This window comes from Pagrus pagrus, assembly GCF_965226575.1.
Source record: "Pagrus pagrus genome assembly, chromosome: 4".
Classification (NCBI taxonomy): Eukaryota; Metazoa; Chordata; class Actinopteri; order Spariformes; family Sparidae; genus Pagrus; species Pagrus pagrus.
This window is the reverse complement of record NC_140188.1, coordinates 22,791,762-22,928,072: the sequence shown is the minus strand read 5'-3', so window position 1 is coordinate 22,928,072 and position 136,311 is coordinate 22,791,762. Positions and strand designations below refer to the sequence as shown.

The 136,311-nt window shown below is 43.1% G+C and overlaps 2 protein-coding genes across 2 annotated transcripts in view; both read left to right on the top strand.

The window, feature by feature from the left end:
- The first annotated feature begins 43,789 nt into the window (after positions 1–43,789).
- clmpb (CXADR like membrane protein b) lies at positions 43,790–117,296 on the top strand. The gene is made up of 7 exons (XM_084350288.1): positions 43,790–44,556; positions 97,176–97,327; positions 103,590–103,794; positions 106,565–106,732; positions 108,059–108,181; positions 108,689–108,830; positions 112,024–117,296. Exons 1-7 carry the CDS (start codon positions 44,526–44,528, stop codon positions 112,358–112,360), a joined length of 1,158 nt encoding a protein of 385 aa, XP_084206414.1. The 5' UTR covers positions 43,790–44,525; the 3' UTR covers positions 112,361–117,296.
- A 5,483-nt stretch (positions 117,297–122,779) lies between these two features.
- The window catches only part of gramd1bb (GRAM domain containing 1Bb), a 127,172-nt gene continuing 113,640 nt past the window's right edge, over positions 122,780–136,311 (top strand). The window contains exon 1 of the mRNA XM_084351305.1: positions 122,780–123,110. Within this exon, the coding sequence (XP_084207431.1) occupies positions 122,962–123,110 (149 nt within the window). The 5' untranslated portion in view covers positions 122,780–122,961. The remainder of the gene's footprint in view (positions 123,111–136,311) is intronic.

The window sequence follows — 136,311 nt, the reverse complement described above, 5'->3', positions numbered from 1 at the left end:
AGGTGTTGCAATTCCACTCGCAGTGCTTGGTTCTGTGCATAATTGTTTGTTGTTAAACCATCTTTCTTCGCATAATGAGCCGTCTGTTGAGTTTGGAACAGTAAACGGGACTGACCCACTGACTATCATGCGAGCGCTATCACTTAATGTTGTCCAAGCACATGATCATTTTCATCCCACAGTGTAATCGTTGCAGTACAGGATCCCTGAAACATCTGTGGTTTTACAACTGCATTCTGCTGCCTACAAGCATCCATTCCCCTCCATTAGATCCTTGCTGTTTAACATAATCAATGGATTGCAATTTCAAAAGCCTTCTGTCTCGTCACACTGTAATTACTCCAACGTATTTCACCTACAGCCATATTAGCATATGCTAATCATACTAGGATGAGTGGGATGTGTGCGCCACACTTCTAATGGAGCGGGCACATTTAGAATAGTAACAGCGTTTGACGGGGGTCTGCAGTTGTTGAACACCCAGTCCACATAGCATCACTGCGTCTCCTAAAGCCCACTTACATTAGCAGAGGACACAACGCACAGAATTTCTAAGAGGCTCTGCTGTGTGAGTAACATGAATGGATTCCAAACTGCCGCTGAAAAAAAACATGTTGTTGCCTGCAGATATAAGATTTCCATTTCAGCTTTACATACACATATATTTATAGCTGGAATTGAATGAAATGGCCACTGTGTGTGAGATGCACAAGAGCTTGCGTAAGAATCTTTGATAGTTTTATGACGAGGGCCAAGAATGGACGACATGTTTCACTGTAATGAGAATTCTTGCTTTAGGGGGCAGCAATAAATTAGTCAAAGGACTCATGAACACTGGCACTAAAGTAAACAAGAGCATCAGCAAGTTTTCATTCATGCATTGCATCACTGGATTCACACATGCTTTATGAATTTTGTGTCACAAATAGGGCACCTAAAGTAAGGGCTCCGGAGCGTTCAGCAGCATGAAAATTGATGAGTAATTTAATTTTACTCAACAGAGGATGCAGCATTATTTTATCCTAAAAGCTCCAAAAAACGATTTCTCAACTAGCTTCGTCATGGGTTATGGGATATGACATGAATACATACATTTGTGCCAAGGTTAAAAAAAAAGTAATTACTTCAAAATGAGAGATTTCTGCGCTCTTCTTACTAGTTTGAGGAGGGTGGGAATAAGTTGGGGATAAGGTGATGTCAAGGACTAGTGCACTAAGTAGGATTTAGCAAATCAGATTTCAAATCTAATCTCTCTCTTGGCTTTTGGGTTCTATTTTGTTTGTTTGATTATTTTTATTATTATTTTTTAAAGGATATGGACTAACACTACCCCTAATATTAAAGCAGTAACAGCGGATTTCACAATTTGCATTTTCGCTGGAAATAATAACCATATGACATTTCACCTTGTAACTTTATGCAATTAATATTTACAGAAAGCACTAATGCAATGCCCTGTTACCTGACACAGTTAAGCAGTGAATGGTGATACTATGGAGAGCCTGTGCAAAGAAAGATAGACAATCGACAACAAAAGTAAAGGCAGAGAGATCGACAGGAGCAGTGACAGGCAGCGAGAGGAGTAGTGAGAGAAGAGTTGCTCAGAGCATCGCCTAAGTCATGCTCAGGGCTATGAGCACGTGACTGAGGCAGTGTAGGTACTGCAGTAGCAGCAGTCGGTAATTACCACTGTATCAGCAACATGTCCTCTTCGTCGTCCATTTCATTAGCTACGCATCCGCTCCCAATATATGGTGGGGCAAGTATTAGTACCATCTCCCCTCCCCTTCTCTTTTCACTCATTATACCATTCCTGATAAGAGTTAACAAGCTGTGGATGAAGAATATGGCATGGTTATTATTATATGCAGTGCAGTATGTATCTGTGCCACACATGCCGGTTCGACAATATGTGTGGTAAAAATGTATTCCATAAAAATTAGGAATGTTTTCTAGTAGATTACATCACTTGTAAGATAAAGCCTCCTGGTTGTGTTAGTCCAGCAGTGAATAGGTTAAAAGCCATCTACAGGGATATTTTTAAAGCTACTTTTTCTTTCTCCCTCTCTTCCACTCCCTAATGCCTGTCGTACACACCAATGTGCAAGCAGCCTCCTTTACTTTTTACAGTGAGATACGGTGGAAAGTTTTGTTCAAACAACAAGACCTCCCCGAGGACCTTCCTCTGGGGTAAAAGACTGCAGCTACCTGAAATTTGAGTAGGTAGGATAGCCACGAGCAAAATCCCCACAGCGAGCAACAGCAGAGGAAATAGCGCAAAACTACCAACGCATGAATAAAAACATGAATGCAAATGCGCATGCATATGCACACGCCTACCCACACACAAACACATCCCAGAGTTCTGGGTGGCATCTAAATTCAGAGGTTCAAGGGCACTGATAAGAGTACTCTCAAAGTTACACATTTTGGTTTGAAAGAGAGTTCAAACTTTACTTGAAGTTTGCTTTTCAGTGATGTCAGACTTGATCTATACTAATTTATTCGTTGTTATACAAGCTGTAGTTTGGAGTGTTGCAATCCAGATCGATGTATTGTTACACCCGGTTACATGCTGCTATTCCGACATGCCGCTATTTTGACAGTGACCTCTAATTGTCAGAATAAGCATTAAAGTTATTTTTCAAGCGTCCCACTATTTCGATATTGTTTTTTGTCATTGTCGGAGACATGTCGGAATAGCGGCATGTCTAAATGGAGACATGTCGGAATAGCGGGATGTTGGAATAGCGGGTGGACCCCGTTACACCCCAAACTACAACTAACAATATATCGATTCAATGAGCACCGGTCCAATTTATTCATGCACAGGAAAAACATCATCCATTTCATCATCTTTCAGATACACACATGGCTAGGGAATTTCAAAATAAATGTGTATCACCTTGTCTGCACAAGTGCTAGCTGTTGGGAAAAATCCATCATCATGTATATTGTGTGAAGATAATTATATAAAAAAAATGTAACAGGACAATATTCACAATCACATGTTTAGTAACACCCAGATGCGTTTGTGTGAGAGAAATCTTGTGTGTGTGATCATCTTCAATAATTAAAACAACAACAACAAAAACATACCCTGTGTAAAAGCCAAAAGACGATAGTGTCAGACATGTCAAGACTTGCCCCAGCAGGAAAGTCCCTGCAATACCAGACCTGACCAGACACTTTTAAAAATGGGCCTCAGAGAAATGGTTTAGAAGAGGAAGACAATCTTCAGAGTCTCCCAACAGAAAAAAATAAAAAAATAAAAAAATAGGGGTATTGAGAGCAGTAGCTCAGTCTGATTCCAGGACTGACTCGAATTCGTTGGTGATGCTGTCTGAGAGAACACAATAAACTCTTTATGCTTTTGCTGACTCTGTTCATCTCCAGTGGACTTCTCTGATCATTCTTCCTGACTCTACTAGACCTTGAAGAACCAAGTTTCGGTAAAGTGTTGGAGCAGAAAACCAGACTCATCTGGCCCATCATCTGGACTTTTGTGACACAACAGCGCCAGGCAAGCAGCCAAGAAAAAGATGATGAGGATATTTATTCTTCTTCCAGGAATAAATCAGCAGTGTGGAAATATTTTGGATTTTGAGGAAAAGACAAGTCAACAGATTAACAAGGCATCTCACTCAGTAGTGTGCTAACTCGTTGCTCTCGCTACAGCAATATTAGCTGATCTGTTTTAACAATGATATGCTGAGAAAAAATTACTTGTTTTTTAAGCTATGAATAGAATAAAAGTCAGCTGGCAAAGCTAAGCTACTTTATGAAATGTAAAATGCCATAGGCTTAAGCTAATAGGTGACTAGCAAAACACAATTGTTTTTTCTCTTTGTCAGTTATTATGGATGTAACAATTATTTACAATTATTTTATGTATATACAATTGATATTATATTGCATCGCAATGAAAATGATCATTCTAAGTTGTAGTGCCTTTATGCACAAAAACAATTTTATAAATGGATGGATCAATAATCGAGGAGTCTCACAGTCTGAGGAAAGAAGTTGCTTCGCAGCCTGGTGGTACGCCAGTGGATACTTCTGTATCGCTTGCCAGATGGCACCAGGGTAAACAGGCTGTGACTTGTGCTGGTGTTATTTTTTGTTTCTTTTGGGCTCTGCACATACACCTCACTTCAGACAGCTCAGACACTATATCATTCATGCTTGATGGATGGGTACTGATGATGCTCTGGGCGGATTTTATCATCTAATGCAGAGCCCTCCTGACATGGGCCATGCTCATACCATGCCATTGTATACATTCCAATCTATTGCTTTTGGACTTTCAGTTACTTTAAAGACATTTGAAAAGACATATGGAGGTATTCTAGTTTTTTTAAAAACTCTGTCACAGAGTATATCATTTGGTCTTTGGATGTGTAACCATCGCACTTACACTTCAAAACTGTCTTTCGAGTTCAGCACCAACTCAACAAATCAAGTGCAAATTAAGCCCTCTGAAATTCCACAAACATGCCAACACAGTGAGGACGAATCTACCAATGAAATGAAAATGTCAATCAAAATAATTGACAACCTCCCTCAGAATGTTAGTTCAGTAGTTTATGTCATCTGCGTATGCAAGATTCAGAGCGTATGTATGTACGGGGGAAAGGAGAGAGGAGACGGAGGAGGAGGTGGGCCGGGGTGAAGTGGTGGACTTGGTCTCCCCCTCATCATTTCTCTCTACCTGGCATAAATCATCCTCATCCAATTATGATAAAGTCTGTAGCCCAGATTACGTAGTTTCACCGCGGGGCAGGGGGGAGATCATTCTTACAGACGTCTTCTACAGTGAATAAGAGTGAGATTTCATTTGGGCTTCAACGGGGCATGTCCTTTTAATTAATGGGGCTCGGCTGAGTTGGAGATGGTGCAGCTATTTAAAATGCTAAATGGTTTTTTGGATTTTCTCTTTCTCGCTCAACAGACCCGCTCTTTCACCAGCACTGCAGAAACACACACGCACATTACCTCTCTCTCAGCGCTGTCAGACTTACTCTTGGTGGCATCTGTGATTAATTTTGCCTGTGCTGTGCAGAGGGCTTGGTTGTTTTGGTAGGGCATAGAGCATGTGTGTGTGTGTGCGTCAGAGAGAGAGATTATGTGTGGCTGCGGTAGAACCACTGATGGGTTGATAGATTGATTCCAAATGTTATCTGCAATCTTGTGTTTTTAACAGGTCCAGAGACATCAATTGTATTGTTGTTGGAGGATTGGAAGCCAGAGCACAGCAGGAAGCGTCCACACTCACCTGGCATCTGGTGAATTTGTCCTGGAGGAAGGAAAAAGACAGACCCTTATGTAGGCCAGGGTCGGATGGAGGGTCAGAGACATGGGTGGGAGGCAAGAAAGTTGAATGTGGGATAATTCACAGCTATGAACAGAACTATTGAACGGTCTGAGTCAGAATAATGTGTTCTGTTGTTCAAATAGCACATGGAAGAAGCTATCTGACACGTGTTCAGAGGGATTCCCTTTGGATAAACTGTAAGCCTGTCTGAATCATCAGGATGACACATCGGGAGACATTAGGATTCTCCATTAGTGCATCAGGATGTCATAAATTTCTAAATGCCTTTTTTATAGGATTACAAGTGAATCTGGCTGCGTTGCAGTAAAGTACTGGCAGCTGTAATAAGTGTGTGTCTGGCTTTAAACAGACTGGATGCACAGTTTTCAAAACTTCCTCTATAGCTACTGTATCAGTCTTTGAAGGAGAAGTTCAACATTTTGGGAAATATGCTCATTCTTCCTGAGAGTGAGATGAAAAGGTTGATACACACCTAGACCGGAAACAAAGGTTACAGGTAGCTTGGCTCCAAACCTGGGACCCATCAGCTATCATCTGTCAAAGATTCAGCTCCTGCGGGAAACGGCCAAAGGTTGCAAGGCTTCTGGTATAGCCAGCAGATAAGCAGATAATAAATATCGGACCAAGACTTCTTCTTCTGTGCGCTGGTCATTGTTTACGGTCCGTTTAGTAGCGTGAGACACGTGGGATGACATTTTGGCTCAAGCTCAAGATTTGGATCAAGCTTAACGTTGTTAAATAATAGCCAATGGGTTCCAAGATTGCATTTTGGCCTAGGTGTTTCACTTCTTTTGCTTTTTACACAAGCTGTTCACCTGCATAGAGCCAAACCTGATTCAAATGTGATCTGTCGATATGCTTGGTCTACAAATGGACAACAACAGAAACCAGAACACTTCTGATACTGAAGTATTTTCCCTCGCCTGCAGATTCTGCATTCATATGCATCCTGGCTCTGTCCAAATATTGACCAAACCGCACCTCGTAAAATTCACAAATGACCACATCATATCTCTATCCCATCAATTTGCATTTTTGTGGGGGATTTCAGCGCAGGACTGTCTCTTGACTGGGAGAAGTTACTTCCTGGAGTCTTGTTGTCACTGAGGGGTTGCTAAGCATATTTTCCAAAATGTGGAACAATTGCTTTAAGCTTGAAGGAAAGGTATTGACCTTGCTGTTAACCTTGAATGTTATACCTCCTGCTATGACAGCTCCGTCTCACGTCTCATGTCTCATCATCATAGAGAATGTACTGATAAATGGTCAGTTGTCGACTTTCCATCAGACAGTTTGTTTTGGACATCACAACAAAGGGCAGCAGAGAGGTTGAGGTTGAATCCTGGCTGCACTGCGGATAGTTTACCCTCGCTAGCCCTTGATAACCCCCTGACCCTCCCTCTCGCCCTCCCTCCCCAGTATGCACCGTCACCCACTCACCCCTTCCCACCTCCTTCCCCCCGACCCACTGGTCCCTGGGGCTACCATTTGTGAATTCATCTCTGCCCTCACAGCCCTGCTCGGCTGTCACATCGCATCTTGCACACACAGACAGTCAACGATAACAGTGTTAGGGCTTTTCATATTCCATACACCCAGTTTCCACCTCCCACTATACCGACATGCAATGTTACCCACAGTCTTCTTCCACTATTACCCCAGTCTCTGCATAAACACCCACCCTAGTCTCGGCAACACTTTGGCTCTTTTCCTTGCTGTTGCTTTCTGTTCTCCTATATTTCTCTCTGGAGATTGTCTTGGATGTGTCTTTTGGGGCTGTCTTATGAACGATGGCCTTAAACTGTATATTAAAACATTAAAGGGCTTCTTTCTTCTTCTTTTTTTTAACATTTACTCTGCTTTCAGTGCTGCCTCCTAAAAATGATCACAAGAAACGCAAACCACAGAGCCAGAATGCTTAATGTGAAACACACACATAAGTTGTAATGAAACAGAGTAATAGGTCGGAATCTCGAGGCCAGGGTTTCATTTTTACATAAGTGAACGTGTTATCTTCACTGTGTTATAAGTGGTTACTGCCTCCTGTTAAATGGATATAAAAGGAGCAAATCACTTACACATGTAATTAATTCATAAGTGGTGAGTATGAAGATAAATTGAAAGGTGCAATGCTCAACTACACTGCGGTGCTCCTGCGCACCAGGCTGTTTGGCTTTAACATGGTTTTCAAGTACGGTGTAATTGCTAGCCCAGTTTGTGCCTCTCATGAAATCATCATTTTTATATTCAAGATAAGGAATTTTGCATTGATGACCACATACTCAACTCACATATCTCCCTCCAAACCAAGTGTAAACCCAACATGACTTCACCCATTGGTTTATCGATTTGAAAACCTTTAGTTTGGCATTATAGCCATCACTATGAGAGGGTGGAGCTGGGGTGGATTGGATCCGCCTGAGAAGCAGAGGACACAGAGATGAAAACAGGAGACTTGTCAATCACAAGGTGGCCATGCCCTTCTTTTATTGCCTATTTTACTCCAAATGGGACAATAATTTACATCATGAACATCATGCTGTGTTGTAGAAGACTTGAAACTAGCAGCTGCGACCATAAACTCATTAGGAAACTGTTTACTGAGGTAATAATTTAAGTGAGAAGTAATCGGGGTCATTTTTTCATAAGGCTTACATACAATTTGACTTCTTTTTTGCAAGCAGTAGAGTTGCCCCTTGCTGGCTGTTTTAAGTCGTCCTGCACTGGCTTCACCTTTCAAGGCCTAGAAGCTCCATGCATATTCCAGAGAGGCAAAAACAAAGCATGGCAGCCAGAAATAATAGCTGCCAATCCAGCTGCCATCTTGGAATAAAAAATAAAACCAGGGCTCACCGACAGATGTGAGGAATTCTCTCTGAATACGTTCCAGAGAATTGTCTCAACACAGTGAAGGTCTCATTATCACCCAGCTGGCAGAAGTAACTCAAGACTGTCTGCATTATTGTCACCACTGGTTATTAATATTTGATATTGACTTGCTGGTTGTGTATGTCCACTAGGATGTGAAATCTAAGCAATGCCTGCTACATGAGGGTAACTTGACTGTAAACCTTATCCACGGCTATTTTTAGTTCACTAACACCAGTGAAAACAGGACCAAAGGTTATCATGATGATAGGATACATGTCAGGGAAATTGGTATTGGTCGTTTTGGAAGGACAACCTGTTAGTACATCTGCACACTGCCTTCAGAGTCTCATACTCTGTTTTGTCAATGTCCCATTTTGTACTAGTTAGTCTTAAAAAAATGGGATATATATATATATATATATATATCTAAGCGAAAGAACATCAAAAACATCTAATCATAAACCTTGGGGATCTGTGCGCTAATGGAAGGTAGAATTTAGGGCACGATAGAGAAGAATGGGCTTAGCTAGGGGAAAGAAAATGTTTTGTGAGAGCAGGACAAATGCATTGTAGAGAGTGCAGTGTAGGGACAGGAGGCCTAGTGGGATATGCCAAAGTTAAGGGAGAGAGATAGTGAGAGTTTGACAGAAGACAGAGAAAGAAGGAAAAAAGGAAGGTGAAACAACATAAGAAATGTCTGTTTAGTGTGCTGCTGAGGAGACAAAAGACAAGATGAGAGAGATATGTTTCCTTTTTGTTTTCTGTCAGGGTTTTCTACAACTTGGGTCTTTCAGAATTTTGGCAAAGCTTTCATTCAGTTAGACTATTTTACCCTACAGGCAGTCTGCATCACCAAATGTTCAGTTAAAGCCACTCATCTGAATTGTCTATTTTTATTTATAGATTTTTTTTTTCTCATTATTATTAATATTATCAGTTGTGCAAAATTAGCTGTGTTCACAACTACAACAAGGTTTCCCAGGACAAAGCACAAAAAAAAGACAGTTTGCTAAATATTTAATTTGAAAGAAGAAGCTATGATGCCTCAGGGGCTGTGTCTGGCACAACCTTATTAAACTTATTTGTATCTCTAAAATATCACAAGCAATGACTAAATTCAACCGTGGCCAAAAGTACATAATTATCCTTTCCAACAAAAATGTAAATACTGTAAGTAGAAGACCAAACTACCCTTAAAAGACAGGTGTTTCTTTAATCCAAATGAAGAATTTATTTTGTCAGTAAACCGCCCATTACAGTACCAGGAAGACAACACTGCAGCTCAGTAGGATGGAGAGACTTCAAACACATGCTTTAGGCTGGAGTCTGTCAAATCGATAACACCTCCATGTGCATTTCTGCCAAAACCGCTTGAAAGACTGCATGAAAGGCCCATTTCAGACAGCGCTGGAAACTTCTCAACACTTCTGTGAGCAAAGTAGTTGAACCTCAAGCATCAAGTCACATTCATTAGTGCGGCAAACCGTTCCAAGTCATTTCAAAGAAAAAGATTCTTGCTTTAACATACAGAACTAGACACGCAGTAGAGTGCATACCCTTCGCTGAGGCCAAACAGTCCCTTTTCAGTCAATCAAGCCTAATTCAGTTTTACACTCGATAGACCATTTCACTCTAAACTTGCATGCATAGATACCAGCCAACTAATTACACCTGAAGATCCATGCATAAATTAACAAAAATGTTGAAAAGGGCCCCGTCTCGCCATGATCGAGAAAGTGAGAAAAAGATCCTGGATCTGTCCCTTTGTCTGGCTCAACACCAAAAGTTAATGGGGTCTATTCTGGGCTGAGACCCATCCTCCGTCCCAGTTTCATAGAAATCCGTTCTGTAGCTTTTGTGTAATCCTGCTGACCAACCAACAATGCACACAGATTTTTAGCCAGCCCAAGTTACTGTTAACTGTCCCAAAATGTTGTCTTTATATTGTTATTATCATCTATTCATGTTAGTTAGAGTATAAGCAATCAATGTACTTCTACCCTTTTAACTGTACTCCTGAAGTACTTTGGTACATTTACTTACTGTGAACTTTCGATAGCAGCAAACAGCTAACTAGCTCTCCTCTTGCAAATTTCAACTCAAATTCATGCTGAGTAGACAGCCAGTATTAGAAACAATAGTAGGCCTGACAGCATGAGAAGACACCCTCAGTTGTAGTCAGTGCTCGGATCAGTTTGTCATTGCTAAGCATTAGTTATACGTACAGCACGTTCACTAGAGGCGTCCCAGGTAAGGTCCCTGATCTTCCCAAACTCATTTTCTTTCAACCCCACGACAAAAGGGGCACCCTAAGTTTCAACACCTCCCTACACTGTTGCAACCAGGGTGTGTAACTAATTAATTCATTAAGAAATCCTAATAAGAGATTTCAGAGTATGTGTGCCTCAGGTTTAGAGGTCAGACCCAAAATATTCTTTGTCTGCGCTGCCATTCACTTGAATTCTGCAAACAGACACATGTAACACGATGAATGACAACTACATTTATACGACAGCCAGGATAACACAAGCCTGGAAACACTCTTCATAAATCAGGTAGAATTTGTTGGTTCGGACGACTGCATTATTTCAGAGATAAAGTCACGGCATGCAGTGTTTGAAAAGTTGTCGTTGTGAATAACTGCCAGGACGTGGTGAACCGCTGAACCGTTGCATGTGTTGTGTCCTCTCCTGCTGATACTCATTTTTGCTGACAGCCCCTTCCCAAAACCCCTTTATCACCCATTCTCCTGGACATATTTTTGTACCATGTCAAAGGAAGGTCTCTCTCCCTCAATCACAGGGATTCGGCCTCGCGGATGCAAGACACACAAGTTTCCAGGTGTCACGGAAGTACGTTGCTTCTATCAGCTGCCCCATTCAGTGCGACGATAAGGAAAAAGTTGAGCACGAGAGAAAAAAGGAAAACAATAACACAGCATCACTCGACTTGAGTGAGTGACTAACTCAGCTTAATATTGAACCGCGCAAAGCTGACAAATAAAAAAGGAGATGAAAACACAGTATGTCAGTTCTTCAATTTCACGCAAGACTGCCTTGCATCATTGCAGTGTATCCCTATAATAAAGAGCCTTTGCGTTCTGAATAGTGATTACCCCCATCTTCAGCATGCCACACAGCTGCTCATCTAGCTACTCCAAGGATTCTTCACACACAGCAGCGCCTCACACCTGACCTCAATCCAGTCACATGAGGACACCCTGGCCGTCGTTCGCCAGTGCGTCCCTGTGTTTGTTTGTGTGCTAAAGCATTTGTTAAGCGTGGACGTGACTTTGCGTACAGGTCACCGGTGACATATTAAAGAGGGAGCCCCAGAAGCAGGTGTCTTTCTACTTCACCTTTGTCTTTGTCTGTGCTTTCCGTATCGACTGGGACACCTGTCACACGAATAGCCCTCCAGGGTGCTGCGCCCCGGTGAGGAAAAGAGAAGAAGGAGAAACAAAGCAGTGCAAGAAGAATTAGGCCGACAAGGACGCCTGTCAAACTAGTAGGCAGGTTGCCCAACACGGTCTTGCGACTGTGAATGTGATCGATACTGGGTTGACGTTGAAGACACACACACACACACACACACAAGCACACACAAGCACACGCATACCCTGAGCCACTACTATCTCTTCTCCCTGATTACCATAACTCACTTATTTACGTGTCCACTTATGCCAGCAAGAAAAATGTCCTGCATCAGCATTGTGCCGCCAGGCCGTGTTTGCCATTAAGCTTTTGATTGCATTATGGGACATAAGCATGATTGATGCAAGTGGGGAAAGTGGTGATGCTGCAGAGAGAGGACAGTGCACCAACACAGATAAATCAATCCATTTGCGGGTTGAGCATTTTGATCATTGCATAAAATACTTGTTCAAGGAAACGTTGTTGATGACGGTTGATCTAAATCTGCAGTAGAAACTGTGTAAATACTCGGGATGTCTCAATTCTACAATTTGATTTGACTTCAAGGTCACGATTTGATTTGATTTTCAATTACAACCCTTTTTTCTTTTGAGCACTGACGGCTGTGCCCTCGTTATCGCATCTGAGAGAGAGATCAGTGGTCGTATGCCCTGACAACTATCATTTGCATGTTGATACACTTTGACAATATCCTGGTGGCTTTTTGCAGGTTAAAAAAAAAGTTTCCAGAGTTCAACAAAAAAATACCACCCTCCAGGATATAAATAATGCCACAGCAAAACAAAGAAATAAAGTTTGTTACAAAGTTCGGTTTCTCAAATATGTCCAGAGTAATCCCTCTCCACAAACAAATCAATAAAGGCTCTCAGAAAAAGAAAATCAACCCAACACCTCAAACACCGGGCCTGTTAAGGGGCCAGGCTAGCAGTAAGCTAGCTGTGTCATCTTTGGTGTATTTTTTTTTTTTTCTTCAAACAAGCGCAGGTAGGCTGGGGTCGAGAGACTAAATAGTTTTGGTTAGATTTTAGTAATTATTGTTTGTCACACTCAGCTTTAGCCAACAAAAACTTAATTTAAATCTAGTTTCAGTCTATAAAAACACTGTTATTAATTTATGGATGAAGATTTAGATGGGAGGCAGTCTACATTCATTGCACACTCATTCCTGCTATTAGCTTATAGTCATCAGATTGCAAAGCCACTGTAACAATTAAGTTAGCTTACTGCTTTATGAATGTCATTATGTGTACCTGCATGTGTTCTTACATTACATTGCAAATGCACTCTTTTATAGATTCTGCAAATCAATCTGAAGTGGAGATACTTGCAGTTGTTGTGTGTGATTGAACTGTAGTCATTTTTCATTACAAATGGATGCCAAACATGTCTGTTGGACTGACTGAATGGCTTAAGCATAGGGAACATCTACAAATTGTTGTCAATATTTTCCAAATGATAATAAAAGCTGTTATATTGGGTTATTTTTAGACACACGTCACCCTTACATGATGCAATGGTGCCTCGGGATAGCATTGCACTATAAGAAATAATCCGCCGTAAAAATGCCTCCCGATAATCCCCTTGTAAAATCATTAATTCATAGCCTGATCAACTGAGTAAGGAGTAATTTACTATTGTAATATGGCATTTGCCCTTTGCATTAGGCCGTGATGCTGAGTCAGAGCATTACTCTATGTTGTTACTGCCTAAGCCTGCTCCTCAGGGCAGGGTCTGCGAATGACGACCATGACTGATGACTTGGTTGAGCTGCTCTTGCCATCTGCATTTCCGTTTCTTGGACCTACCATAGGGATTCCTTCCATATCAGTTCTGATTAAGTCAGATATAGGCCTGATGCTCCGTTGTTCTTTCTCTCTCATGATGGCTCTGTCACATCCTCTCAACGTTGCCATTTAATCCACTCCAGAGCCCTAGTTTTCTCTTGTTGATCCTGTTTTTGTTCTTACAGCTTCGGCTTAACATTAGGCGCGTTGTCGTCATGTTTGGGGGGATTTGGTCACATCTGCAGTTGACTTCACAATATGATACATTCCCATTCTCAGCCGCCCAGTCCCCCCCATCCCACCCCTCAGCTGTATAGAAATGACAAGCTGATGTTCTGAAGCCAACCAGACACGCTCTAGCGGATGGACTTCGGTGTAATGAGTTACAACTGCATGCTAGTCAGTCCCAGCAAATCAACATTGAAAACAGAGAGAGCTGATCCGCAGGCCTAATGGAAACCACTGGTCCTGTAAGTGCCCGTCTAATGGGCTGGACACACAAACACACACACACACACACAGAAAAAAGTCAGATGGGACCAAGTCCAAGGATATTGTCCGTTCTTGCTAAAAATACTTCCCTTGTTGTGAAATTCCACAGATTTCTGTCACCACTACAGCTTGACCACGTAAGACTCAAAAAAAGATGGACCTTTAAAATAGCAGAATATGCCTGCGCCAAGGCTCAAGGGAACCAGTGTGCCCATTAATAATTCATGGTCAGACAATCAGAGACAAAGACAGGTTGTCAGTTACCAGATTTTTTTTCTTCACAGTGTGAAAATGCAGGATACTCATTGCTGCAGGGGAGGGCAACTCCACACTTCTCTCCACTTCTATTCTTTTCTCAGCTTCCTCCATTTTTTTCCTGATGGACCATCTGACCAAACCATCCTTCAGTTCCCCTAGGCAGAGCTGGTGGCAGACAAGGGTCATTAGTAACCGTCTGGACATTCTCCCCAAACAACACCCACTATGGGAAAATCACCCAATATTAGGCCATGCGCCTATCATATTGTATTTCCTGCAACCCTCCGTCCCCCAATTCCCAGTGCTGACAAGATCCTGAAAGTCCTGGACACCTTGTCTCCGACACCCCTTCAGTCATCCCGCAGAGGCCCGCTGTGGGACAGATGGGGGGAGGCAGGGATCCGATGAAGGCAGGAGTTCGGCTGCAAAAGGCTCTTAGCAGCTCCTTGTCCGTGCACTTTGATACACACGAGACTGTCAGAAAGTGAATAACAGGGAGCTTTGTGAGAAGTAATCAGTCGGAAAATATCTGGAAGGTCACAATACTGAGGTAGGGTAAGTCCCTTCCTCTTTGCTGTCACTTTTGATTGGGGCACGTCGGATCATCTTTTTGGAAATCAGATGGTTATATTTGGCCTCTGTCAGGTATTAAACTGAAGGTCAGTCAAGTGAAAACCACTTCTCTGCTCTGTTCTCTTAAACACCAAAACAGCTCTTTTTGATTACTGAGACCATTTGATACCAGGTGGCGAGGCATATAAAGTGCTATTTAATAAATAATGATCTATAATGGTGGTAGGTCACAAGTACATTTAACCTGTCAGTAATGCTGCCATTTTCTCACTTGTGTGGGTGCTAAAAGGCGAGAGACCCCATTTGCCCTAAATGAGGAGTGCAAATGGTTAGCACAGTGGTGGGACTGTGGTCTGTGAGTGGCTTTTGGCTGAACTAAATGGAGACTATCCGTAAAGGGAAGCCACTGATCTTCTATTTATCTCTGCTGATGTCTCTCACTGGAACTGAAGGGGTAGGAATCCTATCAGACATGTACCGTAACAATGTGCGATCTATGTGGCCACCATCAACTTCAATTATGATCATCGCTTCAATCTTGAGGGTGCTGGCCTGCTTGTTTGGCACCATAAGGTAACTGGCTGAATTGCTGCCCTTGGTGAAAAAGACACGTCTGGATGTGACCATGATCGTCTCAAAGAAAGAAAGGTAGGAAGAGATTTGAAAAGTGCAAAAATACCGTCTGGTTTTTGTATCGAAACTAAGAGAATGTACCCTTTCCAAATCCTCGGGTCAGCATGACTCACATTGATGACTTCCTGTTTCAAGAAAACATCTAATACTCTCCGCACCTGTGCAGGTAGTCAGAGCTGGCCCAGCTGTGTGATGCTTGCTCCTTCTGTGGGCACTTAGCCAACATTTGCATTTATTTATGCCAGAGCTCGCTCACCCAACAGGCCCCGTGATATCCTGCCCGTATCAGCAATCTCATCTGCTACCTCACGACTTGGTGCATACTTCCATTCTCACCTTAAGCTCCCTTTCTCAGACGCCTGTTGAATTATGCATGATCACCCCACCATACACACAGACGTTAACAGTAGATTCAAACGAGATAATGTTATAACAGCATAGTATAATGTGTGTGTATGTGTTTCACTGAAAGGTTTGACTGATGCAACACCAACAGTGAGTTGATAGACCAAGACATCTGGTGAAGAGGTAATTTGGCTAACATTTCCCATAATGGGATCAGTCTGGGAAAAAAAAAGTGTGGCTAACACATCTACTTTGATCTGCAATGGCTTCAAATTAATGGTAACACATAGGAAGAAAGATTGGATGCGTCATCGTCATCTATGCTACAGTATTTGAGAATGTCATTTCCACACAGTGTAAATAAATACAATAGGAACGGGATATTCATCTCACCTTAAGTTTCAAGAGGCTACAGCAGCTCAACCTAGCCTCATGCATATATTTAAAGTCCATTTAATTATATAACACAAATTATATACTGAAGTTAGCATGCAAACCAGCTAGCCCCAGCCTGTTCCAGTCCAAAGCTCCTCTGCCAACGGTGTAGACGCCAACACTTCTCTATAGCTCTGAGCTCTGCACCGCTAGATCCACTGCGAACCAAGCCAACTAGCTGATGGTGACTACAGTTAGCAGCAGTTAGCAGTTACTCTGGTGATATGCTGCTCCCTTTTTGTTTTGAGTATGACTCCAGCAGCTAGCCAGTTCTTACATATTGAACATTTAAAATTAATTTATGGTAAATTGTGCATATACATAAGATTAACTACAATACAGGTAGCGTGAAATTGAGTATACAAGCATGCATATCCATATTTACCTTGGCTTGGCATATACTGTATACAAGCCGACACATATACGTATATACCTGCACAAGATCTAAATCTATTTACATCGCTAGCCCTTGTTCTCAGGGATCATTTCTGATGCATCCAACGTAACATAATCTAAATACTGTTTGACTTCTAGAGTACAACAACACACAAATTGGTCTTCACTGATACTGAAAAAAACAGAAATGTTTTTTAAATGAGAGGTAACATTCACAAAAGGACAAGACAAAAAAACATCTTGTTACATTTTACATTAATTTATTCAAGGTTTTCTTGCAGCTCCCCATCATTAATGGGACACGAGTGCTGTGTATGCAACAACGTCGCCTCAAACAGTTGGCAAGGCTCCACGGTAAATGTGTAACTTGGCTGGCAACATGAAGTAAACAAAAAAATGACTGGAGGTATGAGGGAATGGAAAATCCCTGTTAATCGGCTGCTGGCGAATGTCAACAGGGTTAATGTCAAGGTTGCAAAGATTAATATAAAAATGTGATTTGCAACAGTTTACTGATTATCTGATGAAAGGCATAATTGCTAGTGTCATCCTCTGAAAAGGTCAAATCGACTCAATAAATGGTGTCAACTCTTGCATCGCAATTGGCTAATAAAGATTCTTTGGCTGTCAGAATGTTACTATTTTTAACATAAAAATAAAATGTTCATACATAAAGTACCATACTCTAAATGCATTTTCCCTACAAACATACTCCACCAGGTAATCACCGAGTTAGAAGCATCCGTCACCTCATTATTGTAATAACTGCAGTATATCACCATTACCATGTCTTCTAATTGCATTTCATCCCATTACCTTCAAACCCAATCACGCAAGGCTTTGTCTTGTTTATACTGCTTTCCTGCAATGGAAGATGTATTGAAGCTCAGCAGACTCAGGCCATGAATGTAACATATAATCAGGAGATAAAACAGGAGAGTTTACACTAAGCAGAACCATGACCGAGGTGTAAACAGAAGATTTCCTGCCCTCCGGTCTGTAAATGCAGCCCAGCGCCACGAAGTGTGAAAGAACACTGTGGCATGTACAAGAAGCACAAGTCTCTCACCTCTCTGTCTTTTCTCAGCCTCTTCCTTCGTGTCTGTATTTGTCTTTCATGTGCTTGCATGTTTGCACGATAAAGACAGGAGACAAAGGCATACTAAGTTGGCCTCATATGTCTCTGCAACAGTCCCTTTCCTGCATTCATATATCTGCAAGGCACCACTTCAGCTTTATCAGACAGTATCATGGGAGTTACCATGCCTGCAGGGTCTCCTTGTTCTCCGTAATTGCTTTCCCCGCCATTGGTCCAAGCAGCTCTTACTGTTCTGTGCAGGACGTTGCTCGTCATCGTTTCAAGCAAGGCACCGACCAAAATAAATGGGCACGCTTTCTTCTCCACAGGCCCCTCTCTCAGGACGCCGCTCAAACAGATGTCCAGGGATTACCCCATCCCAGTGGAAAGACACAGGCTCTGTTTTTGTTTGTGAATTTGCTTTATTCGATCGAAAATGTCAAGTATTTTTAGACAGACTGCGCTGAAATGCTGAGTGACTAGACTGTATAGAACATGCATGAACACACTGGAAGTCTTCCGTTCTGACAGCAGGCGATGCTTCATCCCACCAGGCCTCTGCTGCAATATGGCATGGCTTCATCTGCTCCTCAGTACTGTGTATACGGAGTGACTGGAACTGCAGCATTTCAAGAAAATAAGACCATTTTCTTGTGCAGATTGGATATAACATAACACAGCCTGCATTATAAGATATACCGCAGTGGTTAATCAAAACCTCTTTCATTGGAATTCAAGAATATTAATTAAGACAGTCATTCTTAGATTATCAAGGCATCAAATGACTTTCTTAAGCAATTAAAACATTTGTCAATTTGTTGTTCTGTAGTGATTGTTCCCCCTACACTAGTGTGTTATTTGACGGCTCCAACATTCATGTAGGTGGGTTGTACTGTCAATACTATCACTACAGTTCCAATGGCCAAACAAGCAGTTGAGCTGGCGGGCAACATAGCTGTTGCTGTTAGTCCCATCTGTGTTTGGAGCTCCCCGTATGTTCTCTGCCTGGACTCTGCATGAGTAACAAACAAACTGTGAGTTATCACAGTCTGGTTATTGACATCAATAACCAGACTGACCCATGAAAGAGAGGCAGCTATTGCTATCTAGACCCTTTCCTTTCAATAATGCGGGTTGAACGCAGCACTGAGCATGCAGGTGTTGAAATAACAACCAAAACAGTGGGAATCAGTGATACCGTTAGCAAGCTGGGCTAACGAGCTTCCAGTTTCCAACTGCTTTCCGCCTGATGGATCCGCCCACATGATTAATGTTGCAAAGGCACAGATTTCATGATGTCAACCTGTAGCCTTCGTAGCCAGCTCTATGTGGGGCATAATGGCTGCAGTATCATTTTACATATTTATTTAAACACAAAGCATGGAGAATTAAAAGTGTACCTTGATTTCAAATATGTAATGAAAAATATTTGACAAACTGTCCCGTGGCTGCTACTTGCTTTGTAGCTAGCACAGTAAAAACCTCATACAACAACTATTCAGTCCTTGAGTATGCTCTCACCATGACCCGGCAGTGTTTATTCTGTTTCATGGTTAAACACACAGTATGTAATTGTATGTAGGGGTCTCTCAGTCGAAACAATGCAAACAAAAGGCGTGGTTTGATTACTTTTAAAGTAGCGTGGGATCATGGGAGTTGTTGTCTTCATTGATGAACAACCACCAAAGCTGATGAAAATACACTGGACTTGAGTCAGGCAGAAATTTTCATGGATGAGGCAAGGTATGACAGTTTTATACCACCTTGTGTTTAGTCACGCTCGCTTACTTCTTTTCTCACTCTCTGACATAACACCTGTTTGTGTGAACAGATGAAACACACTGTTAGTTGAAAAATACAGATTTTTGGGGGGTTTGAAAGTTTAACCATAATGTTTTGTTTCTAAACTGAACTATTAAGATTATTACATTATTATCATCTATTGAGTTACAGTGGCTCAAAGGAACAGTGTGTCATTTAAGATAAAGCTACAGATTTCATTCAGATCACATTTGGGATAATCTAAGAACTGCAATTAATCAAGATCTATATAATTACGCATCCTATGTATAATGCTGGTATTGTACATGTCTCTACGTAGTGCATTTATTTTTGAGGTTGTTTTTATGTAAGTCGTGGGGTGTTTATTCATGTAGTAGTATTTCACTTTGTGTTTCTCTGCTCCAGCTTGCTCTATCTGTCTTAAAAGCTCTTCTGCCTGTCAGTTATTCTATTCCCACAATGACTCCCTGCCATCTGGCTATCTGATGTATTGATACAGATTAGCGCTGGAGAGACACACATAAAATCGTGAGAGAAAATTTAGTTAACCCCCTCTCGCATGAGAATCCATTTCCTCCCGAGTTCCTTCGCAAACTATTTATGTTCCCTGCCTCTCGCACACCTATTAACCTTTTGTTTCACTCAATTGAATTTGCAAATGATTCTCTTGTGAAGGCAAACCCGGAGATAATTCTCCACCGGACTGCGATAATTGTCTATCGATGGAGATGTAGCAGTTTGAAGTGGCGGCACGTGTGAGGCTTCGAAAGAGGCTGTATGAGTATGTGCGATAGTAAACGCCACATACACACGCTCTCACATAATCACTCATACTCTAAGGACTGCTGCTTCAGTAGAAAGAGAGGCAGGCAGGCCGGCAGAGAGGTGACAGCATCCGAGCCAAGGTGACCCTCTTAAATCTATCAGCTGCTAGGAAGTGTGTGCACGACTGGGAAATACAATGGGCTCCAGAGGCAACAGCGTGCCCACTAAATATGGTTTCATCCTGGCATGAAGACATACACACCCAGCTCTAGATGAAACCGTCTGCTCGCTGGTGATGTTTCAGTGATTCAACGCCCAAACTGCTGTTGCAGCTTTACTATGTTACTATGTTCCAGGTGAGTTATTAGAAAACTTTTGACGGACACATAAATAAGAAGCAGTGTACATTTTCAGTACTTCATAAATTGGACTAACAGTAAATTATTACTATCAAATTATTCTTTTGACTTTCAGAGGATTAAAGGAATAGCGCGGCATTCAGGATCAATACCACTCTCATGTTTCTCTATAGTGCAGCCGCAGCCAGTTAGCTCGTGAGCGATGCCGACCACCACCATCCCGTCAGCTCACAGCCCACATGTAAGGCGAACACGATATGTCAGATATGGTAGGAATCAGCTGATATGTACTGTATGACACGTACAAATCTGAAGGATATTTAGGCATGTGGAGAGATGAAAGTTTGCAGTTTATTAAAGGAAAAAAAAAAATTTCTATTGGGAAAAGTCAGGCTGTTTAGAGATGAGAGCCATCCGCTGTGTCTGAATCTTTGGGAGTGTATATTGGGATGAAAAATGCTCTGCAGCCAAGCTCCATACACAATCATAAGGACGTATATTTACCTTCCTTAGATGTAATTAAAGTGCTTGTCCACTGGGACTGTAAGACAAGCCTGCTCCCTCTGATGTGCAGCTAATTGAGACCACATTCTCGTACTTCAAAGGTCACAGGGTGCTCCTCCCCCCTCCCCCCTCGCACCGTGCTCCTCAGCCACAGCATGATCCTTCAGGTATTGGTCGTACTGTGTTGACAGAAGGATGGGAATGTATTCAATGAACCATAACACCTCTGGGTCAATTTCACCGACGTGGTTGTCCTTGGGTTGTTCGTTGAGGGAGGACTTCTTGAAATGGTGGCACTCTTTCTTTGTCTGAGCTTATCCCTTTTTCCACACTTCCATGCCAGCTCCTCTCTCTTTTCCTCTCACTCACTCGTTACCCCCCACTGGCAAACGTACTGGCTTTTTCCTCCAGTTGCTTTGAGCAGACTAATTACAATAACTAGACCTGCGGGATCCATTTTTTGGTTTGACACATTCGGTAATAGAGAGCAGCAATTAACTGCTGTGATTCATTGTTCACCTCGCTACAGTCATGTGATCCGATAGGAGTTTTCTCTACCTGACGAATGCGAGCAGGAAGGTACACAGATAACTCCTTTTAAGTGTTTTATTATTCTTTTTAAACTGTGGGCATTTTTAATATACAAGAATGCATATTTGAGCAAATTTTCATGTTGTTTTTCTTCAAAGCTGTTTTGGTGTCCCAGTTCCCAACATAAATTAGTGATGAGCACGGCAAAATTAAAGAATACAAAATAACTTGTGATTTTATATGGAATTAAATCTCGTCGGTGGACAAGTTTCTAAACCTTAAATGTTACATAAACAGTGTCCCGAATGACATTGACACACAATAGGCACGCTAATGTGCTCTGCAATCGTATGCACTAAGTAAACAACACTCCAGCAGAGAAATTAGCCAGAGGTGTGCATAAACATAATGTGTCCCTAAGCTTATTAGCCCACCTCCTATCACAAACTAATTACAACAAAGTTTTTTCCCTTAAAATGGTCGCAGAGTGTGCCTGGAAATACAAACACAATCGGTCCTGTGAGTGACACCTGCCAGCAGACAATGCATCTCTCTGCTTTCCCATTACGGCAGATCCTTTAAGGCAATGGACTCCCCTTCCTTTGTCCTTTAAAACCAAGGGGGTACACAAAAAAATCAATGCTGCTATAGTGTAGCTTTGTGACCACACACATAACAGTAGGATGGTGAGTGCCTGGTAGAAGGGTAGCCTTGCTGGGGGAGGGGCCTGAGAGGTTATCTTTAGAAAATCAATACATAGCTGGTAATAATACTAATAACAATGTCACTAAATTAAATGTTGAAAATAATTTTTGCTGCAGTATTTTGTTGAAAGCATGCCCTTTTGGTTTATTGATTTATAAAGATTAAGTTCTCATCATTATATGTCAGTTGCAGCTTTGCAATAAAGAAAGAAAATGTTGAACCAGCAAACTAGAGCACTTCAGTCACCGACTCTCCCAGCCGTGTTTCATTTTACCGTTCCACTAATGGCAAAGGGATTCGATTTGGCTGTGCTATGGTCATTTAAGGCTTAGAAACCTCTTGGTAAGAGGTGCAGAGGAGAAGTTCCCTCCCTAAAAAATGAAAATGATGAAGGTAATCACCTCTTGAGAGAAGTGAGATAAGCAATGGAGAAATGAAGAGGTACGCTCCTGGGGTTAAGCATACTTGACCTCATGGCCCTTTGTAGGAGCAGCCAAAGTCAAAGCTTGACGCTGAAGAAGCCAAATGAAACTCAGTCTTACTCCATTAAGGGCAATATTGTTTAATGTGTCTAGGAATGAGAATAAAAATTGATTACATATATCAATAGCACTTTTTTTCTTTATATTTGATACAACAAGGTGGCAAGAACAACCTTCAGTTCCTCACACCTGTGTGTGTCCTACAGGGCCTCAGTCACCATTAATATCTCATGTTAATGAGTCCTGAATCACAATGAACTCAAATCATCTTATCCAATGTTTTCTTCTAAAAAAGAAACAGTATTACATGTTTGTAACGATGGTAGTGGCTGTATTGATGTTTTAATGCTTACTGCAGACCAGAGAGAAAAAGAAACTGTCGGGTGAAAAATGGACATCTCAGTTTCACTTTGTCAGGCTCAGGCTCAGATTTTCATTTTCAAGGTAGGTGCTACCTTGTTTAAATGTTAACTAATTGGTACAACAAAATCTCAAACGTCATTAAATATTATCTTGTGGGGATTTCCCCTGTTCGATTATTTATGGCCATATTTCTTATCTAAGTAATAATAAATTATAATTTTTTTTAGTTAGTTCAGACAAAGCATTTGCCTCATACTGCATACTTTTGGGTTGAAACCGGAGCTTGAAGTAATAGGATCAGTCACTCACCTAATGTACAATGCTGGGCAGTTACCTACTTTCCATCCACATGACTTAAATTCTCCAGTGCCCAAGGACATCAGCTGCCCTGTTAAAATCTCCATCTGTCCAGTCCCATCTGTGTGGAAGCAAGGATTTGCTCTCTACTTGCTCACAGGTGAACTAGACCAGTGATCAAGGTGAGATACCACCTGCAATGATATGTATGACAGTTGTACAGATTTTCAACCAGAAATCCGACAAGTGTTTCTCTCGAATAAGGATGAAATTACAGACTTCCTGAATATGTAATGTTTGAAAGGTATGATGATGACTGTTAACAATGGCTGCAAATCCTTTCATAGATGGCGAGTTAATAACACGGGGCTGCTGTTTCCAGATTTAAAGCTGCAGAGGAACGAACGCGAGGTACATTTAAGAAGCAGTGTTTTCTCGCACAACAGTGTAATACTGTTCTTTTAATGTCGCTATGAAAGGATGTTTTTTATTTCATTCGTGTGTGAAATAGAATATACTTTGACATTACAGGGGTCATTAGTAATCTGTATGAAATGTGCTGAGAAGACAAAGTGCTATAGGGCTTTTTTTTTCTAATGTCAGCAATGTGCCAACATGGGGACAGTTCATCAAATATTCCTCCTAAAGTCATAGTTCCACTGACTAAGCATTATGACCTTTTTTAATTCAACTGACTAATCCAGCCATGCTGCTGTATCATTCAGCACTTTTTTCCCCCATTCAGTGGGCTCATCTGAAACAAGACAAGACTTTGCAGGAAGAAACCATCTGGCCTTCAGCTTAGTGCATTGATACATTATTGAAACATCCCAGACACAGCATTGTCTTATTCCTGAGTTCCTGCCTTATGTCCCATTAAACAATCGTGGTACGCTGCTAAGCAGTCAGACCCATTCAGACTTGGCTTGTTCATCCACGTTCGATGACGATCAGCAGAATTGCTTTTGGACTTCAATTTTAGAGGCAGTCCTGCGTTCTGGATGTATTTTATTGTCCAAAGTGCTTTGTGTCCTGAGATCAAAGAAGGAGATGTGTTTGTCCATGTGAATTACTTTATATATTCAGAGCAAAAAATATCCCTGTTTGCTCTCTATTCTGTTTTTAGCTTTTAAGCTTCCGAGTGTGGCGAGATCGCTCCCGCTTTGTTGTCAGTTCTGTTCCACTCAGCACACTCTGAGCTCAAATTGTGCCTGTAAAACAGAGTAAGTCTTAAGAAGTTCGACTAAGTTGCTGTCGTGGTGTAAAAATGAGTGACTCGTTTACAGTTCATGTACAGTGGATTAAAGGGGAGAGTGGAGCATGGCCTGCGGGGTTTTCACTCACAGCAATAATCTTATGTGTCTAATGAACTACTTTCCACAAGAGCTAACAAAGAACGTCCCTGAGGGCAGATGACTTGAAACATGTTATCCTAGATTTTTTTTTTTGTTGTATCAAAGTGTTGGGAAGACTTGGGGGATGTAAACATTACTCAAATCATCTCTGGATCAAAGGCTTTGAATTTTTCGCATTTGGCTGCTACTAACATGACAATGATAAAAGAATAAAAACCACTCTGAATTATAGCATCAGATATTTAACATGTAAAGGAAGGTCACAAACTGACTGGTTGTCTCAAACCACGCTTCTTAGATATTTCTTTGAGTTACAGACAATAATGAGACAGAGTTACAGTAGCTAGGCAGGGTGGAGGGACTGTGGCTTGTCAGATTTGTACAGGCGATTTAGTGCCTGAGTGCAGGCACTAAATCCAGGTGTTTCTTTTTTCTCTTGATCAGTTAGTGTTGTCCACGTCAAATGAACTAATTAAATTCAAATGAAATGAAATAAATATTATCTGTCTGCTGTACCGTACACAAAGGTCATCATCTTTCACCGTATTTCTTACAGGTACACTGAGATCCACACAGTCCTACAAACATGTTTGAAGGTCTGCAGTAGAACAATTAGAAGACTTGGTTTGCTCCTGACTCTCAACAGTGGAGTCTGTTTGTCAGGAAGTGAAGTTTTAAACCCCGTGGAGGACCAGACTGGAGCCTCATGGCAGCTCCGCAAAAGGGAGCTTTATTTTTAGCAGTCGAACAACAGGAAGGAGAAAAGGAGGCCAATTCTACCTGGCAAGATATGTAGGAATGATGACATCGGCTCAGTGGAGTGTAAACTGAGTACCGAGAGGTTGGTACAGTTTGATAAGGTGAGCACTGTTGGGAGAGAAAGTGGGTGAAAAGTGAGTTCAGGAGAGAAAACAGTCAGTGGAGCAGTGACAGACGGGATAGGACTCGGGTCAGATAGTTCCTCTGATGATCCGCCGCAGGAATGAACCGTAGCGTTCCCGAAAGAAGAGTAAGTGTTCAGGTACAAATTAAATATAACCCTCAGTCAAAGCAGTATTCTGGAGAAGCTATTGAATATCTTTAAATATCAAACCCAGTTGTATAGGCTAGGCTATAATATATAGTTTTATTTGTATGACTTATTATTTAATCATTCATTCATATCATCTTGTTATAAAATCCTGTGTTGTATAGTGATAACTACATTAAATCTAACATTTCAAAGATCACTAAGGAAAAAAGAGCAAATAGCAAGAGGCTTTACATGTTTAGCATCCGAGACAATATCAGCACATTTCAAGTTTGCTAACACGCTTGAATGTAAAATCAGAAAATGACCTTTCCCTGGCTGTTGACATTCTCATGCACATAATATTACACAGAATACTTTGCATATCAAAGTAACATCAGAATCATAACACAATTGTTCCCATGTTTGATCATTCAACCTTTTCCAAAAGCCAGACAGTGTGACCTTCAGCGCAGCGCAGAGCAAAACGGTTCTGTATGACCACATTTTGCGTATCACCACCTATAGATGGTTAACGGTAAATGGACTTTTACAGTCTGCTGACCGCTCAAAGCACTTTACAACATTTACCCACTCACACACACATTCATACACTGATGGCAGAGGCTCATCAGGAACAATCTGAGGTTCAGTATCTTGCTCGAGGATGCTTCGACATGCAGCCAGGGCAGCCGGGGAATCGAACCAGCCGCCTTCCGATTACTGAACGACCCGCTCCACCTCCTGAGCTTCAACATATCGGTAACTTTAACTTGCAATGTAATGGAACTGAACAATGACAGAAGCAGCCATTTGGGGATTTGCTGGTAGGCAACTGCATGTAACATCTTCATATTTTAATATTTCGCCCTCTATGTCCGACCAACTTAGTCATCAGTTATCAATTAGAAATTAAATCGGCCTATTTTGAGAAATATCAGCATGAATACATTTACAAGCCACTGTATTTGTGACAAACTCCCCCGTAGTCTTGCATTCAGCAGTTGTTTACCTTTTGCCTCTCTTTCTTACAATGCCTTTGTGCACACTCAAGTGTACTGTGCTGACAGCTCTCAGTATAGGCACATGACCCGTATACTGAAATCTCAAACTTGGCTCAGTGTGTCATCGGTGGTACTGCACGTTGGAGATACTGCTCGTCTCAGTGAGTGCTGCTTTTCAGCGATTTGTTCAGGTAGCAGAAACCGGTGAATTCAATGCTCGTCTCATGACAGGCTGCGGATACAGCGCCCGCGGGGTTTGGCGAGGCTGGCTTTTGTAGCTTTGTTTGTTAGTTGTGTTGTTTTGAGCATCGGCGTATTAGTGTATGAAAAGACTTGAACTGCCAGCTGCTGCGTCAGGACTCACCTGCGTGGAAAACACAGTAGATGCTCTCAGAAAACTGTTTACGCAGCTTTTTATTTGTCATCCAAGATATCACAACAGCGCGCTCATAACAGAAGGAACTGCATCCTGGCTTTGGATTGTCTGAGGTCTGTCAGAGGGAGAATGGGCAAATTCAGTTTGACATTCAGCGTCCCACAATGAGTAGTTAAAACAGACGGCGCACTACCCCTTCACTCGATCCTAAATGATCACAGATAACAAGCGTCATCTTAGCCTAGATTTCAGCTCGTTGTGTTCCCGCTGAACCACCTGTATTCTGCACAAACCTGTGCCAGAACCCACCTTCACCCGCCCACTCCTTGAAGTACCGCCAGCACTTTAAATGCAAATAGCACATCAAGCCCAACTATACAGCCGCCTGTTTAGGAGGCATTTTTGTAGATGGAGATTAGTGAATCATTTAAAGGCAAATCCAATCTGCAAGTCACAGGGGTGGCATGCATGTGTGTGTTAACTTGCCTTACAAGGCGGTGCTGCAGGGGGAAGCCTTCTCTTCTTTTCATTACAGAGGGCAGATTGGGAAATGGATCAGGCTCCGCATTCATTAGCACGCACACAGAGGCGTGATTACGGCACACAGACCTCCAATTGCTCACCTGTCAGGTTTTTCTCGCAGGGAAGTATTTATCAAGGGGGGAAATGAACGTTCCCCTCCCATAAACACCTTTGATTCCTGCTTTCTTCGAGTATGACAACCATTAGCAGTTAAATGGCATTAGGCACAATTAAAAGAAATGATGGGGAGGTAATCAGCGGGTGCCCAGAGCTATCACCTGCACTGATGTGTCTGAAATATGCATAAGGAGAGGAAGGCGGTGACTCCGGATGAGGTTGAGCCTCTAATTAAGAGAGAATGACCTCAGTAACTCAGATGTCGAGATGGTAAAACCTGAGGGATGAAAAGTCAAGCTAGAAATTCAGCAAATCAAGCTACTGTATGTACGCGTGGTCTAAGACTGCTGCAGAAGTCCCTCGAGCAAACTTTTCAGTTAACCTCTCAATTATAGTATAAAATAGTCTTTGATTGTACTCTTTTCAGTTTGTGAGAGTTTCTCGTGCCTCATGGAGAGCACTTTGATAATAGCCTCATGTTTCAGAGTTCACATTGTGCTAATTAACAAACACAAATTCACAGTCCTTCCCCAATTGTGTATTTTTCTTGTTTCCAAACCTTATCAATAAATAATGCCGGCAGCGCCCGACACTGTGACTGAAATGTAAATGAGATTTGGTTCCTCCCATGTTCCTCTGTTGGTTTGTGGTCTTCCAGGGAGTTATTTTTGAGGCAAATTTGGGTCACGACTCTGCAAGGTGTTATTTGTGCACACCAGCCCCTTTAGCCAGTGTCTGAGCCGCGATGAATTTAACCGGGCTTGATTTGCATTTTTAAACGGACAGCTCGGAGATGTGGCGCATTTTGTTGGTCCCGCTCCCGCTTTCCCGTTTCACTTCCTCCTCAGATGCCAGTTGTTTTCAAGAGCATGGACAGAGGCGAGCTGTTGTGTCTGGAGCCGTTGTGATGTGGAACGAGACGGCTGGCGCTTTAAGGCTGTGTCTCTGTGTGTGTGAACACTCTCAGTCGCTGCATATTGAAGTGAAAGCGGTTGACTTGCACGGCACTGTGCGTCACACAGACGGGCTTTAATTAGTTTCTAGGTTCCATGTTACAATCCTTAGTGTCTATATTTGGATGTTGAAAGGCTTACTTCTCATATTTGTTCCGGAGTTTAACTCCGCCATTAGTGTTTGGCTCTGGTGACTGACCACATTTTGTTATGGGGGTAAATGATATGCGAAAAATGACTTCCGAGGCCCACAGTAGGCGTGCGTGTCGTTGATGGCTTTTCCACTTGACCCCCTTTCTATTACAGAATTTGACAGAGCTAGTATTTAATATTCTGCTACTATTCTGGGCTTTTCAAAAATCCAATTAGGCTCCCGAATTTACTGGATTATGACACGACCATTTGGGATTTAAAAAGCCTCGGTTCAGTCTTTGTAGAGGACTTATCATTGATATTTTAGGGGGAAGAAAAATTTAATTGGTGCCGTATTTGTGTGTGCAAACATATAAATGTAAAATAAACATCCACTTTTCCTTCCGTTGTGATTACAAGTGCAGATCACACCATCTACATTTCACAACTGAGGACATTTGGGCCATTATACTGCATGTGTGTACTGGAACCCCAGGTTCACTGCTGTAATTATATAGTTGTCAGTAAAATGTTTAATAATATGATGTTCTTTTTTTTTCTTTGTGTTTTGTGACAGAAATCATTAATATCAACAGTTCGACTCCAACAGGAGATGAGAGGTGATTTTTTTTAATTTTACAGCTAATAACGCCTTGAGTCCTGCTTGGACCACTATAAATCATATCTTTGACCCTGAGACTTTTCCCCCGAAGGCTGTTAACGCCTCGTCCTGCCCTGCTGTGCTGTGATTGGCTAGTACTTGTTGGATCTGCACAGAGCCCTAGACTGGAGAAGAGTCGCAACACTGGAGGCTCAAAATGCTTGGTCGTCACGTGATTGACGGACACTTCTGGACACTTGATTTTCATAATGAACCAGAAATAATAATAATTTAAAAATTTCAATAGAAAATACAAAATAAAGAAGTTTGTTGAAATAGATGGGGGGATGCAAAGGAAAAAAATAAATAATTAAGGCATAGATTAATAACTACATTTAAAAATGAAAAAGTTAATATATACAATGAACATTTAAATTGGGATGCTCATAAATAGATGAAATACAAGTAAAATACAAAAGTAAATAAAGAAGAAAATCACTATATATATTAATTTATTTTGCATTTTAGAAATTAATTAATGCCTTCATTTATTTTTATTTCCTTATTTATATTTGATTTTGGCAGTTTCAGTCCACCATACTAGATAGCAGCACATTACATATGAGCATTACAGTGTGCCCTCAGAGTGATCTCCCTCTCTCATTGAGAAAATTCATTATGTAGAGCGCTTAATTATGCTGTTTGTTTCACACCTGCTCGTGGTAACGTAGACACACTGATGTAATTCTACTGTAAACGTATGCCATTTTGCTTCGGGTAATGCCTTCAGACATTTTTGTGGAGGCACTGGCAGGAAAGTGTGACCCACATGTTGTTAACAACCCTGCGCTTACACTGCGCATCCAATTCACACCTTCAGATGTTTTTATTTTGAAACAGTGTCGCTCTTACATTGCCAAAGCAAATAGGAAATTAGGAATCACACTGCAGACGAGCGGCTGTATTTGTTTTCCATTGCCTTGTGAATTTCATCTGCCGCGCTTGAATGACGCCCCCGCCGCTCACCCACCCACCTTCAAATGGTGCAGGAGACCACGCCGTTTGTCTGCGCTCCTCCATTCTCCATGTGCACGGAGGGTCTCGCCTTTTCAGTCACATTTTGATTATTTGTTTGCTGAATCACACAAAAAGCTCCTCTCAGTTCAACGAGCACCCGCCCCCCTCCCTCCCTCCCTCCCTCCCTCCCTCCCCAGGTTTGGCCAGGAAAAAAAGTGTGCTCCTTCAAGCACAACTCTCATGTCCGTGCAATGTTCTGATATTTTTTCGCCCGCTTGTTTGGCATGCCAGGGGAAAACACACATTGTGTATTCACCAATCACAAACAGCAAGTGACAGAGGATATTCCGCCACAGTGGCCAGATATGTAAAAATCTCTGGGAATGAGTTTCAGCCTGAGCGGTGCCAGAGTGATCTGCAAGTATAATGGTTCTGGCCTGCATGGGCTTATCCAAAGTAAGGGGAGTATTTAATGAATTTAAAAGACCTATTTAGTATTACACCATTGTGGAGGGAAGCATCCATCATTTGTTTGACTATTCCCTCACGGCCTTGTCTGCTTGACTGTGACGTTGCTGCTATAGTGGTACCTCCAAGTGGATGTAATTAGAGTTGTATTGGAAGTTCACACCGCTAACCGAGCCGGGCTTAAAGGTTTTCTTTAGGAGGCGCTCCTCGCCTGGCCCGGGCTTTGATATTCAGCCCGGCTCAAGGTGAATTCTTGCTGTATGCTTTATGGCATGTGTGGAAATGATTCTTGTTTGTTGTGGACAAGTGAGCGATTTATCACCGTGCCATATTTACCTTCCGCTTCCTCTCCATGTACTTCATTTCTGTCTGTTGGAGCTCATTAAACAGGGCTAAGGGACTGGGTGAAGTGAGCAGCGTGTCCTGAGGAGGAAGCTTGTCTTCCAAAAGCATTACCATAACCTAGCGCATCTATCCTCCAGGCATGCTGGCCTGCCTGCCTGCCTCTCCCCACCCTGTTTGCAGTGGCCCTGAGCTATGTGTGTATATTTGCTATTATTAGGAGGAGAACTGCTGCAAGGTATAGAAAAATGCCAGGGAGGGCAGCTATTTATAACAGCTGGTGCTTGGCCTTGATCCTTGTTTCCCCCCCCCCTTCTCCTCCTTTCATATCAGAGCATGCAACGTGTTCTCTTGCACCGGTGCGAATCGTACCATGTGCTGGCCGGGCATCAGCACGTTGCCCTCCAGTTCAACTCCATGCCTGTCCACCTCTATGCCGATGCGCTGATGAATCGCCGAGTGTCATGCTCCAACACCTCTTTTATCTCCCACATGGCAACAGACGAACAGACACAGAAGAAGTCGGCGACAGAGAAAAAGGAAACACAACAGGGAGACGTGCAGCAAGGGTATCATAGATTTTTATAGTTGCTATTTTTAGAAGACTTATGTCACGTCTTTTAATTTGACTCAGCCAGCGGCAAATTAATGAACTGCGTAGCCGGGCTGTTAAATAGCTTTCTTGCCGGAGCTATGCAAAAAATCCATACAGTCGGTGATATACACGAGTCCTCGCTGACATTGCAGTGCTAATGCAGGCAGGAGAACTCCTTCTCTCCCACTATGCAAGCACCACAAGCTGAGAGCAGCTCTCCCTCTCCCCCCCTCCCCCACGCGTGCCTCCTCACACTCTGCTCAAACATTTGTCTTCTCACTTTTGTTTGACTATCATTTCCTCCTCTCCCTCCTAAAAATAAAAAACACTTCTCTCTTTCCGTTAAATTTTTTTTCTTTCTGACCCATAACCTTTCCGTCCTGCTCAAAGAGGAGAAACAGAGTCACTGGGAAAAAAATTAATGAGAAGAAATCTCTCCCCTTTCCCCCATTTTAGCTCTCAGAGCGACGTGTTATCAACCACTTTAAAAACCATCAGATAAGATAATCTCTTGATTGCCTTGATCATATTGTGTCCGGGGCACTTTTGTAGAGAGACAAAGGACATGTGAGTGATATGACTCTGTGATTATACCACCCTAAAAATATCAATCAAGACCAAGAGAGCTGCAGAACAATGGAGCCGCTCCTCTTTTCTACCCATTCATCTGTACAAAAAAACCAAAAACAAACCGACCACGATTTAACTGCTCTCTGTCCAGAGTTATTTTTGGTTCTGGATGTGACAGGTATAATTATGGCAACCATATGGCGCTTTCTTATCTGTATTTTGACGGCAGCGCAGAGGTCATTGCACCACCCGCGTTCAACGCTGAAGTTAACGGTGTTGTCAAGGCTACCGCATGCAGGATGTGAGCCCGGCGCAGAAACACATCACTTTTCTCGTTCCATTTTTAAAGCCGTGACCACAGCCAGTGCTTCATGCATATCCCGATGTATTCCCTATCTTCCAAGTTTCAACTTCTGATTATGAACCCCCACATCAGCTTAAAAGAAGCTGCAACTTTTTCTCTCATCTCAGTGGTGGTTGGAAAATCACAGTGGATATTCTGTGGCACTGACCGGAGATTTTATTAAGGCTGAAGGCCTGCAGAGGCAACCCCGGCTATTACACTCGCCATAGCGGTGAATGTGCTCACCCACCGAGAAAGAGAGCAGAGAAGGGGAGAATTGGAGTTATGAAAGACTGTGGATGGAAAACGAGAGAGGAGGTGACAGAATGAGAAGACAGAGAGGCTGCACAGCTGGCCTCGGCCCAACAAATTCATTTTGTGGGGCCACAAATCAGTCAGTGTTATGTGAGTCAGAATCCACAACTTGTTTGCCGTGGAACAGCAGCAAGTGCTCACAGTGTTGGAGCACGATCAAAGTGGATTGCGGTGCAAGTGAACACACCCACCGGAGCGGGCCTGGAAAGCATTTCGCTTTTAATTCACTTAAGTCCCGTGTTTAGCTTATTTAATGAACACTTGTGTTAGAAGCATTAAATACAGTCCTGTTATCCACCTACAGCGCAGCTGCTGACCCTACGTGGTGCAGACCAGTTCAGTCATGCATAAATGGCAACTATGCCCCAGGGGGATGTTGTGCACAAAAAATACCTTGTTTAACCTTATCTTGTGAGCGTACATTCAGCTAAACTGACTTTCACCATTTTATGGAAGAGAGTAGCATTAGGCCTGACACCTCCTATACCAGTGTAATATATCATAAGTGAATATTATTAAGTGTATATACTGCATAAAACACACTGGCACAGCTATGAAATCAAAACATACACATCCTGAAATGCATGGTGAATACACAGCAGGGTTCTTCTATGGTACATCACCTCGTATCCTTATTAGAAATACCTATAGAATGGGTTTCTCTTTTCATGTGCAGCAGCCGTAGCGCGCTGTACAGTAATGAGCTAGGTGATATTTAGTGGGTGGCCCCTCCTGACTAAAGCAAAGTGACAGCTGCATGCTAGGTTGTAATTTGTTTCTTATAAAACCCCAGTTCGGTGTCCAGGCTCATTACATGTGAGAATGTGTCAGAAGCTGTATTTCACTGCTAAGTAAACAGCAGTTTCAAGTGCACAGAACCTCCAATCTCGAGGGCTGATGCAAGATGTAATCATATCTCTGCTAAGCTACTCTGCACCCAAGTGCAGTTTTGTGCATCTGACACAAGACGAGTGCAATTTTACAATGTCGTGTACCGTGAAAACAAAATGCACTGGATTGCGAGTTGAAAAATGATCAGTCTGGATGATGTATGCCAAATATGTTTGGACAAATACCACTTTATGGATTTGTCAAGTCTCTGCCCTTGGACAATTTATTCAGGTCAGTCTGTAAACCTGCTCGAGTCTGTCATGAAGCTTGAAATCCAAGATGTCGAAAAAAACACTCAAATGTAAAATCTATGTCTGCTCCAGACACACAGAAGTAGTACACACATTATACTGTGCATGGCTAATGGGAATAAATACAGTTTAAACCTGAATTGGAGGGATGTAACATGACATATTGTCAGCCAGAGCCCATGTTTTTGATCAGTTCTCATTTTTGATTTGAACATTAGCCTTTACCCCTCACCTGCCAATCAGTTAATTATACACAGACAGGTGGCTAATGCTAGCTAATTAGCTATTAGAATACATTTCCTCATATTACAAGAACGGAAGAAGGACATGTTATCAGGAACAGATAAGGGACACATGAAACTTTCAGGATTACCCTACTAGAAAATCTATTAAAGTTTCAAATACCCACCGCCTGAGGACTTGAAAGGTGACTTTGGGAGGTTTTTAGCTTGCACTCTCATGGAGGACGAGAGCTGTGAATGACATGAATTGTACAGCGGTTACATTGGAAACCAAGCTTACTCCAAGCCACGCCAAGAAAAAGTCATCCAAAGGTATCAAAATGCCCGTTGAAACATCTCAGACCACCCCTACAGCTTAACCCACCAGCATTTGCTTACCGCATGTGTTCAGTATGTTTCTTATACACAGCTAGCGACACAAGATGGTGGAAAACATTAGCCCATTTGTCATCATCATCAACACTCTTCAGCTAACAATCAACTTCCTCACCTGTTCCACCAATCACTCTGTTAGAGGGGAGGGAGAAATTCCTTCAGAAAAGCACATTCATGTGAAATCCAAGCGACTCTGTTCTATTTTCTGTTTTTGTTGCTGTTGCATTTGAATAAATGGAAATAGCATACTATTTTTGTACAAAGAGGTTGAAGCAATCTCTATTTAGAGTTAGCTGCGAGGCATCCCAGAGGACTCTGGGACTTGTAGCTGCAGTTGATTGTTTTTTCTTGTGTCCATGTCTCTGGAGCGTTTGCATCAACCCAAGCGTGATAGTTTCCATAGTCCCTGCCTCTTTACCTGATTCAAACATGATTGACATATGAGGCAGACCGTGCCGCCATTATCATATTCATTACCTGTGTTATTGGAATCCACACACGCAGGGCTGAGCTTTCTACCTCATATGCAGGGGGAGCCTTCCCAGGAGACGAAAGGTTACTCGTTCCTCTTTTCTCTAGCTAATGTTAGTCTTGTATGGAAACTACTCTCATCATGACTCGTCCCATCTGAGCTGTGACTGGGCGAGCACATGCCGAGATCCCATCAGGACAAATTAGGAAGACCATGAATAAACTCGTCTGTGAGAAAGGAGGCAGAGAATCGAGACGGACATCAGAGCAGCACCTTCAACTGAAGCGATTTGACTCACCCCAAATGATCGGCCTGGGTAAAACCTGAATGTTTGGCGCTAACAGTTGTGCTTTCATCACGAAGAAGGAGGAGTGATCTATAGAGATATCTTTTTTTCTAACTTTGGTGATAAATGAAACCTGTACCCAGCCTGAAAGGTGAGGACAGAGATGGAGACTTGTGTTCACAGCCAGAAAGGTGATAAATGGAAACGGTGATAACCAGAAATGAACTTTTTATCCGTATAGAGGCTGCTCTGTTTTTGATAATCTATCGCTGTAACAGCCCATCCATCAACAAAAACAAATTTGATGTGAGTTGGCAGGCAATGCTAATCATTCAAACTGTTTACTGACAGTTGCATGAAAATGACGACTAGAAAGAGAAGTCATCCTTCTCGTTTCCCATTTTCACTTTCTGTCATATTTCTACTTCCATCGTGTAGCAACCAAAAAACAAACAGTCTCATTTTTTTCCATGTGCACGTGTAGTCTTGTGAGAGCTGAAGTGAAGAAATCATGCAGAACCAAACACCAGTTTGGATACCTTATGAATGGACGGATCAATTGATTGATTTGTGTTAGTGTGTAAATCCTGGTCGCCTGCAGATGGTCCTAAAATCCCCTCAGCATGATTAGCAGCTTCCTACTGAGAATGCTAAGTAGCCCAAACAGCACACACATATCAGAGCTCAGACAGAGGGGGTCGTTTGTGTGTGTGTGTATGTCGGAGTATGGTTAAAGTCTGCTGGCAGCTTCTGGTATTTCTCTAAGAGCCAGTTCTTTGATTAGTTTGATCACTGTGCTGAGACAGTGTCACTGCAGAGAGGAGTGTGTTTTAACCTCTGAGAAGGAACGATATTTATGCAGCCTCGCTGGTATTTCATCAGAGTAACTCAGACTCAGTGAGTCTTATGATCATCTCTATCAAAAGAAATCCCTGCACAGTTAGACGTGTGTGTGTGTGTGTGTGTGTGTGTGTGTGTGTGTGTGTGTGTGTGTGTGCACGTGTGTCATATGGCCCACGTTGCCCAATAAGGGTATCATTGGTTTGTGCTGAACTTTTCATTTCTTGTCGTTCTTTCTCGGTAGGGCTTGTCAAAGAAATGATCTTGCTTCACTGGTCACTGAATCAGTCACGCCTCAGCCCATAGTTGCTCTGGAAAATTGCCTTGGCTTTAGAATAGTCCCCAGCTCGGGGCGTGGAATTGTCTGTGACCAATACTGTTTTTTCCTCTACAAAATTACATGGGTGTTTTTTTTTCTTCGAATTCTGGGGTTATTCAGGCACCCTCCGGAGCACACACAACAAAATCCTATATTAGTTTTCATGTCTGATTAAAAAAATCACACAGCTCATTTTATCCTTCGGCTCTGTGTCCCTATTTGATCTCATTTTTTCAACATAAAATGTATCAGACAAGACTGCCCTTATCTTTATATTGTGGAAATAATTAGCCAAGAGCACAAAATCACACCCATAGAAAACTACCATGTTGTTGCTGCAGTGCAAAAGCCACTCCTCCACTGCTGACCACTGTTTAGCTGTCAAATATGAATATGTTACACTAATGTGAATACATACATATGAATTTCATGCATGGTCATTCATTTAATTTCTAATCCTAGTTGGTTACATAATGATTTTGCACCTTGTGTTTTTTGGATGTAAAGTGGGGGCTAATAATGTGTGTTTCAAGTTATAGTTAAATCACAAATATTTGAGCTTTATTAGATATCCACACCTACAAGAACTGATTTTTAGCATTAATTTGGAGTCATGTCTGTGTCCACTTTACAAATGACAGTTTATCATTCGCTCTCTCATTAGCTCTGTTTTTGGTCTCCACCAACTCCCAAGGGAAATATCTGTCTCTGTAGCTGCTTAACGCTTCACTACGTTCACCAGCTAGTTGTTACCTATGTCTGTCTGTTGTTGGGTGCTGGACAGTTGGTGTATAGTCAGTTTTTAAAGCGTTCTGGTTGAAAACAAACACGTGGAAAAACTCAATTTCACATCTGAATTGAATATTGTCACATGTGATTAGCCGTTTTCACATGTGACATGTTAAAGGAAAGTAATGTCTCATGTGAACTGGATATTTTAAATTTTCACAGGGTTGGGTTAAACAAGCACAAGACTTTTATTCAGGAGACTGCTTTTTGTGTCCAGTGTGAAACCAGAAGTCAGTGGTGAGTTCCTTAAGTAACTAGTTTCACATGTGCTTTACGTATTTCATATGAAATTGGCTATTTTTCACATACGCGCTAGAATTTCCACATGTGGAAACAATCAAGTGGTCAACCGCATAATCCAGGATCTTTAATCATAAAGTATATTTTTTTTATATTTCTACCTTTGAAATGATCTGAAGACCTTCACCAGGGCTTAGTTATCCCTGTCTCTGCAATTAGTTTTTTTTCCAAGAACATTAAGCCTCTCTCCATATCAGATCACTTTGCGTCTATGAATTTAAATAAAGTGCTTTTGGCCCTAGCTAAGTGAGGAATCTTTTGGTACAAATAATCCTTTCAAAAATGCAATCACACATTTGACCTTGCAGGCTCCGCCGGTCGAGAGGGCGTAAGGGGATAGAGAAGCAGCCTTTAGTCATTTACCAGACAAATGGAACAGGTTTGTTCAAAAGCCCCTTGACATCACAAAAGAAGCCTTCACCTTTCAACACACAGTATCAGTTTGCCTGGTCGCCCTCCACTATTGGAATAAGAAGCAGTGGGGGGATTTCTGTGCAGGATTGTTCTTCAGTTTCAGTCGAGTGCAGATTTACTTCAATAATTAGCTCCCCAGTGGTCTGGGTATATAAAGTGGGAATGAGGGTAATTCTTAAAAATGCCCTGTGGTGTTGCTCTCAAACTGTTTATCAACAGCCTGGTCATTTCCTCGAGTGATGAATAGAGATGAGTGGAAGACGGATGCCCCTCAGCTACACCCACACCTGACATACAGTTTGATGCAAAGCGAGCGCTGATTTACACCACGGCTCTTCGCAACCATATGGCTCACATCACTCATTTCCCCAATGACCAGGATGGAGACCACTTCATCAAGGAGAGGAGGGCAGCAGTCGTAATGGTTATGGTTGGGATTTGGATGGAGTGGGGGGGAGGGATGGAGCGATTACAAAATCAGCCAAATCACACAAACATCCAGCTTCCACCCCTCCAGGCCCCCTCCGCTGATCCCTCAATCAAGCTAGCCTTGTTTGTTTGTTAAACGAAATCAGGCTCGTTGAGCTCTCCAGCCTGTGTCAATAAACCTGAAGAGGCGAAGCGATCAATGACAAAAGAAGGCATTCAATGTACGTTCAAAACCGAGGCTAATCAGCTAATTTGTTTGGTTCAATGTGGTATCCTAAGCTCCCCACAAAGGCTACTCAAATGTCCCGGTTAACGAGCATAAAGATCGTTCTCTCATTTTACATAATAAAGTTAACCGTGTTCAGAGAGGTTGAGGTATACTGCTGCCATTGTTTTTCATTTATACTCATTCACCTTATTGAATGGTGAGGCTACAAAAGGTGGTTTGTAATTTTATTATCAGTATATTGTGGCAATAGTTTACAGAATTAGTTTACAGACAGTACAAAAATAAGGTTTTGTAAGGATTAGCTTTAAAATGATCCACACAGGCTGTAAATGTGACTGATGAGGGTGAAATATGTGTTAGGGATTTTATTGCAGGGTCACAGGATATATATGACACCTCGGCAGTGGGAGTGTGGTGTTCATTGGTACCCTCACTAATGAGATACATGTCTAAAATACTCCAAACCACCTCCTCTAATTAAGAACTGATTTGATTTTTCTTTGTGTATGCTGGAGACAGGCGGGAGACAGCGTTTTCCTGTATCTGCTGGGGTGGAAAATGCCACTGTTGGAGGAAAACAAATTCTAATGCAGCGTGCAATGTGCTGGAAATTATATTCAAAAGTGATTGATCTGTTTATCCCGGGCGGGAGCAGGCAACAATTTAACATTATTACCTTTCCCAAAGGCAGAGTCATGCAATTTCAAATAAGCAACAATCAGTCTTACTTTCGCTCGTCCAAATGACACCATCATGCATGTTTGCTTTATTCAGCCATTTAATCTTGTTTTGGTTGATGATGAATTATTTCATTCACACATTCATTCAATCATTCAATCATTCCCCATTCAGCTCATTCATTTACCTATTCACCACAGACGAACGCATGTAAAATTAAACCGGGTATGCTCTTGGGCTCCTGTGTGCGACTCAGTCGTCTGCCTCGCCTTTAATTAGAGCATGATAACATGTTTTTAAACTCTGCCTCGTGTTCCCTGTGAAAGGCTCATGAATAAATAGAGGGGGAACATCCACTTTTGAACTCGCTGGGCTTTACAGTACGAGGAGGAACAGGGGACGACTGAAAGTTGTCTGAAAAGGCCATTTGCTTTTTCTCCTCCGACATTGCATGATCACAGGGACAGTACAGCAGCTGTGTCATATATGTGAATATGTCAAACACAATAAAGTCTTTCATGTGGTTGCTGGTCTGAGAACTGAATCTATCCTGCAGCTCAATAAGCCAGCCTCTGTGTAAAACTCACATGCATGTGACATGATCAAAAGGGAACGAGACATTTACAGTCTCTATACTCAACACTACATGGCACTGCTGTTTCACACATCTGTGACTGGCTGTCAGGATCTTCTGTGTGTTTAAACAGAGACTAAACTAATGAACACTGACCTGCAGTACATTTATTTTATTGGCTTAAGAAGGGCCTGACAATTTGAATGTTCCTGATGTGGACTCGCGTGGCACAGGAGGGAAAGAACTCTACCGACCCATTAACAAACATCCCATTTGGATCAATAAGCCGAGTGGCCAATGCCGCCTCGAGATGCCCGCCATAAATCTACGAGGGCCGCCCTCAGCCTCATTAAATTATAAAGGCTCTGCGAGCCGTGAAACACTAACAGCGAAGCATCGCGCCGGTTGCTAAAAATAGAGAGGCCCAAACAAAAGAGGGTTTTTTTTTTCCCCCTTCCACATTCATATTGTTACTCAAGAACCCTTTTAACTATCCACTTCCCTCATTCCCCGAGGTCAGGAGAGAGAGGTGGCCAGAGCGGGGCATCCCGGCGTGCTAGCGTGTGTTCGCAGGGTGTCGTCCGTGCGTCAACTAACCACGAACACGTCCCAGTGATGTCACGATGAGGGAGATACAGCTGTTCTGGCGGACGGGAACACTCTCACCGAGGCACTCCATCGCTGCCAGGAGTTCCGAGCTGCATCTTGTTGCTTCAATTTAAATTGCAAATCCACTTAAAGTACATAAGTCAAGAGTGCTCCCAGCTAAAATGCAAGCCGTGTTGGGTCTGGAAGATTTTTAAAAAATCATGGACCTTGCACTTAGGGGGATTACATTTTCATGCGCTAAAAAGGAGGAGAGCGAGGTCCAACACGTCATCGTGGTCGCCTTCAAAAGGGGCAGCCCCACACTGCAACTTGATTTTTTTTTTTCTAAACCAACATCACACGTCCCTCCTAATGTCTTCTAATACATCTCACAACCGCTCATATGTTTTCAGTGCAGTGAGAAACGGGTGTGTTCTTGGTTCTTGGTGAAACTAATCAGGGAGAAAGAGCAGTTTCCACACTAGTGACTTTTCAAGGCCCAGTGGTATAAATATCAACCATCTGTGAGGCCATCTGCATTGGGGTGCTATATCATGCACCAAGGCCAAGCCACCAAACGCAGACAAGTTGCCTCCCGTGGCAGTATCTACACTGCATGCGAGACGAGTAAGCTATCGCAGGATCGTCGCTATCAACAATGCATCTTGTGTAGCGACGTCATGCGTTCATGCATAAGTGAGGTCATCTTTTAGAGGCACAATCGTGATAACCTCAGCGCTGTATAATGCATCGTGCAGCTGTATGCTTCGGCCTGCCTCCAGATCTCATCTCGCCGCAGCAAAAAGCCTGAACACAGACGTAATATATGTCGGCTAACAGGTGCGTTTTCGATTGAGTGTTTTTATCTGAACTTAGATTACTGTGGGACTGCGGTGATTGCGGGGGCAAACATGTCTGAAGCAACCAGCCATCCATCATACTTTGACAGCTGCTATTGCACCAGCTCGGAGTTGTTTTTTTTGCTTTTGCACTTTACCACACTGACTTCTGTGCACCGACGTCTGCAGAGATGAGTCGCAATGAGATGCCGTGACCTTTTATACTCAGTTGGAAATACAAAGATAAACAGAGCAACACAAGCAAAGAGGAGAAGACGCAGAGTGTTATTACGGACAGAATACCCGACCACACAAGACCAGCAAACTCTCTGTCTCGCTCTTGCAACATCTGGAATCACGTTGTGTGTATTTGTTTGCGACCTCTGTGCCTCATCAGCTGTTCTCGGCGAGCGTGTGTTTCTGTGTGTTTGCGTTGGGCAAGAGAGAAGAAAAAAGGGAGTGCGAGTGTCTACTTGTGCGCGTGAGACATTGTTTCAAGCGATCTAGTTATTGGAACGGAAAGGAATGGAGGAGGGCTGGTGCTGAAGAGCAGGTCACTCGAGGGGGGGAAGAAAGAGCGAGAGAGAGCAGAGGGGCCACTGGCGAGCGAAAATCCTTTTGTTACTTCTGTGGATTGTCGAGACACAGAAGAGGGGGATTCATTTGTCTCAAGGTCTGAGAGCAGCCATCAGCAGGCAGCGGCCCACCGCCCTCCCCTCTTTTCTGCTGTTTGTTTGCCTAACGTAGACCACGCTGCTCTTGTGAAATGTCTTACGCAGAGCCGGCGATGGGACACATCTTGTGTGGCAGTTGTGAGACGATTGATAGAATAATCCGAACACTGAGTGGCTGGTGGACAAGTAATGAAAAAAAAAATGGCAAGGGAAAGAAAATATGCCTTCTGGTTGCAAACATGCCTTTGATCACATGCACGCGTCATCATAGCCTGGAAAAATATAAATAGCCTGGAAAATGTTGCAGGCGTTTGAAGTTAAAACATGCAGTACTTCTTGTTTCTTGATGTTAAATTATACTAGGGCAGCCTGACAATCCAAATCCTTTGAAATTAATAACCAAAAGTAACTGTAAACAATTAGCAATTACATTTATTAATCAATTAATATGCTTTTTATTCTGGTTTGGTTTTTTAAATGTTATTTATGAGTTAATTGACATATTTGCAGAGCTGATTACTGATTATTTACTTCCCCCAAAATATTCAGTTTATGATCACATGAGGCCGGGAAACGCAGCAAATCTTTACATATTTGCTTTATAAAGATTAGTAAATACCAAGATAATGTCACTGACAACCTACAGCTACAGAAATCAGGTCACAAGTTATGTTCTGATTAAATCATGTTTAATTCTTGCAGGCGTTCACATAAACCAGTCCAACCCAGCACAGAACTGGAGGGCATCGCTTTGTATTGAAAAGAGGTGGGGACATGAGGGCTCAGATGAAAAAATAAAATCAAATGAAATGGTCTCAAACGTATGAGATTTTAGGCAATGTAGTGAGGTCAGAGTGAATAATTACAGCGGGTAAAAGAAAAAAATAAAGGGTTAATGGTGCCTCAAAGTTCATTTCATCTCGTTCGTTAGTTAACATTTTTTTTCACTGCAAGCTATTTTTAGCACAAATTATGCTTTAAGAAAGTGATGATGGCATGTCCCCAACGGTGTAAATGACACCCATGGTTTAAACAAACAGATCCATCAATCGACTAATCATCTCAGCCCTTGAAAGAGTTAAACCCAGTAAGATTATCCATATATTAAAGGTGCACTATGTAGTTTTGGGGAATACAATTAAATCAGAAGAGAAAGATCTTCAATGACTAATTTTTAATGTTTAAACAGACTAAATAAACAAGCTATTTGTTTTTCCTGAACTGAATAAACAAACTGACCTTAAAGGTCAACACAATTTCATTCTGTTTTACTGTTGTTTACATGTGGCGGACCCTGCCACCCTTCTAGCTTCAAACGGTGTTGTGGGGACCTTATTTTCCTCTGAGAGCAGCTTGTTTATTCAGTTAGGGAAAAAATACATATTTCTGAGTTTGTATTATTACACATTAATACTGTAAATAAAAAACGACACAGTGCCCCTTTAAAGCAATGTCATAATAACTATATTAGATAGTAAAATCCTTTAATACAACACTGTCCATATATTAACATTGTGGTCATACATGCTCATACACTCACCGTGACCGACCCTGTACATATGCAGTCCTGTAAGATAGGACTATTATTTGTTCATAACATCCATCGGATTCCATTCATACAACAGGACACACATCCTCCCGACCAGCCTTTTAGTGTTTGTTGCAGGATGCCCGGGCTGCGTAAGAGAACTTCAGACTCTAGAGGTCTCCATCCTTCAGCATCCCCTCATCATCCACCTATTCGCCCTCCTCCTCCTCCTCCTCCTCCTCCTCCTCTCCAGCATTTTGTGCAGCGGAGGAGGGAAGGAGGAGAGAGACTGCTGAGGTGGAGACAGAGGGGACCCTGAGACAACACGTCCCACGCCAGAGCCAGACAGCCAGGGAACTTTGATTTGACGCCAAGTAGCCTGCGAACGAGAATGACGATGAAGAGAAGGAGCCACGTTTCTTCTTCTTCCTCCTCCTCCTCTTCTTCTCCTTCTCCTCGGGAGGCTTAGGCATGTCGGGCAGCGTGTAACGTATGATGTCCTTGGACTCATGTGCTCAATGAAGATTTATTTCTGTGTGATTTCGCTCCTCGACCCGCCGATGGTGCCGCTTCGTTGTGCCTGCACTCTCAGGTCAGCCGAATGAATCTGAAGGCGGTCTGAGCGCATTGTTTCCAGCTCCGTTGCATGTGGGATTTCCAGCCGTGATGTCTGCAATATTTCGCTCTTTGTTTCTGGGTAAGTCACTTCCCATTCCTCTCAAAGATCATTCATTAATTTCATAAAAGACAAATAAATAAATAAAAGCAGTGGAGCGTGTGATAAATGTCACAGGGCGATGTGGACACTGATGTCTGTCCTCGTTGTATTTACAGTGATTTCTCTGTGCACGTTTCTCCATTGTCTGACGCGGTCCTGCAACACATCTGGCAAAAATGTTTCAGCCTCGATTTGGAATGATGTCAGAATATATTTGTTTTATTTTTTTTTATTTTACTATTTGCACAATCGCTGTTTATATTCAGGCAAATCTAAAAAATAAATTAAAAAATGATGATACACAAGTTAACCTTGATTTCCAAATCAGAGGCTGCTCTATACTTAGGGGAGCTCTCAAAAGGGGGGATTTAAAGGGGATAAAAGTTCACCTGATCCCTCCCTTGAAAGCTGCTGTTCAGATTTATTGACCCTGTGTGTGCATCATCTATTGACACTTGAAAAACAGGCCCGCTGCAGATGCACAAAATCCTTTTTACCATTGTTTGACAAAGGGGGGAAAAAAAAAAAAAAATCCCAAAAGCAACCGCTAAGGTTGGATGTTTTCCATAAGCTGTTTTTGGCCCCGTGTTAAGAGCCCTGGATGTGATTATTAAGAATGAGAAAATGTTGGAATATGTCGGGCGACATCATCTGTTTTTCATTACCGCACAACTTGAAAAGGTTAATTAAAAATGTTTGCTTCTTCCGTCTATCGACCATGACAGCCTGCTCTGTATCACAGTATTGTGCTGAGGGCCTGCAGCAGATTCCAGGTTCGGAGCTAAATGAGCGATTGCTTAATTCCGCTGTGACTTCGCTGACTGGAAGTTACTGTGAGGCTGTGTTTAAAAAATGACTTCCAGTAAGAGGGTTCACACTCACCGCTGCTGTCTCAACACCTGCAGTGGAATTTCCCCAGCTGGGTGTAACTGGGGACAAACCAGCGTTGTCCAATGGGGATTTTACAGTCTGAGGTGACTGAGAGTACTTGGTATAAAAAAAGTTTGGATCCCCAGAGCTAAAGTGAGAGTGGTTGAGAGCGGCCGTACGAGGGGATGATGCACCCAAGAGCTTTGGTGTGAGTCCAAACGTCGTGCTGTAGTCGACGTGATGCTTTCTGTTGGTTGTGTTGCAGTCTGGGGAGAATCAAGAAGTCGATCGCTTGTGTTTAATTTTTCATTGCGTTAGTTTAGACCTACAGCTGCTGTTGTTTGCTTATGCTTGGTGTGGGCTGTGCATAAGGAGTCTGTTATCTTCAGCTCCCATTATTCAATCACTAACATATCGTGGTGACCTCTCAGGAGAGTACCCAGTGTGTTCCGGGAAAGGCTCCAGTCCCATGTAACCCCTGAATAAGATAAGCATAAGTAGAAAATGGAGGGATGGAGGTGTGGTGTGGACCTGCACACACGCTGACTCGTTAAGGTTGGGTCAGCCAGTGGATCCACACAGTATGCGTCTTGATCCTGCGCTTTACATAAAGGAGCTGACTCGGCAGTGGACACCGCATACCAGCACATTTTGTGGTTTCAGTCATCAGCCGTGTTGTATTAGATGAGAGTGGAGGTAAACATGTTGATTATCTGAATAGCAGTTCCCTACTGATGATGATCAGGGACGGACTGGCCATCTGGTGAGGTGGGCTAATGCCAAAGGGGCTGCCCATGCTATGAGTCACCTCTAAAATCAGAAAGATAAACACTTGATTGCATGAAAGTCTTTAATAATTCAATTTGAAACGACTTATCTCAGCCCAAAACACTTCAATTCAGCCACTCGATGTGATTCCTTAAAAAATGGGCTTTATTTGGTGATCCTGAAGCTGCATTCAGACGATATGATTGACAGCCTTGCAGGAAAGGAAAGCAATTCCATCTCATTGTTTGCCAACTAGGCTACATAAAGGTGAGCCTGACTAATATAGTGTAGCGATAAGCTAGCGGTTGTATTTTAACAATGAAGCTGGGATGCGATGTTAAAATTGCGGACTTCGAATACATTTGAACATATGGATTATAATGTGTATAGCTGGACGATGTTTTAGTGTGTTATTAAGCGTGTCGCTCCTTTTCTTGTAATCTTTCAAGACATGGGTGGACAATACAAGTTTTGGTTATTGTTGCCTTGTCAGCTTTATACCTGAAACTGGTTCAACTGATTTGTGTCAGAACAAATTCTTGGTGGTGTGATTTCACAGGGTTCTCCATGAACATAACATGGTAAAGAAAAAACAAAAATCATACTGTGATTACTCAGACAGATATTGAAATTGATTCGCACCAATTCCCGCTAATTGATGATTCTCAGTTAGTGGGAATGATCACTTTTTCATCACATTTTTCGTTTTTTACTGATGAAGCTATTGAAATTGTGGTAACGTGACATGTGATGGGTCTGTACCAACAAACATGCTTTCTTACATCTCTGCAGTACTTCACTGTGAAGCTGTTCATTCACACATTTTACTTTTATCAGAAAATTGCTTGCAATTTGGATGTTGCACTTGGCCAAATTGCGATTTCAATGGTATTTTTGATTAACTGTGCAGTGTCCCATCTCATTGCTGTGTCGTGTGTTGAAATGTGGGCTACTGTTCGGCTCAGAAATTGCGTTTTTTTGGTAATGATGGTGATGATCATGAGGACGACAATGATAACACAGCCAATTTTAAGCACACACAGCTGTGCCAGCCATAGTTAGGTGAAAACGTGCCGCATCCATTCATCCAACACTAATATGTTCCCTGATAAAAAAAATATTAATGGTAAGCTTCTCTTAAAATAACCATCAGCCTGTGCCGAGACGTATCAAATGGCTTGTTGTTGCCATGGTGAGGCCTTCTCTCCTTCCCCTGTCATGTCACAAGATATGACAGTATGAAAGTATTTGTGCAGCTGAAAAATGATAACATTGATGGTGAGCGTCCAGTACCGTCGCAGCGTGGGTCATGTGCCTCTCATGCGAGAACAAAATATCTGCCAGTCAGCCAAAAGAGCATTTTTCCCTGACCAGGAGGATACATAGTTTTTTTGGGCTCGGCAGCTCTGTTGTGCCACACTGAAGGACATTTTTCCTGAAGTTATAGCCTGTATTAATTCAAGATCAACGCCGAGGCCAAGTAAAGAGAGGAAGTGGCTGTTTTATTATAAAAGAATCAATAGTCATTAATAGGGTCTCATTTCCTTTTTATTTGGCTTTGGCCTCGCAAGTCCTGAGACATCCTTAATTTAATATCTGCTGGAGATGTAATATCCACTGTTCACATTACAGATAAGTAGCACAATTAATTGCCACCGAGAGTTCCGTCGCTCCCTTCTGAAACTCGGCTGACACAAAGTAAGAAACAGAACAAGGTCATATAGAGTAGCGCGGTGGCAGCGTGGTAGATCCGGCCAGGTAAAAGAGACTAGTGATGGATTGCCTATCTGTCCTTGTGCCAGGATTAAATGATTCTGAATGAGGGGATTTGAAAATGACTGTCCAAGAAGTAATAACATAGTGTAAGTCACTTGACAGAAATGTAATTGGAAAGAATGAGCAGCTTTTGTAGGCGATCCAAACCTCTGCAGCCTCGCTCGGCGTTCGTTTGAGCATCAGTCTGTGAGGCAGTGCAACGTGAGCGATCGCGGGGATGCAGCGGGGTCGTAACATGCGCTCATGCGTGTGCGTCTACATGCATGCACATGTGTACAACAGTGAGAAGATGGCAGTGCCTGTGCAGGCATGCTAGTGTTAGATGTAGATAAAGAGAGCAGTGGCTCCAAACAGAAATTCTGTCCCCATTCTATATTTAGCATGTCTGCCGGGGTAGGCAGAGGATCTCTGAAATGTGAAGATGACAGGAGCCTCCTGAGCCAGAGGTTATGAAGTGACATCTTGATGTGTTTGCGCCTGAATCACACTCCCACACACACCCAGTCACAGACTTCTGACATTCCTACAAAGCCAGAGACATTTCGATATTTGACGTCTAGTTACCATACATTAAGGCTTCGTCTTGATCTCCCTTTTGACGCACATTTTTCCTCGGCGTTATCATGTTGCATTCCCTGTGTAGGTTCTTGGCTTTGAAAATATTTGCTTTTTGAGAGCATGTGGTGAATGTGGCACATCTGCTTAGCGGGACCCGAACTTGCTCGAAATTTCAAGCATTTGGCGGTTGAGTGTGGAGCGCTGCACAGCGAGTTAACCTTCATCTCACATTGTAAAAGCGTGAACCTTTAAATGACTTCCAATCTCACTTTAATTGGCCGGTACAGTTAATTTAGTTAGCGAGATAATTCGATGAACGTGATGCAGGCGTATATCAGCCCATTTTCACACAGACTGAGCAAAGAGACAGTGAAAAGCATCACAACTCGCTGGCTGCCCCTGACTTAACATTTTAGCAGTTGACTTTCAAGTCATGAGTTATGATATTATGATGATTGGGGGCAGGGTTAACGACAATGCTGATGCCAAAAGTGATAATGACTCGGAATGTGTCCAACAACCAGCAAGGAGACTAAACATTTTGTTGATTACACGGTTAAAATATTCCCTCTGATCAAACGTGGCCTCTCAAGGTTTTGAGGCTGCGTTCGGTCCCAGTCCGCCCGTGCTCACTTGAGGCTGCTGAGCTCGGGTTTGTTGCCCATTTGCTTGTCTCTAGTTCCTCAAAACCTCCCCCATCCTGGCGATCTAAAGCCCCTGTGCTAAACACCAACACTCCCGCTGGTTAGCTGCATGGCTATCTGCGCTAACTAGCAGCTACAGTTAGCAGCAGTTGGCGACATCTGAGAGAAAAGATCTGTGTTGCAGTCGTCCTCCGCCCTAATGGCAACGCACTGCTCCCAAGTGGAGTGTCAGAGCAACTAATGAAAACTTGGGGGGGGGTCTTCTCATCATCTAATAGTTTAGTCAACTCACCACATGTATGCACTCAGAATTCAATGCACTCGATATTGCATTCAAGCTGTAAAACATACAGTGCAGTAAAGATGCGGCTGTTGAAGGGAAAATAGCAGACAGCTAGCAGTGCATCACTCCAGATAGTCAAATGACTTCCCTTCCACCTACAATGTCAGCGATTTGACATGCAGAACAAAGTGTAAACAGATTTCCATCAAGAGAGGATTGTATTACTCAGAGCAAAAACGGCAAATCTGAATTTCTCAGCAAGGGCAGAGCACTCTGGAATACAAAACCTCCACCGAGGGTGACTCGAGAGGCCTGCAGATGAGTACAGAGGTCCAGCCGTCCTCAAAACAATTGACCCATATCATTAACAAACACTGATTTGCCTTCCAAGCACTTTCCCCCTGATGTGTACGGCCTTTGAATGACAGCGTGCTTCCCTGAATAACAAGGCGTCCTTTCTCAGCACCTATGGGATTCTTCATGTTTCATTGATTGTGGGGCTTTTAGTCGGAAGGTCTTTCTATTCTGTCGCGGCACGCTGGATGCCATGCCTTGAATGAGAGGTTTTGTAGGTGAAGGTGTACCTGCTTTGTACTGTAAGTGCTTTTATTCCTACTAGTAGAGGGTCGAGGCGGGTTGTATTTTTATAGCAGCCAAAGATATCCAAGGATGAAAATAAAGGTCACAGTGGTGGAATGAATGTAGTCTGTGCTGAGCCCGCCTGCTGCTTCTACAGTATTTCTGTGGTTGACAGTCTCTTCATCTTCGTCCTGGTGTGTTTCTGACACATGATCACTGTGTCCGAGCATCATTCTGCATGGGCCTTTTGTCGCTTGCATCATGTAAACACATGCCGAGACAGAGCAGGGTTTGTGTAGTGTTTCTGACCCTGTAAAAACCCTCCCTCTTTTCATTCTTCACTGGGAAAATTACTGCCAGATTATTTTGGAACGTATGAACAGGAACTGCCTATTTCACTTTACTGCTAATCTTTGACAGATGTTCTGGAGAGGCTCACATCCACATTAACTGGAGCCACATGCACACCCTACAGATGACATTACACTACGCCAGTGTGCTCCACGGCTGTACACAAAGGATTCAATCATACACGTACATATAACAACTCCCTGCTGTTTCTGTTTTATGCAGTAGGTGAACCGTGAGATCATTTTGTTCATCAGGACTTAAAATGTTGTCATGATTAGATTGGCATGAGGGAAGAAAAAAATCTTTGGGGTTGTTCATTTACTTTTTGCTGAGAGTTAGACGAGATGATTGATACCACCTTCAGTTTAATGCGTACAAGAACAGAATTGGAAAAAATGCGATTTGCCAGTTTGGCTATTTATTGGCCTGGACGAGTTTCTGATGGTTCTCTGTCAACTAATCTCAGCCAAGAAACAGCGAAGCACATAAACCTCTACAAACCCACAGATTTTTTTTATTTTTACACTTCAACAACAAGATGTAACATGTTAATTTGAGCTTTGAAGGTGCTGGTTCTCAGATCTGGACACTGCGAGGCTAGCTTCTCCCTGTTTCCAGTCTTTATGCTATGCCAAGCTAACCCGCTGCAAGCTGTCACTTCATGTCGACACCGCAGACATGATTTTATCGACCTTTTCATCTGATTCTTAGAGAGAAAGGGAGTTAGCAAATGTCTCCAAATGTCAAATCTCGAGTAATTGTAATAATAGGAAGTTTTTCTTGAGATTGATTACATTTGAATTGCATTAACAACTATTTAACAAATTGTCAAATGAAAAAAAAGCAAAAATTTTTATAACATTCAGTGGTTCCAGCTTAATAAATGTGAGGATATGTTACCCTCTGCAAAGCCCAACTGATATGTTGGTTGGCCGATATTATTGACCGATACTGGCCATCAGAGATACAGTGTAGGTTGGTATCGGCGCATATGTTGGCCAGTGGGCCGGTCCCTGCAGAGACCCTGCTGCCTCCCTGTATTTTTTTATTTCCTTCTTATTGGCTGTGTTCTGGATGTTTCTGGGCGTCAGCAATTTTGGTGAAAGATAGCTGATTGTTGACTCATATTCTCACATCATCAAATAGCTGCGTCAATGTTTAACAAACCAGACCCAACGATCAACTATCGTTCCAGGCGAACAAATCCCGCATAGTGTGCATTTAAAACGGTTCGTTGTGACACTAAAATGTTGCATTGGCCTCCAGCTCCCTGTAATCTCTACAGCCATGACCATCTCCTCTGAAGGGAGGATTTCTGCCTTCTTTGCGAGAGTGAATAACCATGAAAGTCAACGGAGCAAGGGCAATTACAGCTTTCTATTTTCTTAGAAAATGCGAAGTGATTTGCTGCTTGTGTGCATAAATATTTTAATCAAGGTCTACGATTGTTTTATGTTAGCAGCGAGGAGATCAAAGAGTGAGCAAAACGCCGAGATAAACGCTGATGCTGTCTGCGAGGTGGAGCATGGAATTGTCTCCCATTGATTCACCCCCGCGAAAGGTCTGTCCTGATATTAATTCTTCTTGCAGCTATTGACATTGCTGCGAATAGGATTCCATCCATCAACCGAGCGAGGGCTCTTCAGCTGCGAGAGCAAAAGGTGATCAAAATTCACACATCTTGCAAAAAAATGCCATTTAAAATGATTTGTTTATCGGCGGTGGGGGCTGAGACGCTATCATCTCTGAGCTCCCAGTCCCGTTGTGGCGCTTTCAAGTGCTTTCTGCCGTCGTGAAAACTGGCAGTGCGGAATAAGGCTGGCGTGCTTGTCTCCTCTAAGCAGAACATGCTTTTTGATCTATGTTCTCTGTCTCTGAAACCAGGTATATCTCTGTTTCGGGTGCAGCTACGCAATCCAACTGTGCAGGGAAATAAACAGCTCAAAAGACCAAAATCCCCCCATTGCTGAGGTGTCTTTCACTTTCAAGCAGCTTAGCACAGTGCTTACATCAGTGACACAAAGGAAGAAAAAGGAAACTATTGATAAAACATTTACACCCAATGAGCAGCACGGGAGTGACATCGGTTAGCAGCCAGGCCCGCGTGTGTGTCACATGGAAGCCTGTGAACATGTCCAGCGGTTGAAGCCCGATCACGCTTGCTGCACATCAAGTCCACATGATATGAAATCATTCTCTCGACCCGGCCGACAGAGGGGAAGCTCGATTGAAGAGTCGGTTTGTTTTTACAGCTGAACGTTTGCTGAGCTGACATTTCCCGTGAGTGACATCGTGTCAAAAACCACTGTCGGCCAATAATTGATCGTTCCTTACTAGTCGCTTAGCGCTTTAATTGATCATGGGGTGCACCTGTCAGACCCCCAACCTGTGCGGTGCCTCGTCTCACACTGTGAATATTGATTATCGTGTCCGAATATCAACTCGGGGCGTTCAAACGGCGCCATGCTGCTGAGATGGGAATCAGCGAGAGAGAGCAGCTCACAGCCGGACTGTGCCCACATGTGTGTCCGCCGCATGAATCTTAAAAAGCAAAGGATTCTTTTCATGCTGAGCTGTACATGTATTACATGTATTTCAGTGCGGCGCCGATGCTGAAAACATTGACTTTTCTTTCACTCCGCATGGCATTCAGCTGTAATTCAAACCCCACAATTGATTGCAGATGAAGAAAAGCAACCAAACAATGGCAGGCCGGGCAAGTTTTTTTTTTTTTTTTTCCATCCTCTCCGGCTTTTTCCAATTGGGAGCTGACTGAATGAGCGGGAGGAAATGTTCCACGTCGCTCTATTTAGACGCCCGCTGTTCCTTTCAATTTGAAACAGTTTATTAGCCCAGCAAGCAGGACACTCCATTAGGTGTTTTGAACCCGCATGCTCCATTGTCTCACTTCATTTCCTCTTTTGCTTGCCAGTCTTCCCTGAAGCGTTAGTGGCTTTAATCAGCACAGGCCCTTCTGCCCCTTAAACATTTATCTTCAACCGCTTTCCGTCGTCACCGAGCAGCCTGGAAAGACCCGGAGATGGATGGTGTTTGGAAGGGAGGGAATTCGGTGGCCATTGATTAGAGTGGTGGAAGACAAAGCGGTTACCTGCACAAGACCTGAGCACCATCTGGAGGATCCCCTCCGCTTTTAGTGCCTGATAGCTGAAGTCAGGACTCAGCCATCTGTCCAAATTTTAGATTTATACTCTGTGTGAGAAAAAAAAAAAGGATTTTTCTTTTGGTTTTGAGACTAAAAAAAGTCGATCATGCAGTAACTTTAAATAGCGGGCTTAATCTATTTATTGACCGTAACAAAACTTTGAGAACGACCTTTAAAGCTCTATAAGATATGCAATTCAGCTGATTAATTCTTTATAGGGACGAAACCCTTGGTCATCAAAACCTTACCTCATGTAATGGCCATTCATTAGGAACTGTAAAATGCAAGTACTTGTGTCCAGTCCTGGGTTGCTAGTCCCGCTCTCTTGCAGTGGATGTTGTGTGATGGATGGTTTAATTATCCAACCACAATGCCAGCCCATTTGGTCTTTCACAGCACAGCAAAAACAGTGTAAACTGGATATCATTGATCAATGCGAGGTTGTCCACAAATTAAGTACGTAATGGCGCTGATTGCACTACAGCTCTAAACCTCGGTGTTTCATATTAAAGAGCGCGGTGCACTTTATCCGGCCGAAAGGTTGAGGAGTTTGTTTCCACAGGAGATAATGTGGAAGCTCAGGCTGTGGTCAAAGTACAGTTTATATTGCTTGTGCTGAAAAAGCTTTTTTTCCCCCCCTTCTTGTCCTCCCACTTCTTTTCCTCTTTCCCGGCAAAGTGCTTCAGAACAGATGGCACCACCACCTTTGTTTTTTCCGACTCGTTAGACTCGACTTGTAGATGAAATGGAGCCTTTACGCTAAGCTGCCCGTGCAGATGTGCGGCTGTACATTTTTTAATCGTAGCCTCTGTCTTAAAGCGCCTGGCAGCGTATCTGCCACCCTCACTTTTTCCCAGGAGGCTCACGATTTTCATTGCCCCATTGGTCACAATCCTCCCGTATTTCTCCCAATTTCAGGGTTAGGGTTAGGGTTTTCCCCTTCCTCTGGCGCTGTACATATGTAGTCTACTGTCCCGTTGCATCTCGTCCTCCTCAGTGATTAAAGATGGACAGAGCAATGGAGAGGAGAGAGAAATAATCTGAGAAAGATTTCCTGTTTCTTCTGCGTTGTTTTTTCTGTCCATCATGGGGGCTGCGGCGATGTCAGTCAGCATCAAGAGGCTGACAAACATAAGACAGCGGCGTGCACAGACTCCCTAAGGGCCAGGCGCAAAAAGTGATGAAAGCTAATGAATGTTAGTTTATGCCAGAATTTCATGCATGTTCATGCCAGAGGGGCGAATTACTCTGCATTTATTCATCAGAATTAAAATGAAAGTAAAAAGCATTTGACATAAAAATACTCCTGCAGTGAAAGTCTCTACAACTCAGATTTTTGTGGGAGAGGACCCTCAGACCCTCACTCTGGTTTTGAAATCCTGTCTATATTTTAGGTGTCAAGGTTGGCAGGTATGCCCGACTGTAAGAATGGTGTAATCCAAAGCCTGAACTATCTACAGTATGGATGTTAGGTATATTTCTACAAGGCTCTATAATGTGCTCATTTCCTCCTTGGAGGACAGCACTAGCTTTGCATGGACATAAAGTGAACGTGGAGCATGTTTGTGCTTCTTACTGCCGGATAAACACTCACACTCATTCACAAGTGCTCTCTGCAGCAGCTCCAGGTTATTGGTACTCATGTGGTTGTGTATACTCACTACAGTAATGGAGTGCACCTCAGAGACTCAGAGCAAATTGATGCCAACAACTTTCCAATCTCATTCAGGGAAGATAACGACATGTTTCCTCCATTTGTTTTCCTCATCATCTGCATTTTTTGCTCAGCGAACACTTGTTCAGCCTGGCCCATCACGCCGTTTGTCAGACCCGACTTATAGATCACCACATATCTGGTAAAGAGACAGACGGAGGCTTAGGAATGCATTCAAGATGCCTGTCATGGTTTGGCATTGTTGTCCAAACTGTCACTGTTTGGACTGAAATTGTCACATCATGGTTGCTGGCGGATGATGGGGATGCTCTTCAGCGTGTGAACAGTGCAGTCGTGAGGGGAAACCAGGCCGCGCTCTGAGTTGTATGTCTCTCAGAATTATTAAACATGAGGCTTTTTTGGACCTCACATTTTCTCTCGGCTGCAGACATAATTTTTATTTTGTGTGTCTTTCTTCAAGAGGGAAATCAAGAGTGTTAGCGTTTGGCTTGATTTGCTGTCTGGGGTCCAAAGACGCTGTGGAGGAGGAAATAGCAGAGTTTGCAAATTCGAGCTCTTAAAATAATTAAAGTTGGCGTGATGACTCTGCCTTCTAGACGGGTCCAGGCTTAAAAAAAGAGACGGCTTCGGGAGTAACCACACAGCAACAGCAGGCTGTGTGATACTCTGAAATCAGGAATGATGAAGGTTAGAATATGCGGCGTGCAGATATATGAAATCAAATGCATAATTGTGTCACTGTGGTTTGAAATGACGCTTTCGGCCACTGACCCATCATACTCGGAAAAACAAACATTTTTTTCCATTTAGGAGAGGGAGACGCTGTTTACTCTATTAACCTTTCCTCTCGGTTGCACTCTTGACATTGAACAATGTGGAAGAGGCCGACTCCTCGCTGGCCCTTTTGCTAATGAGGCAATTAAGTCTATCCTGCCTTGGTTGAGCAAGGGGCAGGGAGAGCAAGGCAAGTCATCTGCTGTCTCAGCAAACACCAAGCATCTTAGCCGCGCTGCAGTCAGAATGCATAACGAGCTCTGCTTTGTTGTAGCGGCCGCCCAGTCGCCGTGCTCCTCCCTTGTCAATGGGACCCTTAGCGCGGCTGGAGATCACAGGCGGCATCGGGCCGCATTTATCCATGCGCACCCACTCGCGGCGAATGGAAATGAAAGAAAAACACTGAAACGAAATGATGTTTGTGCTCTACTTGTAGGCTATTGTGAAGCCATGGTGGGGAGCAACTGTGTGACAAAGCCACGAGTATTTGCACATTCTTTTTGGGACGACACAGCAGAAACACAGATCATTGTTAAGAGATAAACTACTGAGCTATTGCCTCCTGCATTGCACAGTCCATTTCAGAGTAAATACTCCCTGATATTCATTTGTTAATGCTTCAGACCGTCTCAGGAGGAAGGAATGCAGTCATATTTCAACAGTGACGGCCGAAAATTTCCAACACAGCCTCCTACCTGCTTCATTTATTAGCCTCTGTGCGCCCTGTTGACTTGAGTATTTACAGAGTTTCTGGATGTTATGAGTTATTCATGCAGGTAAAAGAGCTTTTGCTGGCCGGCAGACTGAGAGGATGCCGGGCAACTGAAGGCGAGTGTCAAGAGCGGCTTGCACTGTGGCTGGAGATTTACTGTACAGTACAGTGGATTGAGGATGAAGCTCTGATCCTGCTCCTGCTAGACCTATGAGACCTGCCTCTCTTTCTCATCTGTATACTGACAACTCGAGAACTAATCCAGTGAAAGATTTGACCACGCAGCCATGTGTGCATATACATGATTGAGTGGCTGTGAACGTGTGTGTTCACGCCTGATTTTGTCGTCAGGTTTCCCCTCTGACACGTCTGAGGGATAGCGTAGATTTTCAGTCGCCTAAAGAGCTTTCCAAGGTAACGTTCATCGCCGTAAAATGTGCTGATACTCCACATCCCTTTAAAATAAACACCCTTGTTACCCAGTTAAACGGGTTTGACAGCAATTAGCATGTTTCCTCCCTCTTAGCCTAGTGACTGGCTGCTATGAGCAGCCGCTGTGTCCCACAAAAAGGGCCAGCATTAGGGCCTAAGTTAATGTGTTTAAGGGATGCACAATTCTAACGAGAGATAACGGAAGGCTTACGGCTGCTCAGAGGGGATTAGGGGACATAGTTGTCTGTCTTAAAGCTCAGGCTTAACCATCATACTCTCTTTTTTTCTTTTTTTCCCGCCTCCATCTCTCCTCCCCGGTAATGAATCGCCAGTGTTTCCTGACACAAGGCATGAAAACGAACGTCTCACTCGGCAGGGGAATGAAGACGGCTGCTCATTAGCTGTGGAAAGGTGTACCGAACCAGAAAGAGGAGATGTCCGGACAGATTTGCTTGAAATCGATGCCTGTCTTCTGAGGCTTCCTCTACAGTATGTGGCTGCCACAACTTATCAGACGGAAGTCATAGGAGCTTATGTAAGCAGTCGAAGGTGTGCTTAAGCCACACGGACATAAAGCATGAAGGCAAAAGAACAAAGGGAGCACGGTGGCAGCATCAGATTCCTCGTGCAGGACTCACTGTCCACTTTAACATATTTGCCTCCGCCATGTGACCAGATCAATACTGAGAGATTACCTCTGCTCGGTGCGAGACACGGATACCTCTGAAGTGGCAGGATAGGAGAATGACAGAGCTGACGGTTTTCAGTTACAGGACACTAAAGATGCATAGTGGCAAGGGCGCCAGAAAAAGTGCACAGTTAGCAACGGGCTGCGCCGGCTACTGACCATGTGTGCTCGCTGCCGGCTAAAATCACTGACACTGGACAGGACAGGTTACATGCCTTAACTGCAAAATACACTGAGAGCAGCATCACACACTTGCAGTCCTCTTTGTCTCATTCTAGACTTAATCCTTGGGCGCCACATGTACATGAGACAAGATTTATATCACTGAAAAATGACTTTTTCACAAGACAATGGAAGATTCCTTTATGCTCCCATTGTATGCAAACTGATGAGTTAGAGTCACGGTTTAATACATTCTGTTGCTACAAGCCCTGGACAGATGATACGACTAACCTTTGGCTTCTTGTTTATACCGATGGTGTCCTCTAGCTTGAGCTAACAGCCCTCTTGTGAAGATAGATAGGCCTGGGCGCAGTTTTTCTGAAGCGCATGTCAATAGTGCTGTCACTGTGCTGCCCCTGCGAAATGCATCTAGAGAATTTTTCATCGACATGCAAGTTAGCGCCGTCTTTTTCGTCCGGTAACTACAGTTCATGGTCCCCGGGGAAATCATAATGCAGCTTCGGCGGCAGGTTTTTGATTATTAATGAAAGTTATTGTGTCGAAGCGTGGAGATCTCCTCGTTGACCCAGTTAGGCCACCGCCTATTCTGACATCTCCTTCATTTCACTACTCCACTGTCGTCTTATCAGCCGGACCATCTGAATATATAATCACCCTCTGCAATTGATCTCATGAAAGGGAGAGTGGTGGTTACAGGAGGGGGTCCGTCGGGTGGACATTTTGATGTATTATTGCACACATTATCATTAGCATGGCCAGCAGAATATAGGTTTTGAAAGCCCTCGTGCTTTTACATATTGATTTTTGTTCCACTCAACGTGTAGTTCAGCTCAAGTAATCCAACTAGTTGTGTATTTATCACATCTGTCACATTGCACAGGATTATATTTGATCTGAGTGTAGAAAAACAAATGTGTTTTTTTTTTTTTTTTGCAGACCCCCAAATGTTCTCTTTATTGCCATTGTTTGCCTACATGGCATTGGAACGCCATAGAAGTATGAATGATGTTTCACTAGACTGACCGGCACGGCCATTAATCCTAATATTTAGACTGTAGCCGCCATCCACTCCAGGCCGTGGCTTGACTACAAGTAATCATAGCCATACACCCGTGTGGATTGTGCTGCAGGAAAAACACTACAAGCACTGAAGCTGAGTCCATCAATCTAAGAGGCCCGGCATTTTTCCTCCAACCTCATGTTGGAGGATTTTACATGACCCGCCCCTCCCCCCGTCCTGAGGGAGTATGTTTATGAGCCCTTTCTCTTACTGTACCGTCTCTTCCCAATCCGCTCTCCCCCCTTATGAATCGAGGGGTCTGAGCGGACCGATCGCGTATAGCTTTCCGCCGCAGGGTCGTGATGGATGGCCACTCAGCTATACCCGCCCGTGCTCACCAGAGGCCGGCCATATTTCTCCTTCACTGGCCCGCATCTGCATGAGGACGGCATGGGATGCTGCTTTTCTGTGAGCTCAGCACGGCCGAGGAGGAGTATTTGATTAGATGTAATGGAATTAGAGTAATCAGATTCCAAAAAGATGACATCTGTAATCTGTTGCAGTTACTGTAAATATGCGGTAATCAGATCACGGATGCTTACGATGCTTCAGAGTTATTGCATTGCTCAGTACAACTGTGGCATCTAAATTGTGGAATTTCTCCATGTCTTGCAGAATTGCAGATTAAAAAGAGCCTTATTTAACTGAGTGCTTTTTATGGGAGTGTGACGTAAATCAAGTATTTCCAGCAGCAGCACCGGTTACAATTTTCTGCAGGTAATCAGGACTTTGAAGTAATTGCCTGTGAGTGTAATCCTCCTAACCCTCATAGCTGGTTTTGCCGAGAATGGTGGGCTGGTTGGAGTTGGTGGGATATGTTGGGGGATGGATGATATGCAGAAGTGGAGTAGGATGACCCAAGGGCCTTATTGGAGGCTACTGCTCGGTCATAGAAGGAATAAACGCTGCAGGGTGCTCTGCATGGCAGCGCGCTGCTGCTTCTGGGTCAGAGAAATGAGGGGAGGGAGAGCGAGAGGGAGAGAGAGGATCTGTCATTGATCCTGTGGCATTAGCCTGGGCTGCAGTCATAATGAAGCCAGCGCTGTGTGCTCTACGTGTGACTGTGTGTGTGTGCGTGTGTGTGTGTATAACTGACAACTCCTGTAAATATCTGCATCTGGAGTGTTTATATCCCGGTGATTAATTATAACTCATGTGGACACAAATAAATCACTCATAGCGAGAGTGCACATGCATGTGTGTATCCCCAGATGGCCTTGTGTGAGCATATTTGCAGTGTGTGTGTGTGTATTTTACTCATGCAGGTGTGTGTGTTTGTGCGAGCGCATGCTAGATGTGTATATCCCGAGATACCTTTGTGTGAACGTATTGCAGGGTATGCATTGTCATCGTGTGAGTGTAGTGTGTGTATATATTTCCCTGGCTTTCAGTGCATGTTTGCATTTGTGTGTGTGTGTGTGTGTGTGGGTACACAGTGATGAAGCAGGAGAGGCTGCTTGGCGACTCATCCATCATTTTCCCCCCTGGCCCGCGGTGCCCTCAGCGGAGCGCTGCGCTGTCACGGTGACATTGGGCTCATTTTGGTCTAGAAAAATGGTGCATCCGCCCCCAGCGTCACCACCGCCACCACCCCCCCCCCTCCCTCCAGTCAACCAGCCAGCTTAGGCGCCGCAGTAACAATCCTTCTAACAGTCTCAGACTGCTTCCCCCGCCGTCAGCCTTACACGCCGTATCCACGGGGACAGATTGCTAATCAGAGGCAGCGCTCTCTTGAAGGGCCCTCGTTTGTCCACAGTCGTTTTGTGGAGCTGCTTCAGGTGGGTCGTCATGTTTGCTGACCCTCCCTCCCCCTAACCCCTGCTGGATAACCTTGGAAAGGGTGTAGGAGGGGAAGCAGATGGGGGGCAGAAGGGGAGGATGAGGCCACTTTATGAGCGTCCCGTGGTCTCTCTGCCCCGTCCTGCATCTCTCCCTCGCTGGTAATGTACAGGGTGAGTCAGCATGAGCAACTGCAGCACAGCGGCCCAGTCAATCTGTTTACGCTCGCCTCAGAAGAGACAATGCCAATGCCGCCAAGCCACTGCTGCTGCTGCTGCTGCTGTTTCGTGACTCAATGTGGTCTATGTGTGTGCACATGTCCTCAAAATTCTCGTCACAGATTTGCCCGTGCAGGACAGCACTAGCAGGTATTGGACAAACTTTCAGCTACTGCTTAGAGTGACAGGTGTCATGGTGGACAAAAGGGATGCTGCCGTGCAATCTAATAAGAGACGAGGAAATGAGAAAGAGGAAGAATCGTGGCAGAAAACTGTATGCTGCTCTCAGTTCCATATCAGTGTGTGCTGCTGCAGTACAGCAGGCCTGATACAACACACAGTACCCTTTGGTCTCCCACCAAGAGTTAGAAAGACAGTGTGTGTGGTGCATGAATCCATAAACCTGTGTATGAGTCTGTATCTTATGTGTGGCTGATAGTAGGGGTGCCACAGTGCAAGAAGTTTCGCTAATAAACTTTTTTACGGCGGACATTTTACAATAAGAGACGCTCACCATCTGCAGTGACTGTTTTAAGCTACTGCTAATGCAAACAGAACTTTTATTATGAAGTAGTCACAGGAAATACGATGTGTTTGTTTGTTGGTGAGCTTAACGCTCAAAAATGCATCTACAAAACAAGATAATGGCCTTGTTCCAGTTGAAATAGTCTATTGAATAATGATACAAGAAGGAGCAGCCACAGTGAGCAGACACTTCCAACTTCTCAGTGAGGTAACTAACTCCTATTCCCTCATTGATGTTATCAGGGTCCCCATTAGCATTGGGTTTAAAGCAATTCTATGTATCTATATATTGGTCTTCTGTGGTTTCAGCGCCCCCGCAGTCGCAACACCACTGGAGTAAATATACAAATCCAGATTTCTCTCACGGTATTATCAGATGCAATGTCAGATGAGCTAACTGGCCAAATGTAGCTACAGTTAGCAGCAATTAGCATTCACTTTAGCAACAGGTAAAGCTTTCTGTCCATCAGAAACCCAGATAACTCTAGAGTTGAGTTGTCCGGAGGACATCAGGGGGACATTTTGCTATAAAATATGATTCAATGTCACCGACGTAGTTTGTGGTACGCGACGATTTGTGGGACTGTTAGTGAGACCATTAGCCCTATTACAAGTCTTTGCACCATCAAAATGATTTTGAAGCTGGATTTTTAAGGTTAGAAATGTTGCTTTAAACTCAAAATATTGCCAAATAGGTGCTATTGCTTTTTCGCTTTTACAAACAATCCGCCACCATCATCTTGTCGGTCAACTCTCTTTACTCTCGCCACATAATAAGTTAACTCTATCTGTCTATCTGTTACTGCTGCTACACATTCGGTTTATAATTGTATTGTCCACCGGACAACTAAGTATTGATTTTTTTTTAAAATGTGGGGGCGATGGGCAGGTAATGTAATTGTTATATGCCTTTACACATGGTGTAACACTGGAAACACCAACTCTAGCTGATGCACTTTTTATCTTGCAGTTAGGCACCTTTCCCTTGGGACAACTTAAACATGTCTGATACATACAAACATATTAAACAATCTCATTAGCTCACACTCCTGTGTACACAGAAAGTGGGTGCGGGTTTACACACACAGAAAGACACAGACCGTTAGCGCAGACACCGATAAACACATAAATGCATAAAGACATAGCTCAACCACCAGCTCCTATTATGTAACTGCAGTCACCACATTTTAATGTCATTCCTCCCAAAAAAGGCACCTTGTTGTCGGAGGAGGCGGGGGGTGAGAGGGAAACAGAAGCAGAGAAGAGATAAAACATGAAGAGAGAGAGGTATGAAGGGAGAGAACAGAGGGAGAGACAGTAAGAGGAATATGAGGAGGGAAAGAAGAGTTAAGGGATTGCAGCATGTTAGCCCCCCCCGCCGCCATCATCCTGTGTCTGCAGCTAAAACAGTCGCTAATCAGCTCTGCCACTTCACGCGCACACCCAGAGAAAACCACGCATACACTGTGTTTGCACAAATCTACTGATACATCAGCACGCAGACACACAGCTTTCCCTCAATAAGCCTCCTTTCATAGATAACCTCGCAGGCTGACAATAGCAACAAAAGCATAAATCCTGATCCCGACAACAACAACAGCAGCGATGGACAGCCACGTCCTTCACTGAACCCACGTCAGCACATTCCCCCCTCTCTGTCTCTTCTAAAACATTTTTATTTATTTTTTTATTTTATAAAGGATCAGTTTCCGGAGCTGCAAGCATCCTGTTAGGACATGCCGGGTTTGGTGGCCGATTGATCAGCCTGTTCTGGCGCTGGAGGTCAATTGCCATCTGTCCTCTTCTATTGGAGATCTCGTTTCCTCCATTTGCCTGTAGCAGCGTGCCTGGCGACCTCATATTCCCACCTGGCCTCACCTTTCCCATAATTCAGGCCGAAGGTCAACGTCTGTTATTAATTTGCATGACCTTGTTGACTTTAACGTCCTATTGAGCTGCTTGTGCAGTGGCGCATCCGTATTGTCTTTCATGCAGCCCTGAGAATAACTTCCTTCCTGTGCAGGGGGATCAATAATGTAGCATGGGCCGTAAGAAATATTACGCCATTTCCCCTCGCAATAATGACAGGAATCTTGGAGAATTTGTTCGCCAGCTAGCCTGGGATCAATAGCCCTAATGTAAATGTAAACCCTTCCCTTCCTTTGATGGCATTGTGGTTTGTTGATGTACATTTCTATACAGTAAAAGCAGATTTCTGCCTGATAAAGCCCGGCTGAAGGCGTTTTACTGTGTAGGGTTACAAACATCTCACTCAGTTTTCGTTTGCGTATCACAGCCGAGCGTTATGATGCATTGCTCCGTGGACTCTTATCACAACCTCTCACCACGAAGGAATGGTGAATAGCACATTTCAATCATTCTGTCACGGGAGAACTATAATCTTTTTCTTCTGCATGGCATATGTCCTTCCACTTCTAACTAATCCTTATTATGCCTCAGAAGCGAAGGTCATTGTCAAAGCCGAGGGGTGATTAAGTTAATCCACTTGTTTTCTGAATCCGATTTACCTCATTTTCCAAACTAGGGAACAATGTTCCGGCACAAAGACATCAAGATGATAGTGCGGCACGCATTAAGGAGGAGGGCCCCTACACTGGAGAGGCTTCTATTATCTGTCTACATCATCTGCATCCCATTCTTGCTTCCCAGTCCTATCAGAGGATTTCTAATGGCTGCGTTCAAAGCTATCTCTGCCGTATGCGGAGCGAGAGTGAAAGTGAGAGGAGAGCACGCAAGTTAAAAAGCGGCATGATCTCTCTTATTCATGAATCGATCCGTGTCGCTGCAGCATAAGCCAGTAGCAAAGCACGGCACAGTGCCCTGGTGAGCAGGAGCCCCATGCTGCGGCCGGCCAGCCTCACTGAGTTACGCAGTGCAGTAGCATACAGTTGACTTCATTAGCAGGTCCCTCCCTTGAAGGGGATGGGTTATTTACTACTGCACCGGGCTCGGACAGATGCTGCACAGATATTATGCTATAGAGATTTGTGCAAATACAAATAGGTGTGTGTACGTGTGTGTGTTTCTTACAGTCAGCAAATAAGGCTCAGCCTGTAGTAAATCCTGAGTTAAATATATTTGAATATAAAGGCATTCATGTGTTTTGTGTGATTGTTTTTAACTGTAAGCTCACACACAGGTCAGCAAAAGTCACGCTCTTGTGGTATGTGTGCGTGTGTGTTCATCCGTATGTCATGCAGCTCTGCGTTTATGAATATTTGTTTATAGATGTATTAGCGTGCATGCCTTTCAGTACATTAGCGTAACCATTAGCGTCTCCCTGTCCAATCTGATCACTCTCTTATGCCTTGTCATCCCGTTGCATGTGAGCTGATGCGAGTGGAGGGAGGAATCCCTCGTCCGCTAGCACAGATACAGTGCCGTGGCGTGATCTGATCAGAAACTCCAAAGCGAACGCAATAGCTGCCGAGTGAAATCCGAGAACAATATTGTTTGTTTTCCAGTCGTGTGAGAGCTGTGATTTGCATGAGATCATGGGATTGAGTGTCATTACAGCAACACAGTGATTTCAGTCTTTACCTCATCTTTGAATGTGTTCCACTTTGCAATTAGAGATGAGAGGAAACCAGTAAGTGATGGTTGTTGAGCATGTGATATTTAACCCTTTCAAACTTTTCATGCACTGTAATAGAAACTGAAACCGGGCCTGGTATTAACTCACTGACTTCGTAGTCTGTTTCTGTCTCTGAGTTTTTTCCTCAAATACTTGTTGGAGCTATCAAATATCAGAAATTGGCCAACGTTGTTAAATTGCTTGTTTTTGTGCAACAAAATTGTCAAAAAAGCAAAGATTTTTTTAGTTTCCGACCATAGAAGAATAAGAACGGCAGCAAATAATCACATTCAAGAGCAGGAGTGTGTCTATTCCCAACATTTGCATATTAATTCCAAACAGAGCTGTCGAAATTCCTGTTTTTCTTCATATAGAAATATAAATAGCAGAAAACCAAATATTGCAATCTCAGTTTTTTTCCAATATTATTTAGTCCTATGAACAAACAACTGTAATGATTGAGATCAACCAACACATAACTGCCTCGTGAATAAATCAGTACTGTGTTGATGTAAGAGAAATCGCTGAACTGCTTAAAAATGGTAACTGATTTTAATTTGAACAAAAATATTCACCATTACTTGAACTTATTGTTGGTTCAGCCTGTTTCATTATGTAAACCTCTCATGAAAATGGTATTCATGTCCATCTATTTTTGTACACGGTGCCAATAAGCCACGTGACCTTAATGATCTAAATTAACATTAAAGGAGCTGACAAGAGCTAGAGACCCAAATAATAATGTATGACCAACTCTGTTCAGTCAGCCGCGAGGCCACGTTAGAGATGACGCTACTAGAAATGAGGTTGCTAGCATCAGTGAAGGAGCGACCACCACCTGTGAGAAAGAGGATGGCCTCGTGGGCCCCAGCCATTTCTGTGAGCAGGTCCAACTGCTGTAATTTTGGTATTTGATTGCAACATTTCATTTCCAAATTCCAAGCTGAACCTGCAGTGTGCACATGAAAACGAGCCAAAAGCCCGCCTGAATGTGTCAAGCCTGTTGGGAGCTTGGGCTGGGCTGCAGATTTCATATCGTGTGGTGTATCACAAGTATGAGGCAAGAGAGGCAAGAGAAAGACAGAGAATGAAGAAGGAGGGAGGGAGAGAGAGAAGCAGAAAGAAAGGAAGAAAGGGAGAGCGATCGCATATGGGGCAGGCAAATAAACAGGCAGCGAGTTTAAAGGAAAAAGTGAGGCAGAAGCGAAAGAGTGCAGATGTTTAAGAGGGTTTGTGAAGCTCTCAGTCAGTCATAATAAACAGGCCTAATAAACAATTAAAAACACCTGGAGCCCTCCGTCACTAACGAAGTCAAGCTCATAATCAACACCACTGCAAACCTCATAGCTGTGGATGTGTGTGTGTGTGTGTGTTACTCATCTCCTTCCTGTCTGTCACTCCCACAGCTTTGCAAATTAAGGTGTGACCGAGCCAGAATGAGCTCCCTCCATAGCCAGGACAAACACCATAATAGGCATTTCAAACGCAGAACCTATTATTTTCCTGTGACGGGTGCGCTCGCATTTTATACGACGCTGGTGTTTTTATCGTCTCCGGCTCCTTACAAAACACCCACATTTTCTCCCAAAAGATTTGAACATAAAGTTGCCGTCCCTTTCACGTCAACGTCTCACACCTACGCTCAAAGGTAATATACATAGCAGAGGATTTGATCGCTTTTCAGGCGAGGAGACACGTAAATGATATATTTGTTTAATGAAAAGGTGGAGCGCACCGCTTGAGAGGAGCCGCGTATTGCACTTTTGACAACTTATGAGCCTTTTAACTTGAGATGAGAGCTAACATTCAACATCAGACGGATTATGTAATCCACTGGCAATATTATTATCCTCTGTCGAAGCCATAAAAGAATAAAAGGTGATTCTTGCGTGTGAAAATGGAGAACTGAAAAAGTTGAAACTAAACGTGTGAGCTACTTCTGGGTTGAGATGTTTATGGAGCAACTGGACAGAAGACAGTTGTCCCCATTTATTCAAATCTCTGAGGGGTAAAGAACACGTTCCCCCCTTTCAGCTTTGGATTGTGGGTATTATCCAGCAGGTTACATGAGGTGTGTTTAACTTCAGAATCTACACATGAAAGGTGCAAAAGCTCACAAAATAACAGGCGCTTTTCTCCCCTCTGTTCTGTTCTCCGGCTCCTACCCGAGACCACATTTGTTATCGCCTGTGCAGTCTCTGGTTGTTTGCGTAGCTGGCCCTCTGGAGGAAGAGCAAACTGCAATCAGCGCAACTTTGAAGCGCTCCACTTTTTTCTTGTTACTGGGTTTTCTTTTCCCCTCCGCAGCCCACCACCCAGGGTGCCTGTGTGTCCGCTTCATTTGGCGAAGCGAGTCTGCTAAACAAACCCTTTGAACTCCGGCTGACTTGGGCTCAGTCAGACAAGAGAGCGGAGGGAATAATCAACCCTAAGATGTAGGAGCCGCGCTAATCGAAATATTTTATCACGTCCAGTTCTGGAAAAGTCTGCAGCGGGGGAAGCTGGAGTAGAGTTTCTTGAAAAATCCCCACGTCTGCGCCCACTATGATTAAGACAGAAATTAATTACTACAGAGCATTTCATTAGAGAACAAAAAAAAGAGTACATACCAGCGGGCAGCTTAATCGCAGCCCATTTTTCTCGCTTGATTGTTTTCTGGTTGACTGTTTGTGATGATGAAGCAGTGCTGCTAGTGGCCAGTGTGGGAGCCGATCCTTATCACTCCGCTTCTCGGGGCTTTTGCCAGACGGAGCTCTCGGTGGCAGTTTCTGAGCTGCAGCACAGTAAAGTAGGAACACACTAATGGTTTAAAGTGTTAAACCTTGTCTCCCCACACATCCTTATGGGCTATTAGAGTTTATGTTAATCAGCTTGTTTAACAGCCCGGCTGACCTCTTTTGGTCTAATATGTGCTTCCTTGAATCGTGCGGCCGTCAAACCATCGCAGGTGCTTTAATCAGGGAGAGCGCTCTTAGCTAATATACTAGACCCTCAGGATCTCTCTCCTTTTGGTGGCATTTGTTAACCCTTCACTTTCCTTTAAGTGCATCTGTGTGGCACCCTGGCTATCCAACTACATCAATGTCTACTTTGAGACTCTGCCTGTCCCTACAAATTATCTCTGGCCTCACCCTGGGAGCTGGAGCGCAATGATCCATTTGAGCAAGAGAGACACCTCCCCCATTACTCTCAGATTGAGCTTGGCACCCCTCACACTAGCCACGCCGGTCATAGACGGGGCAGGGTGGAAGTCGTTTGCGCGGGGGAAGATGTGTTTAAGCACATTAATCGGCCCTAAATGGATAAATCTGGTGAATTTCGAGCAGCCGCACCTGCATCCTAATCAGTCGAGACACCGTTTGACAAAAAGCTCCGCTCACAAAAGCCGTTGCATCACCGGGCTTGTCTCGGAAAATTAGCAAGGCATACAAATAGACGACGGCAATAAGCCTAAGACTCCAGCATGAACGATTATGAGATGATTTAGCGCGTGAATAGCGGTTTTGACTCTCACCGAGAGAGCCATTGAAGACGAGGCTCAGAGGGGAGCACAGTGTGGTTTACGCTGTTTCATCCTCGCCTATCTCTGAGGGAGAGGATGGAAGGAGATGTGGAGTCAGCTCAAGGTGTGTGATGTTACTCATCAGGCAGGAGATCAGAAAAAATGCTGAACAATAAAATACTTATCATACAATAACTCTTAACCCATTTGTTTGTTTGCTCCCCCTCTGTCTCTATTTTTCTTTAACAAGTGCCAAAAATACCCTGTAATTCTTTGGTTACGTAAATGAGATTTCTGCAATCAAACACTGTCTGCGGAAGGGATAAAAAATCTTTTAAAAAAACAGTAGAGAAGATGCTACATGAGGCCCTGGAGGTGCACCAGATCAAGCTTTGCGTGTTTGACACAGTTTCTGTTAAGTTTCTCTGGAAGCTACAGATTCTGACACCTCGGCTCCGCTCTGTCTGCACAGCTGCTAATTTGCTAATCACAAGAAAGCTGCTAATAATCCAGCAAACACGAGAAGAGACGAAAATCTCTTGATGATAGCAAGTGTAAATCTTCTGGCGTGCAATCAACATGTTTTTAATTTCATTCTTACTTGTTTTGGTTAACTGTTGATTTATGTGTTGAATTAGCATTTCCCAAAAAACTCCAATGCAGTACGCTATAATTTAGCACAGTTTATTAAATTGCCCGTTAAACTAATAAAATACACCATAATCTTCACTCAGTTGATTTGAAAAGCAAAGTCTCACACACTGAATCCATTTTGTTCCAGGAGAGAAGTTTAGGACGTCACTCAGCTGGTGTGTTAACATGGGGGAAAAAAAGAAGAAGCCTGTGTGTGTGTGACCTCAGAGACGCTTGTGAAAGCCTTGTTGGACTTGCTAAATGAGAGGCCGGGGGGCTGAAGGAATCCGGTTTCTTAGTCACCGATGGGCTGGGATGGGTTGGGTGCCAGATGTTTGTGGACATGCAGGGAATATGGCAGGGCCGGCCCTTGCAGCGTGCTGCAAGATGTGAAAAAGCTTGGCACAGTCAAGGCGGCTCTCTCCCTGGCACGGTGTGCTTGTGTGCAACGCAGTCTTAACTGCAGCCCTCTCTCACCACGGCTTCGGCTTCAATCCCAATCCAAGGCATCAAACATTCCCATGAGGTCATTATATTTAACTGTTTCACTTTCCTTCTGTTACGCCCTCCTTTCTTTTTACTTTTTTATGAGAATGTCAAAGCATCTTTTTCTCTCTGCCTCGAGGTATGTGTTTTTCATTACAGGGGTATAATATTGTTCTGATATTTCCGATCAGGATTGAGTGGTGGGAAGGAGGGGAGTGACTGTAATCAAAGCAATTAGCAATCACTGTCTTGACTGCAGCTCTTTTTGCTGTATAGGCATCCGGCGTACCTTTGCAATCATCTCAGCAGAGGTTCCTACACAATCCTGATTGTCTCTTCCGTCTCAAAGTGCAGAATCAAGTGTGTTACAGGTAACGTGAGGTTTAATGTGGCTGCCAGCGATTGATCCAGTGAAGAAGACAGATTGGAAGGTCTACGTCCACTGCTCACATTCATCTTGCAAATATGTCTGCGCTCAAGGTTGTGAGTTCCTCTTGGCCCCGTGGTTATATCGTCCTGGGTTTATGGCGTAGCATTTCGCTAACTTGTCACCATCATGCCAAAGAGGTCAACCAGAGGGCTTGATCACTGACCTTCCAGGTCTATACATCCATGCTTCGACCACCCCACCACCCACCGCACCGATGAAGGATGGCCTGTTAGCATCACAGGGAGCAGCCATGCGTCCCTGAAGCTGATTAAAACGCAGGTTGATGGCCGTTATTTACTGCACGCCGCTTGTGTGTGCGCGTCGTGTGTTCTGTTTACGTGTGCACGCGCCTCAAGGACTCTGGCCCCAGCAGGCTCCTGGCCTCATAACCCCACCCCCCATCCACCAGCCACGTAATGGATCATGTGAGGGAGTGTGGAGGAGGAAGGAGGGCCAAGATGGCTGTCATTTCTTCCTGCTGGATGTGTCCCCTCTTTAGCCTTGGTGAAGAGCTGGTTGAAGGTTGAAGGCTGCTGACACACGCTCAGAACATGACATGCCAGAATGTGCAGCGTGTTTGCGTGCGTGCGTGTCCGGCCGCTCATGATAGCTCCGTGTGGCCTATTAGAACATACTGCATGTGTTTGTGCGCGCGTTGGCCGTGCGCGTATGTGTGCGCACCTCAGACGACATTGCAGCTGATGGCTTGTCACTGATAGTGGCCCCACCGTGAAACGAAGGTCACAGTACTCTGTGGGTTTCATCTGGCCCTCTCATAGGAGTACCGCTGTAGCTGTCAGCTAATGAGACAGTGGAAGGGAGCAAAGGAAGCAGAGGAGAGATAAAAGAGCTGAGAGAGAGGAGAAGAGAGGGGGAGATGGTCTGGTAATGAGAGAGTAGAGGGGAGAAAAAAGGGGGGTAGGTAAAGGAGAACTTGGAGTAAAAGACGGGGAATCTAAAGAGACGAAAATATGGAGTCAGGAGGTGGACAAAAAGAAAATGGGTGAGAGTAAGCGCAGTAAGGGGGAAAAACAAGAAAGCAAGGAATTAAATGCTACAGCATAAATGGGGACGCCAAAGAGAGGCAGAGTTTAGCTTGTGGGAAAAAAGGCAGACAACCGGGACAGGGCGGGAGGAGGGGTGGGGAGCAGTGAAAGGCTTGAAGAAAATTAAAAACAAAAACTCTGCTTCAACTCCATTTTCAAGCAAGCCACACGAATACAGCTCCACAGAGCAGCAGAGAGATGTTGCAGAAACAGTATGGGAGTGGCCTCCTGCAGTCGTGCCATGCACCACACCTTCCTGCCGACAGCATCCTGCCCCGTCTCCCCCACACCCCCTCCGTCTCCCTCTTTCACTGTCTCACTGTCTTTCTGTTTTGCTCCATTTTTGACTCCCTTTTTTTGACTCCCTCCACCCATTCCTTCGGAGAGAGCTCCCAGACAGCGCCTTGAGGCCACCATACTCAGGAATGATGGATTGGGTCGAGGGTGCATGGAAGCGGAGGGGGTTGCGGAGCACTGCAGTGTAGCATGACTGATGGGAACATGCATTATTTTCCTGGAGGGCTCGGCCAGCGGGAATGTAGTATATCGCCGGCGCACGCTAAAAGGGCCGGGAGGGGGCACTTTTTTAATGGTCATTCTGTAACCCTGAATCATGACCTGCTATTCCTATCAGCGTGTATTAGCTCATGGCGGCGACAGAGGAGATTATTGGCAGATGTTCAAGCCGCACTACAACATTTGCTCCTTGATGGTTCGGCGAACAACCCTCGTCCTCCTCCGCAGACTTCAGAGCAGTTAGTGTGTCCGTAAAAGGCTGCTTGGCTGAGACACCACCCTGTGACTCACCGCCACCATGGGGCGTCACCCTACACCCACTCCCCTCGCTGTCATAATTCATAAATATGCATCACTTTGGCCTCCACCTGCCTTGGGACTCTCACTGTTTTGTTTTGCCTTCTCCAGGGCGAGCAGCTTGAGGTGGAGTCATTTTCAAAATGGCCATAAACATCCACCCAGCTGCTCCTGCAATGCTTTTAAGTCGAGGTCATAATGTTTTAACTTAAAATCAATATTCTCGTCTGTGAATTTCCTGCGACTTGGTTAAAAAAAATGTCTGCAAATGCCCCTTCCATTACACTGCCTCTGTCGTGCTGTGCATATGTACTGTAGCCTCGGCCCGACTCATTCATTTATAATGAGCCGGTTATGACTCCCCTGAGTCACGCTGGAGACTAGAGTCTTACTGTTCAGTCAACCAGAACCTCCTGTTGGAACAGGAAGGCAGGGATGTGCCACCGTGCAGCGTTTGGAACACAAGAGTAGAGAAATGCTGCTTTAATAAGGGCGCTGAAAATTACATTTCTATTTAGCACACAGCATTTGGTTATAATTGTAAATTTATCATCACAGAGCAGAACAAAACTCCAGCTGGGAGTGTTTTTCAAGTGTTTATTTGAGCTGAAGCTTATTATGACCCATTTGAGTGAATTTCATGAAGCCTGAATCTCAAAACCACAAAAGAAATATGGAGGCCGTGGCTGTTAACGTGGAACTAGGCTACAAAATGTTTAAGAGGTAGAGGTGTGGTTACTTACATAGCATTGATTCTTATCCAACTAAGAGCTCTTCACTTCCTATCTGCATGCTGTTTCATAGCTCGCTAGCTTTATGTTGAAGTCATTAATGTATAAATTCATAATGAATATTAGAGTACTAAAGGAAGCTCACGAGTCTTTTGTCCTGCACTTCAATGGGCAATTAGCAGAATTCCTGAGAATACTTGCCTGGAATTTTAAAGTCAAACGTATGCTGCTTGATTCATGTAACATAAATGCAAAGCATTCAGTTATACGTATTTATTGATGACCTCTGTGCTTTCTGTGCTCATATGCTTTTCCTCCAGAGTTATACTTTCCTTCATGCTTTTAAAATCATCTCTAAGGAGACGGCAGACTCCAAAACCATGGTAACAGGGAATCAGACTTTTCACATCCGTTAATACCAGCCTTTCCAAAGAGGACTGGATTGAAAGCTCATAATTTTGCTTTCGGGATTTACATGCAACAAATCTTACTTCATAGGTAGAATTTAAACCACACTTCTTAATCAAGTCAAGCAGTTTCAAAGCTTAAAGGTCCAAGGTGTAGGATTTAGTGCCATCTAGAGGTGCGGTTGCAGGATGCAACCAACTGAAAACCCCTCGCCTCACCCTCCATGAAGGTGGTTGCTAAAAATTTTACAACTCAAAAAGCCCTCCCTAGAGCGAGTGTTAGGTTAGTCGGCTCTGGGCTACTGTAGAAACATGACGGCTTCTTAGTTTCAGGTGATTATACACCATTGAATGCATAGTTACGAAAGCTGTGCTTCATTTCTGTCACTGAATCACACACACTGGACCTTTAACTCACAGTAGTATTTAAAAAAGAGTTTTCCCAGAGCAAAATATGAAAACAATCTCTATGGATAAATAAAAGAGATTAGAATTACAAGATTATCTAACTGCAGTAGACCGAGTACTAAGCCATATTGGGTGGCAATTATTTGAAAAGGAAGTAATCATAATAATAGTCATAATAATGGTATTAAGCTAGAAACAATCTGCCTGTGAGAAATACACTGATCCTCTGATAAGGGTCTGCACTCAGTAGTTTCAGACTAAACAGCATCTGAGCCCAATCACTACTATGTTTCCAAGTTTTTGTTCAACATGCATTTGGCCTCCATATGACACATATGTGAGTCAGCCTGTAGGAACATAATTCTTTGTGTAGTAGCTATCAGCAGACGGATCAGGAGAAAAATATGCGTCATTAAATCAGTTTGTTTTTTGCTTTAGCTGCCTTAAGGAATCTGTTTATGTCGCCTGCTACAAAGACCTTGAATTTTGTAACTGACTCCTCAGAACGTAAGGAAACCAGCTGTCCAAGAATTTTCTTATTTTTTATGTTTAGTTTTTTTTCATGTTTCATAATCCTTGTTTTCTACACATCAGTCCTTTCATTTGATACCTCCTGTTATTTCCTCTTTTACTTCTTTCCAAACCAGTTTTGTCTCCGACTGCATTAAAGATGTCATTACTTCCTATTAGCTTGAGCTAGGGCATTTGTTTACCTTTCTTTAGTCTCTCTCTCAGGTATTCTTTGTCAAGTTTTGTCTCCAGTGTGGTTTGATATAGCTTGGATGCTTTTGGCAAGATGTTTGATGAAGTTCTAAGCACAGTATTCACTCGAACAATGTGTCAGAGTGTCACCACTCTTCATCCCTGCGCTGTAACCAATCTCTGTAAAATTTGGTTTTGTTTCATTGCTCTGTCGTGTGCCTCATCCAATTAGCTCTGTACGAAAACAAATGTTGAGCCATTTAATGTTACATTTCAGTAGACATCTGTGAAAGGATGACTCCAGATTTATAATGAACACAGGTCTTACTGTGCATTAACTTCAGCTGCTGAGAACTTGAAGGCAGCACACTGCTGTCACAGTCCAGCCATCTCGTCTCAGCTTGGAGTGTCTCAGGTGTTTTGGAGTCTGGGAACAGCGGCTTTGTGAGGGGAAGAGGCTGGTGCCAAACGACTAAAACCTAAACACTGTGAGAGCACACTTCATCCCCTCTGTCTCCTGCCGTGTGTTCCTCGATTCTTTCATCTCTGTCTCTGCTCCCTCCGTCACATTCCTGTTCCCCCCCCTTCCCCCTTCCCCTTCCTCCATCCTATCCGTTTTCAATCCGGCCCTGCTTTATATCTGATTCTCTCCATCTTCCTCTCCTTCCATCCCCCTCCTCTCCCGCTGTGAATTAGTTGGGCTGCAGAGAACGCAGAGCCCGAGGACAGAATGTCAGGAAGTCAGCTCCCATGAAAGGCAATGGGTCGCCGCCATGCCTGTATAAGGCCAGACGACTGGCCGGTGTCGTGTGCGTTGGTGCGAGAGTGTGTGTGCGTTCTTGTGTTTATCCACGGACGTTTGAGTAAATTTACTCACCTCTGTGTGTTCTCTCTTCGGCTTTGACTGCACATGTGTGCTCTCAGTTGAGTATATGTCATGTCAGCCTCTGCGTATGTGTGTGTATCTGTGTGTGACTGCAGCCCAGCAGCAGGCTGACGTGTGCCATGCAGCCACAGGGACCCAAAGGGTTCTGCACTCTTTCAGCTAATCCAAACAAAGCTGAGGCTGAGCCAGAATGAGGAATGTCTGCACTGTTGGTCAGAGACACGAAGGGTCAACCAGGATAAGTGTGGAGGAGAGGGGGTGTTAGTGCGTTTGTTTGTCAGCCTGCGCGTGCATGCGTACGAGAGACAGCTTTGTGTTGTACCCTTGCATTTCCCTGTATTTATGTGGGAGTGTGTTCGCCTGCATGCAGCTCAGTATTCCCACCGTGTATTTGAGATAACTTGCAGCAGCCTCTCGGTGGGTGAGCTATTCTTATCCCCAGACTTACCTGATTGCCATGTATAGTCACAGAGAGATGATAAATTCACCCTTGCTGGAACATATTCTGTCTGCAGCAGAATCATACACAAGGGAGTTCAAGGGAGAAAAACCCATGTTACACACACACACACACACACACACACACACACCACTGCGACACTTTTATTTCTCTCAAAATCGATGTGATTTTTCTTCGTGTGTTTATCTGAGTCTAAGTGCTTCCTCTGAGACTCGAAGTTCGGTATTAAAAAGAGGGAAAAAAAACCCTATGTTTATTTCCTGAAAGTGGAAACCACCACACTTTTATTCCTCCCCCATTCCAGTAACATTTGCACAACACATTCCCATTTGGCTTTCTCCTCAGATTCCTGTTGCATTTCAAAACTCTAACCACCGACAGTGGATCCGCACTTTCCTCGGGGTGATGGGTGAAATACAGTCGAGGTTTGGAAAACTTGACTGTTCGCCTGAGCCAGAGGGATCATTAGCTGCTTGTCATCAACAGAGCTATTGCACGTTACGGGTTTTCCAGTGAGCTCAGGGGGCACGATGAGCGCGTGAGGTTTGCATTCATGGCAGAAACTGTCACAGCAGGCTAAGTAGCTGTTATTATATCTCATTCAACCAAACCTCCAGGGATTGCAAATATGCATAAACGCACTAAAACTTTGGAAAATGTCATTTTTATGCCTCCGTGTCAGTGTGAGCCATTTTGTTTTCAAGTTGTCGGTCCATATGTCCGTCCGTGGCCACTCTTGTGAGCGCGATTTCTCAGAAACGCATTCAGCGAATTTCTTCAAATTTGGTACAACTGTTCACTTGGACTCAAGGATGAATGAGTAAGATTTTGATGGACATAGGTCAAAGGTCAAGGTCACTGTAACCTCATGGCGTCCCATTCTCATGAACACCATATCTAAAGAACGCATCAAGAGAATTTCTCGGAATTGGGTACGTGTCCATGGTGACTCAAGGACCTCACATAACACAAGAATTCATACAATAAAATTTTACTGCACTGTGACATCATAATATTCAGATAAAAATGTTCTGCCGATTATTCAATGCCAGAGGTGCATGGAGTCATACAACCACAACAGAGATACTGTAGGATGGCTGAATCCTTAAAAAGGATTACATTCCATCTGTCCATCTCGGTTGAGAGCAGATAAATGTCTGGCAAAGTCCTTCACAAGTCTGCTCAGCACTTCCTCCTCCCCTGACCGAAGTTTATATATTCGCTGTTTATTACCACCGAAGCTCCAGAGCCCAAACAATTGTATTCGAGACCTCCCTGATTTTAATGTATCCCGCACCACTCAGATTAACAATTAAGTTGAAGAAATCTGACCCATTCCCCAAGAAAACATCGTCCAGACCTCTCTCTGCTGGAAAGCTCTTAAATGTGGACATACTACACTTGAATCACAGTGTGTGAACACTCTCAGAGCCTCTTGCCTCTGAGGAATTGTGATGAATGTGACCAAACAATGGGAACTCACTGAGCTCACTTTACTGCAGCGAGCCTGAAGCACCGCAGTGGTCAAGAGGCTGTTGTGAGGCCACTGGTCTGGCACAAGTGGAGACACCCATCATGCACTAGTGTCACTGTGGTCAAATGGAAGAAAGAGGCTGGCATGGAGTTTGGCATGTTACGTCAAGCGATGTGATACAGTAAGTGTGTGTGCTTTGGCCCCAAAGACAAGTCTTTGACAAGTCTTTGGGGCCAAGTCTTTGGGGCCAATGGATTGCGAGGAGAGTGGCAACATAGCACGAGAGACTGAAGAAGTATCCCTTTCTGATCCACTTTATATTTTGTGTATTTTTATGCCAATTGTCCGTCGTTTAGTGGTTTGAGGAAATGTCTTCAAATTTGACACAAACATCCACTTTGACTCAAGGATGAACTGGTCAGAATGTGCTGGTCAAAGGTCGTGTTCTTGGCCATGACTCAAGAATTCATACGCTAATTATGACTAACGTTTACACAAATGTCTTATAGAATGAAATGATGAACATATGACATTTTGTATTCAACAAGTCAAAAGTAGGCTTCACTGCGAGATCATCATGTTCAGCAAAACACTTTTCTGGCCAGGATCATAACTCAGGAACAGAAGGGGAGATTGTGACCATATTTCACATTTGGTCGGATACTGAATTGGCGACACTAATCTTGAAACTGTGCTGGTTGTGTAGATCTTCTGTGCTGCCGGGTTCAACATGCATGTGAAATGTCCACATCGTATAATTCATAGCTTCTTATGTAGCAACAACCATATTTGAAGCTTTGTCTACTCATTGCTACAACTTTGTGTTCTATCAGAATCAGCTTTATTGGCCAAGCATGTCAGCACGCACAAGGGATTTGCCCGTTTTTTGTTTCTGTCAATGAACTTACACACTAATAGACATACAACTGTCGTCCAGCTCAAGTTCACTGGTTTCACTGATACGTACCTTCAGGTTAATGTCATTGCACCAGTTGAAGTCGCTGTATCAGTCTGCACCTGCTGGTGGCTAATCACAAGATAGGCTTAATAATATGTTATTCAGTGTCCGGTGGAAAAAATATGTGGAATTGGCATCAGCAAGAATTAGTTGGAAAATAGTGGCATAGGAACCTATTGACATATCATATATTGGCAAAAGTCTTTACTTAATATATTATATATGTTTTGTTTTATGGATCAGTTCAGCTTTGGTCATGATGGATGTGATGCCGGGCGCTGTAGGCTCATCAGATGATTCTTATGGAATGTCACTGATGCTCTTTGTTTGGCTATATATATGTGTTAGAGAGGCAGAGACACAGCAACAGAGTGAATGTGTATATGTGCGTGTGTAATTAGTCTTCATGTGTCCCCAGAGCCCATCGGCCATGGACTTTCGAGCAGCTGTGACTGGTTTGCCCCCTGACCTCTGAATATTTTACTCCCAGGGCGCTGCATTGGCTCCTCCAGACCATTTTGTATATTTGACCGGATTAACAATAAAGTGTACATACAGTATGATCTCTTTTATCCTTTTATGTGGATTGCCCCACTGAATTTTTACGCGACTGTTAGTATAAAAGTTTGCAGTGCATCAGTGGCTCTGCAGAGGGCTTTTATGTGTGGTGATAATAAAGAAAACAACAGTTCTTGGGACCTAAACTTTTACCTCCTGTGCACTTTCTTTCACACTCCATCGTGTAGAATTCCAGGCAGTAATGAAACAGTGCAGCAGCGGCGCAGCGTCATTTACGACGGGGGCCGCTCCATTTGCAACGGCACATGTTCAAGCCCTTTTTGGCGCAGGCAGGGTCTGGTGCACTTTACCATAGCTGGGACCCAAAACCAGTTGGAACGCACTGATGTGTATAAGTGAACCCCCACCCATCCATCCATAGCTCCCAGCCACAAGTAACACAGCCATTTCACAAGCAGGCCAATTAAAAGCCAGTGACATTAAGGTGTGGGAGACAGAGTGACATTAAAACTGAATCCTGCTAAAAACGCAGTGACATTACAGCAACAGTCGGCCAGCTACGGCACAGGCATTCACTGACCGTCTTTAATCTGCCACGTTCTTTAGTGAAGAATGCAGCACTGTGTAGGGGAATGGCCGGTGGGAACTCTGTGGCAATGAGCAGCCCTTCAAATGTCATTAGGCATTTTTCTTTGTGCTTTCAGCAGTTGAGATGATCTCCACATACTGTACAGGGGAGCTGGAGGATTGAAGGGGAGGGACGGGGCCTTCTTCTGGCCGTGATCAGAATCTAAATCACCTTTATTACCGAGGACATTAACATGTTACACGCACGTGTTTAACGCTTTGTGCATGCACAATGTAGACCTGCTCGTGGTTGTGTTACTTGTAAGCGTATTACTTACTGATATGCATGCTGCGTAGGAGAAAAGGGAATTGCACATTGTTACTGTAGTGACGAGAACACATTAGCTATTCAGAATGGATCAGCTAAGAGAGAAGGGGAGTCCCCCCGCCCATTCTTCTGTTACAATCCTCGCTCTCGTGCTCATGCAGATGTTATTCCCACCCCTCCTCCCGTCGCATTAGTGTGGGATAGGATCGAGGCTGTAATAAAGGACATCTCAGGGACGAAGGACACCGAGGCTTGAAGGTCGTACCGTGGAGTCGGTAGCACATTGCTTAGGGCAGCAATACTCCCTCACTCAAGAGTGCACGCACGTGTGTGTTTACCAATCTGCTAGGTATGCATTATAAGTACTGTGTATGTGAGTGCATGTGAGATGTCGGCGTGCGCTTGCACAAGTTAATTAGGTATGGATGCCCTATCTAGTAAGGATATGGGAAAAGAAGTGGACATTGTGGCTCTGCGCTGGATGTGTGTTTGCTCCCAAAGACCTCGCTCCGGGCTAAACTCTTCTGCTCATTAAACCGTACAGGAGTAGTCTTCTTCACTCAGAGGGCCTTAATCAGCATACGATGCAGCCCTGATCTCACTGCTTACACACCCAAGGAACATCTGCATTGATGAGTCCGGCAGATCCCACTCTAATGCGCTCATATGCACACACGATTATGCAGACACACACACACACTACGGTATGATACACACACACACACACTACGGTATGATACGCACACACACAGATGAGCAACAGTGCCAGATGTCAGGTGGAACGAAATCCTCCATCTCCCAGACTGACCTCCTCCTCTATCCCCCTATTAGCCTGGCTTCTCATGCAGAGCCACAAGTGTCACATCGCATCATTGGGAGGCACCACTAATAGAAATATTAATATGGGGAAGATGAGGGAGAAAAGCTTTTTTCGCTCCCTTTCTCTCTTTCCCCCCTCAGCAAACAGATTAGTACCTAATCCAGCGGGGATGAGGGGAGATAAATTGTTCCTGATTGGCTACATAGAGATAAATAAACACATGCCTGTTGCAAATGGATCCACACTGCAGAAGGCGAATTATTACCAAGCCATTTTGTCTCATGCTTAGTCTTAAGTCGTACTTTCTTCGAGATAATTGAATTCTGTTCGTGGGATGACTTAGATTTTTTCCAATGCAGTTTCACTGGCTCTGGACTTTAGTCTAGATGTGTTAAGATGGAAATGCAGCAAGGTGCATCCAACCCATAAATGTTGGCAATGGATGGTTTCGACAAACACTATAGATATGTAGAAATTGTACACCTTTGTCACTGTTGTCACCTTATGTTTCTTGAGGTTCAGTTTTGATCGTAGAAATGTTGATTAAGATGCGTATGAATTTTGAATGTGGTTTGCAGAAATGTAAAACGCAAACATTATCCTGCGGTGACTGAGCTGAGTAGATCACTCTCAAAGCTTTAAGAAAACTTTGTTAACACAAATGTATGTATACAGGAAGCAAATTAAATTACCTCGTCCTGAACAACATTAAATGTCTCCAGCAGATCGGGTTGTTGTTCTTCTTTGATACCTCTCTTGGCATTAGATGCTTTTCTGTTGCCCTGGTATTAACAAGGCTGCATCGTCGCCTTGATCTCAGCTGGAGTGTTATTACTCAAACCCTGATACCTCTTCAGATGGAATTAGTGGTTAGGGATGTACCGGGCCAGCATGGGGCGCATAGGAGCAAAGCTGAGACGTCTGAAGCGTTTCTACTTCAGCACTCAGGGAAGAACATTGTCATCGTCCTGGCACTGGTCCAGCCATGCATGGCACGGGCATTATGTACTCTTGGCTGAGCAGGCGCCATGCAGGGGCGAAAAGTGTGATTTTTTACGGCGATGACTGCGTGTGAGTTCTCCGTGAAGCCTGATGTACAGCAAGGCTGAGCGATGAGATAGATGTTAGATAGGTGATGCTGATGATGGGGGATGGGGCGGTGGAGCTGGTGATGGTTGTTACCTCTCTTTTGAGCACACACATGGGGATTGAGACTGGGCTTTGAGTGCAGTGCACAGAAGAAATCAGTCTGAGGGGGATGTTGTTTTGGCCGGTGGCACATTTCGTCTGGAGCAGGGCATCACATCCAGTGGGGCAAGCTGTCTTTTTTTAACACTCCTCCTCAAAGGGTCCCAGGTGAGCCGGCGGGATATTTGCACTTTTCATTTTAATTTAATCATGCATGAAGGTTCTATGCTAATCTTGGATATTGTCAAATAAGATTTGATGTCCACACCTGTTTCTTTTAAGAGAGATTTCCACAGTTTATCTCAGGGACAACTTGAGCCGTTCCACCACAATAGATAAAGCTAAGTACTTATCTCGACTGGAAGCTTTTGTACAATATAACCAGTCAGAATCTCCTAGCCTTGCCTGAAGTTAAAATCTGTTACTGCATTTAAAAGCGGCTTAAACGTCCGATATTGTAGAGTGTGAATGTGTTTGCAGTTATAAAGCAGTGGAAATACTGTGGAAGTATTAAAACGTGCAATCCACGGAAAAAATGCACACAGCCCATATTGAGAATCAGTTACCTGCAACGAGCCATCAGGATTTCTGTAAGGTTGTATTCCCAACACAGACAGTGCCTGCTCAGGCCTGTGAGAGCTGACCAATCAGAGGAGAGGTGCTGCAGCACTGGACACTATGAGAACAATCATGTCTTTTCATGCAAACCTTAAATAAAAGCATGAAAATTAGCTTAATATAGGACCTTTTAGGATGTATCAGGGTGTTTGTAAGTCACGTGATGTTTGCCAGACAGGCAGACGGGACCTGTAATTTCCACCTGGCCTCCTGAATCACTCCTCAAGATAATAATAGCTATGCCAGCATACCCATGGATATTCAGGCTGCTGTTACACAGAGGCCTTCTCCTCACATATATAGACATACAGTACATTAACCAGATTGTTGTTATCAGTGTCAGGATGCTGTGCAACACATGCACACATAAGCACACCTGGCGGAAAGAAAAGAAAGACACGTGATACTATTCAATATTTGGGCCAGTGGGTTTTATTTCGCTGGCTGAAGTTTGTCAGCACAAGAAAGACAGAGGCAGAAGTGTTTGGAAAAGGATTGTTCTGAGCCCCACTTCTTTATTTATTTGTTGTGTTGGTAAAAATGGTGCAGGATTAAAGAATTGCTTCTCCCGAGCGAGCAGAACGCTCTCAGTGGCGCGCCGCATAAACCTTTCACTGGTCAGAGGCTGTTTTTAACCTTTTGCGTGGGATCCGAAATGCCAAAGTGCCAAACGTCTTTCATTAATCTCAAGACAAAAGCTCCTTGCATCAGCACAACCTGCAGAGTGCCAGCAAAGTGAGAATCATATCCCAAACTTTTAGAGGAAAAAAAAAAACACCACCAGGCCGGGCTGTTCCCACCTCTGTTACAGTGCGCTGCCTACACTGCTTCCTTGTTCCTTGTGCACCTTGTTCTTTTTTTAATTAGGAAGGGAAAACTGCCCAAGGGCTGATGCATAAGGGACAAAGCACTTAGCATGTCTGGCCCTAACTACGATTCTACATTCTGGTTCCTAAAATAAATCCATTTATTGCTCCCTCCTGGGTATGCTTTCTCATGCCTAAAAGGAGCACGATGTTGATTATAGCCTTTGCTGCCACACTCTGTAGACTACCCAAGCTTAAGCTGTGTGGCCAAATTTAAATGAAAGGACTGTGGGACATGAATTTGCATAATACACACATGGAGGAAAAAGTGGGAGCTCAAAGGTAGAGCCCGAGATGAAGTGACTTCGACTCCTATGAAGCAAAAATTAAAAAAAGTTCCCCACACCCACCTTCAACTCAACGACATATCCTCAGATACACCTCATACACATTCATCCTAATGTTTAATTCACTTGAAAGTTGAGCACGGGGCATGTTTTCCTTTCTGCGCGCTCCCTCTTTCTCCATCTCCCCGTGGCGATGTCACAGGGGATTAAGTCACGGAGGCCAAGGGACTTGTTTATGATTCATCTGGAGGGAGGCTGGAGCCGGTAGTGGTACCCACAGGGCAGGCAGCTAGCAGGCTTCGTCCCCAAGCTCCCTCGCTTCCCTTTGTGCCAACAGGAGACTGAACACTGAGCAAGGTCTAATGGCCCCTTATAGAAACGGAAGAGAGGGGGAATATTTGTAAAGTCACGTCACACGTCTCAGGGTGACGTCAATCGTTATGAAGTTAGCCCTGCGTCATGGTGAGTAATGTTAACATTGCGTGAAGAATAGTTACAGAAAGGGGGTATGGCATATATTTTTAGTTTACAAATAGATTCAGTTGTGCCTTGTGGTTAGCATCAATCATATTAAAATATTTAGCAGTGCATAATGAGCAAGGTTGGATGTTAAAATACATCATTTTCCAGTCTGTTTCTCCACAGAGGCTACATGACACACAGTTAGTGTTCCAGCTTCCATTGGCCCATTGTTGTACGCCTCTCACACATGTTACGTGCACTTCAACACTGAAAACATTCATTCATTTAGCTGTGGCTTTTATTATTTACTACTATTTTTCATTTTGTTTTTTAATTAGTTAATTGTGTCATTTCTTATATTAGCCTTAACTCACACATCTTCTTCAAAATCTTTTATCTGATTGTATTCTTCCTTTTCATTTACATGTCTTTTAGTGGCAAGCTGCTGGTCTTAAATGATTTTATTCCATTAATGTCTTCAAACACACTACCCCCCTTAGTTTTACATCTGTAGCAGCTCACACTCTGCAGCACATTGTGCTTCCACCCGGAATGAAATGGGCTATATAAAGTTTTGCTTGCCTTGCTTGCTTGTATACAAACAACTAAAGTGTTGCAGTAGTTTTTATGCCTCAAAGCAGAGACTTTTGGGACATATGCAGCATCACTGCAATGTGTCGCCCTCACTGATGATGCTTCATAGCCTGGTCTGCAGGTGTTAACTGTTTTTTAAATTATATTTATATTATTTCTTCTATTTTATCCTTACTTTTCAATTGTTTTTAATTCAAATGCCTCAATTCTAATTGGTCCATTTCTAATCTTAAATCATTTTATTTTGTTAATATTCTTAAACACACTACCCACATAGTTTTGTGGCTGCAACTTCAATAGCAGCTCACACTCTGCGCAAAAACGTTTCATTCCAGGTGGAAGCACAATGTCCTAAATTCTAACAATATTTCTTCCTCAGAGTAGAGACATTCGGAGCATCTCAGGTAGATTCAAATATGCAGCACCACTGTGATGTGTTACCCTCACTGTTGACATTTATGTCTCCTCCAATCCAGTCTCCGAGCTAATTGCATGTCGGATTTTTAACAACCTGTTGGAGTTGATTAACTGCTGTAATAGTGTGCGTGCGTATTGTGGCGAGGCTTGCTTTTAATAAGGCGTCTCACAGTAGGTAAACCGCACGCAGTGTTAAAGGTTAGTTTGAAGCACATGTTCAACCACAAAACAAGCTAATCTCGTGCCAGACGTTTTCTTTTGTTCCACTATTACTAGTCTCCTTTGTTTGTAATGAAAAGTGGTGTGTTATTGGAGACAAACTAGTCACAGCGTCAAGGGAACTAACATATTACCGCCGTTCACTGGGAAGTACTGTCTTCTTTTAATTGCTCTTTTAATTAACTTGTGTCTAGCCTTCGTCTTGTCATGCCCAAGCATGCCATTAAGCAAAAAGTAATGAGATTAACCTCTCGTTGACCAAGCAAATGTAGATTAAACATTATGGCCAAATGAAATGAGCTGGCCTTTATTTACTCATGTGTACAGGCAGGCGGCAGGCAGGCGAGCCACAACTCTCTCAGCGGTAACATAGCTAAAATGTCAAGGGGATAGAGGGGAGTGTGTTTGGCATCGAGTGGCGAGTGTGGCCGACCAGCTGCATGGGGAAGAGAGAGCAGCCAGCAGCGCTGGAAAATAGTACGAAATTCTCCCGCTCTGCCTCACTATCTCAGGAGAGGCGACTGCAGACGGTCGATGAAAACGGGCCGCTAATCAGTCAGTCACACTGACACATGTGTGCAGCAAACACAGACACACACCTACAGCACCCAGACTCCCCCTCTGTCTCTTTCTCTGGCTGTCTCGCTGTACACGTTTACTGAGAGAGAACACAAATGACAACCTCTTCCTCCATCTGCCCACACACATGCATACGATGACATGACCTCCAGCGCACAGACACGCTCGTTGGGCGAGCACACTAAGTGGTCAAGGCAGGAAGAAAGAACACGTGGCATGTTTGGCTGTTTTTTCTTCTTTCCTCTCAGTCCCAGTGGATTCTTGTCCAAAGTTTGCAGCGTTGCTTAACACTGACTGTAATGCCTGTGGACAGAAACATGAACATTATGCCTCAGAGATCCTGAAAACAGAGTCATATCCTGTAAGTATTCAAGATTTATTCTTGACATGTTCGCTGCAACCTAAATACTACACACTGAACCCTTTACAGGCTGCATTATACTCTACAGGGCCCCAGTGCTCAAGGAGCATTACTCAGTCATGTATTATTCTAAAAGGCTTCCTGGCACCAAAACAGTTCAACTATTGTTCAAAATCAAAAAAGGCAAAGTGATGTATCTATAATTCAGACATGGAATCATGCCTGTGAAAATACGATGTCTATATGGTATCATAGCTTTCCACTTGACTGTGATCCATATCACATTCTATATCTAACGTCTGTATGATGCTAATAATTCTCACTCTACGATTCTTGCAGTCTGTCCTCATTTCCTTTGGCACATCAGTTAACAGTTTCCACACCGATGGCCTACTTTATACCTCCTCAGCTGAAACCCTCACAAAAGAAAAACACAATGCAAGATGACAGATTCCTCCTTGTTTTTACGCAGAACCACGTGAAATTAAATTCACGTTTTAAAAAAACGGCGGATGTATTTGATCTGCGGAAAGCTTTATCGAGGAAGCTTCTCCTGGGGCAGTGTGAGCCAATCGCTGAGATTTTAGTCGTGACCTTCGCCCCGTTTCTTCCTCGCCCAGAGTGTCACTGCGAGCTGGAATAAGCTGCCTTGGCCCAGCTAGTACCGCACCTCATTTTAATCAGGCTTTGGGGAGTGAAATATGGGCCCGGCGAGCTGGCTGTACCCGAGCTCCATTCATCTGGTTTCAATCTTCCCTCCGCCCTCGGATGTGGCCGCGTGGGCATTCCTTTTCTAGACACTGGGGAGGGGGGTCGTGGTAAGAAGTGGTGCTGAGCAGCACAAAAGGGCAGGCGTATTTGTTTGGAGGAGTGTGTCTGTGTGGAGACAAGGACTCACTAACTGTGGTCACTTTAACAAAGCTGCAAAGCTCTAATGCTTTTGTACGGTGATGCTCTGCTGACATTGGAGGAACAATGAACTTAAACCATCCAGAAACATCTAGTTTCTGTCACTATTGAGGGTGCTGTTCCTTGTGTTGAGTTATTTCCCTTGTGTTCTGTCTTTATGTTTGCCTTGTCGGGCATTTTATTGTTTTGTTTGAACCGTGATGTAAATTCGATTTTTTTTTTTAAAGGAAGGAAGCTCTTAGCAACTACCTTGTGGGAGCTAATGGGGATCCTAATTAAGACATTAAAAATAGTCATTCACACTTTTCATGGCTGACCTTTAACAAGTTGATGTGTCTTTCGCTTTATTTGTCAAAGTCATAATACTTTTAATTAGGTCCAGCCTGGGGCTGGGCGTTACAGCCTAAAAACAATATTTTTTAGGCCACACAGAATACATGATATAAATCTTATCACAGAATCTGTCACAATATTTTTGACAAAACAACTCTTGAATCTTTATTTTTAGTGAATATTATTTGAACTTGTCTATCCCAAACCCACAAAAGACACCAGGATAAAGTCAAACTGCTGTTGTAAAATACCCCTATCATTTGAACAAAGAATGTGAAAATGTAAATGTTGAATGTTGTCTGGACATAAAAGTCAAATGGGATCATGGATTTCGAGACTCGTGAAGCCCTCAGTAATATGGATATATTGATATAAGTATGTAAAGGCAAGTATACAAACAAGTAGAAGAGTCTGCACGTTCCTGAAAATTGCATCACTTTACTGTGATTTAGCCTTTAACAGCAGAAAAAGAAAGCACTTTATCTATATCAGGATACAATAATATCCAAAATCTGAGATATGAGATATGAGATATGAGAGATATATAGTCTCATATCACACTTCACAATATAATATTGATACAATACATTGCCCAGGCCCAGTAGAGCCCAAAGGCAGATAACAGATTGTGAATATTTGCTTTCTATGTTTGTTCCACTGTTTGTTTACTGTATGTGTGTGTGTAGCAGGTGAAAAGGTTAGTGTCCTGCATGAATTGGCTTAAATCGTAAGGACAGATGGTAGCTTGCTCCATTAGCTCTCCTAAATGAGCCTAAGTGAGGCCTTTTCCTGGAAGCCTTGCAGCCGCTGTTGACCTCCCTGGCCACTGCGCAGCCACCACTCTGCCTCTGTCAGCCGCCCCACCAGTCAACACCTTTCAGTATACAGCTGCCAAAACAGACGTGGCATCTGCTCACCTCTGGGGAAATGGCAGCCATCGATGTGTCCTTCCCAGTCACGGGCTTGGATGGATAGGTTACCTCTTTGTCCTTTGCAGCAGCAGCAGCAGCTAAAGCTTGAGCAGCTGTAACAATACCATCCTCTCATTTGTGGATGAGGCGTCCCCCGCTTTGTTATTTTCCGCCTAACCGATCAAGTAAAATGATATGTCGGATGCATACCACAGGACTGGCGACAGCTCTAATATGTCAGTGACGCAGCGCTCCAGTGAGCGCTGGGCGGATGGAGGGAGGGAGTTAGCCTCACGTCTGTTTTCAATTAGCCGATGAAATGTACAACATGGGAGCTGCTCTGTCGTATTCCACTCCTATCCTCCCGTGGATCCAGCAAAGTAAATTAGCGTCTTTGCTGAGAGAGGGGTGAACTTTGACTTCAGACAGTGACAAATAATCGCGGTGACCTAAATAATGGAATCTGTGTGTGCGGAGAGGCGAGGGAGAGCAGGAGAAGAAAACGAGGAGCGTCCAGAGTCCCCCCCGCTCTGCCGACCATGAGCTCCCAAAATGTAGTGCTTACATATCCAGATTGGGGCTATCTTACAATGCCTCTAAAGCTGAGCTTTAGTGCTGCTCCAAATATAGCGCTCGCTCTAGGCTTGTTTTCCTCCCATTCCCCTTGTTCGTCACGTGCAGCTAAACTTAACCATATAGCCCACTGTGGCTTTTATTGTCTTCCCACAAGTTGTTAAATGCTTCTTTGAAACACCACCGGGGTATTGAATTGCATTTAATAAAAGTCAGGGGTGCAGTACTTTATGGTGCATGAGGTAGACAGTATTAGAAGTTTTCATCGGTCTCACACTATTGTGAAGCATCCATCATCAGGGAGAGCCTGGGCGACTGCGATACATCCCACTTCCTGTGGTCATACACCTAGTCAGCTCTATTTTCAACCTAATGGACATAAAAAATTGCAGATTGCAGCAAAATGGACTTGGCAGCACAAAAGCTTATTAAGTATTGATCCGCTGAGGTCAGTGCCCATGTCCAGCCACTCCAACAATGCGAGAGGAGTTCGTTCACACGCTTGCCAGCCGCAAATTGAGATTAGACCACATAAATAACTGGGGAAATTGAGGAGCGTTTTGTGTCCAGCAGAGAGCTGCGCCCACAGTCGCATGATGTGCCAGCAAAAGAGGCAGGAGGAAGGAGGTTGTTTATATGTGCACTGTGGGCTTTAACGCTGTTTATATCATAGCACGCCCATCTGTCCAGGCTCCAGCAGTGCTTACTGTAGCTGATATGATATCATAGCATACCAAAGCCCGACAGGAGAGCTTTAAGTTGATCAGCAGCAGGCGAACCTGTCTTCTACAGTGTTTTAATGAATACAGCTCATCTTGTTTCTCACCGTACCATCTGTCAGGCGTGCAGGGTAAAACAGAGCTCGAACTGAGCAAAGAACAGCCTTCCACTGTGTTGTCTATACTGTGGTGCCTGTACCTTGACTGGAGATCCCTCTGATGAATATTTTCCGCTCTTATTCACAAAGCCCTGCCAACAAAAATACCGTAATGCCACACAGACCGAGAAATAAGCTCAGCCCTGGGACAAAAGCTAGTTGAATAACAGAGGAATGGGGAAAATGTTCTGTGCAGGAGAGGAAGGAAAGTTTTTCTTTGTGAGGGGAACCAAATTTGATTTCTGTCAAAGCAAATATAATATCTCTAACTGGATTTGGAGTTGTTTGCTTTTGATAGGAGGAAAAACAACTGCAAATTGCTGACTTACCACTTTGAAACCAAGCAATCGTTTTCTCTTCAGTCCTCAGACACATGCTAGCGAAAATGGGTTTCAGCAAAACGGCGGCGGCGACAGCATAAAAGAAAGTGTTTCATTTCAAAGCGCATGTCTCGACATGTCAAAGGATTCACTCTCCTCTGTCCTCCATCCGCATGCGTTTTCTCAGCAGGGGGACGGCAGGTTTATTCAAGGCTGCGTGCACGTGCTACAGGGAGGACGTGCCCTTTACACGCACGCACGTACCCACACACAGCTGCAGTAACCTTGGCGATGAGTTTCGGCGAGGCGTTAACTCTGTCGTCTCTTTGCCGCATTCTTCTCTGGAGCGTCAGGTTTGGAGACGCTCGCGCAGAACGATGTGCAGAAACATTCGGTCTTGTTTAGGTTTAGGTGCCAGATGTAGGGAGGATCCGAGAGGTCGCCGCCCAAGCCCCATTTAACTGAAGCGTGTTATCTGGTGCAAAACAGACCATTTGACATTTGGACCTTGTTCAGTCTGAGCACATTAAAGGGAGGGAAAATGTCTCGAAATGCGCTTTTTTGAAGTCGAATGTAACTAAACGGTTTAACACCATACAAGCGTCTGGAGATTATTCTGCAAGTCAGGCTGAAGTCTCTAAGATGCATTGCTGTAATTAACATTTTAAATGGGGACCATCCTTTCCAAAATGATGAATTGGTTTTTAATTAAAAAAAAGAAAGAAAAAAAAAAAAACTTCCAGCCAATGACAATCTGTTTTCATTGTGTGTGAGGGAAAGAGGAGTTCGAAGTATTCTGCTTGTCATTCTTTCCACTCGGTCACGTGTCTGGCTGTGGTTTTTACAAAAGGTGGAAAGAATTAAAAGTCAGACTGAACACACTCACATCACAGCGTTCTCTTTCACTTTGAATCTACGTACAGTATCATTTTGTTTTGACAGTTTTTGGAAAGACACCGACCCAAGCCCAGCTTTGTAATTTAAGCATTTGTCGTGCATTTGTTGCATGGGAGTGAAATAATTCAGAGCCCTTTCTGAGAAGCTCTGTGCTCTTTGGACCGTTTCAAGCTAAATCCAGAAGATTTATGGAGTAGCCGGAGTATCTCGGACAGCTACACCCATGAGTGTAGGTGACGCCACCAGATGCAGCGCTGATAAGATGTGTATAGCACTGTAAGCAGGTTTTACTGACTCTCCCTCCCTTGGGGGATGGTGTAATTAGCTTTTTTCTCCATCTCCTCCCTACTTCCTTATTTCGCTGAAGGAAAATGCAGAATGCTTTGGGGGAATTAAAAGTGCTTGTCGTGAAACTAATTTTGGATCTATTTTGGGGATCCGTCAGCGGGATGGCGTCCCTATCGCTCGACGTGACAGCAATGACGAGGCCATGAAAGGGATGCTAATGAAGGCAATAAGAGCGGCACGAGGTGAACACTTACCACAGGGCCCTACATTATTCAGTCCTCAGTGGTATTTCATCCTCCGTCTCCCATTCCCATCGGTCCTCCCTCTCTTTTCCCATTTGCTATCCCCCTCCAGGTTCAAGGGATTATTGTGGAAATGATTCCATTCCTTCTTTCACTTCTCAAGCCCGCCCATTACTGCTCCAGCCCCGAATTCTTAGAAATCTGTCATCAAAGATGATCATGAACAGGACGGCCCTCACTTCTCGTGTTTTCATCTCTAGCTCCAAATGACTCAATCCAGATGAAAAAATATAGTGTTCCACACCCTGGCTCCATATGCATTTATCTTTTATCAGGGTGACATTTCGTCCCCGTTCCAGTCACAGTAGGAAAGAGGCACTCGTATCTTACAGTATATATGCCACACCTTAGCTCCACACCTGGTGGTAGTTAGATATTCAACCATTAGAGCAAGAAAAAAAAACAAGTCCCTCCCTTTCAGCTGGATCATCAATTTCTCTCCAAATGTTAAAAAACACATTAATCTTAAAAATATATTTAATAGATACATAGAAAAAGTTAAACATAAACTTTAAATGAACATCATTAACACGCTTATCTAAATATCCAATGACAAGCGGTACATGACAAACAACACTCATCATTATTTCATGATTACTTTACTAGTATGCTAAAAATGGAGGTGATCTGACTATAATTATATTTTTTCTCTGACTGCTATCATTCATCAATAAATGGTACAATGTCAAAAAAAGATCAACTCCCACGACATGAATTGTCACAAATATTTGAGCACCGAGGAAGGAATTACCAACAGAACTTCTAGCAGGCTATTGCTAATTATCAGTTAGCTCTTATTTGTTCCCTGCTCATTTCTGGGTAATGACTCTGTGAACCTCATTGTAAAGTGCCGACAAAACCTCGGTGTCAGCAGAAGGGTGCGCCGGTCGCCGGGTGTGAGGCGAGCAGGATTATGGGATTTTATCCCATCAAAGAGCCAGCCTCCAGTCAGGGGGAAAAAAAACAGCCCCTTTGATTTTCACAGAAGCAATATATTCATGAGTTGGACCTTGAAACTACAAGGAGACTAGTGTAGTGTGCCATATGCAAAACATGTGTTTTAATAGGGCATGATAACTTGGTACATTTAAAGAGACTTACCCCTAAAGAAGCTGTAATTAAAAAGGGAGCTGTGGCTGTATGAATAAAGGCCTCTCTCGCAGAGCGTCCGTGGGGGTTGTTTTTTGCAGTTTGCACTAACAACTGCAGGCGGCCTCTTGTCTGCGGAGACATCAGAAGATTTTTGTCGGCGTTTCAGGCGAGTCTCCTCATCAGGAAAGAGGAAAGGGCAAGATGAAACCTCCTATCTGCGGATCTCTGTGCCACATTTGGTGGTATTTATAGTATATGTGTTTGTTGGCATTTCAATAGCTAATTCAGGTCACACAAGACTGCTGTACTATTGGTTGGAGCGCGCACAGCCTTTCAAACAGCGCGCTGAGCTGTGAGTATTAGACTGTTGTCTCATCATCCCTATGCTCCTCTCAGCAACTCAGCTAAAAACTGTTCAATTGTCAGCAATAAGAATGAAGGAGTTGTATTTATGTTTGCCATGTCAAATTTTGCGAGCGACACGCGTAAAGTCCTATATTTTAGAGAAACGGAGGTCATATCCCAAACATTTTCTCCTTCATTTAATCCTGTTCCTTGATAAATGATAGAAGATAAACAGTTATTTTACAGACTGGCAGAGTTGGGAGATGATTATTACTTTTGCCTGCTGCAGTGAGGCTGTACGCGATACTCAAATGTGACTTGAGCCTGCATGCCTGATGACAGATGTATTCCGAATCAAAGGTTTGTGTGCTGAGGCGCTATTTACTGTCAGCGAAAGATAGTCCCTCGCATCTCCTTTATGCAGACAGGCAGCAGGGGAAGTATCCTTGTGACAGAGCATGTGTTCACATAAAGTATACATCGTACATACCAGCAGTCACGCATGCACATAAAATGTAGATGGGCGCGCGTGTGTTCTACACATGAGAAGCCGCGATGCCTCCGATTGCTTTCTCCTTTTGTGCATCTGCTCACCTGTATCTAAAACCGCCTTTGTGATGGTATAATCCATCCTCCACACCGCTGACTTACAGTAAGTGCTCAAAATAAGGCATTGCACCATCCCTCCACCCCTCCCTCAGCCCATTTTTCTCTGTCCTTTCACTCCTCTCACCCCCACCCCCACCCCCCCTCTATCTCTTGCTGTCCCTCTCCCCTCTCAGATCTGCTGCGTTTGAGGACCAGAGGTCATAAGCTTTGGACGTTGCAAAGGCCCCAGCCAGGCCAGTGTGCTGACTGAGGGGATATGGGGCTTGACTTTGGGCAGTGTGAAAGATCCGGGCCTGTCTTGTTTGTCTGTCTGTCCGTCTCACTGGCCACACTATAATAAGATTGCAGGGCTCTGTAAGGCGGATTTACTGGAGCACAACTCCCCCTAGGGCCTTGTCATAGAAATGGGTTCCTCCATATTTCACCCCAGCCTCTCAGTCTCTCTCTCTCTCTCTCTCTCGAAGCGGCTGAAATGTGTCTATCTTTCTCTCTCGCACACTCACTCCCTCGCTCGCTCTAAAACCCCTGGTGTTAGCTCCAACTTTCTTTTGTTAATTATGATACGCTTCTTTCCTTTCTTTTCTGCGGGTAAAGATTGAACCTAGCCACAAATGGAGGCATGAAGCTGAGCCAAACGGAGACGAGAAAAGCAGACACAATGGAAGAGAAAGAGGGATGAAGGATACGGCCTGGGATGTGGCACCAGCTAGCGTATCACAAGTCCTCTCCAGATTTATCCCTGCCTCAAGATGGCCACGTTTATTTCGATGGCCTTTCGCGTGTTCTTAAGGAATCTCTTAGAGACGTGTGAACGCATGTGCAGCTCCTAGGCAGGAATGTTATCGAGGTTTCGGCTAATAGGGTTCAGTTTTTTATTGTTTCTAAGTCACCTTGCTTCAGATGAGAGCGGCAAGGTCACACACCCAAATTTAACCGACCAAAACAATTTTTCGTACCGTTTGCATAGCTGCCGCAGAGATGATTCTGTTGTGTCTCATAGCCAATGTTGACACAAATGATGGGGTCTTGCAGTCCAACCGTCCCAGCTGTGCACACTGTGCGGCGAATGAGGCCAATCCAAATGCAAGCGCAAACTCATATCAAGGCGAGCTTATTTTGGGAGCACTGTGTGTCATCCATTCCACAGATACAAAAGCTCCTCTGCAAGACCATAAATAAGTGGGTAAAGTGAGGAGCAGCGATTGTACAGCAGTCAGTACCCTTTTTGATTCGTCTGCCAAACTTTTCCTGGCAAAAACTTCTTCCCATCACAGTTAAAGCATATTCGCCGTCTACATTATACTGAAAAATATACAAAGTTTATGGCAGCCCAATCCTCATTGTTGGACAATGAAGCACATTTTTGACGCCAGCGATGCTATAGTTAGTTCATTGTCTGAAGGTTAATTTAAAGTCAGCTTGTGGAAAGTCAAGTGTGGAAAAAGGACTGCAATGCCCCAATTCCAGCGGTCACCCTGGCCCTGTCTATCTTTCAGGTAAACTCCCCCATTTACAGAGCCTACAGTTGAAGCGGCGGGCAGTTAAGTAGTAGGTGGGAGGTGAGAAGGGGAGCAGGGAGCTCTTATCAGGCCTGCAACACAGTGCTGGGTTCAGCCCGGGGCTGCCGATGACCGTGGGAGCACTGATTACAGAGGCCAGCCTGAGGAGCAGAGGGTAGACGGTGGGCACAGGTCTCCCAGAAGACCCTTATAGCACCACCGATCATTAACTCGCACCATTAGATCCAACCAACTAACCGCACACACACACATGGTGTGACTATTCTCCCTCTTGAATATTCTTCACACTGCAAAGCTCGCTCTCTTTCCTGACTTCCAAGCTATAATCGGCAGGGAGCCCACAAGATGAATGAGCCTGCAAATGCGGCATTAAAAAGTCATAAACGGGGGATACCTTCCGGGTCCAGGGGCCACTCTGTGAGGACGGGTGGCCCTTATTTTTCTGCTGACTAATGATTTGAAGTGAGCAGGTGGTCCAACAGAGCAGAAGGGCCTCAGCTATTTGTCCCGTCACTCCCGGGCTGCCAAAACGGACGCACAGTCTCTATGCCAACAGTCAAGTGCTGTCTCTCTCTGCGTCCAACTGGTGAATGCCAATTGGAAACCTTCAACATGATTGACAGTGAGTAGCCCCGAGCTCCTCGGGTTTATAGCAGAAGACTCACAAAGTAGAGACAGACACTTAAACAAAACTTGAAGAACTGCTGAAGTCCAGCAGATGAAGTTATCCATATGGAAGGAGTGGTTTGGGTTGAGGCTTCTCTTCGCCCCTGTGTCCCGCGTCAGCACTGACTCATTGGTTTCATGGCGCAGAGCTGACATTTTGATTGGCCCAAAGATCACTTTTGGGGCAGGGTGTTGGCTCATGGGTGGACCGGGGAGCAAGTGGACAGGCGCCCAGTGAGTGCTGATGCATTCACAGGCCACATTTGGCCTCCTGTGGAACATTTGACAGCATGTGATTGTGTCCGTTGAGGCACGAAGGCATTCTTTCATCGAACGGCTCTGGCTTGAATCACTCTACCGCACACATAACACCTGCTATTGAACATAGTCTTTGTTCAGACGTCCCACACCGCCATGTTTATTTATTCTGTGCAAATAGGAGGAAATATTGAACCTCCAAGCTATTAAGCAGCATGATAATGAAAAGGAGATCTAACAATATTTACACAACCTACACGCTCCTGCATGATTCCAAATGAGCATCTGCTGGCTGGATAACTTTATTTTAAGCACTCAGAATCCCTGGGAGCTATTGGCTCGTTCAGCGATTAAATTAAAGGCGGGTAGTTAAGTTAAATGTTGGAGAGCCAAAAATATCTGCCACATTTGAGCGTGTAAGCTTACTGGAGCTCTGCAGTATTGTACAGCCTTTCTACCAGGTGGAGGGGGTCGAATATCTCGGCGGAGCACCCGCACCCCATCCCCAAACACACACACACCAACACCATCCACAGCATGAGCTTCCAGCAAACCCCCGTGACGCCTCTGGCTAATTCCACTCAAGCCCGCCGGGCAGTCCAGCATCCTCCAATAAATTAGCCTTGCTGCTCCCCCGTCGAGACACAGGCCCTGACAGTCTGGCTGGTGCCCAAAGTCACTCACTTGTGCACACACTCTTACTGCAACCCAAGCTCTTCTCTGTGACTGTAGACTGTGGATTCTTGGGTATGTGCGTAATTATGATTGCACGTTACGTTTGTAATAGTTGTGGATCGAAATCTGTTTTCCATTTTGTCAGAATCATTTGGAAAATGTTGGTAATTCAAGTGACTCAATAGCTTTACTGTATCTCTTCAGTTTTCTCTTCAGCAGATGGGTCTATGTTCAGACAGTGTCAGAAGCTGTGTACCTTTCCTTCCCAGGCCACCGCTCCCCCCAGCTGTTTCTGTGAATAAGATTGTGTTTTTGCCCTTGTCAAAAGGGGTTATCGAAAAGATCATCATAATACTTCTCTCTGACCTCTTATGACAAAATCTATTTCCTGTATCAAAAGAAACCCCATTCCGTCTCTCCACAGTGTCCGGGTGAGACGTATCTCAGCATCTGTCAGATAGTGATTGGGATTCTGGGTCATATCTCTCGCTGCGTCTTTCCGTCTCAATTTCCTCTATCTGCACGGTTTTGCTTCCTTCCTATCCGCAGCATCTGCCTCTTGTCTCAAGTTTGAATCGAGCCGGTGTCCCCGTCTGACATCTCTCTGCCTCTCTCCTCCTCTTCCTCAGTTCTGTTCAGCCTGCTGACGGCGGGTGCCCAGACGGAGATGAAGAAGGTCGTCGGGGACAATGCCACCTTGCCATGCCACCATCAGTTCCCGTCGTCCGGCTCTCTCGACATCGAGTGGCTACTGCAGAAGCCAAACTCCAAACAGAGAGTGGTGAGTTGTGTCGACACATTAACTTTAAAGAGTCTCTCTGTAATTTTAAGTTCACTGTATCATGACTGTGATGAGAAAGACGTATTGTTACAGCACCTGTTCCTTAAGGGCACACACAACATAAGCGCCAGAACAACTTACACACACTTGTGATTGCTTTTTGAGTCATGAGGTTACAGGTTTTGTGACCTTTGCTAGTGAACTGCTTCTTTTCCTGTCTCTCTCTTTGTTTAGTTATCTTCCATCTTTACTCCATTTAGCCCAAGTCATGCTAATTGATTTCCAGGACCCATAATAGTTGCACATTAACCCAATGCCCAAACTTACTGTGGCACTTCAAGTTTTAGTGCATTTCTGTGGCAGCAGAATGTCCCCCAACTCGTTCCTTATACCCTCTACTCTTAACTTTAATTTTTTTTAAATTAGCATTATTTATTTTTTTTACAAATATGACTGTAATGTTTCTTTCACCTGTAACACAGAGGTAAGGTTTAAATCCCTTTCCATCTAATTGGCTCCTCAGTAGCCTAACTAACAGTCACCGGAAGAACAGCTAGCTAGAAACTGCTATCGTAGCGTTAGCAGCATTACTGCACTGTTTCTCCTTTAAACTACTTCAGCAGAGATTCAGGTTCTCTTGAGATTTTTACCGGACACTGCTTGACCAGCACTCAACTGATGTCAGACTACGCACACACTCCTCACACGCTCTCGGGGGTTTGCACGATGTTTGCGAATCGTTAGCTCATGGGACAAAGACAGTCTACGCAGCATATCTGTCACTCTCAAGCGTTTCTGCTTTCTTTGCAAGTTATGACACTTGTTTTTTGCAACGCTTCACATTCAGATTGAGTAACAGCCGAGCATATTGAGCATCTGTTTTGTATTTTCTGCCTGTTTATATTGTTTACCCGTAAATTAAAGGAAAACAGTTTTATGTCGAGCTATTTTGTAAGCAAAATGAGGCCTAGCCAAATGCATGATTTACGTTGTGACATGTTCTGCTACACTCTGAACTCATTCTGAAGTGAGAAACTAAGCCAGACACAAGCGTTCGAGAAATGGAGTTAAGGCATTCAAAACACAGTCGGTTATGAGGCTTAGCTACCACCTAAGCTAGTTACTAGCTGCTAGCTGTAACCAACAGGATGGATTTTTAAGCATTTTTACCTTTTCCAGCTTGATGTTAGGGTAACATGGAACTGTGCTGTTTTTTTTGTGTTTCCTTTGTTCTGTGTCCACCTAACAGCTAGAAACTACACAAAACATTAAATCCGTAGATGGCAGCTAACTCTAGACTTCCTGATATCTTCCCGCCTTAAAAAGCAGCCCAACTGTTCTGTCCTAAGCAAAGCATCACCTGGCTAAAAAAAGACTATGATAGTCCTGAACTCGGTTTTGAGTTTCACACCCTCTGAAGACGTTCTGGTATCGTTTCACCGGTTTTGAATCATCGCCTTTCTTTGCCATGAATTGAACATAGTATCTGATAACTGACAGAGCGTAAAATTTCACCAGCCTTCTGTCGGAAGAAAGAGATTTCCCCTCTCGTAAGAAGACGTTTGCTCATTCACTGATGTGTTGGTTAGCACGGGGGAAGCGTAGCGCTGATAGGAAAGAAAGGGAGTGTGTGCAGCGGAAACAGAGGGGCCAGGAATGAAAGAAAGGGGAAAACAAGTGTCTTACGCTTTGATGGTTCAGAGGGGGGCTGCCACATTGCGATGAATATTTAACGGGAAGATAACATTGGAGACGCCATTAATTAAAATCAAACGTCTGAAAATTTGATTAGGAGAGAGACTGCGCCTGTAGCTGAATGAATAAATCATTCTTTTGTTCTGCTGGAAGGCCGTGTTGAGAGGGAAAGAGCATCTTGTCAACATTTAGCCTCTGTTAGCACATGTACAGATTACATGTGTTAAGGACACACAGGGGCTGCAGACAGGGCACGCGAGTTGCACTCTATGAATCTCACCAAAGTTCGGATACACTTCTTAAGACGAAACGTAAAAGACTGGCCCGTCCCGGTATTCAACGTGCTCACCTGAAACTACGAGTTACAGAAAGCCACGTGCGTTACCATAGCGACAGCTGTGACACGGACCTGGAAGGGCGTCATTATCCCCAGAAAATGTAAGACAATAAAAGTAAGCTGCTTAAAGCCGGAAATTTCCCACAAATTATCGTTGTTTCTTAGAAAATATACCAGCAGCACTGTGATAATAGGGCTCAATGAAAGAAATTGCTAAATTGCCGGCCTTCCAGCACGCAGTTTTGAACTACTTTAATGGCATTTGTTATCAGGACAATTGTGAGTGACTGAGCTGATTAACGTCCATTAATAATAGAGTGAGATAGTGGAGAGTGTCCTCACAATGGCAAACATGATGATGTCTGTAATTTTCTCTATTTCATATTCTTCTGTATGTTACTATTCAGATATGATTCATTAATGTGATGTATTACGGAGGACAGTTTTAAAACAAAGGACGGAGGGTGCTGTATGCTGTACAGATTGTAAAGCCCCATAAATAAAACTTGCATTGCTTTGACTTAATCTGATCCAGTACAGTCCCTTCTAGATCAGAAGTTAGGTGAAAAGCTGTCATACATTATTTTCTTTTACTTTTTATCTTATGATATAAGGTATTGAAAAGAAGATACATAAATGAAAATCTAGTATTTTTGTCTTGGCAGAGTTCAGGTGCTGTTACGCTCGATAATAAATGTTTTTTTTTTATTGCACATCTGAAAGTAACCTTGCAAGTCAACAAAACAAAACAAACACTTTTACTGTAGTAAGAAAAATAACCCAACCAAACGTTTCATCCAGTGACTTTTTTATTCATAAAGCTAGAGAAGGCGGGTACGCTCCATATGTGCGTACAGTATTTAGAGTAAACAAACTGTGAAAACAGCCGCTGGCCGTTTTAATAAATTCTTCTTAAATGCCTCACACTCACCGGTTCAGAGTACAGCCAGACATCACCAGAGGCATACGTGCACATACACACCCAGTGTCGTCTATACTCGCGTATATGTGAGTAATAAATGCCCAGAGTTCACGACAGCAGCAGGAGTGTGTCCAGAGGCAGATGCTTTTTAAAATATGCCCCGCTTTGTGTAGGTGCCAGGGCCGTGTCGCTCTACACCTGCAGCTGCGGCACGGTAATGTATGTCTGTTTGCATTCGTAGTGCGTTTGAACTTTACATGTTTGCGTGGACACTAGCTTGTGTGTGTAGGTCTGTGCACGTGTGTGCGTGTAAATGGCCAGTCGTCACCTGTGATCACAGCAGGTGCCCCTGTTTCTTAGGCGCTGATGCGCTGTGGCACCGGCATTTAGCAGTCCCCATCTGCAGGCTCTCACTTGCCCTGAGTAATAGGCCACTGTGACAGCTGTGTTTGTTTGTGTTTGTGTATGTGGATGGAGAAAGAGAGAGAAAGAGAAAGAGGCAAAGAGGAACAAGGAGAGGATAAAAATAAGCAAAGACACAAACAGGCAGGGAAGTGAGAATGAAAGCTTTCCGGTGCATGTTTGCAGACGGTGGATGTCTGCAGTGAAATTTCAGATCATCAGATTTTTACTTTGAAACAGTCTTCGCAAACATCAGCGAACCTCGTGCTAAAAATAAAAGGAAAAAGAAAAATACTGTAGATTGTTTCAGTAGCAAATTGTAAAGCAAACTTCTCTTTTTGTACTTATTGTGTGTTTTTGGTACAAATACACTTCACATTTACGTTTGTTTTTCTTTCTGGTTTCACGATTTATATATTATGTGATACAGACAAATTAAAAAGTTCTCTGATAAGCAAATCATAAAGAAAAAAATAATATGTAGACAAAAAAGGCTTACTGTACCTATACAAATATGTATCTGAATTAAAATATGCAAGCATATACAGTACACCTACATTCTTACACACATATGTGCACTTTATGCATATTCATATATACATTAAAACATATGCCTACGCCTGCACATACTCATTGCATATTAACAGTCCTGCTGTTCTCCCATAGTAACACATCAAGTCATAGAGTTAATGTACCTCAGACCACATTTGGCCATTTTATTCATATTACCAGGTGTGTTTTTTACTTTCCTGAAGATGACTAATGCATTGCTACTGACTTAAAAGGTAACTTACACATTAAGGTGTGTTCACAGGTCTTGGGTAGTAGTACTGCATAAGTGAAAAAAAAGTAGTAAAGCCTTTTGTGGCTCCAGAGAAAGCTGCATGTAATCTGATAAATATCCCCCAGTGATTGCTCTCAGTGACTAATTTGCATTGTGGGTAATGTAGGCAGTTTGAAGAGCAGTCCACTTGTCTTGCATTACACTCCAATACTACTGCGGACAGTTTTAAAACAAATGATCAAAAACAATATATTCTTCCTCCTCAAAACCCGGTGCCTACAGTACCCACAATGCAACTTAGCCACTCGGTGACATCCCTTTCATGTGTAAAGTTGGTTATGCCTTGTAAGTTACTCTTTATATCAACACAATGGACTAAAGTGTATGTATTATTCATTCATTAATCATCATCCATGTGTCATGACACTATCGAGTTAGCCAAATAACATGCTAATATATACACATGCTAATTTTTTGATAGAGCAAGCACTACACGCTGACAGCAGCATAATGCACACAAGAGCTATGGCAGTTTATTCTAAACAGGCCAGGCTACAAAAAGTTGAGTATCACACCAGAAAACAAAAGAAGAACTTGGTTTGTGGTTGGGTGAAACTAAAGTAATTTATAGAAAGGTTTGCTCAAATTTTCATTGAAATCTGTTAAAGGGTACCTCCACCAATTGTTCACATTAAATTGTGTTTACATGTCTTAGGGAGCATTAATGCATATGTCAAAAAAGTAGTATAAATGCTTTTGTGGCTCTAGAGGAAGCTGCATGTCATGTGGTAAATATTCTACAGTGATGTCACTCATTGGCTAAAGTTGCATTGTGGGTAATGTAGGCTCCATGTTTTAAAAAGGAAGGACAATGTGTGGAATAACAAAGTAGATTTCTCTGCCTCTGCTGTATTGATTTTGATTTGTTGATTTGTTTTTAAATTGTCCATAATGAGCTGCTTTCAAAACCCGCCGCTTACATTACCCACATGCCACTAAAGTGTCCATTTAAGTAATGTTTTATATTTTCTGCTAAATAAAAAAGGAGAAAGAAATCGAAAGCATAACACATTTCTTCTTTCGCTTAATTTGGACAGTGTCAGGTGGAAGACATTCGTTTAGCTGTCTCGTCTTCGCATCAGTTCCGCTGTGGATACTTTAATCTTTTATCTCGGCACAAGAATAGATTTTTATTTGGTCAATTTGACGGCTTCTCTTGTAGAAAGAGCAGAAGGAGATAACAGCGCCCACAGATAATCAGCTAAATGAACACTGGTGCAATACTGACATTCCAGCAAATGTATTCATTTGTAAAATATTATTTCCCAAGCGTTAATTAAAAAGTGATTGTTAACAATGTCACCCGTGAGTGCTGGTATTCTGTTTTTCACAAGCCTGTGGGCCAGAGAGGGACTATGTGGACATGTTTGAGCTGTACGTACGCCATCTTAAGAGTTATGTATTTTGAAATGTTAATGGCAGGCTACCAGTGGAATATATCAAGGGTATTACTGCTGGGATATGGAAATGAAGTTAATCAAATGTGCTGTTGAGTGATATAAAAGTCCTATTTTGGGGATTGGTTGCATTTATTAGATAAATACTGACATCACCAGCAACTGGATGAAGGCAAGTTAAAGGAACCGTTCAACCCAAAATCAAAAATACATATTCTCCCTCTTACCTGCAGTGCTATTTATCCATATATTTTGTTTTGTAATTAGTTGCAGAGGACTAGCACTAGGAACTATTTTTTCTTTTGCATTTGAGTTTTCCAAATGTATGACTTTAGGCCTCGAGCACCACAGGCTGAGTTCCATCTAGTTCCATTATATTCAAGAGAAGGCAGACTCTCTGTGGCTGATGTCTCCAAAATGCGGCAACTCACACCAAAACAATTTTGATGGATGAATAGCACTACAGGTAAGAGGAAAAATGTGCATTTTAGATTTTGGGGTGAACTGTCCCTTTAAGGGGTGGCTGGACAACTGTGATTTCTCGCCCTCTGTGCTATAGAAGAAGGCACTGGAAGCCCGTCATCAGAGAGTTTGGTATTTTGGATTTGGTCTCAAAAAACACTTCAGATGTTACAGATGTTCTCTTTTCTCTTCAATACAACTAGATCATTACCTTCTTCGGGGGCCAGGTCTACACCAATGAGGCGACGGGCAGCGAGGCCAGTCGTCTGTCCTTTGCAGGGGAGTACCTGGGCGGAGACGCCTCCCTGCTGATCAGTGACCTGCTGCTGACCGACTCTGGAGAATACTACTGTAAGGTCAAGACTGGGGGAAAGTACCACTGGAGCCAGGTCAACCTCATTGTGCTGGGTGAGTGTTGTCAGACACATTGTAATACACACAAACACACACACTCACACACTCGGGTTGTCGTATGTCTGCCATCAAGTTATGAAAAGACCCAGACCTATTTGTACATACATACGCACACAGTCTGTCACACGCACAGACCTAATCACTGGATCATTAGCCTGGCACATTTCCTCCGTCATGCTGACTGATCTAATGATTCAATTTGATTCAGACAGTGTGATTTGATTTCGCTCATGCTGTTTGGGTTCGTTTGGATTGGTTTTGTTGATGAGGTGAGACCAGAAACATACGACTGGGTCTGGGAGAGCATAGAACTGATTGATTATGTTAGCGCCGGAGTTACATGGTCGGGCATCAAGTTAAATTCTCTGTGTGCGTGTAGCACAGGCTAATACATCTGTGTCCTCTGTGAGATCAGCAAGAAAACAGACATTGAGGGACATTCTGTAATGAAATTTAGAAGCTGAAAATGACATTGAAAAAAGGCTGCTGTCATCAATCTAACTACTCGTAAGCTACTTAGGAAAATTATTTGTACAAGTCACGTCTTAGTTCTTGCAGCTATAGAAAAGCCTGTTTTGGCCTCAGAAGCCACAGCAAAGTCATGATTGTACGTTTTATCCCCTTCGTTTCCTTTTCCTTTTGTTTTCCTCGTTCGCCCAAAATACAGATGGTTATAAATGGCTTAGCAGCTAGCGCATTGGTAATAAGTGTCTCCGTCTGCATATCTCAAACGGCAAAAACAACTCTGAAGGACAGACAGCAAAAAAAGGGGGAGCGGCTGCACCACAAAAGCCAGCCACAAAGTCCGGCGGGAGGAGCGAGATCGTTCTCAATGTCAGAAAAGCAGGCGATTTATTAAAACATCATGGGAGATTAGTTCAACCCGCGGTTATTGGTTTTCTAATGGAACAGTCTGTTAATCCTCCCGCTCTCACTCTCCTCTCTCTTCCATAAAGACATTTCAGTGAGTTAGTGCCTCGATTTTTACAAATTGCCCTCAGCTTTGCGGTGACACTTTCGATTTTGAGAGAGACGAACATTTGCATTTTTTCTCTCGCTCCCCACGCTAAGATAATAGCTTGGCAGCCGGGCTGGTAGCTGGCTTGGCATGAGACGGCGTGCGAGTGTATGCGTTTGTGAGCGCGCCAGAGTTTATGCGTGCCTCCAGTGGTTGTGTATGTGTTTATGTACGAGCTTGCGTGGTAATGCCTGGATGCCTGCACCGTTCTTGTTGCAGAGGATTTGCATGTGCAGATTTTTGACTGTGTGTGTTTGGCTGTGCGTTTGTTGCGTTTTCGTTTTTGTGTGTGCGTACGGGCAAATACAGGTGTGTTTGTATGTGTGTGTGTGTGTGTCCGAGGTTACACGTGCCAAATGCTCCCGCTGTAGCGAGGCCTAGCTGACCCTGACAGAGCTGCGAGATGCACAGACGGACGGAGAAAAGAAGAGTTAGACGAACAAAGGGAGAGATACACTTAAGCTACTCTGCATTATGTAGCGGCTATCACTTACTCACCACATTTTAGCTTCACAGAGTTACTTCTACTGCAACTTTGCTGACAAGCGGCAAAGCCAAATACACAAAAGTCGCTAATATGACAGTGTAAAAAAAAAAAAAAAGATACAGAGTAGATGTTTAAATTTAGTTCACCATTGATCTAAAAATATGAGAGGGGGAAAGTAGTGTGCAGTTTTCCTGCTTGTGTAGCTTTGCAGTGCCTCTCGGCGTGCATCTAAGCAGAGCAGCTGTACAGGGCTCAGCAGGCAACTGCTATACTGTACTGTGCCTCCAGCTACTGGACTATGACCAAACCTTTGACCTGTGGAGAACATATTACCACAAGCGTTCACAGCCGCCAGCTTTGGGGTCACATTGATCCATTCCCTGTGGGACAGTTTGTTTTTTTTATCCTGTGTGTGTTTCATCAGCTCTGTGCTACATTCACCTTATTAAAGAAAAATGACACCAGTTATCGATATAGATAGAGAGCTTCAAATAAAGTTTACAACGCATGTCTAACATTTCAACTTTATGCAGCCTAACAAGCCATTTGTGTTATTATAATCTCACTTTTATGCCTTTGCCATCCATTTTATGTAGTGTTGTATTCTGAGGTGATGTGCGCTGCTTTTTGGGCTGTTCCACTTGGTTTTACGTTGTGGAATAACTCATGCTTGAGTGCGTTTTCTACTTAAAGAGAAAATCTATTGCAAAATATAATTTAGCTCATTCTGGACACGTTGAGAATAAAATCATCGCTAACCGATCCATCAACTATGACTGGAAGATTTATTTTATGAACTCATGGAATATTTGTTTGAGCATTTAAACTTTTATTTTATAATAGCAATAACAGTACAAAATTATTAAATGTGTCTATATTTCATTATACAGGCCACCCTTTGAGTACCTTTGAGTCTCTTATTCATTGTCAATGGAAAAAACACAAAAAAAAGCAAAACATCATGTAACGTTTTTGTTTACAATGTATTTGCATCTTTTTTACTTCACACTTAAAACTTAAGAGTACAAATTACTGACACAGACATTAGACCAGACAATATTTACTGTTCCAGTCTTTCTATTACTTTGCACTTTTATATCACCACAACACAACGGGTAGAAAGCATTATCTTAACGGTCGCAATGCTAAAATCATAACTAAAAGTATATTTGCCCCCGTGCGTTCAAGAGCAAAAGTTTCCTCGTCTGTTCCACATTTTCTATTAATGTCTCTCTGATGTCTCCCGTGTGTTCCTACAGTCAAACCCTCCAAGCCGAGGTGCTGGATGGACGGCAAACTCCTGGAGGGCAGCGACGTCAAGCTCAGCTGCAAGTCCAGCGATGGTTCTGAGCCCATCAACTACAAGTGGGAGCGAGTGCTGGACAAAGGCAAGAGCCTGGGCAAACTGCCAAACCTGGCACTGATAGGTAAGGAAGATAATTGGCACTACGCTGACATGCTGACTCATCATTCAAGCCCTCTGCAGAGGAATGCTACGAAGATTCATTTTCATATTAGTGATTTTTATAGGCTGCATTTATCCGAGGAAGTGCTGAGCACACTGACTCTCCTTCACCTCCTCCCAACTTCATGCATTCATACATTTGCAGACAGTGACCACAGCATCTATGCTCTCTTAGTGTCTGATACACCAGATTAATTAACAGTTACAATGCTTTACTAAAGGGCACTTAAATAGGCTCAGATTGTCCCAATTAGGCCACTAATTCTGCACGCTTTCTTATCTTCAGACCAGTACCAGTGCTACCATCTACTGCTAAAGACCGCATTATGCATGCTACATTTTTTTGCCCAGGAAATCAAACAGAACACAGTCCTGTGATTTCTAGTTGTACTCTGTTGGGATGAGTTATATAAACACGAGGACCCAGGCTGATTTTGTGATCTGACGAAGATGTCTGCGACATTGAAATGTCAGCCTGGCTCTGGTGAATTATACCTGCATGCATGAAGTCGGTGTGAACACAGTGTTGTCTTGGATTGTGTGTAAAGTGGAGAGAATCAAATGTAATACACAGGACTGGACTGGCAGCTCCCATTACATTCTGTACCAAATGAAACATTGGCTTGGTAGTCAGCCCGAGGCGCACTTCATTCACATGGTGTGGATTCTGGCATTCCTCTTGGATCAAAACCAGGCAAATCTGCCTCAAAATAGCGACAGAGACAGTTTATAGCAGGAAAGCTAATGGTAGGGCGATTCTCCCAACTGTGTATTCTCTAAACCGGCACAAACACCCCCGAGTGCCAACCTCTCTGTCTCAGTTTTCCCTCCAGTGCTCAACTGGCATCGGTGATGACACTTGCGCAGACAAAAACCTTCAAATTAATGACCTCCACCAAACAACACCTGTTCAGTCTAATTAGTTTTCATTGGACGATAACACACAGCGTCAGCAGCCATTATTTATGGGTCTGGTGAAAGGTAATATCACATGGTTGTCATTGGTTGGGATGACAAAATATCCCATGGGGCTGCGGGGCTCCATCGCTCTCTGAGACACGCTCCTGCTACTCTCCCCAAGTCCTCCTCAGTGTGATCTTAAATAAACACTCCATCAATGTCTCGCCCTCCCTCGTGCTCTTCCTTCCATCTCTCTGTCTCTCTCTCTCCAGCCGTAATATACATTTCAATTGTGTCTCCTGTCGTGCAGATGTAATTGACTTGAGGACAAAACAATATACAGCAGACACTCCCGCACAAATAGCTAACCGCTGTTTCATTTCCCCAGATCTCAAGAACCCAGAGATCGTGACCCTGAGGAACCTCACCATGGACAGCACAGGAGTCTACAGGTGCACGGCGAGCAATGACGTGGGAGAGGAGAACTGCACCATCGAGGTCACAATGCAGCGTGAGTTTTTTTGGGTGGCGAGGGAGAGACGACCTCGCAGCGCTCACCTCACACCAAACTGCCACTCTGATTGATGGTTATTGTTTCACACTGCAGCTGGAAATACATTTATTCCCCTCCCTGCCTCTCCAGCCGCCTCCCCACTCTTCCCCCCCAGTGCTCCAACACTACAGGGACTGCACTAAACCTAAACTTGGTGGATACTGGTCACCACCTCTGCCCCATCTTTTATGTTTCACTGTCAGGCTAATACATTTGCAGAGAGGCCCAGAACAGTGGGGGTCATGTGTGCCGAGAATGACACATATAGCAGCTCAGCAGTTTGGTGTTAAATTGAATTTGAGCTCTGTGGCACGACTGCAGGCAGTGCAGAAGGATGTCCAGTGAACGAGCACGGATCATAAGTATTTTTGGATGCGAGATTGAAAATGAAAACTGTGAATAATACCTGACAGTAAGCGACTCCAGCGCTCATCACTCATTACTTCCTTCTTTTCACGTTCACAGATGTGAGGGATGTAGGCATGGTGGCAGGTGCCGTGGTGGGAATATCCCTGGGTGTCCTCATTGTCATATTAATCATCTGGCTCGTCTTCCGGAAGAAAGAGAAGAAGAAGTACGAGGAGGAGGAGACTCCGAATGAGATCAGGTTTGCTCATCTTCTTTTCTTCTTTTCTTTTTTTTTCACCTCGACTGTTCTACTCGTTCAAATGCATGCTAGAATGCTACAATCGTGCGGACATGTGGGGTAATGAGCGCAGATAGTCGCGCGTGTTCTTCCATTTCTGTATCTCTGTGGGGCTGTTGCTTTGTTAATATAGCTGCACTTTTAATGAGTTCAGACCTGTTGCAGTCTTGTAGAAACCACCTGCCACTACACTTGTTCCGCAGATAAACACTAGCACAGCTCTAAGTGCGAACCCAATGTAATATTGTGTAATTACATGCATTTAAATAATGTGATATCCGCCTTATCATATTTCTGATTATATTTGACTGAGAAGGGAAATTTACATAAGCCATGTATTATTAGCTGATGCAGTAGGATATCTCACGCTTACACAATGTATCTCTGGTAACAGAGACAGAGGCGTATGGGGTATAATGTGAAAGAAAAAAGATATCTTGCAACAATATAAATATAAGTTGGGCCACCTGGGGCTGTGGGCAGTGCACCTGGAGACGTGGGTGCTGCAGCATCCATACATCCCAGAAGTATGATCTAAGTAGGAGATGAGAAACATACATACTGTATGAAAAGTTGGCAGATGAGTCATGAAAAAACAAAAAACAGTCAGATCAACAAATAACCTGAGTTTTATGTCTACATTCTCTTGCTTTTTTATACAAAGGTTTCAAGGTTTGCGGTGTCTTTATAGTACCCAGGGGTAAATTTGTTGTGCAGATGGGAGATTGAGCATTCGTGAGTTAAAAACAAGACATCACAGCAGGACAGATTCAAACAACACCAAAAGAAAATACGTTGCAACAAGATCATAGTATCATAAATAGCCTCAAAGTATAACAACTCATAAGGTCGTAAAAAAGTGTTTCTACACACACACACACTCACTTAAAACCTTAAAGTGTCATGCATAGGTAAAGTCAGTGATGTAATGTAACTAAGTACATTTACTCAAGTATTGTACTGAAGTTTTAAGTTGAGGTACTTGTACTTTACTTGAGTATTTACAATTTCTGCTACTTTAGCCTTCCATTCCACTGCATTTTGGAGGTAAATATTGTACCTTTTACTCACTAAATTGAATTGATACATTTATTTTGTAGTTACTTTGTTTAAATTAGCTTTTATCAATCAATCCACCCATAGTTTACAGTATATAGATATATCTAAATATATTTATGATTTACCTGTACAAGTACTTTTGATACTTAAGTATATTTATTGCTAATAAATTACTTTTGATAGTTAAATACATTTATTATCAGATACTTTACGGCTTTTACTGGGGTGACTTTCACTTTTACCAAAGTAACATTTTAACATGATATATTTACTTTTACTCAACTGTGACCATCATGTACTTTCTACAACACTGGGTAAAGTGTATAATCTTGTGCTACCTTTGTCTAGTAGTGCAGTAGCTGCATCTCTGTAGGTCCTTTAAGTATTTTATAGCATATGAACCCAGTTTGAAAACTAGACATGAATTTGTAAAAATAAAAAGATATACGTTATCATACTGATCACTGATATGATATTACAAGAATTAAATGTGCCATGCCTACACATACTGTAACTGTAAATATCTGTGGTTCCATGCAACAGTGCTTTCTGACTCTGCTTAGCAACTACTCAAAAATACTATATAGCAAATAACAGATTATAAATAATAGATAGAATGATAGAAAATAAATAATAGATAGAAAACATGAAATGAAACACAAGTAAGTCGATTTCATCGTACGTCTGATTTACAGTAGCTGCCGTTCAGCTGAACATGGGCTGGTTTGGAGCATCAGCACTGATTTTAACACACAGCGGTGCATTAACCTGTGTGTGTATGTGTGCTACAGTAATAAACGCCAGTTCAACTGAAACCACTCTAAACCACAGGTACAGTGGTCGAGTCAAATGCTAAGTGACACAGCCAACAGCCCCTGTGCGCTTGGATGTGTTTGCTCTCTGCCTCTAAGCCTGCCTATGCGTGTGTGTCTAAAAATAAAAACAACTACAAGGTCAAGTGTCCATCGATTATCTTTTAAGAGCCTCCTTTTTTCACCTGTCTGTGTGTGTCTGTGTGTGTGTGTGTGCCTGCGTGGCATCAGAGAGGAGGGACCACACTGTTTATTCGCTCACTCTTAAGCCTGCGTGCATCCGAGGACCCCGTGGACCGTTAATGACACTTGTAGAGAAGCGACAGCATTTTTTTGTGACAGACTGCAGTCGGTGTTGGTGCATATTTACTGATGTAAGGATGAATTATGTAGCATGGTTGAGGGGCAGCTTTGAGTAAATAATGTAGATGTGATGAAGTGTTTTCTGTTTTTATACCATGTTAAGAGTCTGAGCCGTTCCACTAATGTGCTCGAGCAGACCGCGGCAGCTTTAGTGACGCATGTCTCTCGGGAATGGATTTAGAAGCAACATCACCGCTGTTTCGAAATTGTATTTTTTTTTTTTTCCTCCAAGAATTATAGAAGTTTCTGTGGTGAGTATGAGAAGGTAGCCAGCCATGAGAGGTTTTCTATTTCTGACCTCCTGCAGAGAATCATCAGCCTGATATCAATGGGATAATATTACCTAGTGACTTCACAGCCTGCACACCCTGGTGACCCGGTGACGTGATTTATAATAACTGCAAAGATCCACTGCAATTTCAATACCATCCACAATCACAGCATAAATTGCTTTAGTGTGGGTGATTAATGCTACAGTCACAGTCAAAGTTGTTTTTGCTGTGCAATTTCTTTTCTTTTGGGTTGTTTTGTAAATTTTTTGTCCTCCTTCAGTCCTGAAAGTTTTCATTGTGTTCTCAGCAAAAACTTTTCTTTTTTTTTCCTTCAACAATTGTATCTGGGGAACTAGTGATTTCAGCAGATTTCATTATTCCATGCAAATGTGATTCACAAACTCAGGGGCTGGGGGGAATCTCATGAATTACATGAGGTCCCCTCATAATACTACTCCCCTGTGAATAGGGTTAGGTTCTTAGAATAAGTGTGTGTGTGTGTGTGTGTGTGTGTGTGTGTGTGTGTGTGTGTGTGTGTGTGTGTGTGTGTGTGTGTGTGTGGGGCTTCCTCTATTTTTAGATGTACTGTTTTTATAAAATAAATGGACCTGTCATCATTATTTGCTCTGTGTGTGTTTCTAACCACAGGGAGGATGCGGAGGCTCCCAAGGCCAAGCTGGTGAAGCCCAACTCCCTGTCCTCGTCCCGTTCTGGCAGCTCGCGCTCCGGTGCCTCCTCCACCCAGTCAATGGTGCACAACAGCGCCCAGCGTGGTCACCGCCCCCGCCCACCCGCTGTAGCAGCTCTCAAGGAGAATGGACAGCCTCCAGGTTTCCCCCAGTCCCCACCAGCCTACACTACAGTGGTGCCCCCCAAGACCCCCGAGCCCCCTGCCACTCCCAAATACAACTCCAGGAACATGTCTGGGCCCACACCCCCGACCCTCATGGTGCCCGCCCAGACCAAGGCCTTTCAGACTGTGTAGGACTGAAAGCCGACCCCTTTCCTGCAGCCATGTGAGACTCCCCTCCCAGCCCAAGCCCCCTACCCCCCTCCCAAAGACTAAGACTCTTCTTCCATAAACAAAGAAATGCAACTAGTTAAAAGGATGTAATTAAAAGAATCAATACTCTAAGTCCAAAAGTACTTTTAATGAATGCATACTTAAAAAGGGAAAATAAGACATGCTTGCCCCCTTCTGAATTACATAAAACAACAAAACAAAAGAAAAAACAAGACCGAGATGCAACATCGTTTGTGTCTCACGGCTGAAGGCAGAACTTATTTTCCGAGTTCCTTCTTTTGGCTTTGGAAGGCACAGGGAAGCACCGTGTGCAGCGAGGTGGAAGAAGCCCCCCTAGTAGAGCTTTTATTTATTTATCAAATCAAACGGTTAGGCATGCAGTGGAGAAAAACAGAGGAGGAAAAAAAGGGAAGGAGTAAAAGCTGGATAATAAAGTATATCCGAGCCAGGTACCAATGGGGTCGCGCTGCTGCTGCGCTTTGGTTGTCGACAAATACAAGATGGATACAAGCGGGGCAGAAACACGGCGGAAGTGAACGCACGAGTGTCAGACAGCTACTGATTTTTTTTCATCCAGGAGCAGGAGGCGGACGGGGGAGGTGTTTGTGTGTGGGGGTGAATCTCCGATTCGTGTCACCCTGCACCTCCGACTCGCTGCTCTCGGCACCTGCTCTGAAACCACAAACCCCTTTGCATCCCATGGGCCGGCCCGATTGTGCCCATCCATGTGGACGGGCAGAGTGCGTGGCGTGTGCATCAGCCGCCTCAGTGCACAGCGGTCCTCAGACTGACTCAGCTGGCTCGCGAACAGCTCATCTGCTTTACCAATCAGCAGGGGAAACTTCAGGTACAAGGATGTAGCATTGACAGTGGAGTCAAATCAATGGAGTTGTCGCCCCCCCCCTTCCCTTCCCTCCCACATCCTGTCTCCATCTATGGACATCCTTTTCTGGTACTGAATATCTTCCCTGAATAATTAAGTAGTATGTATTAGGCCTATAGCGAGTCAATACTTTAAATATAGGGGATAAGCGTCTATTAGACCAGCTGGACTTGTTTTTCTTTTCTTTTGTTTCTGTTCTCCTGTGTCTCTTCTCTCTGAGCAGGTTGTAAAGGGTGACAGACAGCCATTTGTCCATTCATCCATATTAAGAAGTGCCACCAATCCCTAGGATGGGTTATTATTATTGTTGTTGTTGTTGCTTTTTTTTACTCTTTTGTTTACCTGCTACATTTCTGAACTGAAACCAAAATCTGTCACCATGAATGTGTGATGTACAAAGACGGTGGATCCCATTAATTTTTCAGCTCCCTCTGCCCTGCTGAATCGATGTTCGAGCCAAGGCACAAAGAATTGACTTTGACGTTCAATTTTACAATTACAATGTCTGAATGAAGGGAGCGGGGAGTTTGATTCTGTAGACTTCAATTGTATAGGGTGTGTATGGTATCATTGTCAGTACTCTCCCTGGATCCATGACAATGGAGTGGCACTCGATTGCTGTCTCTGTGAATCACCGGCTCCTGCTTGGTTATTGGTGGAGCTGTGCTAGCCAATCCCCACTTGTCGCATCCAGTGCAGTTTGATTGAAAGTATCTGAAAAAAAAAAGGGCAAGTAGCCTATCTAGTGTGCCTTTGCAATCCCTCTTCCCTTTGATGGTTTCTTTCTTTGTCCTTATCTTCAGCACACCAGTGGTTAAGTCTCTGTTCACATCCAGCTTTGAGGGTCAACAGTAGCAAATGCTGTGATATACAACTCCACAAACTTGCCCTAGTAATAACAGACGCAGCCTAGGGAGCACCAAGCAGAGTGAATTATCCATGGTGAGAAAGCAATCCCATGCCATGGGACAATGTACTGTACATTCTGTAATCAGTCTTGTTTTATATTGTACATACAGATAGATATACTCACATGATGTCATTTAATTTAATTAATAAGGGTATGTGAGGGGAGACATACCCCTTACAAAAGAGTCAAATGCGACCCAGGAGTGAATTTAAACCCTGTGTTTTTTGTACACATGTGGTGCTAAGAAGTGAAGCCCACCTTATCTTTGAACTCGGTATTCATGTGAAGCAAATATTATCATATGTAACGGAAGGTATCTTCACATCTACTGGCCTGATTCTCACGAGATGTATGGATTTCACTGATCCCCTGAATACGGTTTCTTCTGATTTTAGTGACACAGTGACCTTTTCCTTGAAATTGGGCATTGACAGGTCATCTCGGAAAGTAGCTGTCAGATTTCCATAAAATATGCTCGGAGTATTCGCAGTCAGCACGTAATGAATATTTCAGTGAAAGCTGACCTTTAATCTGGCGCACCATCCGGCCAAAAAAATTTCCACTTTTGCACGAGATGGATCAAAATCCAGTGGCAGGTTGCCATGAAATTTAGCGAGCATGTTCATACTATCAAAGGAAACAGGCTTGTTTTTATTTTAATGACTCCATGGCCTTTACTCTCAGGATATGATGAACTATTTAAGCGCCCAAAAAGAGCAAATTATCACTGTGTGGAACAATTTAATATTATAGCTTGTATTAATATATGGCATCTTGTAAAACCTGTCACATTTGACGACTCAGAAAGTTTCGAAAACCGACATCTGTCCGAAAAGCGCCCGTGGTTTGACTTCACACGCTGGGTCTCACGTGTGACTCCACTGTAAGGGAAGATAAAGAAAAATGCCTTTTATATTCAACTAGAGACAGCAGTTCATATTCGAGCAGGGAAGCTACTGCGTGCGTGCGTGTCTGTGCGTGCGTGCATGCATGCATGCATGTTTGTGAATGTGTGTGCGTGTGTGTGTATGTGTGGGTGTGTGCATGTTAATTCAGTATAAGCCCTTGGGCCACACCCACACATTCTCATGTTAGCCATTCAGTGAGCAAGAAGGATCCAGTCAGGCAAAGTAACCTCTATCCAAATTGATATGACTGCAGACTGGCAGTGTTTATTTGAGTTTTTCACTGACTTATATGCCTATTGCACATGGCTTCACAGACAGCAGTCATGTTTTTGCTTGTGGGGGTGGTGTCTCGAGACTAAAGCACGTCCATAATTCATAACTATTGTCAGCTCTGGAGGCCACTTGTACGCTCCCTCCCTGCTCTTGCTGTCTCTTAACATAGAATGCACTTGGCCCTGGTTGTACTGATGGCATCTCAAGGCACACGACATGCACACGCACGCACACACAGGACAAAACAGGTGAAATTTGTATATACACACACATAAACAGGTGCACGTGGCACATTCAGGTCCACACGGAAAACACAGGTGTGTGCTTCATGCACACTCACGGTTGCACGTGCACTCATGCGCATGCAAACACACACAGTTTGCACAAACAAAAGCCAGAACAGCCATCCTTGTTATTTCTGCTCCTTCAGAATCAATTTGATGGATCGAATGTCTGGAGGTATTACGACTGACTGATGGAACCAGGATACTAAATGCAGCACGGAGAGGGACACTCTACACTGCAGCACCCAGGGGACATCTACACACACACACACACACACACACATATACAGATACACAATAACAGCTACTGTAACAAAACTCACACATGCATGCATGCAAACACACATGCACTCAGAAAGACAGACACTGCTATGCATTTTAACAATCTGGAGAGCATATGCTTCGAGACTTTTTGTCATGGGAATGTGCGTGAGTTGTCCTGGGAATCAGGAGAGGTATAACAGGATTGATATTGAGCCAGGGCTGTAGGCTCCTGCCATTGAAATTCCCTCCACCACAGATGAAAGTAGCAGTGGAGGTGGAGGATGGGATGCAAGTCTTCCAGCTGTTAAATTCCTCCAAGCTTTTTGATTTGCTTTCCAGCAACTGCAAGTCTCAGGTGGCAGATTCCCCAGTTTATGAGCCCTCGCGTTGCATCTCTCCGCTCATGTGTGCAGCTTTGTGGCCTGACAAAACTTGCGCTCTTTCCAACAAATGAATTTTAAGGAGCTTTTGTCAGCTCAGTCGAGGGTGGAGGAGGGAAGTCTTAACACACCTCAGAGTGTTAGCAGCACATCCAATACCATTCTTTAAAACAGTATCCATCAGCACTATATATTGTCTTATTATCAACACTCAAAGGTGCAGTAAACATGAAATCATCCATGGTTATCCTGCGTTATATGATAGGAGTATGAATCTCATGTAGCCACTATGTTTTACGTTCTATGAAGCAGTTCTGTTTCTGATTAAAGCTGTTGAGCAGGGCAAAGCGACGCTCAGACTTTGGGGTTTGGCCTCGTGCGTCAGTACAGGGGAATGTGATGTATTGTTACTTTTGACGGAGGAGATGGACGGGGCTGAAGTCAACCTCAACAAGGAAAGCAAAGGCACCTGCATGTCATAGGAGATTGAGCAGATGAACGGGAATGCTTTGCTTTGATGTAACATAACTGTATTCGGCTAAAAACAGAAAAAAGAAAAAGAAAAAAAAAAAGAAAATCTACAATTGTAAATATATTCACAGAAAATTTTATGAAGCTTTATTTTTGTCTTCTTTATTTTGAACTTATCATCCATGTACTTTGCACTTTTTTGTGTGCTGTGCTCATCACCGGCCTGTACGGGATCTGTGTGGTTGGCTGTTTCTCTCGACTGCATTGTTTCGACGTCAGGGGGAGACACGCTCAGCGCGGCGTCACTAAAGGGAAATGTAAGACACTTTGGTTTTCGTTTAATCTCATCTGGTTTTTCTGCCGTGGCTTCTCTTTGGTTTTGTAAAACAGTACAGAATTCTTTTTGTTCGTTCGTTTGATGAAAACAATCCATGTAAATATCACAAGTAAAAAAATGTATATTTTTACGACTTCTGAGTTATTACTCTTTCATTTGCAAATAAAATATTCAATGACAACTTAAATGGTCTCGTGGCATCTTGATTTCGATTTTGAAAAATACTAGGCAAGAGTAGAACCATGAATTTAACATGACAGAGAGACAGACGTGTCCCGTTCAGCTCAGGTATTTGTAATGATTACTTTGGGAAACCTTTCCTTCGCAGTGGGTCTGGGAGCCGATGTTGGTGTAAATGATGTTAATGGGTAGCGACAGGGTCAAGGCCTCTTTTCATAGTCGTTACTCTGTAAGGTACTGTACATACGTATTCTCGTAACAACAAATTCAGTCAACTTGAGTTGGCTGACTCAAGGGACATTTGACAGCTGCCAAAAAACATGACATTGTTAACCTACTTGTCAGAAAAATCTAACCCGAAAGGCATAAAAATAAGCAAACATGGATATTATTAAAAGTCACAAGTCTAGAAACATCCTTGTGTTTTTGAAACAATTCCTGCTCACAGTTACATTACATGACTTTCACAATTTAGGCAATCAATCTAAAATCTTGTGATGTGCTTTTTTTTACAAGCGGCATGACTGTAAATGTTAGGGGTAATGCTGGTAGTCACTCATTCTGTGTATGAGTGTAAATGCAACATGACACCAGCAATCGGTTTGTAGACGACCATTTTTAAATCTCAATTTTGGCATTAATGGCCGTCACCATTATGGTTTTTTTTTGGGGGGGGAGGGGGGTTATAAATGACCATATTTCGACATGATGGCGGAGCAGTGGAGGATATCCTGATTAGATTTGATTGAGAACCCATTGTCAGTCACAAGGTGGCCATGCCCTAAAACATACCCTGCTTTACCATTGTTTTTACCCTAAACTGGGTCATAATTTACAAAATAAGCATTACGTTGTATTAAAGTAGGTTTGAAACTAGTGATTATACCAAAACCTTATTAGGAAACATTTTACTGAGCAAGAAATAAGGTAATTTTCTCATAAGCTTACATACAATCTGACTTCTTTTTTTGCAACCAGTGAAGTCACCCCCGGCTGGCCATCAGAAAGAATGCAGGTTTTATGCACTACCACACTGGCCAGGACATCCTCTATTTTAACTGTCTATGATCTAATCTGATCTAATATATATATTATGTTTTCCAACATAGAGTCCTGCTCACAATCTATATAACATCATACATATATAATAACATAATGTTTAAAAACACAAAATAAATCCGAATAACTCTAATGATTGTGAGTTTTCTTGTAACACCGCCACTAGCAGGTAAAATATTCCACTTATTCTGAGAATAAACTGTATCAACACTGACGATGTGGATTTGTACAAAATATATAATTCATGTACTCCACAGGATGAATTGTAATAACTTTGCTTTCAATGCCAATATCTGAAAAACAAGCAATTCAGCTTGAAGAGTGTAGCCTCAACTCTTAACACTGTTAGAACAGCTAGCAGTGATTTGTATTGCCTACTTTATATTTCATGTGTGAATATAGTTTCTTCATGCCATTCAGGGGCCAAAAATTGGAGACGCTTGAAGAATGTTTTCTGTAGATGCACCTAAAGATTCAGTACTCCTACCATGATAGATTAATTAGATGCTTGAATATAGAATAATACTAAAAGTATTTCATTAGAGACATGGATGTCCCTGTCTGTGCAGCTGTTATAACTAAGTGCGTCACGTCATGTGGTCCTTGAGGATGCAGCACTTGGGCGGGGGGGCTCCTTCTTCTCCCTCCTTCCTCCTCAACATTCTCTTGATCTCCAACGTGACGCTCTCGTCCGTGGCAACAAGGTCAGCGATATCTATTGACCTGTCAGGCACTTATTGACTGACATTCATCTCTTCCCTCTGAAAAGTTCCTCTTATGTTGACAATCTATTGAGCTGCCAAGATGGAGTGTCTGTGTCAACCCTGGTTGGAGAGACGGGGTGTGACTTTATCTCTGCCTCAAGGATGCACACAAAAGGTATGAAGTCGGGAAGTCACGAAAGTGGGTTGAACAAGTGGAAATGAGTTAATGCACGTGAGCCAGCCACGGGGGATGATACAATTACCAGTGTGTTCTCTGACATCTGCTTGTGGAGGAGTTGGCTGCAGACCGCTCGCTAAATTTACATCTTCTCAAAACACGGCATCCATATTAAGCAAGATCAGATTTTCAAGGCCAGATCACATTCCTCCTCTGTCTGCTCCATGCCTCTGTGCCCATTGTTCCACATGATTAGTCATGTGTGATGACACTGTCAGAAACCCATCTCGCTGGCATTGCCCGTGCACACACACACACTCAAACAAACAAACACACGCTCATTAATGCATGCATATGCTGCGTTGACGTCATTCGGCTGTGGCTTTGACTTTCTGAAAATAAAAAAAAAAAAGGTGCTGATTTCCAGTGTTACAGATGATTTTGTGCCTATTTAGCACACATTACTGGTGTTGCGAATCTTCTAGTAGTGAATTAACACGGACACTCGCGCTCTAATTAGCCCAAATACAGAAGTGATAAAAATATGTCATCTCACAGATAAGGAATATTTTCGCTCTGAGCGAGCTTTGTAGCCTAATTAATACCAAATCGTCTTTTGCTCTTGGTCTCACTCTATAATCTACAAAGTAAATACTTGGAGATTGCAACACAAGGCTTTCCATAATTGAAGTCACTTATATAATTGCACCCCCTGGTGTTGATTGGGGATAGCTCTCTCGTTATCTGTGATGCTGATAGGCTCTTAATGAGATGAGAGAAATCATAAGTCACACATCAGACACCGTCAGTCGAGATTAGTTAATCAGAAATCTCATGTGTAACCTATATAAGAAGGAAAACGGGAGCTGCTGGCAAAGTTGGGAACACGATGATCTAATTCCAGGAGCTGAACTATGTTTGCGAGGCCTGGATAATATTTTCCTCTTCCCTGGACATTGAGCGTATAACTAATCAGCAGATCTCATTTCCTGGGTCTCCACAGATGACTGTAATCCAATTTAGCCATGACCATTGTTTAAAAATTGTGAAAGAAATAGAAAAAGTTATCCATTTATTCTGCGATCCACTGTGCACAGTTGTCCCATATGGCTCAGTGGAAGAATACAACAGTAATGTTGTTGGTGGGTCTCATTGGGCTCAGGTGCTGCACATGAGTGGCTTTGCTTAAAGCTCCCTCTGGTGGAGCCTGATGTGTACCAAGCGCAGCACAACATAATGATGACTAGGAGTGCAGCAGGGGAGTCTACATGTTGCTGTTTCCATTTTAATAAAAAAGAACGTGCAAGTGTTTTATTAAGATAATCTGATTGGTATAAAAGCACAGCATTTCAACACACCACTGATAGAAACAAATTGGCTTCACTGCTGTCAATCCTTTTGATTAATACTGTGGACTTCTAGCAGCGCTTTGTGTGTCTTTGCACTGATTATTTCTGGGTAATGAACACTGCTCTGTGACCCACATCCAAAGTATGTTTCGCTCTCCGACAACTACGCTAATTACGGTGCTGTCATGAATTTAGATAGAGAGGTTAATAGCATGCTATTTCTGACACTCCTTCACGGCTGCAATTCCACTTTAAAAAGTTGAGTTGCATATATGGAGAAATGATCCACTGGTGGAGGCTACAATCAAACATTCAACAGCCTGACGCTGTTCTACCTGACAGGCCCCGATTATGATTAATGCACCTGTGACATCCCTGATAAATGTGTGCATCCATTTACTTTGTGATTCTTCCCACATCGCAGCTGAGAGGCTGCTGCTTCACTGGAACAACTGTGATGTGTTTCATGTAGAGCCTTTACTATAATCAGGCCGGCGCAGGATGAATCACCTTGTTTGCTGCCGTGTCGAAACACGCCTGCACGCCAGCGTTCACAAGATACACAGCCAACAAGATATCGTAATATTCAATAATTAAACTATTTTATTTTCTCTATTAAGCAGGGAAAGCAAGATGCATGAATATTAATTTAGTCAACAAGAGTCTTAATTCTGAAAGCCATTAGTCCACCTAATTGAAAAACGGGGCAATTAATGATTCAGTATCTTTTAATGGAGCGTGCAAGTGAAATTAACTGTCGGCTAAATTAGACAAAGGAGATCCATAATTATGAACTCTAAAGAGAGAGCCACTCAGCTGAGGATTTCACCTTCAGACTCTGTGGTTTAACACGTGTTTTTGTTTTCACTTACAGGGTGCTCATCTGCATGTGGCTCTTAATATGCTCCACTTTATTACCACAGTTTGCATCATTTCAGAATCCATTTTTTAACATCGCAAAATCCACTCTGGACACAGCAGACGGCAGCGGATGTTCACTAGCTCACCAGGCAGAGGGGCTGTGCAAACTGCAGGTGCAAGCAAACAGTCAGTTTAACCTTATTTCATAGATGATTAATCAATCTAATGAACATGTACTGCAACAAGCTATAAACTATGTGCAAAAGTTGAACCTATACCTGAGGATGTATTTAAAGGAGCTCTGTAGGATTCTGTGTTGTGCTGGAAGCTGGTCGCTTGTTTATCCTAGCCGACTACAAATATGATCTAACCTTAGCTACTGTTGCTTTCTGGGGAGAGGCACTGAGATGAGAACGTGCAGAAAGTCACATCATTTGGACCGTCACGGAAAATACAACCCGGGTCCTCCACAGTCCACAGAAATCCACAGTCCGGCAACATTTAACAACTTCAACAAGTCGTCCACAGGCTTGTACAGGCAACAATGAAAACAGGAAAGGTCTCACTTTTCATGTCATGTAATCTGCTCACATATGGCCCATAAAAAGTTATTAATACATGTGCATTTCTACAACGTGTTAAATCAAGCCCCTTTAACACACTTGCTATGAGGACTCACCATTAAAAGATCATTTAAATCCTGTTTGTGACACTGAATAAATCATCTGTGTCTGTGTCGAACACGCTGAATCATAATAATCATAACCGTAACAAGGTTACAGAACAAAGCTGCACCACAGTCTGGTGGTACAGCAGCGGATACATCTGTATCTTTTGCCGGGTGGCAGCAGGGTGAACAGACTGTGGCTGGGGCCGATATCACTGATGCTCTGTAGATGGGTACCAGTGATGCTTCAGAGCCCTCCAGCCCATTGGCCGTGCTGAACCATGTCAGTTTGTGTTTCCAGTCAGGTAAAAGTTAACCAGATTCTGGCTCGGGAATTTAACCTTTATAAGTTTTCATACTGTGATTACTTTCAGGAAAACATCCATTACCCTGCCAGAAAAGTCTTCATTTATACTTTTCCATCTTAAAAAGTAGCAAAAAGTGACTTATGTTCATATGAAAGTGACGCTCCTGTATTCAGTGACAGTGATAAGTGGGTGAACCATGTTGAAACGCCTCAGTAGCCCACTTCTGCATATCCAATCTTCAGTCCTCTTCTCTAGAGACATGCTAAAGCCTCTGAAAGACTTTTTTTTTTAAGTCACAAACATTGTGCTAGTGACAGGTGAAGCACAAAGTGAGTTACATAACTTTCTCAATTAGCTGACAACCCCCCTGGAGGACACCTGCAGGTCCCCAGCCTGTGCCACCTCTCCTCACAGCCGGAGACTGCTCCAGCTGCAGGTTAATAATAGTGTCGCCTGCCTTCAGTAGGTCGTATCTCCGCACTTGAACACAGAGCTGCGAGTTGTGTTAAACCTCGTTAACGGCGCGGAGGCTGCGCTACAGAGGACATGGCCTTTGGGCATCTGATCCCTCAGCTGAGGCTGGAGGAGCCGGCGGAGGACGGGATGTTCAGGGGCATCACCTTCCGCCCCTTCCAGCACGGACAGCACCAGCGCGGGAAGTCAAGCTCTCCCTGCAGCGACAGGAAACGACACAAGTAAGATTTTCTCTAAAAAAGGTTTGAGGGGTTTTAGGCCTCCGGGGAGGAGAGGAAGTCCTGAATGCACAAGGCGATTATTGTCGGTGATGTTGAACGGATTAAATTTTTTGGGGGGGTGTCAAGAAATACAGCCGCAGCCTCCCCTGCCATATAACTGTGGTGTAATGAAAAATAAAACCATAGTAATCCACTTTAAGAGTGCAAATTCAGCCCTCGTCCTCGCTGCATTTTGAATGTCAGAGATATAAACGTGTCAGAAGGGGAAGGGAGAAAGAAAGAAGCTATGCTAACCTGCCCAGCAGCAAACACGACACAAGTTAGCGAGCTTAGTTAAAAGTTAGCTTCTGAACAAAGCCTAGCTAGCAGGCTAAAACGAGCTAATTGAGTGTGTGTGTGTGTGGAGGAGAGTAAATATCTAAAATGAATGCTAATGTAGCTCTGTGTGCATTGGTAGAAGTCTAAGTTTGGCAGGTCTTTAATACGTTAATCCGGCCTGTAAGTGTCTGTTAGCTTTAGCTTACTAACTTCACAAAACCTTTCAAACTTGCCTTGTGACCTGTTTTTAATTTTTTTTTTTTACAGTTTACTATTTCATACTGTATTTAAGGACAACCTTAAATAATCTATACTGTACATAGTCAGTTAATTGTAGATGAAAAACAGAAAGACTGACAGAATTAATGTTAATTCTGCTGAAACACATTACAGAACCTTCTGAAAATAGCCACCGCTTCACTGGAGCAAAACATTAGATAAATGTGGTTAAACTTAGTGCACTTGTGCTGTGTAAATTACTATTGATTAATGCAATTCCTGTTAGTGTGGATGAGATGATAGGTCATCCCCAAAGGCAGCCACAGCTTTTCCTGCACAGCTGTCTCCAGTTGTTCTTAATCACAGTCGCTGATCGTAATGTGGGAATTGAAGGTGGCAGATTGAGCTTTGTCACTGCAGACAGTTTGGCATGTTGTACTTTGGAAAAGCACAGGTAAAGGTGTAAATGCTGACATGGAAAACAGCTCCATTCGTCTCAGTCTCAGTGTTGCGCTTGCTGACTCGCTGTGTAAGGTGATTGTGTGTCTGGTGTTAACTGACAGCACTGTGTCTGGCACCACAATGTCCAAAAGAAATGAATAAAGTAGGCTACTTATTATGGTCACTATTTCCACATAAAACAAACAAACAAACAAACATTTTCATTCTATGCACAGATTGTGATTTTGAATGTAAACATTTAGAAAAAAAGGAAAAGAAGACATGGAACTGTACAGATGAAAGCAAAAGATCAAAACCGAATGGAATGAGAAGATTCCATGATGCACATAGTTATATCAGCAGCTCTTCTTCAGACCATCAGATCATTGAGAACAACCATCTAAACAAGTGACACTACTGAGAAAAAGGGAAAGCAAAGCAACGATTCAACAGGCAGATCACTGATACAGACGACATCCGTCCATCAGAAGACATCCATCCATCAGAAGACATCTATCCATCAGAGTCAAACTGAGCATTAATCTGAGACTGATTCTACCAGCCAGCGAAAATGCGGTCTGTGAGGAACACGAGAGGCATCCAGAGGACTTCTAGACGGCAGCTCAGAGACGGTTTTCGGGAGAGGCTGTCCAACAGGTGCCTTGCACTTTGTCAAGAAAATGCAGAGCTGACAAGGAAGTTGGGTGAAGAGAAGAACAACTCTGTCAGTCTGAAGAAACTGACAGTCCAGAGAGACCAGGTGGACAAGGACATGAACAAGCTCCTCCAAGACGAACTGGATAGGATCAACAACGAGATCAGCCGAAGGTACGAAACCGATGTCATCAATGCCAGACAGCAGGTTGACAACCTTCTGTGTGAGCTTGAACATGAAGTCCAGCATCACAAACTCCTTCAAAAAGATTACAAGGAGCAGCGTGTTGCATGTACGTTCAGCCAGGAGAATTTCCCATCTGAGCTCCGTGCAGAGATAGAGAAGAACAGGATTCTGCAAGAAGAACTACAGGAGACATGTGTGTCATACTATGAGGTCAGCCAAAGATACGAAACCGATGTCATCGCTGTCAGACAGCAGGCTGACACTCTTCAGCATGAGCTTGAAAAGGAAGTCAAGTCTCACGCAGACACAGTGTCCGCAGGCTGGCGCGTGATCAACAACTTGAGGGCTGAGCAGGACACCCTTCGTCAGAAGATGGCAGAGGAGATCAATGGCCTGCAGCAAAACACCGCAGAGAGGGAGAGATCTTATCTGAGAGAGCTGGAGGAGCAGAAAACTCAGCTCAACGTTCAGTTCTCGCTCAACCATGAGCTCTCCACTAAGCTCACAGCTGAGAGAAAGCCCGATCGCTCTGCTTGCAACAGAGGCATAAGGCGTAAGGCACATTATGACACTCTCAACACAGATGTTATCATGCTTTGTGTGTAGGCATACTGGTACATGTCACACTGTGGGTTTCCCCCGTGTGCTCCAGTTTGTCCCACAGTTTTAATAAAATAAATAAATAAACCAATAAAAACTGAGAAATAACAAAAAAAAAAAAAAATTGTCTGCACTAATAACTGTATTTTGTAGGATGTAAAATTCATTAAAATAATGGTTTGGAGTTAGAACAAAGCTACAGCATGAATCTCGTAGCTAGCTTGATGGAGAATGAGTAATCCAGTAGAGAGCAGCGGTGGAATGTAACTAAATGCATTTACTTAAGTACTGTACTTCAGCATTTCAATGGCATTTTCTGCTACTATTTCCTAGGCCTGGGCGATACAGCCGAAAAGTCTATCATGATAGTGAAGTTTCATTTTGGTTGTTCATTTTGAATGAATGAATTTCTTTTTATCATTTTTATAGACCAGACCAAAAAGGTTGAACTTCTGTATTTTGAGTTTTAACCACTTTATCACAGCAAAAGGGTAATATTTTTTATGTTGCCCTGTGGACCGTCCCTTGTTGCAACTGTCCCCAGTCTCCCCTTCTTCAAGATAATGAACATTATAACAAATCTTAGACAAACAGTGTGTGTCTAGTAACCATCAGAATGATGTGTAGAGTAGATAGATATAGAAATTGTACTTAAATAATCTGAAACTGGAAAAACACATTTTTATCACAAATACGTATGTTATTGGACTTCTCTTTGGTGTGATTTTACTTTCTTATGAAACGAGAGCAGACATACTCCCAATTTTTTCATGATCATTATTTCGAGATTACAGGTTAATTATTTCATTATCTCAAGATAATGAGGCCAAGGCCAACTTCTCGAGATAATGAGATGATTTATCTTGAGAAAACTATTTTTTTGTTTTCCTGAGATCACAGGATAATTATGGGATAATTATCAAGAAACAAACACAACACCTCGTTTCCTCAAATAATGTAATAATTGCCTTGTCATGTCGAAATAATGGCATTAAAAAACAATTGCAAGCACGGCGCTTCTTGGCTTCTGTATCATTCAGCAAAAGGCTGAGAGAAAGTTTCATGAGTTGTGAGCTTTAGTTAAGGTTAAAGGAACTTGTCTGTTGCATGTTACAACACGACTGTGGTGAGAGATATTGCTGTGAAGCTGCAGACATCCCTGCCTGTTGCTATGGGAGCTGTCACCTGGGACAGTTAGGATCTAATTGGGGCTTTGTCTAATATGAAAACTGGCTGTTAGCAGCCACAGTGGCATGATGATTAGGCATCCATCTCCTCCTCTGTTGAACAGTCATCAACTGCTCCAATGTCATGAATCTATCTTGTGATTCTCTGGGTAGAAATGATGCATGCCAACTGTGTCAGAGCCAGATTACACAGCTCAGTGATAGTGTTAGAGCACTAAGGGGCATCTGTCTAATGATGTGTCTTCTAAAAAGACCTTCTGGGCTTGAAAAAAATTTGTTCTGCACAACAATCAGATTAAACCCAAAGTGTGAAATGTGGCAAATTTTTTAAAACGTACCCTTACTCTGGGCTAAAATTCACATGGGTACTTTGAACCGTAAGGAGCTGCTTCAGTGTTGTTGCTTTAATCACATAGGAGCCATGTTACGAGGCAACAAAACGGAGTGTTTTAGTGTGTGTATGTGTCTCACTTCGACTATTGCTGGAAGCAGTACAGCACAGACTTTTCTGGTAGAAAACAATCGCTGATCACCATCCTTAGTGCCCTATTAACCATCACACTGCTGAATGTAGCACAGAGAATGTCTCCACTCCGAATGTGTCCACATTTTTTGGACATCATGAAGCATTTTAATGTAAATGGTCTCCAGTAGCATGCCCTCCCCCTTCAGAGAAAGAATGGGTGACATTAAGCACACTGTCAGCTCCACTGAATGGTGCCTAGTTGTCACTTGTCAGGTGCCCAGGCTCGTCTCAGGTGAATGTAATTTGGGGTTATCTGTAATTGTTGTGCCAGCCCCTCTGGCTGTCTCTGTGGCAGTATACACAGTAAAAATGTCACTGTGGTCCTGACAGTTTTTTGAGCTACATTGCTGCTGTTTCTCGCCGTAGGCTGGTAATAAATCCCCAGAATTATTCATCGCTGAATCATTTTTTTCGCATTGCCTGCAAATATGTTTGCTGTCATCGACCAAATGATGATGGGATTCACATGTCAGATGATAATGTGACAACTTAAGCTCATGTAAGTTTTATGTCAATGCAACTTGTCGCATGGGTGTTATTTTGAAAACCCGTAACTTCTGCTCTGCTCTTTTGCTGCATACTGTCCAGGTTCAGTCAGCAGGAATTTTACTGCCAGTTGATTAAATTGCTCTTAGGGAGGCACTAATAAAGAATTCATCTTGTCCGGCCCATAACACGTCTGCTAGGCTGGCATCAGTCCAAATGGATGAGTATGGATGTTTTCTTTACTTCACCTACTCATTTCCAATCAGTAGAATTAACAGCCCGCCGCTGCCAACCTTGATGTCATTCTGTACCTGTTTGGGATACTGAGGACAGGGCTGGAAAGAGACGATTAATTAAAGAGCTAAAAGAACAATAAATTGTTTTTTGCACAATATCATATCGTATGATAACTTTAGTTTGACAGAATATCATACCATTGCAAATTTTGATTTTTGATTTATTCGAAAAATCCTGTCCATGTGTGATTATCCGTAAACAGGTAATAGGTAAACCAAAATATGTTATATATACACATATATTTTTTATCTTTTTAATCTTAATTACGATCCTTGATCTAAATTGCAATCTTTTTCTCAATTTAGACAACCTGCCCTGTAGACGACAGCCATACTTGAAATAGCAGCACAGATCTGCTAGTCAGTGAGGTTTATATAATGTTTGGAAACAAGTAGAAGGACAAATACAGCAGTCTTTATGAATAAAGATCTACTTTTATGCTGACAAGTAGATTGTGGAGGCCAAGATCAATCAGGACGCAAGCAGGTACTTAACTAAACCGACAAACAATCGCTTGTTTTGCATTCTTGAGAGTTGTATATTGTTCACAAAATTAGGAGGATATTGGTCCAGAATGTTGTATTTCTGAATCTGTCAGATTTTTACTTATGTTTATTTGCGGGCAGAAAGAGAAGTATGTATATGAGTCACATCCTGACCTGTCAATCCAGCATTGAGGCTGTGTAAACTATGTTTCAGTCATCCTTTATTCACCGTTATAACCAGCAGTAGGCAGTAAGCTAGTGTCGCCATGTTTAGAAATGTTCCTGTTGTCATAAATGTCAGAACCTCTTTAGTTGAGCTTGCTACATTCAGAGCCCACAGTGCTCACAGCTAACACATGGCCCACGCTGATGGCAGTGGACCTGGCAGAGGTGACGCACATCCTGCTTTCACACAAGGTCAGGGGAGCCCCACACTGTCACGAAGTTCCCAGCTTATTTTTTTATAATGCATCAAATATACAGTCTAATGAGGCAGAAACAGCTAGTAGAGGGTCTACTGAGACATGGGCTGTGGGTGAGTTGTCTTTTTTTGCTCAAGAAGGTTTCTAACTGAGTGAAATGGCCTGGAAGTATCCAAGTGGCAGTGATCATAAGAGCTGGTCAGACTTGTTCAGTACAGGGTACACTGGACCATCCTTTATGAAAGGAATGGAGATAATGCCCTCCCACAATTCCTTGAGGCAGCAACATTTAAAGAGATGGACCAATCATCAGCTGTCGCATAATGATGTAGTCCTTGTGACTTCTCCTTTACATCTTTCCTTGACCTCATGACGCTTTCCATCGAGGTCAGGGAAAAGGCACAGGACGTCATTTTTTTCACTATTCGACTGCAGCAGTGGCCAAGAATTAGAGGGGTTTTTTTCCAGTGTCATGGGTCAAAACAAATATTGTGCATGGTGGATTGGGCTGACGGTGGCACTGCACACATTTACCACACACAGAGTGCAGAAAGTGTGAAATGAAAGTGTTTAAAAAGAAGTTGGCATCATAGTGCAAAAAAAGCAGTCACTGTAATTGGGAGAAAACAGAGACAGGCGGCCAGTTGGAGCCATTAAATCACCAAAAATGTGAATCTCTTAACTATAAATGTAAAAAAACCTCTTGTGGCTTATCTCAGGTTATGCTTTGACCCTTCCTCTGAGATGCAGGCATCTATGTACTTTAGTAGTCTTAGAAGGATATGGAAACATGTACATTTCTAATCAGGCTGTGTGTGATATGGGGCCTGACTGTTTTTTAAATTATTGAACTGTGTCAGTTTGAGCTCTGCGTCTGATTGCAATGCACTTTCTTCTTTGTCACAGCACCCTATATGGAAGCTGGGACAGTGGATCCAGTGTGGTAGAAGGGTACTAATGAGGACTCAGTCAAAGCCGTGACTGGTAAATGAGGCAGATCCAAGCCTTGGTCGAGGAATTGATCTTTTCTTTTATCCCTGCGAAATCTTATGCAGCAGCTCACTCCGATAATCCACAAACACAGCCGAGATCAAAGCCGTGACGTGGTGCATTTTAAATCTGGGTTTAAAAAACAGGCTGCACTCCTGGTTCCTTTTGGCTAGAAAAACTATTAAACGGCCGATTGTTGACAATAGAGAGAGAGACAAAAGCTGTTGGATTGCTCACATTCTCATTAAAATGTTTTACTTGAATGAAAATATGAGGCAATGGAGGTTTGTTTCTTTCACAGTACATCTGGGCTAGCACATGTGTATAGAAGAGTTCTGTGGTACTTATTTTACTGGGGCTCATTTGCATGCTGCAGTGCTGTGTTGGGCCTCCAGTCTTGTTCGACAATGCTCTGTGAAACCTGCTGTGAAGCTCGGGGAAAACGCTTTTTAAAATTCCTTACTCCGCTCACAGTGAGAACATTACAGAAAAATGCTTTTTGAAGTCCCACAAATATTTCATCATTTAACTGTGGTTACTTTACCACTGGGTTTTTCCACCTGTAGCTACTATTTAATATTTGACATGGGAGATTTAGTTTCCCCACTATGTCTGTCAGGTAGGTCTTTGACACATTCCAGAGTCATGTAACTATTTGCATATAGACACTGAATAAAGTAAATGTTAGAAATATAATATTTGAAACAAATCGAAGCTGTCGATTTCTTAGTCAGTCAACAGAAAAATTATTTGATTTCATCATTAAAAATTTAGAGTGCAGGCAATTCAATGACATGACCTTGGTCTTTAGGAAATTGTGCTGGGTATTTTAAACTCTTTTCTGATCATTTAAAGATCCAGTATGTAGGATTTAGTGGATTGCAACCAACTGAAAACTCACTTTCCCTTATGTTGGCCACTGAAAATGCAAAAAAAAACACGATAGGCCCTCTTCAGAGCCAATGTTTGGCTTGTCTGTTCTGGACCTGCTCGCTCTGTACATATAAAAGGCTCATTCTAAGGTAATGAAAACACGATTCTTACTTCAGGTGATTATACGCTAATGAAAACATAATTATGAAAGTTATATTATGTTCCCGCCAATAGACCCCCCTAAATCCTACACACCTTTAAAGACCAAACGGTACTTAAATTGATAATCAACAGAGTAAATGTAATGAAAGTAATTGGTAGTTGTAGGCCTAAAATGGATGCTACTGCATATAGAGCTTGACTCTGCAACTGAAATGTCTGTCTATCTAGGAGAAATAATTGTTTGAAAATCAAGTGTAATATGTAAGTGTAAGTGTTAAACGGATGAGCAATGAATGATAAACAGGATGTGTGTGTGTGCACTACAATTACAGTATGATCACAGAAGAAGTGGCAGCATGACCAGTAGAGGGCATGTCTTTACACATGGGGCCACATTATACTACTTGCTGGCAACTAGTGTAGTGAGGGATGGCTGGATAGGATGTGGCTGATTAGATTTAGTTGAGTATCTGGAGATTGGAGATCATTATAGATTAAGTACAGGGATTTGCTGTGTACAAATCTAGAAGAAACAAAGGTGTGGAATACTTTCTTAAGTAGTTTGGAGAGCCAGTGTTGAATTTCTGCCATCTCCTGAAACTCCTTACTTGATATCAGTCAAATTTGAAACAGAAGGACCATTTAATGTTCCTTAGACAGCTGTATACAGTAGTGAACCCTCACTTGTCTGTGACTTCAACTTTTATTTATTAAAAGTTCATTTCTGTAAAATAGTGAATATTTAGCTGGTCGTTTGGTCCATAAATGATGAATTTTCCCGGTATTCAGCCGCTGAGCAATCAGGCTGATAGGCTGCAGAGTCAGTTAAGCTCCTCTGCAAGGTAATTAGATTCAGATAATCCAAACAACAAAAGCCATAATCCTGCTCAAATTCACTGCATTCTGTTGGTGTTGAACTGGCAGACCTGTTAACAAACTGCAGCCAGAGAGATTATAAAACTGAGCTGTTTATTGGATCATAAGGCACAAGTTTACCCACATTAATGTCATGCCATATGCCATGGTGAGAACTGGATAATGCCTCACTGACACAGGGATATATAGATTTGTGTTTGTACTGCATATGTGTGTCATCCTTTGATACATCTTTTGTTGACTGATGAAAAGGGCTGGATGGTTTTATTATTTTTCAAAGAGATGCGGATGTGAAAAAATTACAGATAAAGTAGAAAACAAATGACTAAATGTAAATATGAAGAAAGGATGAACCCGTAGCAATTTGTTTTGACTTGTGGTACAGTTTTGTTTCATGCCAGCATTGCTCAAGTTTAAATCTGTACCAGCTGAGCATCACGTCTGTCAGTACTTTGTTTCGTAATACCGTGTGTATGCATTTCACAGCCACGCTGCAAGTGTTCCTCTCCAAGGGCATCACCACGGAGCCTGGCTCACCCAAAGGCCCCAGCTAATGAGCCAACGCAGGGAAATTGATTTAGTCTCCACCTTCCTATCTCCATCCCATGCAGGCCAAAGATAAAACAGGGTGAGTCCCCGGGGTCATGGCTCAGTAAAGCCCTCCAAAGTCATTTCCTTCCCTCTGACTGAAGAGCCAGATTAATTATAGACCAATAAAAAGTACGATCAGGTCTAATTAGTGAGCATATTGAATAGATGGAATCCTGCACTGTTAGCAGTTACCTTAATGGTTGTAAAGATGCACCTGTGCCCTATTTTTCCTCAGGCTCCTGTAATTTATTTCTCTTGTATGACATTTAAAAGAACATTCAACATGCAAATCCAATATGTGTGAGGTGATATACTGACTGAGCTAATGTGCTAATCTTCATTAAAGATTTTCGAATATAGTCAAGGTTTTATTATCCTGTAAGGGAGTATTTGTGCGTCAATACCATCAGTGTCAAAGACAAAATATTTCAAAGCACAATACATTATACTGTAGAGGAAATCCGAACAGTAAAAGCCCTAAATATCTTCTCCTCCCACACACGGTGAGGTCAAATGTAAGCTGCTACAGGCTCCTAAAAATGCATATGATTTCCCAAAGCATCCATTATGATGATTTCCTTGTTTGCTACTCAAGGTTAGATTATTCATCTTTCAAGCAGACTGGACTTCTCATAGTAATTTTTGGGTGCTGCCAGTGTAGTAGACTCACAAATACAGTAAATGTATGTAAGAGTTTAATTTAATCTACAGATCAATGGTCAGTCTGTCCTGAGAAAAAAAAAGGGATGGATGTCTGTAGCATAACAATATGCTGCTGATCATCTCAAAGGTGAGTTTTGCATATGTGGCTTGAAAAAGGTTTTCATTCACATTTAAGTAGATAAAATCAAAAGAATATATATTTTAGAAAATCATCAGGAAGAATTACAATCATTTCTTTTAAAATCTTTAAAAACTTTTCTCAATTCTTGCCTACATCTCATATTCTTAAAGTAGTTAGTGTTTTCACTCTTCATTGTTAGATTGTCGGTTGCCATAGCACTAAATGTGGTGTAGATTACTGTCCACATGGTGGCACAATAGCATCACTCTTACTAACACATACTGAGCAATTACTTATGAACAGAGCACTGAAAGTTTAAATAATGCAGTCGCTAAAGATTTTAAGCTTTTTCGTAACAGAGAGTTTGTCATCAGGTGAGGTCAGGGTCCTGCCAGACAAGTGAAATGATGTTGAGGCTACAGGCCAAGGAGTAGTGCCAAAACAAACCTCTCACATCGCTGATACTCACACACACACACACACGCACACACAAGCACACACAGACACACACACCACAGGCTGTTTCATGGTCCAGCTCCCAAGGTTAAGTAGAGTGTGGGAAAATAAGCATGAAAGTTGCCTTTTAGCAGCACTCACAGGGTCCAGACATGTCAGGAACGATAAGTGGGGAGATGCTCTCTGTCCGCTGCTTCGCCGGTCTGGATTATTAATAGGGATCAAGAACAAGTTATGAAAGATGCCTATTTGAAGGAGGTGAGTCATGTGTAGCTGTCCAAAATTGCATTTGCAAACTTTAGCCTAGTTTTCAGCAGCTATGTGTGGAGCATGCAGGAGAAAACATTGTATATTCCATGAGAATGTCACTACAATGCACTCTCAAGTCATAGTCACATTGCATTCCTCTGAATCAACCAAAACAATAATGCACCCTGAAAGGATATAAAATATTGATGAGTGATCCGTCTCGTTCTCCTCACAGCTCTCTGGTTATTAGACCACAAAAGTAAGACTCAAAATACTGCTTCAGCAAGCAGCTAATCTCGCTTGTCGCAATCTGTTTGCACGCACACTGCTGGTGAGAAAAAACTATACTTCTGGGCATTAAAATATTAAAGGCTGCTCTGTTTGTCACAGTGCAGCTATAATGTACTGTAGTAAAGCATTTGTTTCACAGCCATGTATTTTATTGCTATATTCATCCCATGTGCGTAAAATAAAGCAATTTTATTTTTATTATGAACCTACTATCACAATACTTTAACAAGGCTCATCATATGAAGACATCCAGCACAGACACCTACAGACACCACGTAAAACACGTACACAAAAGCACAACAAGTGAATATGCATACACTACACTGCCATGAAAATTATTTTTGAAATGACAAACAGTTTTTGTTTTACCAAATCCTCCCTTTAATAACAACGCGGCCGTGGGTATTCTCTCCCAGGGCTGTAACTATGAGAAATATGATCGCAGGTATTCTATGCTTTTCTGTTACAGAGTTGGATAACAACATAGATACCACCCTCATCTGTCCTTAAAATATACAGTATGGCTATCCCCAGGAGCCTGTTAGCTTACCTCAGCATAAAGACTGGAAACAGGGATTAACAGCCAGCCTGGCTCTGTCCAAAGGTAACAAAATCCACCTGTCACTAATTAACACGTTATGGCTCATACAGGTGGTCACGTATCGGACTGTTTCTCTGCCAGGAGCAGTTACCCAGTAACTAGTGGAGACTTCAGGAAGTTCCTGATCCCAGTTAAGAAATAGTCCACACCCCTGTAAAATTAGTTTTGGTCGGCTGCATTTGTCATCTTTTATGTGCGCTAGGCTAGCTACTTCCTCTTGTTTCCAGTCTTTGTGCTAAGCTAAGATAACTTGCTGTAGCCTTACAATAAATGAACAGATATGGTGGTAAAGATATTAAACTTCTAACCTAACCCTCCGCCAGGGAACATATAAGTTAATTTCCCAAAAGTACATCATATTCGTTTAAGGCCTTGATTTCTGTGTCTAATTAAACAGCTGTCCTACAGTTAGGATCCTGCTGCTCCAGTCCATTTATATTGTGGATGCTGTTTTGTCGAATGATGGACGATTATCAAATCAAATGACACAGTGCCACAGAACCATAACAGCCTAACTGTATCATGTACTAGAACTAGAAGACATTATCCGACAGCCGTGATAACATACACAAACCAATTCCCTTTTCTTGTACATACATGCTGAATCACACAGCTGAAACACCGATCAGAATGATTACATTTCTAATACACCAGTGGAGCATGTAAACACACACACATTGAATTTTCCTCATCCTCGCTTCTCTCTTACAACGCCCTGGGACTCCTCTCATGTACTTAAGCCTGGTAATGGCTCCTCTGTATTCAAACACCATTCATCCACCCTGAGAGGAATCAGCCTGTTCTGTCCCTAATTATACCTGTATTAACACCAAATACCCGTGCCTCCACACAGCTGCCTTATCAGAATCAAGCACATCGTTTTATTCTCAGTGCACATGCAATATGAAGTAAAAACTCATTTTACTAATCCTTCTCAAATGTATGATGTTGGGTTTTTTCCCCTCTTGCTGACAAAGAGAATAAGAGAGGGTGGGGTAAAGTGTCATTCTGTGACAATATCTTTCTCTGTGCCACGACTTTTATCTCCCTCGCCTCCCTTCTTTAATTATCGTCTTACATTTGCTTTCCTCTTTCATTGCATTTCAAGAGAGAGGGGTTATGTTGAGCACTATCTGCAGCGCTAGAGCCTCAATTGTGTTGTTGAAATGAGGGTTTTATAAATGGAGAGGGGCTCACATTCATTTTCAGTTCTGTTAAATCAATGGGCATAAATGTTGGCTAATTTACACCAACTGAAAAATATGTTTACATTAGTGCTGAGTCGTTAAATGTTAAGCTGAAACCAGAAGCTCATGCAAATTACAGCATTCTATTGGATATTCCTCCTCCAAAAATGTAAATCACTGTTGGGCAGAGCTTAAAAGGTTCTGTGAGCCTCAATGCTTTGGTTTTTAGTTTTGATCTGTTGGTGTAAAAACAAGAAGGGGAATGTAAAAGTCCATCCACTTGGCAATTCATTTTTTTAAGTCTGTTCCCTCTAAAAAC

What these genes read in the sequence shown, in the direction of transcription:
- clmpb (XM_084350288.1), top strand. Translation starts at nt 44,526, where the DNA reads ATGTCTGCAATATTTCGCTCTTTGTTTCTGG. An exon ending in GCCAAACCTGGCACTGATAG is followed by an intron (nt 106,733 to 108,058) that starts GTAAGGAAGATA and finishes TCATTTCCCCAG; the next exon opens with ATCTCAAGAACCCAGAGATC. An exon ending in GAGACTCCGAATGAGATCAG is followed by an intron (nt 108,831 to 112,023) that starts GTTTGCTCATCT and finishes TTCTAACCACAG; the next exon opens with GGAGGATGCGGAGGCTCCCA.